This window comes from Dermochelys coriacea, chromosome 4 (assembly GCF_009764565.3).
Source record: "Dermochelys coriacea isolate rDerCor1 chromosome 4, rDerCor1.pri.v4, whole genome shotgun sequence".
NCBI classification, from domain to species: Eukaryota; Metazoa; Chordata; order Testudines; family Dermochelyidae; genus Dermochelys; species Dermochelys coriacea.
Window position 1 is genome coordinate 143,858,181 of NC_050071.1, and position 118,459 is coordinate 143,976,639.

At 51.7% G+C, this 118,459-nt stretch overlaps 1 protein-coding gene across 5 annotated transcripts; it reads left to right on the forward strand.

Annotated features, from left to right (window-relative positions):
• Positions 1 to 40,260: 40,260 nt before the first annotated feature.
• HSPA12B (heat shock protein family A (Hsp70) member 12B) lies at positions 40,261 to 117,684 on the forward strand. Of its 5 annotated transcripts, XM_043512867.1 has the most exons (14): positions 49,449 to 49,756; positions 50,444 to 50,558; positions 55,850 to 55,910; positions 69,196 to 69,296; positions 70,634 to 70,758; positions 75,643 to 75,829; positions 78,011 to 78,115; positions 78,757 to 78,873; positions 83,123 to 83,294; positions 98,062 to 98,148; positions 106,276 to 106,380; positions 111,645 to 111,903; positions 112,674 to 112,777; positions 114,601 to 117,684. In XM_043512867.1, exons 3-14 carry the CDS (start codon positions 55,868 to 55,870, stop codon positions 115,242 to 115,244), a joined length of 2,049 nt encoding a protein of 682 aa, XP_043368802.1. In that variant the 5' UTR covers positions 49,449 to 49,756; positions 50,444 to 50,558; positions 55,850 to 55,867; the 3' UTR covers positions 115,245 to 117,684. The 5 variants fall into 5 exon arrangements, with proteins under 5 accessions (XP_043368801.1, XP_043368802.1, XP_038256744.1 ...); XM_043512866.1 differs by lacking the exons at positions 49,449 to 49,756; positions 50,444 to 50,558 and adding an exon at positions 40,261 to 40,478; XM_038400816.2 differs by lacking the exon at positions 50,444 to 50,558 and having other exon boundaries at positions 49,450 to 49,756.
• Positions 117,685 to 118,459: the final 775 nt, after the last annotated feature.

Here is a 118,459-nt window from a genome sequence, read left to right on the forward strand (position 1 = left end):
GAGTCATTACACAAAGTAAAACTATTTCCCCATGGTATTTCTCCCTCCCACCCCACCCCCCACTGTTCCTCTGATATTCTTGTTACTGCTGGAATTAGCCTACCTTGCTTGTCACCATGAAAGGTTTTCCTCCTTCCCCCCCCCTGCTGTTGGTGATGGCTTATCTTAAGTGATCGCTCTCCTTACAGTGTGTATGATAAACCCATTGTTTCATGTCTCTGTGTGTGTGTATATAAATCTCTCCTCGTTTTTTCCACCAAATGCATCCGATGAAGTGAGCTGTAGCTCACGAAAGCTTTATGCTCTAATAAATTTTGTTAGTCTCTAAGGTGCCACAAGTACTCCTTTTCTTTTTGCGAATACAGACTAACACGGCTGCTACTCTGAAATCATACATACTTAGATGCAGTTTATACGCCCTTCCACATGACTCGGGAGTGCAGTCCCATCTCTCGGCACGGCTGCAGCACCATGAAAATACTAAGCACTAACTCGGGGCTAAGGGAAGAGTGCTCAATATCCACCCAGTCACTGCGATTCAAGGAGACCTTTTTGGCAGGGCAAACTAGACATGGGGGTTAGGCTAGATGACCCTTGCGGTCCCTTCTAACCTTATGGGATGATTCCGTGTGTTGGGCTCTGTCAGAGATGAGCATGACACACCCAGAATAGGGTCAGATGCTTTGGTGGTTGTGGGGGCTGATCCCCTGGATCTATGGTCTTTCCGGTGTGGGGGTGGTGGCAGGTCACTCCATAGTACAGTGCTGTCTCTCTCCCAGGGCCGGGGCAGTTGTTTCTCCTTGCTCTTTGATGCACCTGTATTCCTTCTCCATTGTTCACCAAAGGCACCCACTTCAGGCTTCCAGTTCCTAGCCGGCACCTCTCTTGGATAGAGTCCCTTGTCTCCCCTCCCTCCTGACCGCGGATTTTGAAATAGCACATCTCCCTGCCTTATGCTGTGATATCCCCAGCAAGCCAGACTGCTGGCTGTGCTTTTTCTCTTTGAGGGTTATGATCCGTGTATCGCCCACAACTGTAAGTTACAACTCACCGGCTTCTAAGCAAGCACATTCATTCTTAAGGTAAAAGCCATCGCAGAGAAAGCCTATGGAAACAATAAAAGAACCTACACGCATGCCAGGAAAGCTCCCCCAAGCTCACCTCCAACCCAGCCTATGGCTATAGTAGGCATCAGTCCTTTCCAAACGACACCTGGGTTTTCCCCATTCATCCGACTTAGATCCAGAACCAGGGTAGAGACTGGGTGGATCAGCTGTTTCTTCATACAGCTCAGGCCTTCGGTAACAGGTGATCTGCAGACAATGACCATCTCCTCAGAGTGTAGCTTCAATAGGCTGGGGTTTCGCATACCTGGAGTAGAGGAATTAGCATTAACTTCGCCCTCGGAAATTCCCTTGGAAATCCACGTACTCCTTATTGTCCTCAAAATCCATACTTTGCAGAATAGTCTTTTGAACTCTCAGGTCATATCTTTCCCCACCTCTTCCCCTTAGAGAGGTCACACACAACCCCAGCCCACAATAACACATAAACATCAATCAATACTATCGTTCCAGGCTATCGCAAGAAATTGCCATATCTGTCATAGATGCATTTTGTGATCCCTGATAATCTGAGGGAATCTCTGGCACACCCCTGGATCTGGGATACTGGATAGAAAGTATCGTCCTGTTCAATCTCTCCTCTGTCACGTTGCTCTTCAGTCACTCTTCTCTGGGTTAGATGGGGCCCCAGCGCCTTCCAGTGTCCACCTTCAGTTTGTGGCCATTGATTCAACCCTTGGCAAGAGTCTGCTTTAGTTTTACTTGGGTCACCTTGGGGAAGTCTCTGCTGGTGGGGGTGTTCTGGGCAGGGGGCTGCTGCCTCCGGCTGAGTGCTGCATTGGACTTGTTCTTCCTCAGGGGCTGTATATTTGGTGGTCTAGGCGCTACCGCTGACACAGGAGAGAGTGCCTTTTCAATCCAAAGTTTTAAACTAAGTTTAGTGGCCTTTAAAAGGTGCTGATGCCTTTTTAATGCCCTCCTCCCCCAGAAATCCTTGCACTGTGACACACAATCGTATGGCAATTAGAGATGGAAAAAGCCCAGTTCCCTAGTGCATCCCCTTCCCTGGGCAAATTTGTTCCCTGCAGTGCACAGACACTATGGTGAGGGGTACCTTAGCAATGAAGATAAGGGTAGAAATAATGGTAGAGTATCCAAGGGGTAGCCATGTTAGCCAATATAGTATACTCTCCAGCGCTTTACCCCAAGGACAAGCACTTGCTGGACTTGTATCTTTAACGACCAGCGTCGGTCACTCCAGCATTAAATTAGAGAAGGGACCAGACCAAAATCCTAGATCCAAACACCCAAATCTTTGGATCCAGATCCATACTTTGCACTGGGTCCTTATCACTATAATAAGCTGAACCTACACCCTGGATGCAAACATCTCCGAGCTTCAGGAAAACCCAGGATCTGGTTTCTGATCTGTACTCTATGGCTCAACTTCATTTCTAAATCCAGTGCAAATGGGATGGGTGTCTGGGAAATCCCCCTTTTCAAGCCCCAAACCATAGTGAGTAACTTACAACATGCAGGGCAACTCCACCACTTGGCATCGGATCTGAATCAAACCTGAGTCAGCTGAATTCACCGGTCAGGAGTGCTGAGCTAGCATTAAAAGGAGAAGCTGCTGGTGTTGGATCATATTAAAGAAGTTCTGTATTAAAATCACAAATGAGTTTGATTCCCTGTAGTTTAAATTCCAGGGTATTATACTAATTAAGAGGTCTCTTGGTTTTTGGTACTGTTTCTCTCCCACTATGTGTGAAACTTGCAAGCTGCTAATTGTGTTAGTGCATTCTAAGACAGAGTCTGTTCTCAAAGCAATTCTTTGTAACAACAACTACTCACACAGAGAAAGACTCAAAGCAATACTCTATAACAACAGAAACAGCACCCAGAGACTCCCCGCCCTTTTGTTGTATTCATCTCGCTTTGTTAACAATTGTGATTAAAATAGAGATAGAGGATGTATGTGGATGGATGCTTGGTGTGGATAATAACTGAATGATCAGGGAGGTGCCAGCCTAAGAATCCAGTGTCCATCAGCTGAAGAAGGCGTCAAGTGGAAATAACCAGAGGACCCCCGGCGGGCAGACTGGAATCCACACAACAGCCTCAAGGATGGGAGAACCAAAGAACAAGATAACATCTGGCAGCATGGAGCCATCAGGACTGTGCCATCTGCTGATTGATTCAGCAACAGCTTGATGAAGCAATTCCCATAGACTGGCATAGGAAGAAATTCCTATAAAAAAGGGCTCTAGAAAGTGAGAACTTTGGGGTCTGATTCTGCAAACCAACTTCTAGGAGCATCAGATGAGCATCTGACAAGGCCCTGCTCCCTCCTCATGTCCAGGCCACCTGGCCAATGGCATGAGCAACTCTAAGGCTGGTAACTATGATAACAACCTTGCAGAACCTGTGTGTGTGTGTGTGTGTGTGTATGAATGAATGTGTGAATAAATATGAGATTGAATGGAATGTTGTAGCTATAACTAACTGCTTGCTATGATTCTTTCTGTATTCACAATAAATGTGGCATTTTGCCTTTTCCCCTTTAATAAGATCCTGCTGGTTTTTATTTTATTGGTATAACACTGGCTCCAGAGTTTGATGTGAAAATCTAGGGTTAGGATATTCATTTATTAAACAACACTAAATAAAGCTGTGTCCCAGGATTGCAAAGGCCAGGAGTGATGTTGTCCTTGACTTTAGGATGGCAGTGTATTGAGTGGGCGGTGCCCTGGCTTGGCATTCAGAACACCCAAGTTCCATTCCTGGTTCTGTCAGGAATTAGCTCCTAGTGGAGTCGGTGTGTCTTGCATAAATCTCTTAATTTGTCTCTGCCTGTCGTTCCCCACCCACTTTGCATCTGTTTAGACTGTGATCTCTTTGGGCAGGGATGGTTCCTTATGCTGTGTTTGCACAACATCCAATGCAAGAGGGGGAGGGCGATCTCAGTTGGGATCTCCCATTTTGAGCCGCAGTCTTGCATGACTGGCTTGCAAGATTTCAGGTCGGCTGGATCTGAACTTGAGCCCTGTTCATAATCTTCATTCTCCAGGGGCTCTCAATCCCGAACCACAACCTACAGCCGGGCTGCAGCCAAATGCCAATCTCTACCCGAGGACTTGCAGAACGCTTGCCGGGGAGTCTAGCAGCCCTGAGGGTGTCTGTACAACACATTGTAAACCCCCCAGAGCATCCACACACAAATCTTTCCGAATCAGGTCTGCAAGCCTTCAGGACCTGGATCCTAGGATCCATCCGGAGGGCTGAGTCCGAGCCCAAGACCTGGTGGGACCAACTACCACCAAGACCTGGGTCCAAGCCCCGTCATTTTGCAGTGTGAATGCAGCTCAAGTTTGCTCGTGTCCAGAAATTCCTCCAATGTCCCACAGTCCTCTGGGCCTGTGTATCTGAGCCCTTCTACCCCAAAACTTGCCATTTGATTCCCAGGAACCAGTCCAGAAGCAAGCATACTTCAAATACAGTTGCTGTCCATTTATCTCTTCCTTTCCATGGCTGATCCCCTCACCTGAAAATCCACTGATCAGTTTCCTGGGTCTGCTATAGCTGCTGACAGCCAGATGCCCTACCCAAATGCACTGCTACCTGGCCATAGAAACAGCCAAATTCTGGTAAATCTGAGCATGAGACAAGCAAGACATTTGACTCCAGTAAGAGTGCAAGAAATGATTGTGTGTACAACGAAATCTTTCAGGAGCTTGAGGCGTTGGGAATCCACCCGACCGCCCATCAGTGCATAGAATGAGTCAAGCAGCTTGAAATCAACTACTGCACAGCCAGAGGGAGTAACTGCACCTCTGGGAACTCCCCTTCTACCTGCCTCTTCTATGAACAATTTGACCAGGTTCTGGGGGCTTCAGCAAGCACTGAGCCCACCGCGGAGCATGAGAATCGGCTCAGCAGGGACAGCACCTTTATAACAGGAACCGCCAAAGGGAAGCCAGCAGCCACCGGATGAAACGGGGGAAGTGACCCTGGGGAAGTGACATGTTGTTATCCTTATTGTATGAGTAAAGGGGAGCAGAACTGCCCTTAGCCTGTCCTGATTGAGGGGGCCACCCTCAACTGAAAAGAATTCGCTGAGTAGGGGGCTTGGATGCCAGACCCCTGTGAAGGGTAAGAGGGGATGGGGACAGGTGTCCCTACCAGGAGGTCTGGGCTCTACCTAAGATTCCTGGGCACCGTTTCACCTTCCCCGCCCCACTGCTCAAAGGTAGAGCTAATTAAAGCTCTATGTTTTGCTAAGTACTCACTAGAGCTGAAATCACCTGTTGTGGGACAGCCTTTCCTCCCAGCCTGCTTCAGCAAAGAAGTTCCCCACTAAGAGCTGACAATCGCTGAGAGCTGTTGGGGGAACCCCAAGAGACGGACCCACCGAGGTCACAGTAGTGACAGTGTGCAGTGCAGCAGCTGGCAGGACGCCCAGCGGAGTGGCGCAGCGGCTGGTCAGCAGGGCGGTGACGGCAGAGCAAGTGCTCGGATGGCGGAACAAGCAAGGGGCCTCCCTCTCTCCCTCCCCGGGTGGGAGGGAAACTCACCCAGCGGCACCTCTGAACCCGGGGTCCTCGCTGACCCAGGACACCCACTGCAAGTGGGGTGTGCAGAGGGAGCGGAGAGGGGGCAGAAAAGGAACTGTGGTTGTAGAACTCAAGAGCAGGAGGTGGAAGGCTCTGCCCCACGCATTCTGGGGTGGCCGGCCCGCTCACAGCTTTATAAATCCTGCGTGCGGCATTTTCCCTAATTAATGTCGGCTGACTTCCCTCTTTTCATTAAAAGTTTCTTTTCTACACTCAGACTCTGTGCTTGCAAGAGGGGAAGTATTGCCTCTCAGGGGTGGTGTGTAAATTTCCCAGGTTACTGGGTGGGGGCTCGAGCTGATTCTGTGTTGTACTGTTGAAAAGGAACCCCGGGATATTGAACCCTGCTACCGAATCCACGTGGCAGAAGGGTGTGAGCAAGTCACCCCTTAACCTTTTTTGTTGAGCAAAATGGACTGAGCTCTTTGAGTCTATCACTAGAAGGGATGGTTTCTAATACTCTCTCCAATTTATCAACATCCTTCTTGAATTGTGGGCACCAGAACTGGATGCAGGATTCCAGCAGTGGGGGATTCCAGCAGTGGTCACCCCAGTGCCAGCTAGAGAGGGAAAGTACCTCTCTGCTCCTACTGGGGATTCCTGTTTCTCTATCCAGGGTGGCCATAGTGTCAGCTCATGTTCGGCTCATTATCTGCCATGACCTCCAATGCTTTTTCAGTCCCTGCTCCCCAGGATAGAGCCCCCCCATCCTGTAAGTGAGGCTGTCAGTCTTTGTTCCCAGATGTAGACATTTACATTTAGTTATATTAAAATGCATGTTGTTTGCTTGTGCCAATTTACCAAGCGATCCAGATCACTCTAAATCAGTGACCAGTCCTCTTATTTATTTCCCACTCCCCAGTTTTTGTGTCATCTGCAAACTCTGTCAGTGATGATTTCATATATTTTTTCCAGGTCCTTGATAAAAATGTTAAATAGCAAAGGGCCAAGAACTGATCCCTGAGGGACTCCACTGGAAGCACACCCGCGAAATGACAATTCCGCATTTACAGTTACATTTTGAGACCAACTTTTAATCCATTTCATGCGGGCCATGTTAACTTTCTATTGGTCTAGTTTTTTTATCAAAATGTCATGTAGTACTAAGTCAAACCCCTTACAGAACTCTAAGTATGTGATGTAAACACCATTTTAGCAGGTGCTTAGTACCCACCAGCAGCCAGTTTCCCCTGCTCCCCACCAGTGCTTCCAGCCCACTGTGATCAGCTGTTCCGTGGTGTGCAGTAGGCGCTGGGAGGGAGGAGGAGGAGTGGAGAGGGGGTGCACTTGGGGGAGGGGTTGGGGTGGGGCCTGGCATGGAGCAGGGACTTGAAGGAAGGGATGGAGTGGGGCATGGCCTGAGGCTGAGCGGGGGTTGAGCACCCCCGGGGAAAGGAGGAAGCTGGTGCCTGTGGTGAACACTATTTCCTTTATCAACCAAACATAATCACATCTAAAAAAATATCAAGTTAGTCTGACAGGAGCTATTTTCTATAAACCCATGTTGATCTGCATTAATTCTCTTACCCTCATTTAATTCTTTATTGGTCAACTCCTGTAGCAGTCACTCCATTATCCTGCTGCCAAGGACTCGAACCCCAGATGGCAAAGTTCGTTGTCTGACCGGAGAGAGACAGGCAACACCAGCAAGGTCCAAACACAAAGCTCTTTATTGAAGAGTGCACACAACAATAGAGAGCAGCTCATCTCCAAAGAGAACCAGCAGCCTCTAAGTAAAATGAATAGGTTTTTATAGACAGTCCCGTCGCGTCACAGATTTATTCATAAAGCAGCCCACCCCCCCATGTTAGTTAAAAATCCTCTCTCTCTATTATGCATGCACTTCTACCCCCTTATTGTAGATAACTTTTAGCAAATCGTAATGCTTCACTAACTTTCTTATCGGTATGGGTGTCAACCAGGAGACGAGGAGTTAAGAACAGACATAACACAAAAACAGGGAGTGGAAATCAGCACCCCCATATCTCAAGGACTGTTCCCAGTACATCTGGTACAAAATGCAGGAATGCAGGCCTCCCCTTTTTCTCACTCTCTGTACCTTAAACAAGTATTTCTTCATTCTACTTTCAGAGATTTTCCCAGCAGCCTTTCTTGGCCTGACTTTGGTTCGGTTGGCATAACTGCTTCATGTTTAACTTTTCTCACCTAACACTGCCCAGGATCGACATCAGGCCAAAAGGTCTATAATTACCTGAGTCATCTCTATATCACTGGTCTTGACTTTATTCTGCTTGCACATTATAAATGGGATCAAGTCATGATCACTTGTACCTAAGCTACTGTTCATTTTTAGTACTGTGATCAGCTCCTCTTTACCTGTCAAGATCAGGTCTGATAAAGATTTCCCCTGTGTTGGCCGCAACACCTCTTCCTGCCCCTTAACATTTGGAATTTAATATTCAGGCAAAAGATGGGAAAGTACAGGGAGGCACCAAAGACAAAGCTGGCACAAGCTGGCTAATTACGTTGAAAGCAATGTAAACAGTGTTTTGTAAATGCCAGGTGGCTAGTTTAAGGGGGCCTTTGGGAAGCACACCTAGGTCAGGTGAAGGAAAGACACGGGGAGACTTCTCTGCCTGGGAAGGGTTGGTGACTTCGCTGATTGTGGTTATTTGATTCTCTTAAACATTCTTAATATTGAACTGCAAGTATGGTCAGTTAGTTGGCTGTGCCGTTTAATCACCATGAGGATGCTTGTGCTTATGGCAACGAGACTGGAGGCTCCAGCTGCCCCTGGCCTGGGCTGCCATGTCCTGCAGCCCACGCACCTGCCAGGGGCCTCAGACTCCTGGCACCTTGATGAGCGCAGCTGGCCCCGAGAGAAGCTGTCTGGTTGACTGCACCGCCTGATGGGCTGAAAGAGTCAGCGGGTTGATACGTAAGCTCAGTAGCAGCAGCGGTTCAGTGGCTGCTCAATGCTCTCTAGCCTGCAGCTGGGCCTTGGCCTGTCTTGCCTCCACAAACTCTAGCCTTGCTCTTGCTCCATCCAGCATCAGCCTGCACCTGCTCCAGCCCCCAGCTCCTTCCTGACCTCTGTCCCCAAGCTCTGACCCTCCGCTAAGCCTTCTGACTGCAAGTCCGGTTAACCCTTGGACTTAGGCCTGACTCTTGCTCCAACCACTGGGCCAGACCGCCCGCGACTCAGCTGCTGACAGCACCCGTTGGGGAATACGGGGTTGGGTGGTCTATGTCACAAGGAAAGAACAGTAGTTGGAATTGCTAGCAGGCTCGCCTGGGTGGCCTCCAGGTGCAGGAGCACCCAGTTCCTCTTCCTAGACCCCTCTGGGCATGTTCTAGAGGGGACTTTTCCATCAGCAAAGAGGAAGTTCTGGGGAAAGGGAAACTAGTGAATGTACATGACAGGGCAGAGCCTGCCAGACGTGGAGGACCACACCCGCTGCACCACAATGGAGCGACTGGAAGCTGTGATTCAAGGTGGTGTGAATTCCATCAAGGGGCTAAATCCCAGGAGCAAAGCTCCCATTCGTTTTTGGCTGCTGGGCTGCAACCCAGGGGTTGGGTTTCCTGGTGCAGGTCCTGCAAGCACAGCTCTGCATGGGGAGTAGGACTGGTGCCTCGAATGCCACGCTTGGATCTAGGAGGCCTGAGTGCTGGTCCTTCCTCTGCCACTGACTTGCTAAGTAGCCCTGGGTAACTCACTTTGCTTCCTCATGTGCCTGTTTCTCCATCTGTAAAATGAGGATAGCAGCATTGCTAACCCCAAGTGCTCAAAATCATTAGTCAGTTCCCCACCCCACAAATCAGGAGACTGGCTTAAAATCCCCACAAGGTTTAAAAAATTAGAGTTTGGGGGTCTGTTTATTTACCTTCAGGTTTTTGAGTCTTCAGGTGCACTTGGATCATGTTTTCAACCTTTGCTTCACAACTGGCAGGGCTAGGAAATTACTTTTCCTTTTACGGGGGAATCTCAGCTTTCATTGGACTCTCCTGATTCCAGGACCTGGGGCTTTAAGGAAAAAAAATCCCAGCAAAATACTGCGAGACTCATGATAAATTCATGCAAGTAGGCAATGCAGGCACTGCCAGACTGGATCACACCCACGGTCCATCTACTCCAGTAGCCCATCTCTGACAGTGCCCCACACACAATGCTGCAGAGGAAGATGTAACGGGGTAATTAGTTACACTGGGGTAAAGCACCTTCATGCTTGGTTAATACCAGACACTGAGTTGAAACCAACAAACAAACCATGATGCCATTTCTAGCCCAGTCATTAAACACGTGTTGCCTTGTGATGTTGCCCAGGAATATTTGTGCCGGATTTTTTTATGCGCTGCAGACTCTCTGTTATCCAATGGGCTTTGGATTCTGGGTCTGAGTAACATCTGGTGGCAGGTCTTTAGAGATGTGCCAAGGAAAGGTGGGCAGGCTGTGGTGGTGGTGCAGTGGCTGAGGCTGGTAGCCCCAAGTTATAACCCCAGTTCTACCACTGGCTTGACTAAGGTCCCACAGGGAGTCCTGGAGCCTCAGGGACCGGAGGAGAAAGAGACGGGCTCCAGTGATGCCACGCGGGGAGGGCTGGGTTGAATTAGCTCCTGGTGGAGTCGGTGTGTCTGTGTTTCATTGAAAATGGCCAGCAGCACACTACCTACACTGGAGCCTGGGAAGCTGGGGTTTGGGGAAGCCACAGAGAAAGTGGCTTAGAGGCCATGATAAGCAGGGGGCCAGTACAGTGAACAGACTGGAGGGGCCGTGACAGTTCATGCAGGAGGATTCATGCAGCCCTTTAGGAGAAGATGCCATGGCTAGTGGAGACTCACAGTCTATTGCTGCAATAAGAGTAGTGGGGAGATGTGGAAGGTGGCTGGGCAAGGGCTACTTTCTGCTCCTTCCTGGGTGGGCTTTGGAATGGTTTGCATTCCACGGCGATAAGGGGCCTGGGCTCTGCAGAGGGGAGCGTCTCAGGAATTCAGGGGCCGGGATCTGTGCTGGAGAAGAGCAAGAATCAGCCAGAGCTTCCATCCTGCATGGCAGAAATGCACCTGGTCCTCTCCTTCCGTGGGAATTTTCTTCTCAAGAGAGAATAACCATTAGCTTAGAAATCTAGTTCCTCTCAGGCAGGACACAAATCCTGAGGCCCTGATCACTTACAGCAAAGGAGAATAATAACAATGACACTGTTTGGAGGCCACTCAGATGCCTTCATCTGGGATGCTGTATCCCCTTCCAGCCACCCTGTCTCAAAGGGCCAGCAGAGAAATAAAGGCAGTTTCGGGACCAACGCTGAAAATGATTAGAGACCATTATTATTTACTAGGTACAAACCCAGGACAAAAAGACAGTCTCCGCCCCTAAGCGCTCACAGTCTAATTGGGAGAGACTGGGCCCAGTTTGCTCTGGCTGGTCGGGAATTTTTCGGCAGAAAGTCTTTTCATTGGAAAAAAGACGATTTGTCAAAACTGGGATTTTGTGTGGAAACCCAGCGGTTTGGATGAAACTTTTGTTTCTCAGATCCAGGATGGAGTCTCTGGTCAAAGCCAGCGAGGGAGAACAAGTTACCGAAGAATGGCCAATAGCCTGGTGGCTAAGGCATGCTTAGGGAATGTGGGGACCCAGGTTCAAATCCCTGCTTGGTCTGATTCTCTTTCCCTTGCCCAATTAATAGGTAATTATTCATACAAGGTACAACAGCTCCAGCAAGTGAAAATAATTAATAGATCAGTGTAGGGATGGGGGATCCCCAGAATTCTTGCTTCCTGGACAGCCCTGCTGTTTACCTCTGGCCTTGTTTACACTGAAAAGATTTGCTGCTTTTGCTATCCTGCTCTAGTTAAGGCAGCCACCCACCCTCCCCATACAGATACAGTTCTACTGGCAGTGGAGAGAGCTACATCCCATAAACCGAAGTGAAAGAGGCTATACTGGTATGAAGAGCTGTGCCAGGGTGTACAGACCCCGCAACAGACAGGAAGGGGCTAAGGAGTTGCTGTGGTCTGGAGTCATCCTGCCCTACTACAGCTGCAAGGCATGTTGGGACTGGAGGAAGGGTTCAAAACGGAGGAAGCCCAGATCAATAGGAGGTGGCTTGGGGACGACTGATCCTTGGTTCTCCAGCTCCAGGGGAGAAGCCCAACAGAGCCTACACCTGTGGCTATGGACTGTCCGAACCTGCTGAGAGAAAGGCAGGCCAGGCTATCAGTGATTACCAAGCCGCTTTCTGGTGGGGGCCAGAGGAGTGGGGCTGGCCTGTGGCGTGCAGAAGGAAGAGAGGCTGATGGCTTGTTTGGGGTTGGTTGATCTCTCCCTTGTACTTTTGTTTCCTTGGAATCCCAGAAGGGTGGAACTCCAGAGACGCTGGTGACGGTGCAAAGGGATGTTGGTGAAGTTTGATTTACTGCTGTGAACTGCTTTTACTGGTTGATTTGTTGACGTGCCCCCTACTGATTCAACGTGGCTGTGACACTTGCATTGCTCTCATGTTTTTCTAAATTAAGTAAAGGTGTGTGAATGCTAATCAAAGAGGACAAGGGCTGTATATTGGTTCTAACTGGTACTTTTGATTTAGACCCATTGCACAGATCAGCTCAGGTTTATTCCTCCCAATGCACAGGGCCCAGCCAGGTGGAGGCACCGCCACGGTTAATTTCCTTTATAAAAGTAAAAAGACTGCGGCAGAAGGGCGGCTAGAGGAGTCCCACCTATCCAACATCACCACTTGGATACTCTGGATCTCCTTCCCTGCTGACAACCTCAGGTGCCAGGGCACACAGGTGAGTGTTGTCTGCTCCTCAGTAACCCAGGAAGGAGGGGGAAGCGGGGCAGGAGGGTACATTTAGGGAATAAATCAGTATAAATTCTGTATTGTTGATTTGAATAATAAGAGATGGGGCTGCAGCTGCACACTAAGGTACTTTGGTGCCTTTCTCTTTTCTTTTCTTTTTTTTTTTTTTGCAAATAGGAAAAAATATATTAAATGTTCAAATTAGAAAGCATCGCTATTGCCGTAAACAACGTGGATGTTTATATCCTTTGGGCTCAGAAATAGCGTGTAAATAGACCTGACCTGACTTTCTCAGGGAGATACAGAAAAAATTCATGTTTCTAGAGAAAAAGCTCAGAAAATCAACGTCCAAATAATGTAGTTAACAGAGCACAATATTATGGACCAACAGTAAATTCAGGTATAATTCCAAACTTTGAGTTGCAACAATACCAGACTCTTTAACAGTGCTTTGTCATCATATATAGAGTAAGTGCCATAACTGCAGTCAAAACTAGCCATCCTACATAACATAAGAATGGCCAGACTGGGTCAGACCAAAGGTCCATCTGCCGACAGTGGCCAATGCCAGGTGCCCCAGAAGGAATGAACAGAACAGGGAATCATCGTGTGATCCATCCCCTGTCGTCCAGTCCCAGCTTCTGGCAAAGGGAAGCTATGAACCAGTATAATATAACTGAAACAGTTACAAGTGTATTCTTGGAAATGCGCACTTAGCTCAAGTTTTTCCTTCCTTTCTTCCTCTTTCATTGCTCATTCGGAGAGAAAATAGTTCATAGACTAGCTTCTTTTCAGTTTTCCCCCAAATTTCCAATTTTTCGGGGCAGACAGACAGATCTACATAAAAGGTTGTTACAAGGAGGAGGGTGAAAAATTGTTCTACTTAACCTCTGAGGATAAGACCAGTAGCAAGGGGCTTAAATTGCATTAAGGACAGTTTATGTTAGACATTAGGAAAAACTTCCTAACTGTCAGGGTGGTGAAGCACTGGAATAAATTGCCCAGGGAGGATGTAGAATCTCCATCATTGGAGATTTTTAAGAGCAGGTTGGACAAATACCTGTCAGGGATGGTCTAGATCAGGGGTCTTCAAACTTTTTGGCCTGAAGGCCATATCGGGGTTGCGCAACTGTATGGAGGGCTGGGTAGGGAAGGCTGTGCCTCCCCAGACAACCTGGACCCTGCCCCCTATCCACCCCCTCCCACTTCCCACCCTCCTCAGAACCCCTGACCCCTTCAACCCCCCTGCTCCTTGATCTCTGTCTGCCCCCACCCCTAACTGCCCCCCAGGATCCCACCCCCTATCCAACTCCCCCCACTCCCTGTCCCCTGACTGCCACGACCCCTATCCACACCCCCGCCCCTAGCTGCCCCCGGGACCCCACTCCCTATCCAACTCCCCCTGCTCCCCATCCCCTGACTGCCCCCCCGAACCTCTGCCCCATCAAACCACCCGCTGCTCCCTGTCCCCTGACTGCCCCTCATCCAATCTCCCAGCTCCCCACCCCCTTATCATGCCAGAGCCAGCCACGCTGCCACACTGCCTGATGGGAGCAGCGGGCCAGAGCACTGCCCGCACAGCAGAGTGGCTGCGGGGGAGAGGGAACAGTGGGGGAGAGGCCGGGGGCCAGGCAGGACAGTCCCATGGGCTGGATGTGGCCCGCAGGCCATAGTTTGCCCACCTCTGGTCTAGATAATCCTTAGTCCTGCCATGAGGAGACTGGAATGGACTAGATCAATGGCTCTCCACAAGAGGTACCCATACCCCTGGGGGAGGCGAGCTCTTCCCGTGGGTACATCTAGATATTTGCCTAGTTTACAACAGGCTACATAAAAGCATTACAGAAGTCAGGACAAACTAAAATGTTATACAATGACTTGTTTATACGGCTCTATATACTATACACTGACATGTAAGTACAAGATTTAAATTCCAATTGATTTATTTTATAATTATATGGTAAAAATGAGAAAGTCAGCAATATTTCAGTAATGGTGGGCTGTGACACTTTGGTATTTTTATGTCTTGTTTTGAAGTTTTGAAGTGAGGTGAAACTTGGGGCTACACAAGACAAATCGGATTCCTGCATGGGGTACAGTCATCTGCAAAGGTTGAGAGCCACTGGACTAGATGACCTCTCAAGGTCCTTTCCATTCCTACGAGTCTATGTTTTTTCCCCTAAAGTGCTCCGCTATTTAAAGCCGTGTCACTGCACATCTTATTTATTCAGGGATTCCCAAGCTCACCTGGGTGAGCCACAGGTTCAACACAAAACCAGCTGGAACTTGGTGGCTCTGAACGTTTCGTTTTGAGCTTTTCAAAGCTGAAACTCACAATGAAGCTGTAGGAATGTGACCTCCCCTCCACGCACACACCCCCGCCCCCGCAGGGGCTGGGAAGGGTAGCTCAGCCTGGAGAGCTCTGATGGTGGGTAAATATTTTTCTTGGCAGCCAAATGGATGGGAGCCCTCCCATGCACTCAGCAGAGGAACCCTGGGAGGTTTGCACACGGTACGGCTTTGGAGAGAGCAGAGGGTATGCTTAATTTGGGGGGGAAGGGATAACTCAGTGGTTTGAGCATTGGCCCGCTAAACCCAGGGTTGTGAGTTCAATCATTGAGGGGGCCAGTTAGGGATCTGGGGCAAAACTTGGGGATGGGTTGCTTTGAGCAGCAGGTTGGACTAGATGCCCTCCTGAGACCCTTCCAACCCTGATATTCTATGATTAATCGCAACTCTATGGGAGAAGGTTGTGCTGTGAAATCAGGGCCCCTGGTGCACTGAGCCCAAGCCCTGTGTTAGGATATAGATATTCAGGCCTGTCTGTAAAGGCCTCTATTCTAAGAATGGTTTCAGAGTAGCAGCCGTGTTAGTCTGTATTCGCAAAAAGAAAAGGAGGACTTGTGGCACCTTAGAGACTAACACATTTATTAGAGCATAAGCTTTCGTGAGCTACAGCTCACTTCATCGGATGCATTTGGTGGAAAAAACAGAGTGCCACAAGTACTCCTTTTCTTTTTACTCTAAGAATGCGGGTGTGTGTTTATCATTTAGCTAGTCACAGAGCTATACAAGAAAGAATCTGTGTCAGGGCCTTCTCACCGTGACAGTCTGAGGCCCTGTGCTGAGGCTAAGGCCTTTGGCTAAGCAGCAGGGGCAGCCATAAGCTGGGAAGGGACCGGTCACCTCCTCACATCCCAAACTAGTCAGTCTGGGGCTGTTAGGAAGGGGATCCGATCTATCACCTCCAGAGAAAGGAAAGAGCCTAGAAGGGGTAAAAGAAATTTAGGTTGATAGTTTTCTGGTTGGTAAGAACTCACTTATCAATAGACACAGTTGGGAAACGCTTATGTCTTTATAGATGTAGTTGTGAAATCCTCACTTCCGTATTGTTTTGTCATTATAGTTCCCACTTTGCTATTGTTTATTGGCATGGTCTCTGCCTGGTTCTGTGATTGTTTCTGTCTGCTGTATAATTCATTTTGCTGGGTGTAAACTAATTAAGGTGGTGGGATATAATTGGTTAGCTAATCATGTTACATTATGTTAGGATTGGTTAGTTAAATTTCAGTAGAAGGATTGGTTAAGGTATAGCTAAGAATATTACTATATAAATTAGGGGCAAACAGGAAGTAAGTTGGGATTCGAAAATAAGGAAAAAGGAACTTGGATTTAAGCTTGCTGGAAGTTCACCCCAATAAACATCGAATTGTTTGCACCTTCGGACTTCGGGTATTGTTGCTCTCTGTTCATGCGAGCAGGACCAGGGAAGTGGGAGAGTGAAGGAATAAGAAAAGGAGGACTTGTGGCACCTTAGAGACTAACAAATTTATTAGAGCATAAGCTTTTGTGAGCTACGGCTCACTTCATCGGATGCATTTGGTGGAAAAAAACACCAAATGCATCCGATGAAGTGAGCCGTAGCTCACGAAAGCTTATGCTCTAATAAATATGTTAGTCTCTAAGGTGCCACAAGTACTCCTTTTCTTTTTGCGAATACAGACTAACATGGCTGCTACTCTGAAACCTATCATTATGCAAGGCAGTGAAGGAATAAGCTCTCTAACACCCAGTACAGGCAGGAGGGATAATTCCCTCCTTATTGCAAAAGGCTTTTCATCACCTATGAGTCTCTGGAATGGACCTGTATCTCTGAACCTGCAGCTGATAGGAGAGGCTCTAGCCTTCCATCAGTGCATAGACCCCATGAGCTTTACGGGCCCCGCAGCACACCACAGCCTGGCCCTGCTGCCCACTGTGGGTGCTGAGGAGACAGGAAGTGGGTAGATCTCTAGACAAAACCTACCTGTCTCGACAGCCCAGAAAAAGTGGTTCTTGAGGCCTGGGCAGAAGTGATGGCAGCTCTCCTGGCTCCAGGACAGGAGCAGTCTTTGTAGCAGGAGGGATGGATTGAGGTGGGGTGGGGGGAGCCCAGGACTGGGATAGTGTGGGGTGGGAAGGGAAAACCAAGCTTGCAATGCTTTGCCATAGCTGCACATAGGCAGAGCTTGCACATTGCCTGGGCCTGACATACTCAACTGTGAGTAACCACTCTGCAGGTGGCAGGCAACTCTCGCTGGCAGCTGGGTAGATCCCTGTCTCTGGGAGGCTGCCGAGATGACCAAGCGTCACTCAAGCTCGTTGATTAATTAGCTGAAGGGACAGGTGGGGCCTGGCCCCGAGTGATGTGTCCAACACCCCTCTCCCCACCAAAACAGGGCCACCATCTGTGCAATCTCCTTCATAGAACCGGTGAGACTGTAGCATGCAAATTAGCTGTGGTGTAAGGGTGGGGAGTGGTTGAGTTACCACAGATATCACAATCATAGAATCGGAGAGCTGGAAGGGCCCTTGAGAGGTCATCTCGTCCCGTCCCCTGCACTCATGGCAGGACTAAGTATTATCTAGACCGTCCCCAACAGGTGTTTGTCTAACTTGTTCTTAAAAACCTTCAATGACGGAGATTCCACAACTTTGCCTGGGCAATTTACTCCAGTGCTTAACCACCCTGAGAGTTAGGAAGTTTTTCCCAATGTCCAGCCTAAACGGCCATTGCTGCAGTTTAAGCCCATTGCTTCTTGTCCTATCCTCAGAGGTTAACGAGAATAATTCATCACCCTCCTCTTTGTAACAACCTTTTACATATTTGAAGACTGTTATGTCCACACTCAAGTCTTCTCTTGTCCAGACTAAATAAACCCAATTTTTTCCATCTTTCCTCATAAACCATGTTTTCTAGACCTTTAAACATTTTTGTTACTCTCCTCTGGTCCACATCTTTCCTGAAGTGTGGTGCCCAGAACTGGACACAGTACTCCAGTGGAGGCCTAATCAGCGCGGAGCAGAGCGGAAGAATTACTTCTCGTGTCTTGCTTGCAACCTTCCTGCTAATACAGCCGAGAAGGATGCTCACTTTTTTTTTTTTTTGCAACAGCGTTACATTGTTGACTCACGTTTTGTTTATGATTCATTATGACCCGCAGATACCTTTCCACAGTACTGCTTCCTAGGCCGTCATTTCCCATTGTGTATGTGTGCAACTGATTGTTCCTTCCCAAGTGGAGAACTTTGCATTTGTCCTTATGGAATTTTATCCTATTCATTTCAGACCCTTTCTCCAGTTTGTCCAGATCATTTTGAATTCTAATCCTGTCCTCCAAAGCACTTGCAACCCCTCCCAGCTTGGTATCGCCCACAGACTTTATAAGTGTGCTCGCTATACCGTTGTCCAAATCAGTTGTCGAGACAGTGAATAGAACCGGACCCAGGACAGATCCCTGCGGGACCCCGCTCGATATGCCTTGCCAGCTCGATTGTGAACCATTGTGAGGCCATGTCTATGCGTCTAGCGCTGCAGATATGTGGTGAAGACACTCTATGCTGACGGGCGAGCGCTTTCCCATTGGTAGAAATAAACCACCTCCCTGAGCGGCATAAAGCAATGTCAGCAAGCGATGCTGTGCACACAAACACTTATGTCGGTGTCACTTAAATGACTCAGGAGGGTTGAATGTTCACACCCCGAGCGACACAAGTTTTGCTGAAATAGGCTGCAGTGTAGACATTGCCTTAACTACTTTCTGAGAACGCTTTTCCAACCAGTTCTGCACCCACCTTATAGTAGCTCCAGCTAGGTTGCGTTTCCCTGGTTTGTTTATGCAAAGGTTGTAGGAGACAGTATCCAAAGCCATACTCGGGTTCTCAACCTTTCTCTTTTTGAGGCCCCCCCACCTCACAATGCTATAAAAATTCCATCGCCCGCCTGTGCCACAACAATTCTTTCTGCATATCCAGTAGATTAACAGCCAGGGCTGGCATTAGGGGGTATTAGGCAGGGCCATTGTCCAAGGCCTGATGCCACAGGGGTCTGCAAAGTTAAGTTGTTCAAGCTTCAGCTTCAGCCCAGGGCGGTTGGGCTCAGGCTTCAGCTTCAGCCCCAGGCCCTAGTGAGTCTAACACCAGCCCTACTCTATATTTCCCCATGCTAATTTTCCCCCTACTGTTACTCACACCTTCTTGTCAACTGTTTGAAATGGACCATCCTGATTATCACTACAGAAGTTTTTTTTCTCCTGCTGATAATAGCTCACTTAATCGATTGGTTTCATTAGAGCTGGTATGGCAACCCCCATTGTTTCATGTTCTCTGTATGTGTCATATATAGATAGATAGATTGATAGATAGATACACACACCTTCCTACTGTATTTTCCACTACATGCATCTGATGAAGTGGGTTCTAACCCACGAGAGCTTATGCTCAAATAAATTTGTTAGACTCTAAGGTACCACAAGTACTCCTCATTCTTCCTGCAGAAAATAAGACACTTCCCTCCCCTCCCCCAAGCAGCTTTATTAATTTCATTGGGAAAGTTGAGTGTAATGCAAAGTACTCTTTCCTCAAAGTTGCATTAGTTTAGCCACAAGATGTTGGGCTGGATGCAGGGATCACAGGGTGAATTCTCTGGCCCGGGTCGTGCAGGCGGTCAGGCTGGATGATCAGAATGGAACCTTCTTGCCTTAAATCTATGAATGTCTAAAAATGAACAGCAGAAACTGCAACATGTACATGTAAACGTTCATTAATTCTTTCTTTTGTGCTTAAGGCACTGAGCTGGGACCCAGCAGACCCAGGTTCAATACCTCACTTTGCCACAGACTTCCTGTGGGCCTTGGACAAGTCACTTAACTCCCTGCCTCCATTCCCCATCTGTAAAAGGGGGATGAGACTGTTTCCTTTCCTCTCTTGTCTATTTCAATTGTAAGCTCTTTGGGGCAATGACTCGCCCCCCTCTGTCTGCGCAGCACCAAGAACACCGAGAATCCAGTCTGGGTTGGGGCCGCTAGAGAATGCTGTAATAATTACTAATAATCTAAAGAGCTATTAATAACATAGGCAAGAAAACTGATTAAACTATTATCGTTTCTCGGGCCTCTGTCATTAAGGGTCTATACAGATTTCTTGTCTCCGCTCTCTTATGGCCCCTCAAACATTCTCCTTTTGTGCTGGAATTTGCCTGTTTCATCTCAGTCCAAAGGGCAATTACTGGGAGTGAAATCCGTCCAGCTGTTCTTGAGTTATATAGTTTTTATCTTGACAGGGTCCCTTTAAAAGAAATAACACCAGAAACGAGCACACTGCAGTCAGAGAGGAAATCTGCGGTTGGTTGGGTCTAGAGCGGAGGAGCGGGGCCGAGGATGAGAGAGGCCCGAAGACTGAGGAATCTCAGGGAGTATAACACTTACAGTAAGAATTTGATGGCTAAACATTCTGCTTCGAAGGAGGCATCTGACCCAGGCTGAAATCCATCTCTCCTCCTCCGCTGGAAAAATAAACGCTTTTCCAGACACGTTTGCCTTCGTTGGTGCTTGCTGCGTGGGGAACAGAAGCAAGCAGAGGGGAAAGGGAATAACTTCTAGGGGTCACAGGGCTGGGAAAGAGATGCACATCGGGGGAGTGTGGAGTGAATTCAGGGCTTGTGAGCAAGCCTGGCGCTGGGATACATGCTCCCTCATTGATCACGGGTAGTATCAGAGCCAGATTTCGTCTTACCACCCTGCAATCCTAACCCAGAGGGGCCACCTCTAATGGGGAAGGAGAGGGTTCATTTTTTGGCATCCCTGGTACAGCATCTCACAAGAAAGGCAAGTAAAGGGGGTGGGGCTTTGCCACATGGTCACCTTTTCCCTAGAACACCCCCAATGTCCTCTTATCCAGAGCACCCAAGACCCATCTGTGACACACCAGGGCATAATCCAGATACATGAGCAGCTGTCCTGCAACCTAGGCTGCCTTACCATGCCTTGCTGAGGTGGCTCCCACCTGGGCCGCTCACAAACGACCAAGCAGCCTGCAAACCGCAACCTGAGTGTCTGCGTAACTGCCAGCCACACTGGGGTTACACTCTGGCTCTCACCGGCCTTGGTTATACTGCAGAGTGACCCCAACACCTCCCCAGTCCCAGATTTCCCCCCAGAAATGTGTGCCCTGTACTGCCCAGCCCTCTCCTGGACAGTACAGAATATTTTAAGTCCATCATAACTTAAAGGGAATAATATGCCAGCTCATTAGCTCAAATAGTAATTCAGACACTTCAGTTTAAATACACTGGATTAGATAAAACAGTAAAACAAGTTTCTTAACTACAACAAGATGGATTTTAAGTCAGTATACGTAATGAGGCATAAACATCAGACATGGTTACAAGACAAATAAAGATAAGACAGTTACTAATACCAAACTTAACAAATGACATCAGATTCAAGCAATGTTTCCCCCCACATGCCCTCAAGCAGCTGACCAAACCCTGTAGGTCAGGGCTGATCTCCCAGAGTCCAATGAGTTTCTGCTTTGTCACTTCAGGTGCAGTGAATGCATTGGGGGCACCTTGGGGTGTTTGTCTCTCCTTTTTATAGTTTCAGTCCCTCTCTCGAAAGACATTTCCAGCTGGGCACTAGGAGACAAAAAGTCTATGGGGAAGGATGTTCCCTGCTGGCTTTTCTCACCTGTTTGAGCTTTCATTGTTTCCCTTCCTGCTTGACAACTATGTTTGCTGCTTACATGCAAATGAAGCCGAGCACACATTCCTTTGTGTAGGACAGACCTGTTTGCTGACCACAGTTTGGGCAGGGCAGAGGGGTTTGGAACATGAGTTACTAAAACCATACAGGGACATCTTACTGATTTACATACAGTATTGCCACACACATTTTATCAGCAAATTATGAGTTTGCCAGTGATAACTTACAAGACTTGCCTGCTACAACAGTTATTACAGTAACTGTTGTAGCAGAAACAATCACAGAATTGATAATACTGGGCAAGCGCTCGGCTCCTGAAACACAAACGACCCAGCTGAAACCTAATCTGCCTCCAGGAGGCCGTCAGCCCAGCTAATGTGTCTGCAACTGAGATTTCCAGGGCTAAAAGCTTTCTTGTCCATGGCAGATTGATTACACCTGCACCTTGTTATTGCTCAAGTTGCTGCACTCCTGAAGGCCTGTAACAGTGCCAGAGACAGACATGGCCTGCTCCTCGGCGGGAACAAAGGAATGGAGAGGCGAGAGAGAAAGAGGGTGGGGGGAGACAGAGCAAGACAGAAAGAGAAAGGAGGCACCTTAGCTTCATTCCTCTCAGGCCAGCTCTTTCCAGGGAGCACAGAGCTGTTCCTAATCCCTAAACCCCAAACTGGCCCCACTGGCTTTGTCAACCCTTTAAAAGCAAGGCACCTTGGCAAACTCTTTGGAGGGCAGGGGGAAGGTTCTCTGGGGCCTGACCAGGAATTGTAGCCACTTAAAGGTGGGAGGTTTTAAAACCAGTTTCATTGTTGTGTAAGCCCTATGTGGCTGCTCTGATTTGGGGTTAAAAGCAGCTCTTTTAAGATTAGCTTAAACCTGATTCCACTCACTTTAAATGAAACCCAAATCAGCCTGATGTAAATGGAAATCAGAGCAACCACACAGGGGTTTGCCACTCTGAATGTAGACAAGGATTTGGAATGGGCTTTTGGCAGCTGGAAGCAAGGGTTATATTTGGCAGATGCTAAGCAGGTGGGGCCCATCTGTCTAGGTATTTATATTGTTGCCCTTTCTACTGATACCAGTGACCTGTTCTCATACTAGAGTTGCTCTGCTGGTGAGCAGTAGCAGATGTCCAGGGCCTTCCAGCTCAGCTGCCCAGCAGAGAAGAAATCGGTGAGGTGGAGTCTAGGTATGTTCTAAGCATCCCTTGCTTTATTTACACACACACACACACACACACGTAAGTCCTGGCACAGAGCTGATCAAACAGCATGTAGGGTAATCCCTTCTCCTGGGAATCTCAAGCTCAACATCTATTTCTCCAGGAGAAGCTCTGCCTCAAGAACTTACTATAATCAGAGCCCACAGCAGGTAGCAAATGCTCCTTCTGCTCACACAGCTCCCTTTCTCCCCAAACTGGCAGAATATAGATATTTATATACCCCAAACTAACAACTGCACAACCTGTCTTCCCAGGAGTCAAAACTTGCTTGCATGCTAAGAAAAATAATTTTGAAGTTTGTGTGCAACAGTGCCACCTGATGACACGTGTCATAACAATACCCTACTCATTGTTGGGGTTATCTGAGTGCCTGACAAACACATACATATAATAATTCCGACCAGAAGGGATTCCCCAGGATCTCTAACTCCAACGTACCTCTTTCTATCACTTGAGGTAAGGGAGTAACTCTTGCTGGCAATAGTAGGGTGTTATCCTGGGGTGAATGGCCCACTAGAGGGGAAGTGGACACACCTAGCCAGGGTGCTGCTGGATATATAAATTACACATGGTCAAAAGATTTTTTTTTTTCCAATGAAAAATGTCTTTTTAGCCAACATGAGTGTTTTTTTGTTAAAAAAAAAAAAAAAAAATGTTCCTTTTGGTCAAAATGTTCTGGGGTTTTTAGTTTATTTTCTTTCATTTTAGTAAAAGAAAAAATCAATTTCTGACAGTGGCCAATGCCAGGTGCTTCGCAATTGTCCTGTTCTGTTCATTCCCCGTGGAGTGATCCATCCCCTGTTGTCCAGTCAGAGGCTGGGAGGGGCTTTGAGCCGCAGTGTGTTTTGGGCCAGCTGCTAGGGCATTTCCTTACGCAGGCTCTAGAGTGAATTCCAGGACAGAAGATCATGGGGACCTGGTGGAGAGAGGGGATCAGAGAGAGACTGCTGGGGACAGTGGGCACCTAAGGCCTGTCCTGGATGGATGTGAGGGGCAGGGTGGGACTCCTGGCCAGAGCAAGAGCAGCCCCATTTGTCCATTGCTTGAAACCGTTCTTCCTCTTTAGACAGGCAAGTTATTGAGACTCGCTCTGCCGGGAAGCTGGGTCATGGGGGCTGGCCCCCGGGGAGCTGGGTGCCGGGGGCTCGCTCTGCCGGGCCGGCCACCCACCAGGGAGCTGGGTGTCAGGGGCTCGATCTGCTGGGCCAGCCGCTGGGGAGCTGTGCCAATGGGTTCCCCATTTTGTTTCACTCTCAGGGAACTGAATTTCTTGGGGGAGTTCCTCTGCATTTCGCTCTGATCTTTTCATACAGCCCCAGCATTCAAGGCAAACTGAGGACAAATAAAAAGTGCCCAGGCTTTGCACAGGCCCGCTCGGTTAGAAAATCCTCCCCACTCTCCCTCCCTCCCTCCCTCTGTCTGACCGCCCCTCCTGCTCCAGCTGATAGCTCAGAGTAACATGAAGGCTGAAGCAGAGTAAGTGAGAGGCTGCATGAGCGTGAACGAAGACACGAGAAGCACTCAGTGTGCATGATATTGTCAAAGAGCCTTGGTACGACATGAGCTGCCTTAATAGCTACACCACATCCATTCATGCAGCTCACAGAGCCAAGACACAGCAAAGCAGGGACTTGTATCTCCCCGGCTCTCAAAGCCCCGGAACCTAAACCTCTGTGACAGCGACACAAGGAGCAATAATTCATCCCTGCTCAGCTCAGTCTCATGGCATTTAGCCACCTCCATTTCTCCTCACCCAGGAGTGACACGATTTCCGCAGGAGCACAGGGGATAATGTTCTGCCTAAAAGGAGCATAGTGTTTAAAAGCGCCATTGGAGGGCAGCTGTCAAGGCGATGAGCCAATGTCTCAGACATGCCTTCTTTGCCTTGCTAATAGCTCCCAAGATTGCTAAGAAACGAAACGAATTGTAATAAATGTCCAATTTGCTTGGCTCCTGCAAAAGCCAGTTCTTCGGGTCACTTTGCCTTACATTTGCCTTGAGTTTTCAAAAAGAAAGTACGTCTCTAGCTCTCAAGGGTGCAGGGTACAGAGGCTCTGTGGATGAGGGGAAAGCAGTGGACATGTTATTCCTTGACTTTAGCAAAGCTTTTGGTATGGTCTCCCACAGTATTCTTGCCAGCAAGTTAAAGAAGTATGGGTTGGATGAATGGAATATAACTTGGATAGAAAGCTGGCTAGATTGTCGGGCTCAATGGGTAGTGATCAATGGCTCCATGTCTAGTTGGCAGCCGGTATCAAGCGGAGAGCCCTGAGGGTTGGTCCTGGGGCCGGTTTTGTTCATTAATGATCTGGAGGATGGCGTGGATTGCAACCTCAGCAAGTTTGCAGATGACACTAAACTGGGAGAAGTGGTAGATACCCTGGAAGCTAGGGATAAGATACAGAGGGACCTAGACAAATTAGAGGATTGGGCCAAAAGAAATCTGTTGAGGTTCAACAATGGGGGGAGGGATAGCTCAGGGGTTTGAGCATTGGCCTGCTAAACTCAGGGTTGCAAGTTCAATCCTTAAGAGGGACAGTTAGCAATCTGGGGCAAAAAAAATTCGGGATTGGTCCTGCTTTGAGCAGGGGGTTGGACTAGATGACCTCCTGAGGTCCCTTCCAACCATGCTATTCTAGGATGGAAGAATCCCATGCACCGCTACAGACTGGGGACCGAATGGCTAGGCAGCAGTTCTGCAGAAAAGGATCTGGGGGTTACAGTGGCTGAGAAGCTGGGTATGAGTCAACAGTGTGCCCTTGTTGCCAAGAAGGCCAATGGCATTTTGGGCTGTATTAGTAGGGGCATTGCCAGCAGATCGAGGGATGTGATCATTCCCCTCTATTCAACATTGGTGAGGCCTCATCTGGAGTACTGTGTCCAGTTTTGGGCCCCACACTACAAGAAGGATGTGGAAAAATTAGAAAGCATCCAGTGGAGGGCAACAAAAATGATAAGGGGACTGGAACACGTGACTTATGAGGAGAGGCTGAGAGAACTGGGATTGTTTAGTCTGCAGAGGAGAAGAATGAGGGGAGGGGGGAGGTTGATAGCTGCTTTCAACGACCTGAAAGGGGGTTCAGAAGAGGATGGATCTAGACTGTTCTCAGTGGTAGCAGATGACAGAACAAGGAGCAATGGTCTTAAGTTGCAGGGGGGGAGGTTTAGGTTGGATATTAGGAAAAACGTTTTCACTAGGAGGGTGGTGAAGCACTGGAATGCGTTACCTAGGGAGGTGGCGGAATCTCCTTCCTTTGAGATGTTTAAGGTCAGGCTTGAGAAAGCCCTGGCTGGGATGATTTAGTTGTGGTTTGGTCCTGCTTTGAGCGGGGGTTGGACTAGATGACCCCCTGAGGTCCCTTCCAACCCTGATATTCTATGATTCTATGAAAAGCTTGGAAACATGAACCTCAAAGGCTCCAGCACCAGGGGGCAGATAAAGACTCTCTCCCCACATTGATTATCTTCCAAATCTTATGATTTTTAAGCCAGTCTAATGATTTCCAAGGGCCTGACACATAAAGGGCAGGCAAAAAGTATGTTTCAATGTCTCTGTCTTGTTAGTTTCACTTCTTGGTTCGTGCCCTAGGGCTAAATGTCATCTCGGCGGAATTTGATTTTTATTTTTGTATAATTTTGACGGATCATATTGAGGTTTGTTTTTCAGCCTTTTTTAGCTATTTAAACTTTCACAGTTGCAGGAACTTATGGGGGGAGGGGAGACAATAATTTAATGAGAGTCGAGGTTGAGATTCCAAAAGTTAAAGCTTTGTGAACTGTTAAAGCACCAATTGTAAATGTTGTAGGAGCAGCAGTGATCTGTATGCTCTGTATAACCTGTATGTTCAAAAGGTCTGTTACACCTTTTCCCCCCCTTTTGTCTCCTCTCCCCCTTTAAATACCTGTGAAGTGGCTTTCCCTCTCCCCCTCCCTCCTGGAATGCTTCGGGGATGGATGGGCTGCTTGAGCAGCTGGAAGATCAGAAGAGCTCCCAGGTAGACAAGGTGTCTGGGATTTGATTAGGCAGCGATCACACGCCCAATGCATGGACACTGGCCGAGGTGGAGTGTGACCAACCAGACGAGGCCAAGTCATCTCTAGTTGCAGGCCATGAGGAGCAGGTCCTTAAAACGGGAAGGGACCATGTGCTCAGGAGTGCACTCACAGGCTTGTACCTCCCATGAAGGCCCTTCGCCTGGACCGCCTGGCCAGTGGTTCGCTGCGTTGCATTCCATCGTGCCTCGGGATGACTGACCTTCATCACACCACCCATCGCTGCACTGTGGGACACTTACCTTGAAGGATCCTGACATCTCCAGTGCCGGGCCTGTCCTGAGAGCGTGAGTATGCGGGTGTGAGTGTGACCTCTCCCACCCTGCTTCTTTTGAGCTTAGCCATCAGTATAATAAATGTGCTGCTTTCTGCCAAACTCTGGTGGGTCATTAGTCCTCCCTAAGCTTACTAGCTGGCCCAATTTCAGGTCACAGTAAACAGCACATGTAAAAGTACGGAAAGTAAATATCTTTAAATCAATAATGACTCTTCCTTTGCTAGTCCATTTATCACAAGCCTAGCTGACAGGTTTCAGAGTAGCAGCCGTGTTAGTCTGTATTCGCAAAAGAAAAGGAGTACTTGTGGCACCTTAGAGACTCGCAAATTTATTTGAGCATAAGCTTTCGTGAGCTACAGCTCACTTCATTGGATGCATTCAGTCGTGAAGCGAGCTGTAGCTCACAAAAGCTTATGCTCAAATAAATTTGTTAGTCTCTAGGAAGCCTAGCTGAATTGTCGTAAGTCACTGCATTTTGAGTCTAGCAAGTTTTCAAGCAGCATTTTTCATACTTTGCCTATCTGTACATCTTGATTTATTATCAATGGAATTTTTTTTGTCAGTTTTTGCATGTACCATGAAATAGACAGTTACCAATACAATTCTCATGCTTCTTAACCTGACTAAACTCTTGGATGCAATTCTTGAGGTAGCTGAGTAGAGCTGGTCGGGGAGGTGACTTTAAGCCACCTCTGTACTCCATCAGTTCTGGATTGGCTGGGGCCTGCCTGGTGTAATTTAGAGCAGCCTACAGGATTTTAGGACATAACCAGCACAGTGGTCTACATGGGACTGCAGCAGTCTCATACAGATCACTGTGCTGGCCAAGGATTGTGCATTGTCCTGCCTCTTCCTGCATCCTCCACACCCTCGACCCAAAGTTGGAGAAGGAGGTGGCTACCCAAGGAGTCCTCTGTCGGGGGGAGTCCTGGTTGCCTCTTTAGGGAAGTTCAGTGCTGCTGAGGCTGGGGCCAAGCAGTTGGATCCACAGATTGAGACCATGTGTCTGTGTTTCCGCTGCTGCAGGGGAAGGGTTAAACTGGGGCCTTAAAACAAAACCAACAGCTTATTTCCTGGCTATTAAAACCTTTCTGAAAAGCTACTCCTGAGCTTACTATCTGAATTATTAGTAGTGTTCCTTATGACGTAGGCCCGGATTGTGCAATTGGATCCACATGGGCATATCCTTGCTCCACACTGGGACCAGCACCCCCAGACCTGTCAGTTAAGGGTTGGGTAGGGCTGAAATTATCTTTTTGCATGGGGGGGGCAGCTGAAAAAGGGGAGTGTGCAACAGCTCGGATGACCTGCATGAGACCATGATCAGTGATAAGGCCACGTGGCAGGGCATGGGGCTGGAGTACAGGGAACAGGCTATGGGTCAAGCAATATACAGAGGCTTTGAGTGCTCTCAGAGATTTTTTTAGGCACCTTACTCCCTTTGAAATCAATTCCTTTGGGGATCTGAGCCTGAAAGGCTTGCCCAATGATCTTTGGCAGAGCAGAGAATAGAACTTCAATCTCCAAGCCAGGGCTGGAACCACGGGTCCCTTCTTCCTTAACAGATCGCCAGGTAAGGGTAGTTGGTACAAGCTCTCCACAAGCATTTGTTCCTGAGAAAGCAGGCTTGCGGCGAGCCCTGTTAATTTAAACTGGCAATCAATGAGTTAAAAACCCTAGGGTGGCCCTTCCCAAACCTCTGTGAGTGCAGCTGCTCCTGGGCAGGTACAAGGGGGGTCACCTGCTTGCAGTCACAGAAAGATAAATAATGACCCTGCTTTTTCCATCCTGGGATCTGGCTGTCTAACCTGGCTGGCAAGTGCAGGATAATTGCTTATCTTTCTGTGCCTATCTCATGGCTACATGCTACAGGACTAGAGAATCATAGAATATCAAGGTTGGAAGGGATCTCAGGAGGTCATCTAGTCCAACCCCCTGCTCAAAGCAGGACCAATCCCCAACTAAATCATCCCAGCCAGGGCTTTCTCAAGCCTGACCTTAAAAACCTCAAAGGAAGGAGATTGCGCCACCTCCTTAGGTAACCCATTCCAGTGCTTCACCACCCTCCTAGTGAAAACGTTTTTCCTAATATCCAACCTAAACCTCCCCCCCTGCAACTTGAGACCATTACTCCTTGTTCTGTCATCTGCTACCACTGAGAACAGTCTAGATCCATCCTCTTTTGAACCCCCTTTCAGATAGTGGATTGTTTAGTTTGCAGAAGAGAAGAATGAGGGGGGATTTGATAGCTGCTTTCCAAGTTCCCTCAGCCTCTCCTCATAAGTCACGTGTTCCAGACCCCTAATAATTTTTGTTGCCCTCCACTGAATGCTTTCCAATTTTTCCACATTCTTCTTGTAGTGTGAGGCCCAAAACTGGACACAGTACTCCAGATGAGGCCTCACCAATGTTGTATAGAGGGGAACGATCATGTCCCTCGATCTGCTGGCAACGTCCCTACTTATGCAGCCCAAAATGCCATTGGCCTGCTTGGCAACAAGGGCACACTGCTGACTCATATCCAGCTTCTTGTCCACTGTAACCCCTAGGTCCTTTTCTGCAGAACTGCTGCCGAGCCATTCGGACCCTAGTCTGTAACGGTGCATGGGATTTTTTCGTCCTAAATGCAGGATTCTGCATTTGTCCTTGTTGAACCTCATCTGATTTCTTTGGGCCCGATCCTCTAATTTGTCTAGGGCCCTCTGTATCCTATCCCTACCCTCCAGGGTATCTACCACTCCTCCCAGTTTAGTATCATCTGTAAACTTGCTGAGGGTGCAGTCCACGCCATCCTCCAGATCATTAATGAAGATATTGAACAAAACCGGCCCCAGGACAGACCCTCGGGACACTCCGCTTGATACCAGCTGCCAACTAAACATGTAGCCATTGATCACTACCCGTTGAGCCCAACGATCTAGCCAACTTTCTATCCAAGTTATATTCCATTCATCCAGCCCATACTTCTTTAACTTGCTGGCAAGAATACTGTGGGAGACCGTACCAAAAGCTTTGCTAAAGTCAAGGAATAACACGTCCACTGCTTTCCCCTCATCGACAGAGCCAGTTATCTCATCATAGGAGGCAATTACATTAGTCAGGCATGATTTGCCCTTGGTGAATCCATGCTTGGTGAACCATAATGGTCCCTTCTGACATTGTCTGTTGTAATGATCAGTGAAGACAGCACCTCTACCAATAGATGGTGCCGTAGCTTTGTCTTGTCTTGTATGTTGCGTTAATATATTAAGGGTGGTTATATTAAGGTTATTAAGGACGGTGATCAATTATTCTCCAAGTCCTCTGAAGGTAGGACAAGAAGTAATAGGCTTAATCTGCAGCAAGGGACATTTAGGACAAACTTTCTAGCTCTAAAAAAAGAAAAGGAGTATTTGTGGCACCTTAGAGACTAACAAATTTATTAGAGCATAAGCTTTCGTGGGCTACAGCTCACTTCATCGGATGCATAGAATGGAACATATAGTAAGGAGAGAGAGAGAACACGAGGAAGAAGCATCCGAAGAAGTGAGCTGTAGCTCACGAAAGCTTATGCTCAAATAAATTTGTTAGTCTCTAAGGTGCCACAAGTACTCCTTTTCTTCCATCATTGGAGGTGTTTAAAAACAAGTTGGACAAGCACCTATCAGGGATGGTCTAGGTTTACATGGTCCTACCACAGTGCAGGGGGCTGGACTTGATGACTTCTCAGGGTGCCTTCCAGCCTGGTATTTCTAAGATTATGTGATGTTGTTGGTTGACCCAGCTCCTGGAGGAACCATGCACCGTGCAAGATCTTGCCAGGGCTACAGACTGGGCCATATCATGTGTTCAACACTGGAAAACCATGATAGTGGGAAAGGACGAGAGAAGAAAACCCACTAAGAAAAAACTGAGTAACAGCGCCATCTACTGACACCTGCCACATCAGTATAATAAACCCATGGAACTCACTCCTGCAGGACATTAGGCAGATATTTAATTAAGATTGAGACAAGGATTTGACATGTAAATAAAGAACAGCAACTGCAGTAACTGGCTAAGGGAAAATATTACAAGAGCCATTGGCCCATGTTTCAGGACATAAACTAAGAACCAGCTGGGGTCAGGAAGGAAATGCTCTCCTCCCCTGTGGGAGAAGTGTTGCACTATTGTCCAGCTGCCTTTTTGAGCAGGGACATAGAGCTTTGTACTTCATTCTAGAAGGGGAAAAAAAGCCCTAGCTGAAGTCAGAGGTAGCACACCAAGTTAAATAACAATCCCCCTGCATTTCTATAGCAGCTTCCAACTGAGAGCTCCCTGCACACCTGTGAGGTAGGACGTGCTATTAGCTCCATGATACAGACAGGGAAAGCCAGATACAGTGAGGCTGAGTGACTTGGCTGAGGTCACATGGCAAGAGAGCGAATTCAGGAGTCCTGATTCCCAGTCCCATAATCGAAAGCACCAGGCTGTACGTGTCTCGGACGTGAGAGCCATTCTGATGTTCCTAACCCATCTCCCCAACACTGTTCCTCTCCCTGGGTTTATTTTTGTTTCCAGAGAGAACTCCGGATGAACCAGTTCAGCAAATATTTACCGACCTGTCACTCAAGCCGCGGAGAACGAGGAGGGAACCGAGGTAGGTTTTAATGCAAACCCGGCTCCGTTTTTGAAGTCTCCGTGCTGGAGGGCAGCGCTCACGTGATCTCTTCATTAATGTCTAATGTATAATGCCATCCGGATAATGCTTTCCAGACACGCAGCCTGATCTGGCTTGGAAATATGACAAGCAGAGTGTGCATGTAATATACCGCCACACACAAAAATGAGAGCACTGATGTTAACCTTTGGCGGCAAACAGACCTCAGCTGCTCCCCCCAGCCTGTGCCACTGCAAAACTACCTTCAGTCCCTTCATGCAAGGCCTCACCGCCGTGCCTGGGGGAGGAGGTACGGGGAAGAGCTGCTGTTTGTTTCAGGGTGACCTGCTTTGAGTTTAGCAGCTGATTTCCCCGCCCCCCCGAGATTTGGTGGGAATGGAGTTGTTCTTCAAATTCTTTCCATCAGCATCTTCTAGGACCTTTGGCCAGTTCCAGATGTCTGGTTGCTAATCTGAGAGACAAGGTGGGGGAGGTCATCTCTTTTCACAGGTGTCGACTTCCCAATGTGCCGGGGGGGGGGGCGGAGGCTTGACCCCTTGCTCTGCCCCAGACCCTGCCCCCACTCCACCCCTTCCCCCAAGGCCCCACTCCCGCCTCGGCCCTGCCTCTTCCCACCCCTGCTCTACCCCTGCCCCACCTCTTCCCCAAGCGTGCCGCGTCCTCTCTCCTCCACCCCCCTCCCAGCCTCCTGCATGCCGCAAAACAGCTGATTGTGGCAGGCGGGAGGCGCGGGGAGTGAGGAGGAGGCGCTGATCCACAGAGCCCAGCCAGCGGGCAGGAGGTGCTGGGGGGAGGGGGAGGTTCTGATGGGGGCTGCTGGTAGATGCCAACTCTGTGCTGAGCACCCATGTATCTTTTATTGGACCAACTTCTGTTGGTGAGCGAATCAAGCTTTCAAGCCACACAGAGCTCTTTTTCAGGCCTGGGAAAGATACTCGGAGTGTCACAGCTAAATGCAAGATCAAACAGATAGTTTAGCATAAATAGTTAGCCTATATCCTAGGTTTCAAAATAGCAGCCATGTCAGTCTGTATCCACAAAAAGAAAAGGAGTACTTGTGGCACCTTAGAGACTAACAAATTTATTTAAGCATAAGCTTTCGTGAGCTACAGCTCACTTCATCGGACGCATTCTTTTTGTGAAAAGTGTTCGCCCACAGGTGATAGGGTGTTTTTGTCTTTTATCATTTCCCTGTGTGAGTTCATTCAAGAGCACAGTGATTGTCTGGTTTCACCCACATAGATTTTATTGGGGCATTTAGTGCACTGGATGAGGTACGCCACATGTTGTGATGGGCATAGAATCATAGAATCATAGAATATCAGGGTTGGAAGGGACCCCAGAAGGTCATCTAGTCCAACCCCCTGCTCAAAGCAGGACCAAGTCCCAGTTAAATCATCCCAGCCAGGGCTTTGTCAAGCCTGACCTTAAAAACCTCTAAGGAAGGAGATTCTACCACCTCCCTAGGTAACGCATTCCAGTGTTTCACCACCCTCTTAGTGAAAAAGTTTTTCCTAATATCCAATCTAAACCTCCCCCATTGCAACTTGAGACCATTACTCCTCGTTCTGTCATCTGCTACCATTGAGAACAGTCTAGAGCCATCCTCTTTGAAACCCCCTTTCAGGTAGTTGAAAGCAGCTATCAAATCCCCCCTCATTCTTCTCTTCTGCAGACTAAACAATCCCAGCTCCCTCAGCCTCCCTCATAAGGCATCTGTAGGACAGCCCCATGGATCTTGAAAGGTGTGTTGTGGAGGATGCTGATCACTATAGCAGTGGAGATATGGCTGCAGGTTTTGCATCTGTTCTGGCAGGGTCTGGTGCTGCTTTGAGTTGGTGTGTCCTGGTCTGTGGGGAGCTTGCTTCGGATGATGAGACTTGGAGAGATTGGGGAGTTGTTTGAGGGCCAGAAGAGGGGGTTCAAGAAATATTTATTTCGGGATGGGGTCCCCATCGAGTATGGGTTGTAGTTTGATACCCCTGTATAGGTTCCAGTGTTGGGGGGCAGGAGACGGCTAGGGGTGCGCAGTCCGAGGGGGTTTTATTTCTGTATTGAAGCAGGTTCTCTCAGGGTATTTAGGTTGCCTGTTCCAAGATGTGATCTGCTTCTCTGGTGGAGCGTCCTTGTTTGGTGAAGGCAGTTTTGATTGCTAATCAGTTTCTTACACCAAAGGTTTAAGACCAGCTGGTGGCGATAGTGGCATGAAATGAGTTGGTGGGTTCTCAGAGCATGGCTCAGGAGCCATGCATCCATGTCATGAGACCCACCGCTGCCAGCCACACTCTTGGCAGTCTCAGGAGAGAGGCCAAGGATTGAATGGGTCTTAGAGGCCCATCTGCCCTCTAGAAAGGGGTCCCTTCAGGACAGGATTAAGATACCATGGCAAGGGGGTTGGGTTGGGAGGAGCTTGCAATGCCCCTGGCCATGGTGTTCCTGTTGTTTTGTTCAAGAGAGGTCTCCAGGATAATCAGCGCAGAGCTGTTTGGGAAATGCCTTTTTTTTTCTTTTCCCCGCTAAAAGTTAGGGGTTTCCTTGAAACCCTGGAAGCCACCAAGACTTTCAACTTTTGGCAACTGCAACATTTCACTTTTGGGGCCACGAACTGCATTGGTTTCATTTGTTTGGCACAAGCCCCAAACTCTTTGAGAAAAATGAGATTGTTTTCAAAAAAATTTGTTTAATCCAAAAAGGCCATTTTAAAAACTGTGTTTTAAGGGGAGGGTTTCAGCCGGCTCTGCGGCCGTTTTTGAGCTCAGACATTAAAAATAAACCCAATAAGACTAAGGTTGTTGTATAGCCTCAATCATCTTCCTATAATGTACTGTTCAGTGTGCATTCCATGTCTCCCACTCTGTCTGATCCCCAGAGGAGAGGGGTCTACTAAAACAGGTAGCTAAGGGACTTCATCCTTTCGGTTGAGCTATACTGACTTATGCTTTAGCTTTGGAGGTCTCCGGTTTGATCCCTGGTGTTGACTGAGATAACTGTCAGTTGTTACCTTTTGTCTGCAGCGTTCTTGTAGCTGTGTTGGTCCCAGAATATGAGAGACAAGGGAGGGGAGGTTGTGCTGAGTTAGAGGTAATATATTGTACCAACTTCTGTTGGTGAAAGAGACAAGCTTTCAAGCTACACAGATCTCTATGATGCCAGCCAATAACAAGGATGCTACTCTACAATGAGAGCAATTAATCACTGGTACCACTTACCATGGTGGATTTGCCATCAGCAGAAGTCTGTCACTGATTCTATTGTCCTTCTGGGCTATGCATTCCCCCTCTCTACCGTTAAGTAACAAGCAGCAACCAACAAAAAGCACACTTGATTAAGTAAAAATTAACGTGGAAAGCATATTCCAGCTAACCCCTACCCCCAAATTGTTACTTTCTTTGCACCTTAATAACAATCCAGATGTTAGTGTCTGGAATTGAGCTCTGATGAGGTCCAGCTACCACCACTACAGACTCATTAATCACTGGCTGTCAGTGGAACTCCCTAACGCCAACCGCCTACGCTGTGCTCTGTCCCCACAGTGTGACATTGGATCCAGTACCTCTGCGATGTTCAGCACTGGTTCAAAAACAGAGACATGGGTTTGGACGTTTGTAAAAAGCATTGTTGCCAGTTATGTTTTTTTTTATTGAAATTGTTATGGACTTTTTCACTTGGTGCAAAGCAAGGTTTCCTGCTCAAAACTAGCCTTTCTTCAAACAAAATTTTTTTAAAAACTATTTTGATAAAAAAATGTCAATTAAAATGTCACGGAAAATTTTGTGCAAAACAGAAACTTTGAAAAAGCCAACAAAGCCTCCGTACCCTAGGAAGTAGCAGCATCTGTTCTCTCTGCCCTTTGGATACTGGTAACTGCTGTTTTCTGAGGATACCCTGTTTTCTGAGGATACCGCTTTATAAACATTAAGCCTGTCATTGTCCTTGTCATGTAGTTCAATGCAGGATAAGTCCATTAATTGACAGGTGGGTAAACTGAGGTGCAGAGATGTTAAGTGCCTTGACCAAGGTGACACAGCAAGTGAGAGGCGAAGCTGGGAATAGAACCCAGCAGTCCTGATGTCCATGCCCCTGAGCTAACCACTAGACAACACTGTCTCCTATTTTAGAACTGTGACCAGTTCGGCTGCTCTATTTACATGTCCGTTCAGCTCTTCACAGCCAATTAGCCTTGGGGAACGCAGCTGAAGACAGACAAGTATCTGTTCAGAGCCCTCCCTCGCTTGGATAAATGCCAGCAATCCGCACTCATTGTTGCAGTGTTGGCTCAAGAGGGGAAGAGGTAAGGCCAAGGGAAGGAAGTTGGCATCATGCTGCTGGTGCTGGGGACAATAGCATGCTCAGGGTGGCCAGGAGAGATTAAAGGTCCTGTGACTGAAGAAGAAGGCAGGTTAGCAGCAATTTCCTGGGGAAGTCAGGAGTGAGTGAGTGAGTGTGTGTGTGTCTGTGTGTGAGAGGGACATGGCCTGAGACAAAACGTTCTATGGGCTCTGGGCATGTGCAGTACATGAGCTGAGTGTGTGGTGTGTGAATGTAAAAGGGTGAAGTTTATGGGGATGTCCAGGGCTTGAATTATGGGGGGGAAAGCCAGGGCCCCCGAATGTCAAGTGTCCTGCTTTAATTTAAACCGTGGGGAGAAGTACAGAGGCCGGCCGACAGACATGAGGGAACCCCTAAAAGAGACCCAGCCACTTCTGGCCCCTCCCTCGTCAGAGCCCTGGGGATGTCCCAGGCCGCAGTTGGGCGCGTGTCTCCCAGCCCAGGGAAACAGACAGACTTGAGCCAGCGGCATTCAACTCTCATGCTAAAACTAGCGGTGTGGACATGGCTCCGAAAAGCAGCCTGAGTCTAAACCCACCTGAGCGCGCGTGGCCAGTCCCTGCCGCAGTGTACAGACCGGTATCTGTAGCGGGCTAGATCGAGTGATGCTAACGCATGTGTGTCTGCCTGGGCTGGGACCCGTGCTTCTAGCTAGTGTGGACGTACACCCCCCCGCCCCCCACAGTGGACACAGTGGGGAGGGGGGTAACACAGAGAGAGAGAGAGAGAGAGAGAGAAGGGTTAGGAGAACACAGGCCAAAGAGCAGACTGTCTCTCTGCCGGCGTACCGTGGAGCGTATGGAGGACAGGGATTGCACATGGATGGGACCAAGTGGACTCTATGGATGGGTGCATGCAGGAGCTTCTGCCGTGGGCACGTGGCTGAGTGTGCCGTGGGGGCGTCTGGTGGCTGCTTGGGGGGTGTGACCCTGTTTGCAATGAACGGGAGGGTCTCAAACTCCATCCTGCGTCCACAGCATAAGAGCTGCCCCCATAGCTGAGCCTCCTCCTTCAACAGCCACCCGGGGGAGCTAAGTCCTGGACGGGCCACCGATAAAGACTATTTGCCATGAGAAAGAGTGAGGGGGGCAGGCGGGAAGGTTGTCTGGGAGGGACGTGCTCTGTGGAGAGAAGGCTTCAGTCCAGCACCAAACTTCAGAGATGAAAGTGAGCCCAAGACCGTCCAAGGAGAACATGCTGGAGACGTGACCTGCCTGCTTCTTCTGTATCTGCCGAGGCTTTCTTCACCAGCTCGAAGGGGCTGCGTGGTACCGAACGGCCTTGCTCCCGAGATCGGCCGTTCCGTTCACTGGAACCTGGCGTGGGGACCTGGGGCGCCTGTAGACTGATTTCCCTGCGGTTCATGCCAGTGGCTAAGCAAAGGATGCGTCTCTTAAATTCGCCCACCTCTCCCGTCCAGGAGATCACCCCTCTCCATGCCGTGTGCGATCCCATCAGGCAGACAGCGGACGAGTTCCCTGCCACTCAGCGGGACAAAGGAGCCTTGAACTAAACCATGAAGTCAAAAATAAAGTGGTAACAAGGCAGGGCACCCCGCCACCTAAAAGCATTTCTGAGCCTTTCGGAACTGCAGCGAACTCCTCGTCTATTGCTATGCTGAGGAGAGGGGATGGAGCGGATCTGCAAGGAGGGAGGGGAGAGGAATGAGAGAACTAGAGCTAGCAGAAGAAGGATGAGTGGTGGAGAGACAAAAAAGAAATGATAGAGAGAGGAAACAGAGAGGGATAAATGGGAGATATTGTGAGAGAAAGTAAGTCCTGTTATTTAGGCCTTTACGCAGGGAGGTTGGGGAAATTCTATCTGCCTGGAGGATAATAAGTATTAATAAACAGCCCTTCCAGGGTGTTGTTCACCCACTTTACAAAGGAGGGCAGTATCATCATCCGCGTTTTCCAGATCAGGAAACTGAGGCATGGATGACTTTGCTGAAAGTAGGGCACAGACAGCATTTTAGAAGTCTTGGGCTGATCTTACTCCTGCATAGTGCCTGTCAGCCCTAATGTCTTTCCAGCCAGGTCGTGCTGATATGCAAACCAAGCACCAGGAGTGCTTTGTCTGCCACAGAAATGCAGCCACCTCTGGAGCGGAGCTTGGCAGCTGTTTAGCAGCATGCAGCAACACGACACAGAGGGACTGATCTAAATGAGAGCCAGGGGACTATTAGGGAAGTCCCATTACGATCTCACGGCACAGCATAGACGGGCTTTCGCAGGACAGATAATCAGCCCCCCAGACTATTTGTAAAAGCACAATATTTCTCCAGTAGGGAACAAAGTTCTAATGTGGCTGTGCACAAAACCAACGTGGCCGAGGAGTCCTTACAAACAAAGGGAAGCTTTAAAAATGTGGCTCTAAAACTGTCCCCACCCACGGTGGTGACGGCGACCTTCTTATGCAAATGTCTGGCCTTGGTTGTTTGTCGTAGTTCAGCAGAAGTCCATTCGGTGTGGATTATAAACACTCGGCTCTATTGTGAGACAGGAAGAGAAACAGCCCTGCCCAGGCTGGGTGTGTTCCAGGCTGCACTCTGTGTGCTGGCTTTGAAAAAGGCGGGAGACTGGCAAACAAAAATATCCGCTGTTGGGTAGGGCACTGGGCTGTCGATAAGCAGGGGGTTCCGGCCCGCTCGGATCTGGGCTCAGGATTCACGTACGCTGGCAGCGTGAGGTCCAGCACCAGTGCTCAGGGGGTCAGCGGTTGGAATTTATGGCCCATGTGGGCACTAAGCCCACAGTCACTGCAGCGCTTCCCAGAAGCAGAGCTCACGTGATCTCCCAGCAGGGACCTGCCAGCCAGGTCAAGCACACTCTGCAGCTGGTACTCCCACCAGTCCCCTGATACTTCCAGCCCATGTAACCCTTCCTGCTCCTCTTGGCCTTTTTTTAAGATTTACAACACGCGGTTTTAGCAGGGCAAAGAACGGCAACAGGAGAGCTGTGACCGAGCATGGAGCCAACGAGCAATTGAGAGGGGGCATTCGAGGCTGGGGAAATAATGGGAACAGGAAACTGGGTGGTTAGCAAACGAAACAGTGAGCGAGTCCCGACCGTACCTAGAGCAGAGCCGTCACTCCACTATCACGCAATGCTACCCCCTAAAGCTGCTATGCACGACAATCCCACTGACCCCCCCAGACCACTCAGTGCCGGGCTGCTACCAACGGCCTCCTCAAAATGCAGCACTGCTGACCAGAGACCCTGAGAACTGCCGCCCTGCTGATCCAAGATGCCCTGGCTGTGGGTGGATTACAGACGGCTGCCCAGCATGGCAGAACATGGTGGGTGGGGGCTTTCTTTATTGATTATTTGGTAAGAATGTTCCCAGAAAGTGAAAGCTCATGAATCCCCGCACAGCGCTCACATAAGGTTTGTGAGTAAGGTGACAAAGCCCCCAGCACCAGCTACAAATAGTCAGCGATGGCATTGAATTGTTTGCCATCAATCCGTAGGCTGGACAATGTTTGCACGTGGAGGGAGGATGGTCCACTGGTTGGTTAAGGCACTGGCACTGGTGAATTTCCTGCTCTGCCATGGATTTCCTGTGTGCCCATGGGCAAGTCCCTTAGTCTCGCTCTCTGCCTCAGTTTCCCCATTTGTACAATGGGGATGATAGCACTGCCCTGCCTCCCAGGCGTGTGCGGAGATCAAGACATTTAAAACAGGTTGTAAAGTGCTTTAAGCTTGTCAGATGAAAAGCACTATATGAGAAACAGGCATGAGTTTTATTTTATTATTTATTTACTATTCCATTCCCCCTCCCCCCATGCAATTGCTCCATTATCTATCTATCCATCATGTTGTCAGGGAGGAGCAGTACCCTTCTCCTAGCCCATGTTCAATAATGCACAAGTGGGTAGGTGCATCGTGGGGGATTTTGCCTTCCTTGGAAGTATCAGCTATTGGCTGCTGCTAGAAGCAGGAGGCTAAGAGTCAATAGTCTGACCCAGAGTAGCAGCCCCATGCTCCCAATGATACCTGCATTCTATCCCGCCCCTGGCTGCACTGGGGGTATGCAGCGATCTGGTGACAAGCGCTTAACACGTGGGACTGGGGCGGGGGGGGGGGTCAGTGCAAGGCTGTAGCGTCCCTGTGGGTGTCTGTGTGACAATGTTTGATTGGTTTTTAACTTTGCATCCTTTGATATGAGCCTTCCAGGCTGGCGATCCGTGTTCACTTTTCAATTCTTCCTTCTCCTTGTGCATTTCCTCTCTCACCAACACATTTCTACGGGGCTTTCATCACCTCCCGGATGATGCTACATCACGTCTTGACAAAACGCCAGGGCAGAAAACATAGGCGTAATCTCCAGATGGAGGCCTGCCTCTGGCTCGGGGTCAGTGATACAATCACAGAGGAGAAAACTGGGAGTGGATGTGAAATCTCCCTGTCCTTAATGACCCGCAGCTGTCTTAGAGCCACAGGTCATCTAAGCACTGCCCAGGTAACGGGACCCCGGACGATGACCACAATCCTGCAGGTAAATTGAATCTCTGAGATTACCCCTGAACTTGATCCATCAAATTCACACACCCTTCTTGGCTATGGTGTTTTTTTGTTTGTTTGTTTTGGTTTTTTTTAAGTTCTATGTTGCAGTCCTAAGTAATGGAGCATAATCGGTGTGTGCACAAAACAGGTCATTTCCTAATCACAGGCACGTTCTGAAATCCATCCAAAAGTTTGGTCAATGAACTTGCCAGAGCCTGAATTCTTAGTAAACTCCCCCAGCAGTCACTGGAATGCAAACCCCATTCCTCTCTAGTCCTGTCTTCCATCTCACTTGCAGCAGTGTCCTTTGCTCTGGGCCTCCACTAATGTAATCTTGCCTCCCTTGTAGCCACTTAGAAGGCTGCTGCAAAGATCATTTTCCTAGCCCATCACTTTGATCACATCACCCCTCTGAGTCCCACCACGGGCTCCCCCTTCTCTGTCATATCCAAGGTAAGCTGCCCGTCTTCACATTCAAGGGCCTTCATATTCTATCCCCAGCCGACCTCCCGTCTCTCATTCACTATCAAGATGTCCACTCCTGTCTCCGATCAGCCCTTGGTTACAGCCTCCATCGCCCACTTGTTACATTTGCAAACAAGCCCCTTCGTGGTTTCTCCCCTGCTCCCCACAAACATCCACAAAACCATCTCGTTATCCTACTCCAAATCCCTCCTTAAAACCCTGCTTTGACGTGAGGTCTCCAAACCCCTTCGTCACAGCTGATGTGCTGGTGTGAAGAGACCACTGCCTGTCATGTTGACCGATATTGTTCCATATTTTCCCTGTGCTCCCCCATTGGTCTGTATCTATTTGTCTCTTGTCTTATGCTGAAATTTCAAGCTCTCTGGGACGGGGACCGTCTCTTGTTCTGCCCAGCACTATGGGGTCCCGGTCCAGCACTCAGACTGCTTGGCGCTATGGGAATACAAATAATAATAGTCAATCAGCAGTAATCTCCACTGGAAACAATGGGATTCTGTCCTTATTGGTTCCCCCTGGGAGTCAGTCCGAGACAATCTTCAGCAAAGACGTGGTTCTTGTCAATTTCAACCACTGACCTTAGGCAGGGGCGAAGGTGCCAGCAAAGAGACGTGCCCGCGCTGGCGCTAAACCAAGTACAGAAGTGTAGTCATGGCACTGCATGGAGCAGGAGGGGCTAGCCCCCGAGGCCATCCAAGACCATAGTGCATGCTCGGGGTGGCCAGCCCCTCCCGCCGCTTGCACTGCCACGGCTGCATGCTACTCTTAGCACACTAGCTCTCTCGGAGCAAGCCTGGGTAGGTCTCCTCGAGCTGGAATTCACACCTCCAGTGGGATGGGTCATTAGGAACTGTTGCTGGCTGTTCCTCGGAAGGCCTGGCAGGAAACCTGGGTTTCCGGCACAAGTTCACACGGTTAGACAGCTGAAAGGCATCAGAGTGGAGCAGGTGGTGGTGTGCTAATGAAGCCCACAGACCACAGCCTTCTTCTCTAATCAGGCCAGGACTAAATGTCCCTTGTCAAGAGATTCCAGCCAGGTCATTCAGGAGCCAACCCCACCAGGAGCGCAGCATCCTCAGCTCCGTTCCCATTGACTTCTAGCATCAAGAAGTGCTCAGCACCTTCCTGGATTGGGCCCTTGGTGAACCAATCAGACCACCATGTAAAATACCACCAAAGTTCCTGACTTTGCTCTGCTACTATCTCATAAGCTGGGCATTATCTTGGACCCAGCCCTTTCTCTAGATCCTCACATCCAGGCTATGTCTAAATCTTCCCGATTAGTCCTGCCTACCACCTCTAAGATCCAGCCTTTCCTCTCCATCCACGTGGCTAAAACGGTCATCCACACCCTCATGGTCTTGTGTCTGGAATATCTGCTCCAGAGACCCGATCTCACCATCACCACGAGAATCAGGGAACTTATGAGCACCAATGTCTATAAGCCTCCATGTTGCGACCGGCTCATGCTGGCTCTACCAAATCACAGCAACCCTTCCATATGGGCTGGAGACTTCTATAGCCGTCAGACATCCTGGGGTTATGACAACAACGATACGACGGGCGAACAGCTCCTTGAATGGGCCTCGAATTAAGACAGCCCCCTGCTCTTGGATACTATGCAGCCAGGCACTTTCCATTCCACAAGAGTGTTCCCGGACTTGTGTTCTGGGAACAGGACATGAAGCATATGGCCCCTAGTGGTGAAATAAACTCAAGTGATGCTTTTCCACATAGCGACCCTGGCCTGTCATCACAGGGAATGGTCTCCAAGCCTACCTAATTACATTACTACCAAAGCCACGCTAGAGTTTTCGGAGGGCCGATTGGAACGGCTGCATGGAAACAGTGGTTTGCTGAATATCTGCAGACATAATCAGCTACAACGGGGCATCAGCCTCCTCAAAGTGGCCATGAAAAGGAACATCCCCTGCGACTGCAGGAAAGCCAGCACTCCCTGCTGGTTGGCATACAGAGCGATACTGCTAAAGGAGTAATATCAGGTAACCCTGCTGCTACAGCTGCTGGCATCACTGAACTCCGATGAATAAAAGCTATGCAGGACCTAGATTTCTCCCGCTCGAGCCAGAAGGCCTGGAGGCTTCTCCATAATCTGGGCAATGCTAACCTTTCCCAAAGCTTTATTGTTCCCTGTCCGACCTCCCAGCAACATCAAAACTATTGAAGCCGTTCTCTAGAGAAGACTCGGACAAGGCCAAAGGGTGCACCAACCTTGGCTGGGTTCAGGTGCAGCTGGCATCTTCCCAAAATTTCTGGAAAACCTAGGTCAGTTTATTGGCTGACCTGCTTCCTTACCCAGTGTGCATGCCTTTGTCCAAATGGCCAAGATATGGGGCAACAGGCAAAAATCATCACTGTCTTGAAATCGGGGAAAGCAGCCAAGAATCAGAAAGACTACCGGCTGATATCATTACTATGTGTAACGTATGCACTCTTGGAAAGGATGCTGCTCCAGAGACTTACCTCTGAGGACTACATCCAGAAAGAACAAGTTGGGTTTGAACTGGGGCAATGCACCTGTGATTAGGTAATCAGACCGATTGATCTACATCAAATCCGGCTACTAAACCAGGCTCAAAACAGCCACTGCCTTTGTGGACCTGTCCTCGGAATAAGACATGGTTTGGCAAGATGGCCTGCATCTGAAAATGTCAAAAATAGCATGTTGCAGAACAACATTGCACAGACTGACCGTTTTGCTCAACAGCTGTAAGTTTTGCAGACGTATAATGGAACAGACCAACAGACCTCATCTACTGAACAATAGACTTCCACAGGGATCTGTCTTGGTACCATCACTCTTAAATACTTGTATCAGCAACATGTGATCAACGCAGTCATGGAAAATTGTCTACACAGGTGATCTTGCACTTGCCATCCAGTGAGCACTTCCCCCCAAGAGGAATGCATCCTTCTAGATAATCTCAAACCCCTGGAGAAGTACTACTGGCTTTGACGATGCCAACCAAAGCGTCAAAAAACACCTCTCTCCGCATTCCACCATGATGCAAAGAAGTGCCATACTTAGGCACAAGATTTTCCAAAATATCTTGAAATGGTTCTGGGTTGCAGCCCCACATACCACCAATGTTTGGTGGAGACTGTTGCCCAGATAAAGGCTAGGAACAATATAATCCACAAACTAGCCAGGACCGATTGGAGAGTAGATGCTCACACTTTGCAGACAGCTATCTTGGCCATCATCATCTTAGTAGCTGAATATTGCAGGCTAGTATGGGTAGGTAGCATGCATACAACACTTGTCAATGTGCAATTGAACACTGCTGTCAGAAATGTTACGGGAGAGCTGGAGTCAGCACCTACAGCCCAGCTTCCCATTCTCGTACATATCTTACCACCATGCTGCCAAAGAGAAGCAGCGATAATACAAGAATATGACTTCACGATAATGAACCCAAACTCACCCCCTATGAAGATCTCCAAGGCCCCCCGAAATCCCACCTTAAGTCCAGGAAGCCCTTCTGGTTAGCGGCCAAAGCTCTCAAAACCTGTGGACTATCACCAAAAGAGAAGTGGTGGAGGCTGTGGGGAAATAGTGGGGCCGAGAATCGATACCTGATTACAGTTCCCACAAAGCAATCACCTGGCTTCACCATGCCATATAAGATGTGGATCACAACAAACTGCTTCAGAACCTCACACAGGCATTGCAATTCCCTACTACACAAATGGACAGTGAAGGACAGCCCAATATGTGAATGTGGAGAAGACATCCAAACCATGGAACATCTAGCGAACTGCTGCCCTCTAAGATCCTTCTTTGGAGGGACAGTTTTGATTAATTCCATGTCACTGGAAGCCGTAGAGTGGATGGCAAACATGGATATCACCCTTTAATGTTGCTTTTCAAGATGCCATATGAAAGAAGAAGATAGATTCATAGACACATAGACCAAAAGGGACCATTCTGATCTAGTCTGAACTCCTGAATTACACAAGCCCTGGAACTTCCCTAAATTATTTGTGTTGGAAAGAGAGCATAGATTTTAGAAAATCGTGCAATCTTGATTTAAAATGGTCAGTGATGGAGAATATACCTCAACCCTCGGTAACTTGTTCCAATGGTTACTTACCCTCACTTGTCCAAAATTTGGGCCTTATTTTTAATCTGAATTTCTCTAGTGTCAACTTCCATCCTTTGGATCTTGTTCTACCATTGTCTGCTAGATTGATGCACCCTGTAGTATCAAATATCTGTTCCCCATGTCGGGACGTCTAGACTGTATTCAAGTTACCCTGAACCTTCTCTGTTACCCTAAACAGATTGTCCTTGAGCCTCTCACTATCAGGCAAGTTTTTTAATGCTGTAATCGTTCTAGTGGCTCTTCTCTGACTCCTCTCCAATTTATCAGCATCCTTGAATTGTGGACACTAGAACTGGACACATTATTCAAGTAGTAGTCACACCAGTGCCACACACACACTAGGAGTAGAAAGGTTATTTTACCTCTAGGAGTCCCCTGTTTATACATCCCCGGGTTGCATGAAACCTTTTTGGCCACAGCATCGTTCTGGGAGGTCAGGTTCAGCTGAGTCTCCACCATATCCCCAAATCATTTTCAGCGTCACTGCTTCCCAGGATGGAATCCCCCATCCTGTAGGTCTGGCCTGCATGCTTTGTCCCTAATACATTTAGCCATATTAAAATATGTATTGCTTGCTTATGACCAGTTTACCAAATGATCCAGATTGCTCTGAATCAGTAACATGTTGTCGTCATTATTTACCATTCCCCTGATTTTTGTATCATCTGCAAACTTTACCAGGGATGATGAGTCTATGTTTTGTATTCGGGAGTATCTTTTTTATAGCTTCCTAGATTCCAAGTCCAGAAGGAACCACTATGATCATCTAGTCTGACCTCCTATATCACACAGGCCAGAGAACTGCCCCACAAAAATTCCTAGAACAGATCTTTTAGAAAAACATCCAATCTTGATTTTAAAATTGTCAGTGACGGAGAAACTACCACGATCCTTGGCAAGTTGTTCCAATGGTTATTCACTCTCACTGTTAAAAATGAATGCCTTATTTCTGGTCTGAATTTGTCTAGCTTCAACTTCCAGCCATTGGCTCATATTGGACCTTTCTCTGCTAGATTGAAGAGCCTATTGTTAAATATTTGTTCCCCATGTAGATACTTGTAGACTGTGATCAAGCCACCTCATAATCAAACAGATTGAGCTCCTTGAGTCTCTCGCTATAAGGCAGGTTTGCTAATCCTTTAATTGTTATCGTGGCTCTTCTTTGACCCCTCTCTAATTTATCAACATCCTTCTTGAACTGTGGACACAAGAACAGGACCCACTATTCCAACAACGGTCGCACCAGTGCCAAATGCAGAGGTAAAATCACCTCTCCCCTCCTACTCAAGAGTCCCTTGTTTATGCAGTCCAGGATCACATTAACTCTTTTGGCCACCGCATCACCCTGAGACCTCATGTTCAGCTGAATATGCTCCCATGGGCAGTGTGTGAACCCCCGCTTTGGGGAGGCTAGACCCCAGCCCTGTCCCTTTTGCCCGAGGTCCTGCCCCCCTCCCTGCTGGAGTCCTAAGCCCCCCACCGTGGCCAAAGGAGTCCCGCTCCAGCCAGCCCAAATCCCAGCCTGCCCCAACTGGGCAGCCCAAGCGCCAGGTGGCCCCAGCCCCAGCCAGTCGGTCCGAGCACCGGCCCCATCTACCCCAAGTCCCAGGCCACGGGCCAGCCTGCCCCAGCCCCAGCCCCTACCCGCTTCGGCGAAGAGGCTGAGCAAGGGCGGGAAAAGGAACAGCCTGAGCTGGGGCCATGGGAGAAGAGCGGGAAGCAGGAGGGGGCCTCAGGGCAGAGCATGGGCAGGGCCTTGCCTAGCTGTTTGGGGTGGCTTAGCCTCCCCAGGCCTGCGATACCTGCCACCTCTGTATACTCCACAACCTCCAAGTCCTCTTCAGAATCCCTAATTCCCAGGAGAGAGTCCACCATCCTGTAAGTGTGGCCTACACCCTTTGTTCCATCTGGCTGGGTTGACCTGCAGATTGTTTTCTTGTGCCCAGTTTACCAAGCGATCCAGATCGCTCTGGGTCAGTGACCTGTCCTCTTCATTATTTCCCACTCCTCCAATTTTTGTGTCATCTGCAAACTTTATCAGTGATGATTTTGTGTTTTCTTCCAGGTCACGGATAAGTGTTAACTAGCACGGGGCCAAGAATCTCTGGGGACCACACCAAAAACACAGTCACTGAGTGCTGATTCCCCATTTACGATGACATTTTGAGACCTATGTTAGCTAGTTTTTAATCCATTTCATGTGTGCCATGTTGACTTTCGTATCACTCTAGTTTCCTACTCAAAATGTCATGTGCTATCAAGTTAAATACCTTACAGAAATCTAGGTCTGTTGCATCCACACCGTCACCTATACCAACCAAACTTGCCATCTAATTTCTTTTAAAAGGTATCAATTTGACTACTCAGCACCCTCTCCCCTGGCCCTGACCAATGCAGTCTTGCCACACACATTTCCATTGAAAATGATGCAGCAAAGATCATTTTCCAGGCACGTCGCTTGGTCCATGTCACCCCTCTCTTTGCATCCCTCCACTGGCTCCCCCTTTTCCATCCCATCTAACTACTTTCCTTCGCTTTCAAGGCCCTTCATGGCCTATCACCTCTCAGATGCTGGGTTGACTCCCGTCTTTGCTTTGCTGGCGATGCCACTCTGCATCACCCCCTCGTGTTACATTTTCAGGCAAGCCCCTTTGTACTTGTTGTTCCGTGTTTGTGCAGCGTCCAGCACAGTGCGGCCCTGGGGCCTGAGAGCGACCTCTAGACGCTACTGCCATGCAAGAACTAATCCTATCTCCGCCCGGGTGTGACAGTTCTATGTAAATGGAGCCTGGTTTATTGCTCCTGTTGTGTTAAGGACACACTGGGATTCTTTCTAGGCTCTTAGCCTTGTCTTGAATCCAGTATGTGATGATTAGCAGTAAATATGCCCAATGGCCTGTGATGGGACACTAGATAGGGTGGGATCTGAGTTACTACAGAGAATTCTTTCCTGGGTGTCTGGCTGGTGAGTCTTGCCCACATGCTCGGGGTTCAGCTGATCGCCATATTTGGGGTCGGGAAGGAATTTTCCTCCAGGGCAGATTGGCAGAGGCCCTGGAGGTTTTTTCGTCTTTCTCTGCAGCGTGGGGCATGAGTCAGTTGCTGGAGGATTCTCTGCTCCTTGAAGTCTTTAAACCACTATCTGAGGACTTCAGTAGCTCAGACATAGGTTAAGGGTTTGTTACAGGAGTTGGTGGGTGAGATTCTGTGGCCTGCGCTGTGCAGGAGGTCAGACTAGACAATCATAATGGTCCCTTCTGACCTTAAAGTCTATGATTACCCTCTCCCCACACACACCCCAGCCCCCAGCCAAGGATCTCCACACGCTTTGCTAGCATTAATGAATTTCATCTCATGATTTCCCTGGGAGGGTTGTATCATAATCCCCATTGTACAGAGGGGCGGGCAGGACACGGAGCTTTACTGACATGCTGAAGGCCACTGGGTGAGTTAGCAGGAGAGCTGGAAACAGAACCCTGAAATCCTGATTCCCAATCCAATGCCTTAACCACCAGGTCACCCTCCCTCTGGGAAAATGCTGAGCAGGTATGGGCAGGCCTGGAGTCTGGCTGTCTGTGAGGGCAGAGAGCAAGTCTTTACCCTGACCCCACCACACAGAACGCAGGGGGCAGAGCAGGTGGTTGTGTTAGACAGGGCAAGCCACTGCCACAGTGAGGGGCACAGGATGGATGGATGGAAAGATGGATAGAGGTGCATTGGGATGAAGGGATAGAGATGGATGGAGGAATGGATAGAGGTGCATGGGGACGGAGGGATAGAGGGATGGATGGAGGTGCATTGGGATGAAGGGATAGAGAGATGGATGGATGGAGGTACATGGGGATGGATGGATAGAGAGGTGGACAGATGGGTAGAAGTGCTCTATGGATAGAGATGCAGGGGATGGATGGACAGAGGGATGGATGATAGAGGTGCATTGGGATGAAGGGATGGATAGAGGTGCAGGGGGATGGTCGGATACTTTGGACCGTCAGCCTCTTTATCCCTCCCTCAATCTCTAGCATACCCATCTCCATGCTGCCCAGGCCCCCCTGGATGTGTTGGGAGCCTCTTATCACTGGCCGATCTCTCTCCTCCTCCCCCCCCCCCCCGCAGTCTTAGCAGGGAGCAGTGCCCACCGGATCCTTCAAAAGGAAAAGGGCTGTAAAGGGATCTGTGAGCCCTCACCGCCCGCCGCTGGCCTCCTGCAAACAGGGGCTGAGGGGAGGCCCTGGCGCGAGCCAAGCTGGGAGTTTAGGTTTCAGTCCCTGTGGACGGCTAGCCCTGCCTCCTCCCATCTCACATCTGCAGCTGGGATTGCAATTTGAAACACTGCCTGGGCTGGGCCAGGGCTAGGGGGTGGGAGGAAAGTACTTTGGGAAGCTAGAGGAAACCATAAAGAAAGGCAGAAGTGCAGCCGGGGTGGGCTGTCGGAGAAGCACCAAGGCCAGGATTAGCCCTTCTTGGCATGACCGTCTGCTGGGAGAAAGTGGGGATCGGGAGATCGAAAGGAAAATCCTTGGGTGGGGGCTGAGGGAAGCTTGGAGGGTCTGTGGGCTGACAGGGAACAAGCTGAGCATGGAGGAGCTGCACAGCTGGATCTAACGGCATCGTTGCTCAGACAGGGAGGATCAAAGCTTCTCTGTGCCGCACCTCAGAGGTGAGCATATGCTGGGCCCTTTGGGAGACCCTGGGCTGGGGCTGACACTGCTGGGGTGACCTGGGACAGGGCAGCTGGCAGTCACCTGAGCTGGAGCTGGGAAGGGACTCATTGCCCGCCAGTGTGAAATGTGCATTGAGACGCAGAGGGCATTAGACGCAGGGGAGCGCTGGAGAGGGGGCAGAGGGTGGTCTGTAATATGGGGAGGGGAGCGTGCTCGGATGGGCTGTAACTTAGGAGTCCTGGTTTCTACTGCTAGCTTTGGGAGGGAATGTGGAGTGAGCACAGAACGGGAGTCAGGACCTGTGGGTTCGACTCCCACCTCTGGGAGGGAGAGTGGCCTGCAAACAAGGAGTCTGCATTTCTGGGGTTTAGCCCTGGCTCTGCTGACCTGGGCCTTGGTGATACGGGAACGCTGCCGATTACCTGCCCCCACAAGAGTGTTGAGTTCTGCCGATGCCAAGCACCGTATGCAGCCAGCCCTAAGTATTGTGAATTATTCGTGTCGGGAGACCCGCAGTCTATTCCCACTCCGCCTTGGCGTGGACTGCCGTCCTGCTCGCTTGCCTCTGCTGGATAAAGTCATTGCCAGCAGGAAAGCAACATGTTTTCAAACAAATGGCCGATGAAAACCTGATTCCCTGGTTAATTTCACACTGGGGATTTGAGGCTTTTCTGTCCCAGCAGGGCAAAGACATTCTTGCTGATTGGGACAGGAGATCAAACACTTTAGACGGGCAAACTTTACAGCTGGATCTGAACCTCTGTAGGCCCCAAGGAGCTTCTCCACAAAGAATACTTTGTAATTCCATAGTATTGGATCTGAGAGCAACGATCATGCACTGATTAATTATGCCTTACGATGCCTCCCCTGCCAGTGAGATGGCTTTTGTTAGTGCATGAGGTGGCTCCTAATTCCCTGCTTTATTCGGGAGCTCAGTCCAGCTGCCTCACCCTTCTGCCCCACCCAGCTCGGACTTCCCTTTCCCTCGCTGGTTTCCATGGAAGCAGAAATACTATAAAGCTCTAAGAAATGTTGCTTCGTAACTATTTGCAACCTGATCCAAAGCAGCAAGTGCTGGGTGGGGTGGGGATACTCTTCTGAGGATCCCCTCTTTCTGAGATTTCCAGAGTGCTCATACAGGGAAGAGGATGTCTTCCCGGCAGAGTTATCACATTCCAGGTTAACGGCACGGCAAAGCCCAACCCGAGTGACCATGCCCTCCCAGATTCTGTGCACCCTCATGTGTCGATAGGACTTCTGAGGGCCTATCCCCCGGTGCTTCGTGCTGGGTGGAGCCGAGCCGCTGTGTGACACCTGTGGGCACATGTGTCTGTGTGTGCGCTGGGCCGGGCAGGTGTGTAGAAGAGATGGCGTGACTTGGGGGGGGCAGGTAGGTACAGCTGCAGGCTGTGTGGAGGTGATCGTGGGTGGGGTAGGTGCGGGCGTGTCGGTGGCTGTGCGTGTGGGTGCAGATAGATGGTGGGTGCGTGGTGAGGACTGTGTGAGGTGGTGTCTGTGAGTAGCTGATTGTGCAGGAGGGGACAGTGTGCTTGTGCACAGGTGTGATGGGAGGTTTTGTGTGTGTATTCACAGATGCATGCTGTAGGGCATACAAGGGAACCCTCCCCAGTAAGGAGCTCGGTAGAGGACAGAGAGAAAACCCTCATTTACCCTCCAGACAGACCTTGAGATAACACCTCAGTCTTCCCCCTTGTGAGGCTCATGCCACGGGACGCCCTTGTTGCTGGGCGCATGAGGAACAACTGTACTGAGGGGCAGTGCTAGTGCTAGTTATGTGGGCCCCAGAACAAGCCATGCTTGCATCCAAAGCTGCTGGAAAGTGGGAGTGACTCTTCCTTAATTGCAGTCTCTCCCTCCCCCTCTGGGCCCCGACCCCACGGCCTCCGCAGGTCTCTGCTCCAATAAGCAAGGCAGCCTCTGCCAGAGACATAAAACCAAGCCCGGGTGGAGAGAGGATGGCAGATCAAGGAGGGACCATGCAGAGTCCAAAGACACCATGTAGTTCCCAGCCTAGGGACAGGACTTGGTGCTCCACCCTCCTGCGGGTATTGATGGCGTGGTAACAACCACAATGGGTTACAGGCAGCAACCTCTACCTCGCAAGACTGGCGTTCCCAGTTTGCTTTTGCTCCCAGGGAACCTGAGTTTTCGGGTCTCATCCGAGTCTGTCAAGAGCGAGAAGCTTAGCCACCAGGTGCTCTCTGCCCGAGAGGAATTCGACGGTGGGCGAGAGGGGAGGGCCACGGGACCCAGGGAGATGTGTGGGAGCCCAGGACTGGAGTTGGCGCTGCATGGTCAATGCCGAGGTGCATTCGCTGAGCTGTAGCAAAGGGGAGCAGGGTTGGGGTAGCAGGGGGGGGGCGGGAGGTCTGGATTGAGGTACCCCAGCAGAGCAGGGAGGGGCAGTCCATGAGATTGTTATTGGACACGAGAGACCAGGACCTTGGTTTTAGATCTCTTCTCCCAGGGCCTTGCGTCTGCTACTGCCTCAAAGAAAAGCACCTGCCCTGATGAGAACTCAGCATTGCATCTTGCAGCACCCTCGTGGCCCAGTGCGAACTAGCCCTGACCCTGCAGGTGTATTTCATTAGATCCAAGAGGATCACAGCCCATGTGGTGTGTCTGTGGTTTATGGCCCTTCCTTCGGATGGCCAGCCTGGCACGACTGCTGTCTAGCAGCACCAGCTCTCAGTTACAGAGCTCCTGGCACGAGAACAAAAGGGGAAAGGGGACTTTAAACCCCCTTAGAGAGAGACACAATCTTAAGCAGGTGAATCCTTATGACCTAGGAAGCAGAAAATATGCAGCATGCAGAGAACTATGGCACACCGTCGCTCGGGGGCTGGAAGCAGGGCCATTATGCCAGTTCTGCACTGGCCAGGGAGCTCTTCCCAGGGGGCCGCTTTCTCTCCCTTTGATGCTCCTGCCGGAGCCGTGTGAAGAGGACTAGGGATACCTGACAGTCAGGCCTGCTAGAGTTAACATATCACTTCCTTGCCAATGCTGGCCTCTGCCCCAGCGGCGTGGGAGAGCTCCCCGCCTTGAGAGCTCCCCGCCTTGCTAGCCCGTCCTGTCATGCTACAATGCACAGGAGTAAATACAAAGTGTTTCCCTATCATCCAAATGAAAAGCTTCACTTTCTGGGGGGAGGGAAGCACCAGGAGAAAGAAATCAGCAGGAGTCGGGAACCTTGTGGAAATAGCATCCTTAGCTCCTGGACTTGCACCTCGAGCGATCCCTGCTGGCCAACCCAGAAGCAGCAGCAGTGAGCTCCAGAAAGAGCTGCTTCACGCGCGGCCAATGGGAGAATGTTAGTGGCCAGCAGTGGTGTGGGGAGGGTGGGCTCAGAGGACTTCTCCATGACCCCGCTAAACTGTATCGCTGTACTGATCTTCTCTTTGCTTGTCCCTTCTGCATAGGGGGAGAGTGAGTGTGGCTAAAGCCACGAGGAGCTATTGTTTTGACACCTCCCAGCACGGTACATGTTAGACTAACTCGCTCTAGTCCGTCGCCTTGCATGCTCTCCATGGATGTGTGATGCAGGGGTTGCCAGAACAAACATCCAGCAATAATTCGTGATAAGCTGCAGCGAGAGTATTGCTACTTGCCAAGTCTGGACGAGCTGTTTCTTCCCAGAGGAACCTTGCACTGAGCTTTCAGGATGCGATTCTCAGGCCGGCCTGTTGGAAAGGAGCTACTCAACTCCTGAGAAACAATCTTTTCACCAGAGTGTCCTTCAGTTTGCAGACCAGCTTTCTCTAAGCATCAGCCCCCAGCCTACTGTAAGCTTTCAACAGACAGCCCCTCTTTTACTGCTCATGTTTTATTCCTGGTGGCAGATTTAGATCCCTGGGCCACGTGGGGCTCATTCCTTCCCCTCCTGCTTCATCAACCGTTTTATTTACAAGGCAACAGGGGCTGCCAGAGCGGAAATGCAGCTGCTTAGGGAACGGCTTGGTACCTACCATTTTTAGCACAAGGCTTTTCCTCATGGGGCTGCTGGGAGTTGGAAACTGGCTGCCTGAGTATCAGTGGGTGGGTGGGTTTGGCTTCGGACAAGGCCTCCTCCCAGAATAGCTAATCCCGGTTCTCATGCCCAGGGTCAGGGTTTCAGGAGCGGGCACACATGACAATCTGCCGGCCCAGTAGCCCCTGAACCATCCAGCGTGATTTGTTCTAATCTTCTGCAGAGCCTCAAGCCTGGATATTAGCCAGGAAAATGAAAGAGTTCAGCTGATCGATATTTTTCGTGCAAAATACTCTTTGCATGAAAAACAGCTCTTTCCAAAACCTGAAAACTAACAGTTTTTGGCTGACAAATGTTTGATTTTTTTTCCCAACAAAAATGTGAAAACTTTTAAAGAGAAAACGTGCAAGTTTGTGCCAAAAACCTGACAATCAAAAACTTTTCAGCCCAAACACTTTTCTGTTTCCCTCTCCAGCTCCACTCAGGAGTCCAGTGTGCCTTGTACCAGGGAGATTGGTCCCTTTAAGAGGTAATGGGTCCAGCCCCACCTGTGATTCCTTTAGTTTCCTTCCCCAGGTATCACAATCACATGATAGGCAGGTCATGGGGCCAGATCAGGCCTGGAGCATACATAAGAGGGATGCCTCTAAAGAGGCCAGGAGGGGAGAGAGCAGACTGCTGTGGGCCCCCTGACCCAAGAGGCTCTGTGAATCAGGACTGGAACTGGCTATTGGGGGAAGCCGGCCTAAACCCAGCTCTGGTGCTCCAGGACGGCCCCCTGCTACACTCCTCATCCTCATTCGTTCCTCCCGTGAATATCTCTTCTTTGTCCATGGCCGGCACTTTGAAACCACTGAAGAGAGGTGGCCTGCGGGAAATCCAGCCCAGGCATCACGGGAGACCTAGCGCAGTTTGCTGGGACGGGGCTGGAATGTTAGACAGATCGCCAGCCAGTTGGGACGGTCTCAAAGCAAAATAGCTCGGGGCTGTCAGAAATCCTGACCCGGCTCCCCCAGTGCGAACGTTCACAGACATCCCTTGAGTGAGGGGGGGACAAATAGCAGCTGGAGGGAGGTGATAGGAATAGCACAGCTGCAGAGAGGGGTCCTGAGCAGCCGTGGGGCACAGCTCTGAGCGGGAAGCGGAGGGCGAGAGGTTAGCAAGGCAGGAGAAGTGCCAGGCCAGGAGCCTAGGGAAGATCCACAGGGCTGCAGCAGGGCTGCCTGACCAGGAGAGGCAATGCAACAGAGCCAACTCATACCACCCACCCCCACCGCAGTGGCCAAGCCAAAATTCCCCACAGCCAGCCAATCAGTCAAGCAAAAATGTTAATAATAGTTTTTAAAGTTCCGGCCAATCAGAGCGGGGGGGTGGGGGGAGTGGGAAGCACATTGATACGGCACCCCCTGGTGGTTGGCACCCAAGGTGATTTCTCTCCTCATCAGCCCCTAGGCCATGGGTGGGGTGGGGAGCAGGGTCAGGGTCTGCAGAACAGGTTGTAGCAAGGCAAGAGCACTGCATGCCTTTCTGTCTGACAGATGCTATTGCCTTCTCTCGACTAGGGCGGTTGCACTGGTGTTACCAAAGCGACCTAGTCAAACCTGTGCGAAGCCCCACTGCGGGCGCCCGTAAAGCAGCATCACCCTTAGATCACTCTCACTAGTGCTCATCACGTTCTAGTCAAACCAGTGCAACTTTTCTAGTATAGACGAGTTCTAAGTGTCTTTGCTTCAGAAACACATGCCCCAACACGCCCCTAGCCTGGTCCAGATGCCAGGCCAAACCCAGAAGGTCCTGAGATTTCCCATCTGATCACTAGAGGTTCTCTGCCCCGTGGTGACTGGTCCATCTCTAGTCAGTGCAATTGTAACAATCCGCATCCTCAGGTAGGACTTGAACGCAGGACTTTCAGCACCAAAGCACAAACCACATCCAGCTGAGCTAAAGGAGTAACTGCATTAGGTAGCAGTGGTAGTCGTCTGTTGTCCTCTTTGTGGAACAGCCACTAGTGGGGGATGCAGTGAACACTTCTCAAGGGCATCTCAGGAGCATGATTCACACAGGACACAATGCTTACCCCTGCGTTCTTCTGAATTTGCAGCCAGGAAGGTATGTGAAGATGTCGACCTTCCTAGATCCTGGGATGCACACTCTCCAGATAGGTAAGACTTATTTGTGGGTCGGATACTATGGTACTCAGATGGGCTGGCGGTCAGGGCCATGTAAGTACCTAGGCTGGGTACCATCTGTCTTGGAAGGTTTAGACACAACAAATCCTGCATCTTGGCAGGGGATTAGAATAGATGACCCTGACGATCCCGTCTAACACTTTGATTGTAGGTTTCTAGGTAGTTAGATATGGTAGAGACAAGCATTAGTGGATGATAGCTGGCATGCTGTTAGTTAAAGGAATTATTGGATGTGGTCCATGGAAAGAAACCTGGGAGCAAAGGGACAAAATTAAGAAAAGGAAAATTTAGGCTTAACCTCAGGGAAACACTCCTGACAGCAAGATGTTCTCCTGGGCTGTGGAATCATCACCCACAGGAAGGGGTGGAGGCTTCAGAGCTCAGGGCTCTTCCCACAAGCCCGGTCAGAGCACCAAAATGTGCTGTAATCTAGTAGTTCTTTTCCAGCGCCTCGTAGATTATTCTACCAGCTGGGACCAATGTGATCATCTAGCATGACCTCTGTGACACACGTCATAGAACTGCCCTCGGTTAATTCATGTCTGAATTAGGGAAACATCCACTCTTGATTTGAAAATGACCCATGATGGAGAATCCACCACAACTTGTTCCAGTGGTTAATTACCTTCACTGTTAAACCTTTGCATCTTATTTCCAATCTGAGTTTGTCTAGCTTCAACTTCCAGCCATTGGATCCTGTGGTACCAATGTCTGCTAGCCTGAAAAGCCCTCTGTTATCAAATTTCTGTTCCCCATGTAGTATTTACAGCGTGTGATCAAGTCCACCCCAGAACCTTCTATTGGTTAAACTAAACAGATTGAGTTTACCTCTAAGATTCTTTGACATCACCGATGCAAGGATGTAGAGCAGAGCTTTACACATTCACTTTATTACAGTGCCTCCCACAAACAGCCTTCTTCTGTTACAAAACCATTGCCCTCTGAGCGGGGTGTGGTTCGAAAGAGAGAGCCAGAGATTGAGGACTCTAAAGATGGGGCTGAGCCAAACCAACCCAATATCTAGCAAAGGAGTTTTATGCACACTCACATTTTGCAGTTAGCCTCAATTTCTAGACCTGGCCAAACCCAAGCCTTGGCAATCGACAACTCTACGTTTCGGTGAGGTTCAAACTTTTGTGCCAAGTTTTGCAGTCCTGGCTTAGTCTCTAGTTAATAAACAGCCTGAAGACAAGCCAGAAGAGCCTGTAGCCACCAAAAGAAATGTTATCATAGGAAATACTCTACGGCTGCACTTGGCTTGTGGATCAGCCATGAGCCGCAGAGTCCTGCCTGCATGGAATATTTTGAGAACCCGGCAGGGTGTGTGTGAGTGGGGCGGGGGAGGAAGATATGCAGAGAAAATGGCCCAGGAGTGGGATCTGTAGAGTGAAAGAGCTTGACAGCTACTTGCCTTCTGTAATGTAGCACATGCTTGGGATGGCGTCACTACCATCTTGTGGGCCAGTGAATCATAGAAGATCAGGGTCAGAAGAGACCTCAGGAGGTATCTAGTCCAACCCCCTGCTCAAAGCAGGACCAACCCTAACTAAATCATCCCAGACAGGGCTTTGTCAAGCTGGGCCTTAAAACCCTCTAAGGATGGAGATTCCACCACCTCCCTAGGGAACCCATTCCAGGGCTTCACCACCCTCCTAGTGAAATAGTTTTTCCTAATATCCAACCTAGACCTCCCCCACTGCAACTTGAGACCATTGCTCCTTGTTCTGTCATCTGCTACCACTGAGAACAGCCGAGCTCCATCCTCTTTGGAACCCCACTTCAGGTAATTGAAGGCTGCTATCAAATCCCCCCTCACTTCTGCAGACTGAACAATCCCAGTTCCCTCAGCCTCTTCTCGTAAGACATGTTCCCCAGCCCCCTAATCATTTTTGTTGCCCTCCGCTGGACTCTCTCTAATTTGTCCACATGCTTTCTGTAGTGGGGGGCCCAAAACTGGACGCAATACTCCACATGTGGCCTCACCAGTCCTCAATAGGGGGGAATAATCACTTCCCTCGGTCTGCTGGCAATGCTCCTACTAATGCAGTCCAATATGTCATTAGCCTTCTTGGCAACAAGGGCACACTGCTGACTCATATCCAACTTCTCGTCCACTGTAATCCCCAGGTCCTTCTCTGCAGAACTGCTGCTTAGCTAGTCAATCCCCAGCCTATAGCAGTGCATGGGATTCTTCTGTCCTAAATCCAGGACTCTGCACTTGTCCTTGTTGAACCTCATCAGATTTCTTTTGGCCCAATCCTCTAATTTATCTAGGTCACTCTGGACCTTATCCCTACCCTCTAGTTTATCTACCTCTCCCCCCAGTTTAGTGTCATCTGCAAACTTGCTGAGGGTACAATCCACACCATCCTCCAGATCCTTAATGAAGAAGTTGAACAAAATCAGCCCCAGGTCCGACCCTTGGGGCACTCCGATTGATACCTGCTGCCAACTAGACATCGAGCTGTTGATCACTACCCATTAAGCCCGACAATCTAGCCAGCTTCCTATCCACCTTATAGTCCATTCATCCAATCCATACTTCTTTAACTTGCTGGCAAGAATACTGTGGGAGCCCATATCAAGCTTTGCTAAAGTCAAGTTATAGCATGTCCACCATTTTCCCCATATCCACAGAGCCAGTTATATCATCATAGAAGGCGATCAGGTTGGTCAGGCATGACTTGCCCTTGGTGAATCCATGCTGACTGTTCCTGATCACTTTCCTCTCCTCCAAGTGCTTCAGAATGGTTTCCTTGAGGATCTGCTCCATTACTCCTTTTCTTTTTATGATTTTTCCAGGGACTGAGGTGAGACTGACTGATCTGTAGTTCCCCGGATTCTCCTTCTTCCCTTTTTTTAAAGATGGGCACTACATTAGCCTTTTTCCAGTCGTCCGGGACCTCCCCCGATCTCAATGAGTTTTCAAAGATAATGGCCAATGGCTCTGCAATCACATCAACCAACTCCCTCAGCACCCTCGGATGCATTGCATCCGGTCCCATGGACTTGTGCATGTCCAGCTTTTCTAAATAGTCCTTAACCTGTTCTTTCACCACTGAGGGCTCCTCACCTCCTCCCCATACTTTGCTGCCCAGTGCAACAGTCTGGGAGCTGACCTTGTCTGTGAAGACAGAGGCAAAAAAAGCATTAAGTATTTCAGCTTTTTCCACATCCTCTGTCACTAGGTTGCCTCCCCCATTCAGTAAGGGGCCCGCACTTTCCCTGACCACCTTCTTGTTGCTAACATACCTGTAGAAACCCTTCTTGTTACCCTTCACATCCCTTGCTAGCTGCAACTCCAGTTGTGCTTTGGCCTTCCTGATTACAGCCCTGCATGCTCAAGCAATATTTTTATACTCCTTCCTAGTCATCTGTCCAAGTTTCCACTTCTTGTAAGCTTCCTTTTTGTGTTTAAACTCACCAAAGATTTCTCTGTTAAGCCAAGCTGGTCGCCTGCCATATTTGCTGTTCTTTCTGCACATCGGGATGGTTTGTTCCTGCGCCCTCAATAAGGTTTCTTTAAAATACAGCCAGCTCTCCTGGACTCCTTTCCAACTCATAATAGCCTCCCAGGGGATCCTGCCCATCAGTTCCCTGAGAGAGTCAAAGTCTGCTTTTCTGAAGTTCAGGGTCCGTATGCTGCTGCTCTCCTTTCTTCCCTGTGTCAGGATCCTGAACTCGACCATCTCATGGTCACTGCTGCCCAGGTTGCCACCCACTTCTACTTCCCTGTTTGTGAGCAGCAGATCAAGAGGAGAACGGCCCCTAGTTGGTTCCTCCAGGACTTGCACTAGGATGTTGTCCCCAACACTCTCCAAAAACTTCCTGGATTGTCTGTGCACTGCTGTATTGCTCTCCTAGCAGATATCGGGTGATTGACGTCCCCCATGAGAACCAGGGCCTGTGATCTGGAAACTTCTGTTGGTTGTCCGAAGAATGCCTCATCTACCTCCTCCTCCTGATCTGGTGTTCTATAGCACACGCCCACCATGACAACACCCTTGTTGCTCTCACCTCTAAACTTAGCCCAAAGACTCTCGACAGGCTTTTCTCCAGTTTCATACTAGAGCTCTGAGCAATCATACTGCTCCCTTACATACAATGCAACTTCCCCACCTTTTCTGCCCTGCCTATCCCTCCTGAACAGTTTATACCCATCCATGACAGTGCTCCAGTCATGTGAGTTACCCCATCAGGTCTCTGTTATTCCAATCACATCATAATTCCTTGACTGTGCCATGACTTCCAATTCTTCCTGCTTGTTTCCCAGGCTTCTTGCATTCGTGTAAAGGCTCCTAAGATGACTAGCCAATTGCCCTACTTTCTCAGTATGAATCAGGAGACCTCTCCTGTTGCACCCTCCTCCTTGTTGTTCCTCCCGGTATTCCACTTCGCCACTTACCTCTAAGAGTAGGTCTCCATCCCCCGGTGAACCTAGTTTAAAGCCCTCCTCACTAGGTTAGCAAGCCTACCTGCAAAGATTCTCTTCTCTCTCTTCGTTAGGTAGATCCCAACTCTTCCTAGCAATCCTTCTTCCTGGAACAACATCCCATGATCAAAGAATCCAAAGCCCTCTCTCCAATACACACCTGCGAAACCACGCTTTTACCTCCACAATTCGATGGTCCCTACCTGGGCCTTTTCCAATGCAGGGTTTTTTCATTTGGTACCACATGCTTCCCCCACACCACCGTGTTATTTGGAGCTGGTCATTGTTATTCTGGGCTGTCTTTCCAAATGCGCAGGGTCCCTCGTCCAGGAGGACATCTGTGTTCCAGCCAGAAGGTTGAGAAATGAACCATCTCTGCCATTCAGAGATCCTTGCACTGCTAGTTGAGAATCTGCCCATCCTCTGGGGGACCTAGACGGAGGATCATCCCTGGGGGGAAGTGTCAGGGTCGGGTCAGTTCTGAAAATGACTCGACATTCGGATCAGGTTCAGGTTGACTGTGTTTGGCTCAGATCTAGGTCAGTCTGTAACATTAGGCTAGTTCCTCTCCCACTAGCCTGAGCCAAGAGCAGGGTTTGAAGCTGTGGCTGCTAGTTCTAAAAGCCACTGGAGCTACCAGAGCAGCTCCTTGAGCTGGCTTCTTTACTAGACTCCTATCTTCTCATGTCTTATGGCAGACACAAACACCAGCTAATGCGCCACTAGGAATTTAAAAAACATTTGCTACCATGGCCAAAACCCCAGCAAACAGGAATGATGGGTGCAGAGAGCAGATCTCATGCAATATTAACCTTGTCCCCGCCAGCCCCCCAGGAGCCATGTTTCTTGCCCATTGCCCACTGTTGTCTTCCTCCAGCCTACCGTGGTGTTTGATTGTTGGTGTGTTGGGCTCTGAGCCCCACAGCCTGCCACATCCACTGAAGCTTGTGGGAGCTGCAGGTACTTGGCTCTGTCCAGCCAGCAGAAAAAGGAAGGGGAGTTTTGTGGCTGAAGTGCTAGCGTAGGACTCTGGAGAGTTGGGTTCCAATACTGGCTCAGGCATAGATGCCCTGTGTAACCTTGGCCTTCCTCTTCTTGTGCCTTCCCCTCCGCTTGTAAAATGGGGGAGATCTTTCCTTTGCCTCTTTAGATTGCAAGCTGTTTGGGGAAGAGACTGTCTCCCACACTGGGCGCGTGCAGAGCCCAGCATGGTGGGGCCCTGATCTCAGTTGTGCCCTCTCTGTGCTACTGTGCTCCAAACAGTCAGACATTCTCCAGTGTCCAGCCCACCTTCTCCCATGCACAGAGAAGCAGAGTTCCAGACCCCTGTCCTTACCACCTTAGCGGGCTGCCTCCTCCTTTCAGAATACAACCAGAAGCTGCCCACCTTTCCGAAAACCCACCAGCTCCATCCGGCTCCACCATCCTTTTTGTCCTCCCTTCCCTGCTGTCTCGGCCAGAACCAACCTCTTCTCCGTCCCCATCACACAATCTCACCCCCTCTTAGAGCAAGAATCTTCTTCTCTGCAGCTCCCCCAACCTCTGGACCCTTTACTGAGTCCCATCTCACTGCAGACACTCCACTCTCTCCCTTGACATGTCTCTGCACCCACCAGGATGACTTCTTATTTAGCTCTGCTATTGGATTATTTACAATAACCCCGCACAGCGCTTTGTCACACGGTTTGTTTGGAGAGACACCGCCCCAGACAAAATTGTTTCATGGTGTCTCTAGCTCTCAAAGCAATGATTTATTAAAGCGTTTCCTAGTTCATCCCTGACCCCCCGCACAGTTCCCACCTGGCTGGTCTCTTCCCATTAAGGTAAAAAGTCCTGACTGACTTTTTCCTTTTTGTTTAAAATCAAATATTAATGCCACGGACACGGGCAACAGTGAAACCCACTTAGAAAACAGGCACAAATGGAATGAAGCCATGTCTTGTCAGGCAGTGATTCTAGGCCCAGACAGTAGCGAGTATCTGTAACTAGTCCCAGAAGGAATCGAGAGCAATGTTCAGAAAAGTACAAAATCTGCTTGTGCAGTCACTCTGCTGATTAACCTGGGCGAGGCATGACACCTGTCAGCTCACGATACGGATACATGCAATGAGCTCACCTCTCAGCCAGCAGCCTTTACGGAGACTGAACCTTTACGGTCCAGCCAGCAAGGCGCTAACCTAAAACTTGGCAAAGCTTGATTCCGTTCCCTGCTCTTCGGCGAGGCATTTACTCTCCCTGGGCCACAATTCCCCATCGATAAAAGAAGAATACCAGCACCACCCTACCTTATAGAGGTGTTCTACGTCACAGATTGTTCAAGCACTCATACTATGGCAATGTGTGGCCACAGAAGTACAGTAGATTCAGCATTCCCCCAAAATGCAACCTCTATTTGTGTCTGACTGTGTCAGGCAGTTCCCAAAGGCTTTCAGTTTTCCTTGGCACTTTTATTTGTTGTTTGCTTATTTCTGCCCAGGGACACTTGAGTCAGATCTGGTTTCAGGTGCAGGGAAAGGGGTGTCAGCGTCTTCCCCAGGGACACGTGGCTCATGGGCAGTCTCTGACAACGCTCAAATAACTTTCCCGAAGTTGAATGTGTTGAGCCTCACCACAGTGGTTGTATTACAGGTGGGGAAACTGAGACACAGAGCAGGGGCGTGACTTGCACAAACTGAATCAGTGTCACAGAGCTAGGATGACCGTGCAGGAGACCACTGCCTGCAGTTCAACCCACTATGCCACACTGCCCCTCACTGGACTAGAACTGCCTCTCTATGGCCAGTGGAAGGAGGTGGAGCTAAGCTCATGTGGTTCAGTGAGCAAAACATAAGTCTTTTCCTTCCTCAGAACCAAAATCTCTGCTGATCCCAAGCCGGCGTCGCTGGTTGGATGGGTTCTAAGCTCCTGGAACTTGACGTTTTTGCCATCCTGACTCCCAGATAAGCTTCCTACATTCTGATCCGCAGCCAGGCCTAGCGGTGCTGAGATGGGCATAGCCCGTGCTGTTCCCTTTCCCCAGCAGGGTGGGAGCAGTCACAGACACATCCTAGGCTTGCCAGTTTTGGTTGGATGTATTCCTAGAGGTTTCCTGGAGGTTTCATCACATGACATAATCTTTAATTAAAGATTAATCTTTAATTCCTGGAGAGTCCAGTACAATCCTGGAAGGTTGGCAACCCTAACACATCCAGATGTTGGTCTTGTTTTGTATACGTCATGGTCTGCAGATCTCTGAGGATCCCCCCATCACTAGGTGGAGCTAGGATTGCCAGGTGTCAGGTTTGCAACCAGAATGTCCCAGTGAAAAGGGACCCTGGCAGCTCTGGTTGGCACCGCTGACCGGGCCATTAAAAGTCCGGTCGGCGGCGCAGTGGGGGTCTGGGGCTAAGGCAGGCTCCCTGCCCGCCCTAGCTTCGCACAGCTCCTGGAAGCAGTTGCCAGGTCCCTGCGGCCCTTAGGCGCTGGGGCGGCCAGGGACTGGGAGGCTCTGCATGCTGTCCCAGCCCCAGTACCAGCTCTGCAGCTCCCATTGGCTGGGAACTGTGACCAATGGGAGCTGTGGGGGGGGCGGGCAGTGCCTGCAGGTGTGAAGTCACCACGCACCGCACAGAGCCGCTTGGGAACCCTGCATCTAGAGGCAGCAGGGGTCTGGCAGCCACTTTCTTGGAGGCATGGTAAGTGCCGCCGGGACTCCTCACCCCATCCCCCTCGCCCAGCCTGGAGTCCCCTCCCTTGCCCCAAACCCCTCATCCCCAGTCCCACCCCCAGCTGGAACCCTCACCCCCCCACACACCCCATCCCCCTGGCCCAGCCTGGAGTCCCCTCTTGCACCCCAAACCCCTCATCCCAAGCCCCACCCCAGAGCCCATCCCCCAGCCAGAGCTCTCACCCCCTTGCACTCCAACCCCCTGCCCCAACCCGCAGCCCCCTGCTCACCTCAAACCCCTCATCCCCACCCCCACCCCAGAGCTTGCAATCTCAGCCCAGAGCCCTCATCCCCTCCCGCACCTCAACCCTCTGCCCCAGCCCAGTGAAAGTGAGTGAGGGTGGGGAAGAGTGAGCGATGGAAGCAGGGGGGATGGAGCGAGCAGGAGGCGGAGCCTTAGAGAAGGGGTGGGGCATGGGCGGGGCCTCAGAGAAGGAACGGGGCAGCGATGTTCGGTTTTGCATGATTGGAAAGTTGGCAACCCTAGATGGAGCCAGCCAGCAATGGAACAGAACCAGAGATACAAACACTCTCAGCCTAGTTGAATCAGGAGAGCCATTGGACGGGATCCTCTTCACCTTGCAGGGTGGGAATCAGACCAGGGCACATCTCCTGGCTCCGATTTGCCATCATGCTTCAGGGTTGTAGACACTGAGGCTGGGCCCAACCTGATGCCCAGGGTGCCAACTGCCCTGTTTTATAGCTGTTCGGCTCCAAACACTGTGGCTGCCTTTCCCCAGCCCAGCCGCTGCTGAGTCCGGATCCAGCTGTGTACTCTGCCACCCAGACCCGTGGCCAGACAAAGCCTGGGGCTGTTACGGCTCTTTGCTGAGTGCAGCCCCAGACTCCGTTGGCAGGGGCGGCTGCCAAGTGGCAAAGTGAAAGCCAGCCCTACCCCCTCCCCTGGTCTCCCCGGGCTGACAGCTGGAGAATGTCAGTCAGCAAGTACTCTCCCAGGCAGGATGATAAACTCCCGCTCCTAATTGGAACCATGCGCCCGGAGCAGTGCGGTGGGGTGGGGGGGCAGAGCGTGGCTGGTCACTCTGCAGGGGCGAGGGCCAGCTTCCAGAATACAGAGCTTACGGGGGCTCCCACCATCCCTGGATCTCACTGTGCTGGGGGTTAGCCGTATCCTATGGGCAAAAGCAGCCCATCACCTACCTCCGCACGAGGGATGGGCTGGGGGGCAGGGGGCAGAAACAGCAGCAAACCCCCTAGGGTTGGCATAGCCCATCTGCACAGACTCCATGCTGAGGCGGGTGGCTTGGAGTTGATGGCGGACAAACAAACCGGCCAGTTCTGCAGGGACCAGTTATTAGTCTTTCTTTAACCATCAACTCCTGCGTTGCGGGAGACAAATGTTAGCTACTAACGAGTAGCTGGTGACCTAGATATTGGAGATGGAAGAATGGATAGAGAAGCCTGTGCTTGCAAAGATGGGCATGTTTCCAGGCTTTTCCTTCCACCTTAGAGCATGAAAACAGGGGGTCATAATAACCAGAGATGGCCTCAAGCTGCCAAATCTCCATCGGGCTCCAAATACTTCTAAGTTTTGGGTATGTGTGTGTGTGTGTGGGGGGGGGGGGTTGCATCGATTTTAATTATAACAGAGCTCCTTTTTTACAAACCCGTTGGGGCTTGAGGAATTCACAACATCGGCAGCTCATAAAGCTGAACATCTCAGATCACAGTGGGCCGAGTGCATACACTGCACACCGCATCGCTCTCTTCTTAGCCCTCAACCCACTGCCAAGCCATTTCAATGCACCGACGGCATCGCAATGCGAAGGGACGTCAGCTTGTCCTGCATCGACGTCACTTTTGTTGTGTGGTTTTTTCTTTTCCGTCTGGAAACATGACTTGTCAAACTGGTCATTCGTAGGACGGGTGCTCCTAAAATTAAAGTTTTACTGTCACAGATTTTGAGACCAGAAGTCACCATTTGATCATCTAATCTGACCGTCTGTATTGCACAGGCCAGAGAGGTTCACCCAGGTACCCTACATTGAGACTAAAAACTAAAGCTTCTTTCAGAAAGACATTCAGATCTGAAGACTCCAAAAGATGGAGAACCCCCCACTTCCCTTAGTAGTTTGTTCCCAGGGGTGGCGGGGATCGTAGGCTGGGGCAGCTAAGCCTCTCCAAACAGCCAGGCATGGCCTCGCCCACACTCTGCCTCGAGGCCCTGCTTCTGTGTCCCACTCTTCCCCTGGGACCCTGCCCACGCTGCTCCTCTTCCCGCCCTTATTCATTCTCTCCCACAAAGTCAGTGGGGACTGGGGCTGGGGCTAGGGCCAGTGGATTGGCAGCCTGGGGCTTGGGCTGGCCAGAGCAGCTGGGGCGGGCCCGCTGGGCAGGCAGGGGCAGCTGGCAGGCCGGGACTTGGGGCGGCTGGGACGGGGGTCCTCCATCAACCATGGGGAGCTCAGGGCTCCAGTGGGGGAAGGGGCAGGGTAGGGGTGTGGCCTCAGTCAGAAGGGGCGGGGGCTAGCCTCCCCGAACGGGGGTTTCATGTGCCACCCATGTTTGTTCCAATGGTTAATCACCCGCACTGTTAAAAAACGGTGCCTTATTTCTGATTTGAATTCATCTGGCTTTACCATCCAGCCATTGGTTCTTGTTCTGCCTTCCTCCGTGAGAGTCAAGAGCCCTTTAATACCTGGTAATTTCTCCCCAAAGAAGGTCCTTATAGACTATAATCAAGTCACCCCTCAATCTTCTTTTTTAAAGCTAAGTAGGTTGATCAATTGAAATCACTCACTCTAAGGCATTTTCTCCAGCCTTTGCATCATTTTTCTGGCTCTTTTCTGCACCCTCTGCAACTTTCAACCCCCCTTTTCCAATGTGGATATCAGAACTGGAGGCAGTATTCCAGTATCAGTCTCCACAATGCCATGTGCAGAGGTAAAATCACCTCCCTGCTCTACTGCCCACTCCCCCGTGTATCCATCCAAGGATTGCATTAGCCCTTTGGGATTCAATATTCCACTGGAAGCTCACATTGAGTTGTTTGTCCACTCTGACCCGGACTCCCTCTCACAGTCACTGTGGTCCAGCATACAGTCCCCATGCTGGAGGGGTAGCCTGCATCCTTTATTTCTAGATGTATGACCTTGCATTTGGCTATATTAAAACACATTTTGTTTGCACGAGCTTAGGTTACCAAATGATCCAGATCGCTTTGTACGTCTGCCCTGTCCTCATCGTTAATTACCACTCCTCTGATCTTTGCGTCACCTGCAAATTTTGTCAGCAGTGACTTTCTATTTACTTCCAGGTCATTGATAAAAATGTTGAATAACATTGGGCCTAGCACCAATCTCTGTGGAACCCTACAAGAAACACCCCCATTCGATGATGCTTCCTCATTGGACAATTACTTTTTGACACCTGTCAGTTAGCCAGATGTTAAACTATTTAAACTTGTGCTTGCTGATGTTGTATAGTGCTCATTTTTTAATTAGAATGTTGTGTGGTACTAAGTGAAATACCTTATAAAAGTCTAGGTATATTACATCTGAACAAAAAGAACAGGAGGACTTGTGGCACCTTGGAGACTAACAAATTTATTAGAGCATAAGCTTTCGTGAGCTACAGCCCACTTCATTGGATACAGACTAACATGGCTGCTACTCTGAAACCTGTCAAAATACATCTGAACAGTTACCTTTATCAACAAAACTTCTCACCAGAAATAAGATCATGTTTGTTTGACAAGACCTATATTCTCTAAAGCCATTTTGACTGGCATTAATTGTATTGCCATCCTTTAATTTTTATTGATTGAATCCTGTATCAACTGTTCATTATTTTGTCTGGGATTGATGTCAGGCTAACTGGCCTATAATTACCTGAGTCATCCCACTTCTCCTTTTTGAATATTGGCACAACATTAGCACTCTTCTGGGCGTATGGAATTGCCCCAATATTCCAAGATTTATTTAAAATTAACAGAAATGAGTCAGAGATCGACTCCGCCCACTCTTATAGGACTCTTGGGTGCAAGTTAGCTGGGCCTGCTGATTTTTAAACATTCATCCATAGTAGATGCTGTTTAACATCCTCCTTAGTTACTAAAGGACTGGAAAGTACTTCATCCTAATATAAAAGGAATACACCATCCTGCTTCTTGCTAAATAGAGAATGGAAATATTTATTGAACACATCTGCCTCTTCTGTGTCAGTATTAACAATTTTACCATTCCCATCTAGTAATGGGGTTGTACCATTGCTAGAATTCCTTTTTTGCCTGATATGCTTTAAAAAAAACTTTCTTATTGTCCTTAGCCCTGCCTGCCATGGATATTTTCCTGTTGTCTTTAGCTTCCCTGATCAATTTTATACACTTTGTATCCTTTAATTTATATATTAATTACTATCTACTTCCCCTTTTTTCCATTTGTTATTATTTCTAATTGCTGTCTTCATTTCTCCTCTTAACCAAGTTTAGCTTTTACCCAAACTTATGGAATCATGGCTTTTTGGCCATCTAGTAAACTCTTCTTAAAGGACTCCTGGTTTTCATCTGTCTGAATTTTTCCTCCCAATCAATTTCACTGGTCCCATTGGCATTAGAGCCCAGGCCCTGCTTTAACTCAGTCTGGAACCTGCCCACTTTGCAGCATAAATGCAGGCAAAAATCACTGGAGTGCCGATAGTCCTCCATTGCCTTCCCACAATTCCCCCCAAAGGAGAGACAAGTTCTTCTGGGAAAGAATCTTTGAGCATCTGAGCACAAAGAATTGTGAGATATGCCCCCAAACACACACAGGCAAGCGCAGAAATAGTGAGGGCACAATAACATGGGTAAGATTTTGTAGCACGCATGCCCAGGTGAGGCTAACCTGGTGCCCAGACCCGGGTGCCAATCACCTGGGCTAACTGTGCCATGAAGACTGATCCGGAATGCGGTTGGGGCACTAACGGGGATGGAGAGCCACGGTGTGCAAGCACATTACAAGGGCCATTGTTCTCCCCAGGGCAGGTGGGGAGACGGGGAGACAGCAGTAAACGATGTCACGTCAGAGTCACTGGCAGCGCCCAGTGCCTTCGCCATGGTGCCAGCGGTTCGCAGGACTGGATCCAGTGCTATTCTAATCTTTATTCTATTTGTTTGCCAGGTACAAACGACGAGAGCTCTCAGACGCCATCCCCACCCAGTTCCCCAGGGATGCACAACGAGAGCTGCAGCATCGCGCCACTCACACCCTCCCAGTCTCCGGTAAGCCACAGAACCCGCCCCCGCCGGATCAACTGGGGTGCAGCTTCTTGAGAGTGACCATCGAATTGTTCTTTTCTCCACCCCTTCTCTGGCCCTGTTCTTCCACCATCCACAACCTTCTTGAATTGGTCCAGCTACCAAACTACTGGCTGTAGGGCATGGTCTGGTCAGCCCCACTGCACACTGTGGGCCAGTTCTCTGATGAAGTGGCCAGCCAAGAAGTAGCGTATGCGGGCCCAGTGTCAGAGGATGGGCGGGAGGTCATGGCAGCAGCCGTGACATATCCTGAGCTTGGCAAAGATCCTGGAGGTGTGGGGCAGGGAGAGGGGTGCACAGAAATGCCCTTTCAGTATCTCCCCATAGGTGCCTATCATCAAACATTGCCTGCTTTGACAGAGGAGATCAGACACCTGATACGAGGCTACCAATCCTCATCCTCAGGGCATAATGTGGCCATTAGCTGGCATCAGGAAGGAACTGTGCCTGCACGGGGCAGTCTGGCACAGTCGCCTGCATTGGGGGTCTGTCATACCTTCTCCTGAAGACCTGGCATTGGCTCTTGTTGGAGACAGAATACTGTACAAGATGGTCTGTCGGGGTGCACCAGTCAGGCAAATGCTAAATTGTTTATGAAGCTTCAATGGCAACATAAAGACATCAACAATATCTTCCGTTATTCAATGGGAGAAAGGCTCAGTTGCGGTAGGGTGTTCTGCAGGGGAGAGACGTCTTTATGTATCTGAGGTCACTGAAGATGAGTTTGACCAACAAAGTTCACATCTGGGTCCAAACTCTTCCAAAGTTTGGGAGGGTTCAGTTTTAGGGGGTTTGGTTTAGGCTCTCCTCTGATAATAAACATGACAGTCCCTCTAGTCAGCTCCAACTGGAGGTGCAGAGAATAGGGAGTGTAGAAGGTTCCTCTTTCTCCAGCCCTATCCACAATCCTCTATTTACCTTTCAAAGTTAGCATGTGGAACTCATTGCCACAAGATCCTAGTGAAACCCAGATCTTAGTTAATTTTTTTTTAAAGGAGAGGGAGATTGGACGTTTGTATGGCTAATGAGAACATCCAGAGTTACATTTGTGAGGAGTGACAACCCCAAGGGTTTTGACAGGATATAAACCCCATAGTTCAGGGCATAAACCAACCTGCAACTAGTCGGACTCAGTAGGAAAATTTCCCCATGAGCAGGTTACCCAGTAACTACGTACTGTGGGATTTCTTACACTTTCCTCTGAAGCAGCTGGTACTGGCCAGTGCTCACAAGGTCCGGGATTAGATGGACCCTGTGCTGATCCAGTCTGGCTGCTCCTAATGATCCTTGTGGTGTTTCAGAGGAACGAAGCCCGGGCGCAGCCACCCACTTCCTTCTCCGTGGTGGTGGCCATTGACTTTGGCACGACCTCCAGCGGCTATGCCTTCAGCTTCTCCAACGACCCCGAGGCCATTCACATGATGAGGTAACTTGTCCCTCTGCGGGAGGATGGCTTGGGGGCTACAGTGGGCGGACGTCCGGCCTTTCTCTGCGTCCACTGTCTTTTAACAGATTTCAGAGTAGCAGCCGTGTTAGTCTGTATTCGCAAAAAGAAAAGGAGTACTTGTGGCACCTTAGAGACTAACAAATTTATTTGAGCAGAAGCTTTCGTGAGCTACAGCTCACTTCATCGGATGCATTCAGTAGAAAATACAGTGGGGAGATTTATATACATACAGAACATGAAACAATGGGTGTTACCATACACGCTGTAACAAGAGAGTGATCACTTAAGGTGAGCTATTACCAGCAGGAGAGCGGAGGGGAAAAATAAGGTAATAGCTCATCTTAAGTGATCACTCTGGTTACAATGTGTATGGTAACACCCATTGTTTCATGTTCTCTATGTATATAAATCTCCCCACTGTATTTTCCACCGAATGCATCCGATGAAGTGAGCTGTAGCTCACAAAAGCTTATGCTCAAATACCTTTGTTAGTCTCTAAGGTGCCACTAGTACTCCTTTTCTTTTTGTCTTTTAACAGGGGTGCCCGGGGAACAGGATTGCTAAGAGGACATGCTCTTGGTCTGTCCACTCTGTTAACCCTGTCCTGTTGGATGGTTTCCCCTTCTCCCTATCACTGAATCATCCCTCCCTCAGACCCAGTGCTGAGCATCCTCCCCCAGCATCCCGAGGACCGGAGAGAATCTGCGACTAGGATGGGGATAACTGGGAATAATGGGACAATATTAAGCAAAGGAAAATGCCTGCTAGATGAGGTGTGTGTAAGGCTGGGATCAGTACCAGGGTGTGAGTCAGCACCCTGCAGAATAAGCTTTGGGGATCAATCCTGCACTAGCCACAGAGGATGGTCCCTCATGTGCCTTTTTCGTCTCGATGGGTGGAATCGTCTCTTGCTTTCTGCATATTTTATTGAGGAGCCAAGCACCATGGTTAGCTTGTCCTGGGCTGCAAGCATCCTGCCAGGACAGATTTACAATCAGGGCTCTAGCGTGGTGGTGCTTTCAGTCCCATCTTCATTCTATGTTAGCCCTTATCTGGCCCTCACCCCAGTATCTGGGCACCTCCAACCCCACTGTGAGGCAGGGCAGTGCTGTCATCCCTGGCATACGGATGGAGTCTCAGAGATTTGTCCCAGGTCTCATATGAAACCCATCGCAAAGCAGAGAGTTCTCCTGATCCCAGGTTAGGGCCCCAACCACCGGGCAAACCTTCCTTTGTCTGCTTCCTACCCCCTGCCAATATTAGAGACCGAAAGCCACTAGCTCTGAACTTCCCTGGAGTCCCTAATTTAATAATGAGCCCTAATGGGCTAAACCCAACAACCCCTGACTCTGGGGTGTCCAACACCCAGATCCAAGGCCCCACATTATGGCTTGGGCCTGTCTCTAGCCGATACAGCATTTCTTCCTCTCTCTGCTGGGTTTTGCCATCTTCTGAGCTCCAGGAGGGTGGAGGCTGAGGTCAGGAGGGGCACATTGGGCCTGAGGAGTTGGGGACGCTGTGAAATGAGAGTTTGAGGCTGCAGTATCGAGGGTGGGGGGGATGCAGTCACTGCACGAGAACTCAGTACTTCTGTTTGTGAACTGAACCAGAGCAAGTTAGCCCCAGTGTGGCTAGTCACTAGGCCCTGCTATGACGGGCTCCCCCCCACAGAGAAATTTATTTACTCAGGACAACTTAATTAAGACCCAGTGTCTGGTTCACAATCAGGCTTCTTGTACTCCCCTACCCGGCCATCCCTGGATGTCCTCTGCCCATGTATTTATCAATACCTCCTTCAGCTAGTTGCCAAAAGCAATCAACAGGCCTTTGGCCAAGACAATGCTGCTACACAGAGACACCACCTTATCTATCCACTTGCATGGTCCTCACCGCCGTAGGGTTGACTAGATGGGGAAACCGAGGCACAGAGACATTAAGTGACTTGTCCAAGTTCACACAGAGGGTCTGTGACAGGACTGGGACCCAGATCTCTCAAGTCACCGTACAATGCTTCAACCACAAGGCCATCCTTCCTTTGGGAGCTAGATCCTAGCTCAGGTTTCTAAGCAATTAGGGCCTCTTGCTTTGAACGATCCAAGAAGTCCTGACAGGAGCAGCAGAAGCCCTTGACCCCCAGAGAGGCAGATGGTGTGTGAGGTCCCTTCAGTTGTGGAGTAGCGACTGGGGTGGACAAATAGGGGACTTTTCCGCATCTCACCAGAGGTGCCTATCCCCAAACAGTGACTGCTTTGACAGAGCCGGTCAGGCCCCTGGTCTGAGGGCAGCCAACCCGCCGATATGCACCAAGGTAATTCTTTGACAATGGGCCAGGCTTGGAGGTTGGTCAGATAGATTCACCTGGGACCATGGGGCCACCCGTGGCAGAGGACAGGACCACTGGGAGCCAGAAGCGTCGGCTCCTTGTTTAGGAGGAGTTTTACAAGGCCTATTAATTGAAGCCAGAGAGCAGATGAACTTGGCTGGGGAGGGTGGCCCTGAGGGACACCCCTGGAGAGCAGGAGTTGCTGAGGGAGCTGTCTTGGAGGCAGGACGGGAGCCGCTCCACCACAAAACCCTGAGGGGAGGGAGTCCCGGAGATCGGCGTGGTAGAGGAAACTGAAGGCAATGGCCAGACAGAGACGAGGCCCTTGGGCTGGGCCATTAGTGAGGACAAGCAGGGTGGCGTGAGTGGAAGCCAGAGGATTTGGAGGCAAGGAAGCAGAGGGAGCAGGCTCTGGGGGCACGGAGGAGGGGAAGCGGGGTACGGTGGATGCAGACCCAGGGCAGGGAGAGAGTTGGGTGCTGGAAGGCTGAGGGAAAGGAGCTGGAGGGGACATCTACATTGCGACCCAGGCTCCAAGACTCAATGCTGCGGGTTTTTTATTGTGGCGTAGACGTCCCCAGAGAGGTCGTAAGGGGAGCGGCAGGAGATGGCGCGCGGACACGTGGGCAGGGCGGAAGAGGCTAAAGGAGGGGCCGTCAGCCTGGCAGAGGCTGGAGGAGGGGGCTGGGGCGGGAAAAGGCTCCCTCCAGCACTCTGCGCGGGAGACAAAGGAGGGGCCGGAGCACCGGGCTGGTGCCCCAGGGACTAGCAAGTAATAAATAAACTGACTGGTGTGTTTTAAGACTCGTATCCCTGCCCCTAACCCTTCCTGTCCACGGCTCGCGGCCCCGTTAGCTCCAGACAGGGAGGGGGCCGGGCTGCTATGGCTGCAGAGATTCCGTTCATTGCGGGCTGACCTCACAGCGTGGGGTTACTGCTCATTCCCTCCCTCCAGCCGGCTGGTAATTCACCCAGCAGCTCCCCTCGGCAGGGACCATGAGCAACCCAGCCATCTCCCACCCTGCCACCTTCTTCCCTCTGGCCACCAGCTGGACCCCGCTGGCTCTCTCGCTGGGTAATTACTAAGGAGCTTTTTCAAATCAGTAGGGTTCTGGCTGGGCTCGGTGGCATCCCAAATATGACAGAGAACTTTGCTCACAATTATTGAGCTGAGCAGTCGAAAAGAGCTAACGGGGGTCATTTAAGTAGGGTCTAGTAATTTGAGCAAAGGTGCCTGGGTTCTAATCCTGGTCCTGGCTGGATGAAGACTCCGTCTTGGCCAGACGGCGGCTTTTGTGTATCCATAGATAAGACAAAATACTGTAGGTGAAGGAGGCCAGGTTGATAGTCTCAATGTCCTCTTTTGATCCCCAGGACAGGCAGTGATAAGGCAAGATTATCCCATGCTGCCCTGTCCTAACACTTCCAGCTCATTCCATCTTTAGCCTGTTCTGCTGAGACTTCCAGCCAGGTGCCCAATTAGTGCCTGATTTGTGATGGGGGCACCTGTCCTGACAAAAACCCAAGGAGGAGTCTCTGACTGATTTGAGACACAGGCCGCTGAACAGCTATCAGGCAGCCCTGGTTTTTGGCCCTCTTCCAACCTGGGCCACAATTGAATCATTCCCTGTTCCCAGTTATAACAAACATATGCTCCTTGTCATCACTGTCGGGGCCCTTTATGACCTATCCCCACCCACCTGTCATCTTTCCTTCCCTCTCGAGCTGTTGAGGCTTGCCTCCAACTGGCCCATGGTGCCAGCCTTCATCACCTACTTGTTAAATTCTTAAACACGCCCCTTTCTGTGTTCTCCCTGGCTGCCCCCATGCTTGGGAGGAGCTCCCCATAAATTTCCACAAAGCTACCGCAAATCCCCCCTCCAAACTCTCCTTTGCCGTGAGGCCTACAAAACAGTTAAGGTGACCAATATTGTCCCATAGTTTCCTCATACTCCCCTGTTGTCTCTTGTCATATATATAGATTGTAAGCTCTTTGGGGCAGGGACTAGAGGCCACGTGTGGAGGTGGCATGCAGGGTCATGTGCCCCCCCCCGCCATTTCTGCCAGGGTTTGCCAGCTGGGCTGTGCAGCAGCTCCTGGAGCTGGCGAGGTGCAAGCCACAGCCACGGGATGAGGCAGCAGCAAACAGCTGGGAGCTGCAGGAAAGGGCCACTGAGGGCAGGGGGGGGGCTTGCTGGGGGGGCATGACTCAAGCTGTTCAGGGGAATCTTTAAATTGTGCTTCCCCTGTCCCCCCCGCCCCCCCCACTATCAGCAGGTAGCAGTTGTCTTTGGCAGGGATTGTCTTTTGTTCTGTATTTGTACAGTGCCTAGCGCAGTGGGATCCTGGTCCAAGCCTAGTAATGCAGTGGTAATATGAATAACTAATCGTAATAGAGAAGCTCTGTACCCTGTTACCAACCAATCCCACCTTTTCTAGCCACTCCCACCAGGCGTTCAGAGGAAGTCTTAGCTATTATAAATGGTGCCTGTCACCTTTAAGAGGCGGGACATTAAATCTGATCTGGTTCCTCATTGCAGGAAATGGGAGGGAGGTGATCCTGGAGTGGCCAATCAGAAAACCCCCACCAGCCTCTTGCTGACCCCAGAGGGCGCCTTTCACAGTTTCGGATACACAGCCAGGGATTATTACCATGATCTCGATCCAGAGGAAGCCCGGGATTGGCTCTACTTTGAGAAGTTTAAGATGAAGATTCACAGCACTAGTGTAAGTTAACCCTTTCTGTCCCAGTCACCCTGAACACAGGGGAGGGGCTGGGGGCCGATGAGATGGGATGGGGAGGGCTAACTCACTTTCACTTTAAAAAATATTCCCGTATTAAAGTAAAAATATATGTATTGAAGTAATATTGTCAATATTTTTACTTTTTTCCCAGTGTGAAATTTCACTGATTTGTTTAAAATTAAATTTCACAAATTTGCTGTCATTCTGGGGGGCTGTGAATTTGCAGAGTTGTTTAGCAAATTCTGTAACCAATTTATTATGCGAAGGGAAGGGTGATTTAAATAACCCCCTAGGGCTAAGGTTGGTTGAAAAACAAGGGGGCGGGGAGAGGGAGTGTTTTCAAACTTCTCTTTTGGCTGTATTTTTTTTTCATTAAAATTCAAAATGTCAAAATTCAGTAACAAATTCACCCAGCTCTCTAATTTGTATATAATAATAATTAATTATGGGGAAGTGGAGAATTCAACAAAATGTCATGATTTTTTGGTCCAACTTTTATAATTGAACAAATGTTGACTGATTCCAGTGGGGGCTATTGACAGGAGTATGTGCCCCACTTCCCTCTACTGGGTGGGAGCAGAACTGATCAAGTCTATGTCATAGACCCTCTGTAGCTCTTGGATCCCCCTTTAGCTAAAGTACTAGGGACCTGTTGGATTTGGAGCAGGAGGAGCTAGTTCTAGCCCCCACAGATTTATCACTGTGCAGGGGACAGCAGATCTCAACCTGCTATTTCCCATGATGCCGAATTCGAACACTCCTGAGTGCAGTGATGTGGCATCATGGAATTCTTTTGCACCAACTCCTGTAACACCTCCTATGGGTGGAGCTCCATCCCTCCTCATTCCTGCCTGCACTCCCCAGCCTTTTCCCCCCACCTCACCTCCACATAGGGAGGTAATTCCATGTAGCTCTTCCCCCGCATCCTTGCAGGGGAAGCACCAGTGGGTTGGGCACCTCGGCACCTTCCAGGTAATGGGTGTTTGGTTTCCTCTCTGCTGATTGGGTGGGCTCACCGTTCCACTTGCTCCAGCTTCGAGCGGACGGAGAAGTTAGCCGCGTGGCCAAACACTGGGCTCGATCCTGCTCTTGCTGAGGTCAATTGGGAGGCCTAAGTGACTGCCCCCCAGAGGACGAGAACGCCTAGCAACAGCTCATGGGCTCACAGCACCCAGCTCCTTGTCAGCGCGCCAGGTGCTGGACTTGGCACAGTCCCTCTGTCACCGTTCAGGGCAACTGCACCTGCACTTACCCTCCGTTGCCTCGATAAGGCATCGGGGCCCCCCCCCAGCCATCACCTCTCTTGGGCGGAGACCCGCATCTCTCTCCCTCCTGCCTGGAGTATTTCCAGGCTGCACAGTTCTCTGCCTCCACTGTGCTGTTCTCACAAGCCTAACCAGGCCAGTGTCTGTGCTTCGCTATCTCTCCACAGGCTACAGACAGTGTCATTGCCCACAGCTAGACATTACCACCCAGCTCTTTCTGAGCAAGCGCATTGATTCTGACGGCAAAAGTATCACAGAGAAACCATACGAAACACAATAAAAGCCCTGATGCATATGCGAATAAGCTTCTTAGTGATCACCCCACCTCCAGCATGCACTGCCGCAGGAGTCAGCCCTTCAGGTCCCACCAAGGGGTTTTTCTTTGGGTACAAGTTCATAATAGCCTCCACCCACAACAAGCAACCCCATGCATAGGTTAGTCTTTCCTTTATCCAGCCTGATCCTCTGATCTTCAGAGTCGGGGAACAGGTAACCCATAAACATTAGTCCCTTCCTCAGCTTCAAAAGGCTGGGGTTTGCATAACAGGGGCAGGAAGGAATTTGCATTCACACCCTGCCCCCCAATGTTTTCCAGGAAATGTGCTTCACATACATTGTCCCAGAAGACCATTCATGTCTGCCACATGGTTCAGTACAGTCCTTTGATCACCCAGACCCACAGTAACACAGATCCTTTGCATTTAATGCAATGGCCTCCAAGGATACTTCACTTCATTCAATAATGTTTTTCAAGGACATTGCTGGAAATTTCCACATCTGTCACACCCTCCACCAGAGAAACCAGCACACTCCTAACTGCTCTGTGCCAGGCATGCTCCGAGGGGCAGGCCAGGGCTCAGGCCGTGACCATCTCAGGCGGTTTGTCTTGCTTTGCTAGGACCTCACCATGAAAACTGAATTAGAAGCCGTGAACGGGAAGAAGGTCCAGGCGCTGGAGGTGTTTGCACATGCCCTTCGCTTCTTCAAGCAGCACGCCGTGCAGGTAGTCCAGCTCCCCGGAGCCGGGGGGTGGGGGAAGGTCTGGGAGTCAGCTGCAAATACTGGGGAATTTCCCAGTGGAATCCCTGCTGGTTGGGGATAAACCCCAGCAGAGCTGGCATGGGCCAGGGAAACCACCCTCCTGTGGATTTGGCTGCAAGCACCCACGGGTCCCAAGAGACGTGCCAGACAGATCTAATCAAGAGATGAGAAGTAGCTGTCCCAGACTAGGATGCTAACTCTGATGTCAGGGTGGCAGGACTTTGTCCTGGGACTAGCTAGCTCAAAAGGGGGTCTGCTTTTCCCTCTTTTGTGTGAACTTAGTGTGGGTGAAAGGCGCCAGCCCACAGAGGAGATGCAACAGAGGCTATGTCAGGGCAAGCATCCGCCACCCAACACAGCCTTCACACTGAGCTCGAGAACTCAGCAGGGAGTTCTTTCCATGACCCATTCATTCCATTAGCCTCCCTGTCTGACTAGGAATGCTGCTGTCCTGGGCCAATAACTCAACTGTCTCCCAATAATGCATCCATCCAGTGGCACAATGGCATCCGGGGGGAATTCCTTCCTGACCCACCCATAGGCGATCATTGTATGCCCTGAAGCATGGGGTTTGGCTATCAGTTTCTGCTTCTTTTACAACAGGAGCTCAAGGACCAGTGTCCATCTTTGCAAGAGAAAGAGGCCATCCGCTGGGTGATTACGGTGCCTGCCATCTGGAAACAGCCAGCCAAGCAGTTCATGAGGGAAGCTGCATACAAGGTGAGGTATCTCATGTTGGTTCCCTTCTTGGCCTTGTAGGGTTTTCCAAGGATTTATAGGATCATTGTAGCCAAAGGTTTATTAGGTCCCATCTTTCCCGTCCCCCACTCCTGGGCCAGGGCAGGTGTTTCTTTGCAATGTCCAATCTCCTCTAACCTGTCTGGGTATTTTTAAAGTTTATATTCTCCAGAGTGCTGTTCACGTTGGTTTTAAATGACCCAAGTGGCAGGGGACTAAAGCCATAAGTAATGTACAGTCCATTCTCCAAGCCTTTGTCCAACCTAGCTCAAATTAATGGAGTTACTCCTTTACTTGAAGAAGGAGCGGCTGGCACTTGTAGTGCTGAAGATTCCAGGGTCAAACCCTCCTGATGGCCCACGTTGGGGCAGGTTGCAAAAGTAGCACCTGGAGTGGAACTTGAATATCTGCTCTCAGATGCTTGGGACGAGCTGCATCTCATGCTAGCAGGGTGGAGTCTTTGATGCCTCTAGCATCTAGGGGATAACAGTCTACTACAGCTGCCAGCTAGGGGAGTTACTCCTTTACCTCAAGCAGTGGTGTTCATGCTTTTAGTGGTGTAGCCCCCGAGTTCAACAGTCTCTGTTGAGCCAGGCAGGATTGTTACCCTTGCCCTGTCCACATGCTTGTAGGCTATTATCATATTCCTCCCCATTAGTCATCACTCAGCTCAAGGAGACCGTTACAATCTGTCCTTCTCCGCCAATCCTTGATGGCGTTTGTCACTTCTTTCTGAACTCCCATGTCTCTAGAGCTGCCCAGGACTGATGGCAGTAACCCAGCTGTGACTACATGCCCTCATAGCGGCTGGAGGATGGACTGCATGCCCTAATTCAGTCTGTGTCCTCCATACCCCTGGAGTGCTGATGCTGAGCCAGCTGTAGGGACAGACAGACAGGGTGGTTGCCTTGGGCACCAATTGTCAGAGGTGCTACATTGCTCACCTGGGTTGTTGGTTTTATTCTCATCTGCTTGAGGGCACCAAAAACATTTTCTGCCCTGGGCAGGAAAACACCTAGGGCTGGCCCTGGACTGATCCAGGGGTGCTTTTCAGGGACCCCGCCTGCTGGTGAACACATGTGCATTTCTGCTGGAACTGGGCCAAAACACCAGGCCCTGGGCATCCCTAACCTCTGTTTGCCAGAAGCTGGGAGTGGACGATAGGGGATGGATCACTCGATAATTGTGCTGTTCTGTTCATTCCCTCTTACACTCTTGCCACTGGCCATTGTCAGAAGACAGGATCCTGGGCTAGATGGACCATTGGTCTGACCCAGTGTGGCCATTCTTATGTTATGTAAAACTAGAACAAGCATCCCATTAACCCAGTGGTTCTCAAACTTTGGTGCTGGTGACTCCTTTCACATAGCAAGCCTCTGAGTGTGACTCCCCTTATAAATTAAAAACACATTTTAATATATTTAACACTATTACAAATGCTAGAGTCAAAGGCGGGTTTGGGGTGGAGGCTGACAGCTTGCAACCCCCCATATAATAACCTTGCAACCACTGAGGGGCCCTGACCCTCAGTTTGAGAACCCTTGCATTAACCGCTCCCCTCCCAGCAACTGATCCCTCATTGAGAACCCGTCATTGAGTAAATCAGATCTGATATTTTGGTTCTGCTGGCTCTTTGGTCACCTCCCAGGCTGATCTATAGGCTCTCCGCAGGGCTCACGCAGCCACTTCTGGGGTGGAACGTAGCAACGCACTGCAGTGCTGCACGACAGTTTAGTCCACTGGATGAAGGATGCTGGTCGAAACTGTTGGAGTAATCTAGGGAGGCAGAATGGGCTAGGGCCAGGGACTAACAACCCTGTTTTGTTGGTCTCTTTAAGGACCTCCAGTGACCAAGACTTTGATTCCCCGGCTCTTCCGAAAGAGAGCCCAGCGCCCTCTAGCATGGTGCTGGAACATTCGTTTGGTACTGACCCGCAGAGCCAGGGGCTAGCACTTCCCAGGGCCATTCCAGCACATCCTTGTACGTTTCCTTCCCCTGTAGGAGATAATGTCCCTTCAGGGGCTTGGGGAGGATTTGATCCCAGGGCCCACTGAGCTGCTTGTGGCGTGCTCCAAATTGCTGCTTCAGCTGACCACGTCTTGGCTCCCAGCGAGCGGATGAAAGCATGGGTCTGTGCGGGGGGCCAGAACAGTCCCCTCCCTGCAGATCGGTTCTGCCCCCCCCCACTGCATTGTTTCACAGCCACATCAACAGAGGAAGTGAAGGGTGGAGGGGAGATCTGCTCGCAGAGAGAGCAAGGGGGGAAGGGGAGGGGAAAGGAGGGGGAGCTGCGGGAAGGAGAGAGCGACAGACCGCAGGTGATTAGAGGTTGGGTGTCCTCGGGTTTATTAGCTGGCTCCAGCAGGGTATAATTGAGGCTGAATAAAGCAGCGTCGGACTCCGCCAGGCTGGCATCCAGAACGCAGCGGGGTCAGGAGGAACGACGCCGGCTCTCAGAGAGGAGCCGGTGCCACGGCAGTGGTTTGCCTGGCTTGGCAGCTCTGGGCTCCTCTTTGTCCCACGCAGGGAAGGGCAGGAACACAAACCTGACTGCTGGGTGCAGGGTCTGACAGGAGTCAGACCCCAGGATCTGCCCCACGGCACTGCCCCACCGCTCATCATGGGACCTGCCCCATGGCAGTTACTAGCAGTCCATCCCTGGGGCCTGCCCCACGGCTCTTCCCCCACCGCTCATCATGGGACCTGACCCACAGCACATCCCTAGCAGCCCATCCCTGGGGCCTGCCCCATGGCACCCCTCTAGCAGTGTATTTCCAGGGCTTGCCCCATGGCACTCCTCCAGCAGCTGGTCATGGGGCCCGCCCCACGGCAATCCCTAGCAGCCCATCAAAGGGGCCTGCCCCATGGCACTCCCCCAGTGGCTGGTCATGGGGCCATCCCCACAGCAGCCGCCCTAGCAGCACATCCTTGGGGCCTGCCCCATAGCACTCCCCCAGCAGCTGGTCATGGGACCTGCCCCCCGGCAATCCCCCAGCAGTCCATCCATGGGGCCTACCCCACAGCAATCCCCCAGCAGTCCATCCATGGGGCCTACCCCACAGCAATCCCCCAGCAGTCCATCCAAGGGGCGTGCCTAGCAGCACTTCCCAGCAGCTGGTCACAGGTCCACCCCACCCCAGCAGCCTGTCCTCAGGGCCGGTCGTGTGGCAACCCCCACAGCCATTCCTGTAGCCCAAAATCCTGTCTTCTCAAGCAGCCAATGGCTGGGGCTGCAAAAGAAGGTGCAAATCCTCACAGTGCAATGAGTGCTGTACCCCGGGACAGTCTGGGATGAGCCTGGGACCTTCAGCACTGAAGGGCTAGATAGGGCTAGAAGGGGTATAAAGGCTCCGGCTTCAGGGCTTAAGCCTGTGTCTAGGCATTAGGAGTTAGAATGAGACCCTCCTGGGGGCAGATTTCCCCACATCTGCCTGATGTGGGGTTCTTGCTCCTTCCTCCGAAGCAGCTAGTGCTGCCCATAGGAGACAGAGAACTGGGCTAGATGGATCCTGGACTGGTCTAATCAGGTGATTTCCATGTTCTTTACAGCATGGGCCTCTACTGTTTGAGGTAAAGGGGTAACTCCATTAGCTGGTAGCAGCAGTGGGCTCTTATCCTCTTTGGCAGACCAGCTACTAGGGGTGAACATTTAACACACACACTGAAATGGTGGGCTACTGTCCCATGGGGAAGGTAACTCCTGGCTGCAGCTGCATGCATGAGGACTGGTAGGCCTTGGTTTGTTGTAATCTGAATAGCACCATTCTAGATGCAGATCTTATTCCTGTCAACGGCTAATCCTTGTTTTTAGAAAATGTTCCAACTTATTTGCTTTGTCCTTGAGCCTGTCCTGCAGCAGTTAGTTCCGCAGGTCAGTGATAGGATCTGAAACCCACAGTGAGATGGGAGACATTAGCTGCCCTGGGGCCCACAGGGACAGGGAGGGAAAGGGGCACAACCCTGGGAAAGCAGGAGGGTTCTTTGATTCATAGCCTGAGTCCAGAAGCCTTCAGATCGGCTCAGTGATTCACCACCTGAGAGCACACGCTGATGCCGCAAGGCAGGGCCCTGTGGGGAGCATGCACCCCCATGGAGCCCCTGTGGGTCAGATAACCAAGCCAATCATCTCTGCCATCACATTGAGCCAGCAGCGTGACCTCCTTATGCAGCCTCTTTCCCTTTGCCTATCCTTGTAACCGCCTTTGTCCCTTGCCTTCCCATGCTCCACAGGCCGGCTTGGTTCCCCCCGCAAACCCAGAGCATCTGTTGATCGCGCTGGAGCCGGAAGCAGCCTCCATCTATTGCAGGAAGCTCCGTCTCAATCAGCTGATTGACTTGAGCTGCAAACCTCTAGCCAATGGCCTCGCACCAGAGCTCTCCATCGACTCCAGCTTCAGGCAGGGTAAGCGACGGCTGTACGATGGATACCTCATCTGGGGACAGCTGTGCTGTGGGGTGGGCCACAAGCGGAATTGGCTCTCTGGCCCTAGTCTGACCCCCACAGACTGTGTGTATGCGTTGTACAATTCAGCACAACTGGCCATCTCTGCTCAAGAAAGTCCCCCAGGGGAGACTAGCAGGGTGCTGCCGGTCCCAGCAGAGGGTGATGGCCAAATTGTGGGGAACAGCAGGTGGGCCTGCAGCTCCGGGCTGTGATGTGGTAACAGAGTGGTGGAGGGGTCCTAGGACTGGAACAGCAGGGATCTCAGCGGTCCAGGGGGGAGGTGCATTGGCAGAGCTGGGGGGGCCACCACAGGCATCACACAGGGTGCTACAGGTCAGGATTTGGGGTGCTGATTGAGCTGTCTGAGGCACTTGCTGCGTGTCTTCCCATGTCACGCCAGGGGTGACAGCTACACGGCCTGGCCGGATCACCGAACCGATGGCGCCCAGCCAGTTCTCAGGCCGGGCTGTGTCGGGGAGCAGTGGTTGAAATTCCCACATGTGCCTTTCATTTGGGTGTATTAATGGAACAAACTGCAGCTAGTAAAAGAGCAGCTATTCCAGGGGGCTTTGGTGAGATGTCAGAAGCCGCTGCCACATCCTGGGTTGTTTCCTCTGCACTGGTGCAGCAGGGCTAGGCCGGAGAGCTTTGTCCCAGGCCAGCCTGCTGGGGGCTGCTCGGCATTGGCAGGGGCTGGTTTGGGACTTGGCCAGAACCGGGCTCTCTTTCTCAGAAAACATCCCTAGGCTTTCTCAGCCTGTATCTCTCCACTTAATATAGCCCCATCAGCATCGCCAGCTGTGCCACTCTATTCATCTCTTCTCTCAGTCCCCACTGCTTCTACGCTAGGACCAGTTGCAGATTGCCAAAACAAAACCCTTTCCCCATTCAAATCCTTGCTGAAGATTTACTTCTACTGCCAGGGAAGCCCTGAGTTCCCGCCACCCTGGGCTTTCCCAAGGCACTCCTCTCTCTGTGCTCATCTGTTAGACTGCCAGCTCTTTCCACTGTCTCATTCTGTGGCTTGTGCAATGCCAGATACATCATAAATGATCTGGGGAAAGTGGTAAACAGCGAGGTGGAAAAATTTGCAGATGATACAAAACTACTCAAGATAGTCTACCCAGGCAGACTGCGAAGAGTTACAGAAGGATCTCTCAAAACTGGGTGATTGGGCAACAAAATGGCAGATGAAATTCAATGTTGATAAAAGGTTTCAGAGTAAAGTAATGCACATTGGAAAGCATAATCCCTACTATACCTATAAAAAGATGGGGTCTAAATTAGCTGTTACCACTCAAGAAAGAGACCTTGGAGTCATTGACTTCAGTTCTCTGAAAACATCCATTCAATGTGCAGCAGCAATCAAAAAATAGAACACAATGTTGGGAATCATTAAGAAAGGGATAGATAATAGGACAGAAAATATCATATTGCCCCTAAATAAATCCATGGTACACCCACACCTTGAACACTGAGTGCAGATGTGGTTGCCCCATCTCAAAAAAGATCTATTGGAATTTGAAAAGGTTCAGAAAAGGGCAACAAAAATGATTCGGGGTATGGAACAGCTTCCGTATGAGAAGAGATTAATCAGACTGGGACTTTTCAGCTTGGAAAAGAGACAGCTATGGGGAGAGATGATAGAGGTCTATAAAGTCATGACTAGGGTGGAGAAAGTAAATAAGGAAGTATTATTTACTTCTCATAACACAAGAACTAGGGGCCAGCAAATGAAATTAATAGGCATCAGGTTTAAAACAAACAAAAGGAAGTGTTTCTTCACACAACACACAGTCAACCTGTGGAACTCTTTGCCAGAGGATGTTGTGAAGGCCAAGTCTATAACAGGGTTAAAAAGAACTAGATAAATTCATGGCGGACAGGTCCATCAATGGCTATTAGCCAGGCTGGGCAGGGATGGTGTCCCTAGCCTCTGTTTGTCAGAAGCTGGGAATGGGCGACAGGGGATGGATCACTTGATGATTCCCTGTTCTATTCATTCCCTCTGGGGCACCTGGCATTAGCCACTGTCGGAAGACAGGAGACTAGGCTAGATGGATGTTTGGTCTGACCCAGTCTGGCCGTTCTCATCATACCACATGATGATGATGAAATTCTTTCCATTCTAACAGTAACTCAGCTACTAACAGCAGCTACTAAAGTTAGAAATTTTTAAATCAGCTGGTCCAAATAACTTGCATCCAAGAATTTTAAAAGAGTTGGCCAAGGAGTTTACTGGTCAGTTAATGCTGATTTTCAACAAGTCTTGAAACATTGGGGAATTTCCAGGGAACTGTAAGAAAGCTAATCTTGTGCCAGTATTTAAAAAGGCTGAACAGAACAACCCAGATATTTATAGGCCTGTCAGCCCGACATCAATTCCAGCTAAAACGACAGAAGGGGTCATATGGGACTTTATTAATCAAGAGTTAAAGGAGGGTAATGTAATTAATGTCAGTCAATATGGGTTTATGGAAAATAGATCCTGTCAAACTAACTTGATGTCTTTTTTGATGAGATTACCAGTTTGGTTGATAAAGGTAACAGTGTTGGTGTAATAGACTTAGACTGTGTAAGATGTTTGACTTGGTACCACAGGACATTTTGATTAAGAAACTAGAATGATACAAAATCAACCAGCCATACACTGATTGGCTTAAAAACTGCCTAACTGATAGTCTCAATGTGTAACTGTAAATAGGGAATTATCATCGATTGGGTGTGTTTCTAGTGGGGTTGGTTCTTGTCCTTGCACTATTTAACAGTTTTATCAATGACCTGGAAGAAAACATAAAATCATTGCTGATAAAGTTTGCAGATGATATAATATTGGGGATGTGGTAACTAATGAATAGGTCAGGTCAGTGATATAGAGAGATCTGGTTTAGGTTTGCAAACTGGGAGCAAGGAACCAGTATGCGTTTTAATATGGCCATGTGTAAAGTCATAGATGTAGGGAAACGAGAAGGAAGGCCATACTTACAGGATGGGGGATCTATCCTAGGAAGCTGTGACTCTGAAAAAAATGTGGGAGTCATGCTGAATAATCAGCTGGACATGAGCTCCCAGCATGATGCTCTGGCTGAAAGGGCTCCTGCAATCATTTGATGCATAAACAGAGAATAGTGAGTAGGAGCAGAGAGATTATTTGACCTCTGTATCTGGCACTGGTGTGACCACTGCTCGAATCCTGTGTCCAGGTCTGGTGCCCACAATTCAGGAAGGCTGTTGATAACTTGGAAAGGGTTCAAAGAAGAGCCACGAGAGTGATTAACAGATTGAAAAACCTGCCTTATAGTGAAAAACAAACCTGTTACGTTTAGCAAAAAGAAGGTTAAGGGGTGATTTGATCACAGTCTATAGGTACCTATAGGGAAACAGAAATTTGATGTAGAGGGCTCTTCAAAATAGCAGAGAAAGGTCTAACAAGACCCAATGGCTAGAAGTTGAAGCTAGACAAATTCAGACTGGAAATAAGGTACATATTTTTAACAGTGCGGGTAATTAACCATTGGAACAGTTTATCAAGGGTTGGGGTGGCGGCTCCATCACTGGCAATTTTAAAATCAACATTGGATGATTTTCTGAAAGATCTGTTGAAGTTCTAACAGGCATTAATTCAGGGCCTGTGTTAGACAGGAGATCAAACTAGATGATCACAATGGATCCTTCTGGTTTTGTTCTCTATAATCTATGAACTGCCAGCTCCAGACAAATCATAAGTGATGCTAATTCTGGATGTTACACCCGACAGTGCACGGGATCTGCTGGAGATGGAATCCCCACCCCCTCGACTGACTCTGAGCTCTGGTAATGGGAGATGTGTCATTATTTTCACTGGTTTTAGCACCCAGAGACTCCAACCGAGATCAAGACCCAGGTGTGCTAGGTGCTGTACAGACACAGAGATAGGTTCACTCCCTACCCTGAAAAGTCAAAGGCCAGACACAGCAACAGAGTGTAACCAACACATGGGGGAAGGGAGATGATGGAGGTCCTGATAAGAAGGTTATGTGGAGCTCAACAGACCAGGTCTGGCCCCCGTTCAGTTAGATATTGTAGCACATATGTAACTATAAGCATGTGTAGTCCCTGTGAAATCAAAGGGGCCGCTCGTGCTGAAGTACCGTGCAGAATCAGGACTTGGGGAGGCAATGTGGTGGCTAGGAATCGTGTGTGTGTATGTGTGTGTGTGTGTGTGTGTGTGTGTGAGAGATATAAGAACATAAGAGTGGCCGTATTGGCTCAGACCAAAGGTCCATCCAGCCCAGTCTCCTGTCTTCCAACAGTGGCCAATGCCAGGTGCCCCAGAGGGAACGAACAGAACAGAGCAATGAGCGAGTGATCCATTCCCTGTCGCCTATTCCCAGCGTCTGTCTACGTCTATACGGGTGGGGTATTCATGTGTGTGCGTGTATGTAATATATCCATGTTGTACATGGACATGTGTAGATATGGGGGCGGTGTGTGTATGCTTTATATGGGGTCCCCGCAACATTCATGTCTGAACCCTCTCTCCCCGGTGGCCCCCAGCCTCAACCCCCTGCCTGGCTGAATCCTTACTGCGTCCCAGCAGATGGGGGCCAGAAGCGTTGGGTCACGGGGTCAGGGGAGGAGCAGGTGCTGGAGGTGGCCTATTGACAGGGCAGGGGCGATAAGAGCGGTGAGCCTGGCAGGGCAGAGCCATGAAGGTCCCTGAGGGGGCAGATGCAAAGCTCCAAAGGCGAGGGTGGGGCAAGAAGAGGTTAGGAGCTCTGCAGAACCCCTATTCCCATGGCACCATGGGCCTGATGCTGAATGGCGCTGAGCGCCCACACTGGCTGCGGCTGCTGAGGATCAGACCCATGGTTCACAAACCACATCCCCGTGTCTGTTTCCCGTCAAACTCTGTGTTACTCTTAAGGCTTCTACCCTTTCTTGTCTCCCTCCCGCTAGCCCCAGAGACCCTCCCTCCATCATCAGGCGTCATCGCCCTGGCGCCAGAGGGACAGTCACTGACAAAACAATGAGGCCCGTGTATGTGTGTGCATCTGTGTGGGCGTATGCATATGTGTGTGTTGCTCACATAGAATCATAGAATCATAGAATATCAGGGTTGGAAGGGACCCCAGAAGGTCATCTAGTCCAACCCCCTGCTCAAAGCAGGACCAAGTCCCAGTTAAATCATCCTAGCCAGGGCTTTGTCAAGCCTGACCTTAAAAACCTCTAAGGAAGGAGATTCTACCACCTCCCTAGGTAACGCATTCCAGTGTTTCACCACCCTCTTAGTGAAAAAGTTTTTCCTAATATCCAATCTAAACCTCCCCCATTGCAACTTGAGACCATTACTCCTCGTTCTGTCATCTGCTACCATTGAGAACAGTCTAGAGCCATCCTCTTTGAAACCCCCTTTCAGGTAGTTGAAAGCAGCTATCAAATCCCCCCTCATTCTTCTCTTCTGCAGACTAAACAATCCCAGCTCCCTCAGCCTCTCCTCATAAGTCATGTGCTCTAGACCCCTAATCATTTTCGTTGCCCTTCGTTGTACTCTTTCCAATTTATCCACATCCTTCCTGTAGTGTGGGGCCCAAAACTGGACACAGTACTCCAGATGAGGCCTCACCAGTGTCGAATAGAGGGGAACGATCACGTCCCTCGATCTGCTCGCTATGCCCCTACTTATACATCCCAAAATGCCATTGGCCTTCTTGGCAACAAGGGCACACTGCTGACTCATATCCAGCTTCTCGTCCACTGTCACCCCTAGGTCCTTTTCCGCAGAACTGCTGCCGAGCCATTCGGTCCCTAGTCTGTAGCGGTGCATTGGATTCTTCCATCCTAAGTGCAGGACCCTGCACTTATCCTTATTGAACCTCATTAGATTTCTTTTGGCCCAATCCTCCAATTTGTCTAGGTCCTTCTGTATCCTATCCCTCCCCTCCAGCGTATCTACCACTCCTCCCAGTTTAGTATCATCCGCAAATTTGCTGAGAGTGCAATCCACACCATCCTCCAGATCATTTATGAAGATATTGAACAAAACGGGCCCCAGGACCGACCCCTGGGGCACTCCACTTGACACCGGCTGCCAACTAGACATGGAGCCATTGATCACTACCCGTTGAGCCCGACAATCTAGCCAGCTTTCTACCCACCTTATAGTGCATTCATCCAGCCCATACTTCCTTAACTTGCTGACAAGAATGCTGTGGGAGACCGTGTCAAAAGCTTTGCTAAAGTCAAGAAACAATACATCCACTGCTTTCCCTTCATCCACAGAACCAGTAATCTCATCATAAAAGGCGATTAGATTAGTCAGGCATGACCTTCCCTTGGTGAATCCATGCTGACTGTTCCTGATCACTTTCCTCTCCTCTAAGTGCTTCAGGATTGATTCTTTGAGGACCTGCTCCATGATTTTTCCAGGGACTGAGGTGAGGCTGACCGGCCTGTAGTTCCCAGGATCCTCCTTCTTCCCTTTTTTAAAGATGGGCACTACATTAGCCTTTTTCCAGTCATCCGGGACTTCCCCCGTTCGCCACGAGTTTTCAAAGATAATGGCCAAGGGCTCTGCAATCACAGCCGCCAATTCCCTCAGCACTCTCGGATGCAATTCGTCCGGCCCCATGGACTTGTGCACGTCCAGCTTTTCTAAATAGTCCCTAACCACCTCTATCTCTACAGAGGGCTGGCCATCTCTTCCCCATTTTGTGTTGCCCAGCACAGCAGTCTGGGAGCTGACCTTGTTAGTGAAAACAGAGGCAAAAAAAGCATTGAGTACATTAGCTTTTTCCACATCCTCTGTCACTAGCTTGCCTCCCTCATTCAGTAAGGGGCCCACACTTTCCTTGGCTTTCTTCTTGTTGCCAACATACCTGAAGAAACCCTTCTTGTTACTCTTGACATCTCTTGCTAGCTGCAGCTCCAGGTGCGATTTGGCCCTCCTGATATCTTTCCTACATGCCCGAGCAATATTTTTATACTCTTCCCTGGTCATATGTCCAACCTTCCACTTCTTGTAAGCTTCTTTTTTATGTTTAAGATCCGCTAGGATTTCACCATTAAGCCAAGCTGGTCGCCTGCCATATTTACTATTCTTTCGACTCATCGGGATGGTTTGTCCCTGTAACCTCAACAGGGATTCCTTGAAATACAGCCAGCTCTCCTGGACTCCCTTCCCTTTCATGTTAGTCCCCCAGGGGATCCTGGCCATCTGTTCCCTGAGGGAGTCAAAGTCTGCTTTCCTGAAGTCCAGGGTCCGTATCCTGCTGCTTACCTTTCTTCCCTGCGTCAGGATCCTGAACTCAACCAACTCATGGTCACTGCCTCCCAGATTCCCATCCACTTTTGCTTCCCCCACTAATTCTACCCGGTTTGTGAGCAGCAGGTCAAGAAAAGCGCTCCCCCTAGTTGGCTCCCCTAGCACTTGCACCAGGAAATTGTCCCCTACGCTTTCCAAAAACTTCCTGGATTGTCTGTGCACCGCTGTATTGCTCTCCCAGCAGATATCAGGAAAATTAAAGTCACCCATGAGAATCAGGGCATGCGATCTAGTAGCTTCCGTGAGTTGCCGGAAGAAAGCCTCATCCACCTCATCCCCCTGGTCCGGTGGTCTATAGCAGACTCCCACCATGACATCACTCTTGTTGCACACACTTCTAAACTTAATCCAGAGACACTCAGGTTTTTCCACAGTTTCGTACCGGAGCTCTGAGCAGTCATACTGCTCCCTTACATACAGTGCTACTCCCCCACCTTTTCTGCCCTGCCTGTCCTTCCTGAACAGTTTATAACCATCCATGACTGTACTCCAGTCATGTGAGTTATCCCACCAAGTCTCTGTTATTCCAATCACGTCATAATTCCTTGACATCACCAGGACCTCCAGTTCTCCCTGCTTGTTTCCAAGGCTTTGTGCATTTGTATATAAGCACTTGAGATAACCTGTTGATCGCCCCTCATTCCCAGTATGAGGCAGGAGCCCTCCCCTCACAGACATTCCTGCCTGTGCTTCCTCCCGGTATCCCGCTTTCCCACTTACCTCAGGGCTTTGGTCTCCTTCCCCCGGTGAACCTAGTTTAAAGCCCTCCTCACTAGGTTAGCCAGCCTGCTGGCAAAGATGTTCTTCCCTCTCTTCGTAAGATGGAGCCCGTCTCTGCCCAGCACTCCTCCTTCATGGAACACCATCCCATGGTCAAAGAATCCAAAGCCTTCTCTCCGACACCACCTGCGTAGCCATTCGTTGACCTCCACGATTCGACGGTCCCTACCCAGGCCTTTTCCTTCCACGGGGAGGATGGACGAGAACACCACTTGCGCCTCCAACTCCTTTATCCTTCTTCCCAGAGCCACGTAGTCCGCAGTGATCCGCTCAAGGTCATTCTTGGCAGTATCATTGGTGCCCACGTGGAGAAGCAGGAAGGGGTAGCGATCCGAGGGCTTGATGAGTCTCGGCAGTCTCTCCGTCACATCATGAATCTTAGCCCCTGGCAAGCAGCAGACTTCTCGGTTTTCCCGGTCAGGGCGGCAGATAGATGACTCAGTCCCCCGGAGGAGAGAGTCCCTGACCACCACCACCCGCCTTCTCCTCTTGGGAGTGGTGGTCGTGGAACCCCCAACCTCAGGACATCGCATCTCATGCCTCCCAACCAGCGGAGTCTCCTTCTGCTTTCTCCCCCCAGACATATCATCTGGTCCACTCTCCGCATTGGTACCTGTGGAGAGAACATGAAAGCGGTTAGTTACCTGTGTCTGTGTTACTGGAACCCGGACATTCCGCTTACCTCTTCTGGAGGTCACATGTTGCCAAGCTTCTTCACTGGCCTCTTGGCTCCTCTGTGCAACCTGCTCTACATCTTTAGAGCTTTGTGCCCCTAGAAGGCTATCCTGAGTTTGGTCCAGAAAATCCTCAATCTCTCGTATACAACGCAGGGTCGTTACCTGTTGCTCCAGACCTTCAATCTTCTCTTCCAATATGGAGACCAGCTTGCACTTTGTACAGACAAAGTCGCTTCTGTCCTGTGGAAGAAAGACAAACATGGCACATCCAGTGCAGGTCACAACAGCTGAACCCCCCCCTTCCATATCACCTACCTACTATGAGCTTCCTCAGAGACGTTGGCAAGATGTAAGCCTCACTGGGCTCACTCCAGGCGAACTCCCAGGCAAACTCCTGCTGTGAGCTGCTCTGCTGTCCCCGCTGCTCAGCTGGTTCGCGGGGCACATGTGTGCACGTGTGTAAATGTGCGCATGTGTGTGCACGTGCGGGTGTGAGTGTGTGCATGTGCAGGTGTGAGTGAGTGCACATGCATGTGTGTGCATGTATGAGTGCATGCTGGTGTGTGCATGTGCATGTGTGAGTGCATTTGTGTGTGTGCACGTGCATTTGTGTGTGTGCGCATGCATGTAGATGCATGTGTGTGTTCATGCACGTGTGTGTGTGTGTGTGTGTGTGTGTGTGTGTGTGTGTGTGTGTGTTTTTTTGAAAGGCAAAAGCTTTCAGAGCCCTCTGTGGCTGTAGGGAAAGTGTCTTTCCAAAGCAGCAAGTGGCCCCTCTGGGAAATTAGCCACGGAACCAGCCCTGTTTCCTGAGCTCACTGAGGCCGAGTCAGAGAGTTCCCGTATCAAAACAAAAAATAACCCTAATAATTTCAGTGTGAGAGGCAGAAGGCAGCCCCATCTGGTCTGCATTACGGGTGCTTGGCTGGCGCTCGGCTGCTCTGCTTACAGAAATCCCGCAGCTCAGTTCCTTTCTGACTGCATGGGCTGATTTCAGGGCTCTTATTTGGGAATGACCCCCTCCCACCCCTTCACTTGGGATTTTATTTAGGTTACACTGTCTGGTTCGGATTCCTGGACATCCTTTGCAGTTTCCTGGATGTTCAAAGTCAGATCCACGATCCTGAACTCCTAGCAAGCTGGAGTGTGCCTGGTCTTTCAGGTCCAGCTGGCCAGATCCAATCAGTGTAAATCCCTGGTCACTCCATCATGTCACTATCCCGGAGATGAGCCTGGGTCAGGTTTAGCATTAGAGAGACGCACACTGGAGTTAGCAGGGTGAGTCTGGATTTACACTAGAGTTACGGAGATCAGAATCTGGCTCCAACCCCGTGGCAGTCAGTGGGTGATTCTGGATTTACCCCAAGATAACTGGAAACCGAATCCAGCCCTGGCTCCACTGCAGTTCTGTGCAGCTGAGAACAGAATCTAGTCTGTCCTCAGGAACTGCGGTCGCCAGACACTGAGCTCACCAATCACTTGGAGCTCTGCAATTTGGGCCACCCCTTCCTTTCCCTAGTGCAGCTTACAGAAAAGCAGAGAACACCTGGGAAGGTGGCCCCCGCCTGCCCTGCATCCCGCATGGCCCCTCCCTCATCACCTGCCAAGGGATGCAAGCTGGATGTGTGCATCACGGCTACGGTAGAGCTCTGCTGTGGAACTAGCTGGCCAGTCTCAGCCCAGGGCCCATAGTCCAAGTGTCTACGGTCCTAACTGGTGCCCTTGCTGGCCGTCCCAACAGAAAGGCATGGGCTTACTAGGCTCTTCCCACTCCCAGAGGCTGCCTGTCCATGTCAGGCAGAAGATGGCATGTGAGGAAGGGACCCTGCCCTGCCCTGCCACTGGCCTGCTGTGTCTTCTCTGTGGGTAAACAGAGTCACCCAGGGCTGTCCTCTTTGCTCTGAGAAAGCAACGCTGTGGCCAGCTGCGACGGAGGCTGAGCTCCACTCCAGGCCTGTCTGGGGACACTGGGCCGCATAGGCTGTGTCAGTCCAGCGCTGATGCCGTGAAAGCCACAGGGTCTGTCTGTGTCCTGCAGCCCACCCTATGATGCCACATCTGCCGGGGCAGCAGCACTGATTCCAATGGGAGTTAGGCACCTGAATACCCTCTGAGGAGCTGGGCCACAGGTCAGATAAACTCCATGAGTGCCACCGGCATGACTAAAGGCTCAACAGCATGGTGGTGCCCGTGTGGCTAGCTTAGCCCCCAGGACCTTAGCCCACGTAGGCACGAGGGACCACGCATGCTGAGTGTCAGCCCTGTCTCTGTGATGGAACCAGGGAGGGTTTCTGCTGCAAGGCAGGTGCCATTTGTGGGCTTCAGTATAAACCAGCCAGACGCAGGCCTCTGGCCTGACCAGAAGGTGTCATTTGACACAGGGCACCAGGGTCCATCGCGTGACGGAGGAGTTTGTCCAGAGCTGTCCAATCCGTCACACCTTCTGTGACGCAACATGTATCTACCCAGCAGCTCTGCCAGGCTCCTTCTCATCTGTACCAGGAGTTCATAATAATGTCCCTCTCTCGCAGGTGAGCTCAGAGCATGTTAGAATATTGCTCTGCTTGTCTGCCCAGCCTCACTGGGGCGGGATGGTCATGTGGTGGAGGTACTGGCCTGGGATTTGGGAGACCTAGATTTGATTCTTGGCTCTGCCCCAAACTCCCTGTGTGACCTTGGGCAAGTCACTTAATCTCTCTGGGCCTCAAGTTCCTCATCTGTAAAATGGGGATCATGATACCGCCCTCCTTTGAGACCTACCGATGAATAGCGCTAGATAAGAGCTGGGCTGTGGTATTAGCTGTAACATGGGAACAATAATTCTTACCTACTGTTAATGCCTGTGAGATGCTACAGTCATGGTAGCCAGCTAAACAGCTAGAATTGTCCTCCTTCTACCAATGGGGAAACCGAGGCACAGAACAGTGGTGCTACTTGCCCAAGGTCACACAGCTGGCCGGTTTTGTGTCTTAACCACAAGATTTCCCCTCTTGTTGTACAATCTCCAGCTCATCTATTCGCCCAGCTTCTGCCTTCCTTCTGTTTAGTTCATTTCCTCCGAAGAGCCTCTGACTGGCTGTTTGACAAACTGCATTAGAGAAGCAAATATCCTGCCTTGCTTTAATATCTCCAGACACCTGGTCGGCTTTGGGCAGACAATAGATGTTTTCCTAGTCAAGATCTGAGTAATTAAAGTCTCCCATGGTCATAACTCTCTTTTCTTACAGGTCTCTCATCTGTAAAAACATCTCTTGCTCTCCCAATCTGCCCTGGGCGTCCCCAAATCCCCCCCTTACTTTCCTGGCCTTAAATTTCCAGTTTAAATTGTCTCTGTCTCAGCTAAGCCTTTAGTTTCCCTCTGCTTGCTTGTGTTTGTCCCTCTCCCTCTTGTCCCTTGGCTTTCATTTGGCCCGTCCCCTTGCTAAACTCAGAGCCGCTGAACTTTCAACCTGTTTTTCAGGCGCAGTCACACCACAAGACATTAGAGCAAATCCCAAACTCTCCAGGAGCTTCAGAGTTGACACCATGGCCACTGAGAACTTCCTCGCAATACCAGGGGCAGAACCCAGGTTCCTTGCTTTAAAAGCCCTGGTTAAAGTTACTTGAGCTAAAGGAGAATCTCCGCTAAGTATAGAAGATCTGACACACAGCTAAGCGGCTCTGATTCCCTCCAGCAGAGGGTGGTGCTGCTTAAACACAGCTCATTGCCCTAGATTCCACTGCAGGCTCTGTAATATTTACCTCCTGAGAAAGTATCCTAGCTTAGGGTGACCAGGTAGCGAGTGTGAAAAACCAGAACACTTCCCCCCCCTCCCCGGGCGGGAGGGGGGCATATAGTTGCATATATAAGACAAAGCCCCTAATATCAGGATGTCTGGTATCCCTACCCTAGCTGTACCCCAGCTGTAGAATCATTGCTCAGGACATTGTGGACAAAGCAGACGCAAATGGTGAATACAAGGCGAGAGCTTTAACAGGTGTAGATCCGTATTGCACCACTGAAGCTGATTTACACTAGCTGAGCATCTGGCCTTTAGACTGTATGATCTTGGAGGCAGGGACCTGTCTGTACTCAGTGTACGGTGCTCAGCATGCTGCTGGGAGGCAATGGAGTTCATACCGTAATAATAATAATTAATGAATAGCAGTAAATGTACCGCAGAGAGCTGTGGGCTCAGTCTGACCCCATAGGTCTGTTTCTTCCCTATGATCCGTGTCTGCATTTTACAGCGCGAGAGTTTTTGTGAGGCGGGAGCATTTAGTGACATGCCGGTTGTTTGTTGTTACATCCTTGGGCAAAAGCTGATGAGCTAACAGGGAAAAGCACATCCCGGTGAGCCGAAAATAGACCCCTGGACGGGCAGCCCCACCCTCTCCACACATCTCCCCACCCTTCCTGGCTTCGCAGACCAAACACATCTTGGCCAGCCTTGCTTTTTATCAGGCATCTTTGTTTTTCCTCCCTGCCCCAGCGTAATGAAAGCTTCGGGGGCAGGGGGCGAAACTCCACCCCAAAGTTACAGTCAACCCAGGAACAACATGGGAGCCACAGCGCCATCTTGTCCGTTCCTCTCCCGGGGGGTGGGGAAGGAGGTGAGGTCAGCGCAGCCGAGGCGGGAGTTACAAGCCAGCTATGGCTCAGGTGCTGGTCTTGTCAGCTTTACAGCTGAGCAGCATGAAGCTAGTTATTGCTTGGCTGGGAGGAAATGCGGGGGGCTGGTAACTAGTTGGGCCATATCCCTCTGTCAGTATTGAGCCAGTCAGTACCTCACCAAGAGGCTAGCGGGTGCTGTGGGGGGGACTCAGTAGGGGGTGCTCCGCTCTCTGCGTGGCGCATGGGGCTCTGTGTTGCTCAGTCATTCAGAAGAGATGCTCTGGTTGCCCTGTGTTCATCGATGGGGCGGTAACTCCCGTGCCCTGGCCAAACTCCAGCTCAGGGAGTTGCACTGTGAATCCCATCCCACCCTGCTAGTATTCTCCTTCCTCGTATTGTTGCTGTGCACTGCGGAACAGCGGCCAAGCCCCACCCCAGAGGTGACTGCATTGTGGGGGTGAAGTGATCCCTGGGCACCCTTTGGGTGCAATGGCTGCTAAGTGCTTTGGAACAATGGGGGCGGACGTATCACACGCACACTGTTACAAACAAAGATGCTGCCCTGCGTCTCCCAGCAGCTCGGCCCATGATTCGCTACGCAGCCCGTTGCCCATCCAGACATCCGCACCAAGGCCAGCGGCTGACAACCCACTGCGGAGTGGAGCCCTGCCCCGCCCAGCTGCGCTGGCCCTGGAGGGTTCTGCGGTGGGCTGGCTGAGCTAGCCGAGAGCTGTCTCCCACTCCACCTCGACAGGCCAGGGACTCGGGCCCCTGATGCGTGGGCAGCAGCCTTGTCACCATGGCCTGACAGATCATGCTGTAGCGTCTCCGAGTTCTGGGTGACGCGTGCACAGGGCAGCTTGGATTTCACTCTCCCAAGAAAACACAATGGGTAATTTGGTGCAGGTTTTTATCTGGCAATTTCAGGGTGATTTTAAGGCCATAAAAATGAAAGATGATTGGCACCGATTGGGGCAGATGTGATGCAGGCAAGATATAAGGGAGACCTCCCCCACACAGCTCTGCTGATGCCCCTCAATCCCTGCCCTTCAGCCCCCCGTTATTCCAGTCTTAGGGTCCCCACACACAGCACCATCAGTGCTCCTCAATCCCAACCCACCACCCCCCATCAGTCCAGTCCTGAGGTTCCCCCCCTCAATCTCGACTCAGCCATTCCGCTAGCCCAGCCCTGGGTTCGCCCCCAGTTTGGCCGTGCCCTGCGGCACTGCTTGCTCTTCTGGTCTGAATCCCCGAGCTCCACTGAGAGGTGATTTGAATGACATTCAAGGTCAGACCTCCACACAGCCTGTCTGGCTCACAGGCGCCACCCGTGGCCCTCTCACACCCAATCCCTTTGCTTTCTCCTTGCAGCCAGAGAGCAGCTCCGGCGTTCCCGGCATAGCAGGACCTTCCTGGTGGAGTCAGGGGTAGGCGAGCTGTGGTCCGAAATGCAGGCAGGTAGGAGGGGCCGTTTGCTCATGAACGGGAAGTGGGTGGGGCCCATCATAATGAGGCGAAAGCAGAGCCCACCATCTCGGGGGACAGGATCCGCTTCCAGGCCCCCCGTGAGGGCAGCCTCCATGCCCTGGCCACAGAACCAAACACAGTCACAAATAACCCCCCTTAGGATTGAATGCCACTGTTAACTGACTGCAACTCTCTGGCTAAGGCGTCCATGGCCCGCGTCACCGTAGTATCTGGGCGTGTCCTAATCTTTACTGGACTTACCCTCACACCCCTCTGTGTGATTATCTCCACTGCACAGGTAGGGAAACTGAGGCACAGAGCCACTAAGTGACTGGCCCCAGGTCACACAGGGAGTCTGTGGTAGAGGAGGGAATTGAACTCAAATCTCCCAAGTGCCAGGCCAGCCCCTGGCAAACAGATCCACACACACCCCCCTCCACACACACACAGAGGAAGGTGTCACCGTTGCGCCAAGAAAAGACCTTGTGAGGTGAGACAGACATACGGAGTGGCCGGGCTCTTCCCAAGTGTCTCTGAAGCCAGTGGTCTGACATCGGCGGGGCTCATCTACACTGGACATCAGAGTGCAGCAAGCCGGGGTGTGACTCCCCAGCGTCTCCGCTGGCCGCGCGGGAATGTCCCGCGGTGCCGGGAGAGTTCTGCAGGGTGCTTTGCCATACCCTGGTCAGGACGCTGCAGCTGTGGGGGTCCGGGTGCTGTACAGACATCGCCCGAGGGAAGCTTGCCCGGCTGCTGCCCCAGCTGTGCCTGCCCTGTTGATAAGCAGAGACCCCCATTCGCCAGGACTGCCGGTCAGCCCCCTGCCCAACACTTCTAGGAACGGGGGAATGTCCGGGCTCTATACAACCCTCTAGCCCAGCACCCCGTCTCCAGCAGTGGCTAGCAGCAGATGCTGCAGATTAAGATGCCAGAAACCCTGCAGGAGGCGGTGATGGGACGACCTGCCCTGAGGGGAAGCTTCCCTGTTTCTCTAGAGACGCAGCTGCTCTCCTGCTCCCCCATTGCCAGGGTGCAGAGGGACAAAGAAAGGCGGGTGGGAGCCACTTTCCCGTCCCAGGAGGGAGAGCCCTGCCAATGCCTGCCATGAGACCTCCAGAGAGGGAAAATCCCTGGGCACTAACCTGCAGCCTCCCCCGCTGGCCCTGGCTCTCTCCAGTCGCCCACACAAAGCTGATCTTAAGCTGCAGCTAAATAAATCCAGCTGGTGCCTGCCCCAGGCTGGGAGCCAGCTTTGTGCTATACTTAGCAAGGGGAATATCCCTCTGCAGTCGGTCTAGAGGCCCTGGCCCCACCTCTGCTGCCACGTGGGCCCAGCCTACTGCAGAATCTGTGGCATGGATGGCAATCAGCTGGGGGGCATGGGAATGGGCTGGTGTGATTTCATCTCGCTGGCGCAGTCCGGCAGCCCCCAGACCCGAGCAGACGTGAAAGAGCCGGTACCCCGCCGAACGTACCAGCTTCCTCAGGCCGGCAATGTAAAGGGCTCGGGGTTCTGCTGAGGTAGCAGCAGCTGGAGCCCAGGGCCCTTTAAATCACCGCCTGAGCCCCAGGGCTCCCGGCCGCCTCTGTTACCCTGGGCTCCGGCAGCGGGGCTCTGGCAGCGATTTAAAGGGCCCGGGGCTCCTCTGCGGTAGTGGTGGCTTGGAGCCCCGGGCCCTTTAAATCATGGTTGGAGCCCCTAGGCTCCCTGCCACCCCTGCAGCTGGTAGCTCCAGCGGTGATTTAAAGGGTCTGGGGCTACCACAGCTGGAGCCCCGAGCCCTTTAAATCTGATTTAAAGGGCCCAGGACTTTAAAGGCCCCGCCTCGTCCGGTTGAGGCCTCACCCCCCTGTAACTTCTTTATGTTACTTTCACCCCCAGCCCCAGGACACTGCACTGTCGCCTGGCACGGCCTGTAATGCGGTCAGCAATGCCTTCCTGGACTACAGAGCCCAGGTCAGGACTTAGGGGATACCCTGTGTGATGACACTAGGCTGGAGGAGGGAGAGCCACCAGGTCTCTCTGAAGCCGGCAGCCTGAAGACAGAATCCCCTTGATATTAGCCCACTTCTGTCTCTTCTCCGCTGCAAACCGATGCTGCAGTTCCCCCTGCACTAGCATCTTTCACCAGATCTCTAGTTAGTGTCTGTGAGGTTAGCGGTGTTATTCCCATTTTACAGCTGGGGAAACTGAGGCACGGAGCAGGGACGTGACTGGCCCTGGGTCACCCCATGGGCTCAGGGTGAGAGCCCTTTCCTAGGTCTGTGTTCTACCCACTGGGAACAGCTAGCCCAGAAGACGAGATGGACCGGAGCTGCTGGCAGCTGCACGCAGCAATCCGAGCCGCAGCGCCTTCATCCCTAGCGACTCAACCGTGCTAAGTAATTAACGATTCCTAACACTCCTCAGCCAGGGACCGCAGCGCGCTCGGCAGCGGAAGGCGCATGAGCCTCCCACCTGACAACTGGGGAAGCGGGAACAGGGCAGCGAGAAGCACTGATACAACAAGGCCAAACACTGCAGATGTGAACGTCCCCTGGATCTTAAATAAGTGGCTTGGTTTTCTGCTGCGAGCCCATCAGCTGCCATGAGAGTCAATAGGACTGATGCGCTCAGCACCTGCCAGCCAGGTCCCTGCCTCCCAAAGGAACGGGCAGATGCTGGGACCCCCGTGCCGAGCAGAGCCGATGGGATGCCCTCGTCGCCGGGCTAGCTGGACTTTCCCCAGCTGCTGGGGTACAGCTAGATCCAGGGCAGTGAGCCTGGGCAGCACAGCGGGGGTGCTGGCAGGGGCAAGCGGCACCTCGCTCTCTGAGCAGGGGATGATACACACCTGCTGCTGGAACCTGGGGCCGCCTTGCTGAAACTCCCAGCCACCCCATATGCACAGCCAGCCGGAGGCTGGCCAGAGCACAGCCTCAGGGAACCCCCTGGCTGGGGGTGTCCTTGGGGCAGAGGGGCAGTGGCACGGGGAAGTAAGGAGCCAAGCCACTTGGGAGAGGTGCCATCTCCCTCTGCTAGGGGGTACCGGCAGGCCAGCAATGCCTTGTGCTAAGCAGCAGCTGGCAGAGAACCATCTTCACATACCACCCGGCGGCAACGGTCAGGGCCCAGGGCGCTCTGCATACCTGGAGAGGCTGGCTGGGGGGTGAGGGGGCAGGAAGACCCCCGCTGTTGCCTGAGCTGCTCCACCAGAATCTGACCCTCTTACAGGGACAGCTGGAGAGAGGGTGACAAGGGGCGAGATCTTTAGTCTGGAGCAGGAGAGAGGCACTTGCCCAGGAACCTAACGGAAGCCATCATGCTTCTGTCCCGCTGGGCAGCGACAGCATGGACCGAACTTCCAGGGGTAGCCCCGTTTCTCAACTAGCACCCGGTGCTGGCTGAAAACCAAGCAGAGGATTCTGGCCCCAAACCATTCTGGGGTGGAGTCGGGACCGTCCTTCGCTCCACGCATACAGGAAACCACAGGAAGATCTGAGAACATACCAGGTGTCACGCTAGCAATAGCACCACACTGCTCTTCTGCAGCGCACTTTTCAAACCCCATATTGCAACTGGGGAAACCAAGGCACAATGTGGGGTGGCAGCTTGCCCAGGGTCACGGAGGGAGGCAGAGCTAGGAACCCACACCTGCTAATATCCTATGCTCTGGTCTAGCCACCAGGCTCCTCGTCTCTCAGGGCAGGGGAGTCCCTGGACATGTGGCCTTATGACCCACGGGCTTCTGAAAGGCTCTTACCGGCAGCGTTGCCTGTTGGCTGCATTGTGAAGCTCCTTGCCTGAGCGGTGCCCACCAAGCCCATATTAGGCCTGTTCTGTCTGAAGCCTGGTGCCTTCAGGGGACTTTCCAGAGTTGGGATGGGAGTGCGGTCTAGTGGTCAGAACACACGGCCAGTAATCAGGCTAGCACTGCAGATGACTCAGTGTATGTCCTCTGTGAATCATTTCACTGCTCTTGGCCTCAGTTTCCCCATCTGTACGGTGGGGATAACAACCCTGCCTTGCCTCCCATGGGGTCGGGAGCTAAATCCATCAAAGGCTGAGGTATTCAGCTATTACCGTACTGGGTGCCATATAAAGACCTTGGATAGATTTGCCCTTGGTCTCACAGTGGGTCCGCAGCAGAGCTGGGGTCAGAACCCAGTGTCCGGACTCGTACTCCAGTGCCCTGTCCGCATGCTTCTTTCCCTTCCATGCCCCTAGGAAAGCAGGCGGGGGCATATTCAGCACTCAGCTCGTGCTGGGCTGTGTCCGGCTTCCCGGGGCGATCGGTGGCAGCTGTGTGGTTGGCTTCAGTGAGAGCAAGACTGGGGCCGTCGTATTCTGTGTTGGAAGGTTTTAAGCTGCGGCAGCTGCCACTGGTAGCATGGGGGGCTCCCAGGCATTGCGCTCGGCACCTGCTCCCCGCTACCTCGCTGCAAGACCTACCACTAAGTCAGCGCCCCACCCCGCCCTGAATGCCCAGGCAGGCCCAAGGAATGAGGACATGGCCCCAGGTGACCCCTTGGTGCCAGTTAACAACAGAAATGGACCAGATCCTCCCTGAAGCCTGCTCTCTTCAACAGCCTTCCTGCCTGGCAGATTGCAGGGGCTGCACCCTGGAGTGGACAAGCCGCTGTTCAGGGGCGAGCAATTTCCCTTGCTCTGGAGGAATTCGGAAGGAAGGGCTGAGGTCAGCTCCCTGCTGGCAGGAAATCGCTCCTTACCGCATCTGGCTGACATCGCTCAGGAGGGAGTGCTGGATTCAGTGAGGATTAACCGTGGAGGGCCAGGGGGGAGCGGTCATTGGTTGGGGGGAACAGTGCTCTGTGCTTCCACGGCCCCTTCCACACTCCCTGCAAACACCAGTCCAGCCCCGCCTGGCCTGTGCTCAGGGAAGGGGCGCAGGGTCAGGCTGAGAAGCGGCCCACGGAGGGAGCATGAGGGGAAGCCCCTGGCTTGGAGGGAGCTGTCTCCAAAGGTGTCCATCCCGTCTGGGGCTCTGCAGCATAAGCTACAAGCAGCATCCAGGTGGACGTAACTGACGAGCTCGGAGCCTCGCGCAGCGGGGGGGAAAGTCCTGTAGGCATGAGTCATGTCCCCGTGTGACCTGCCCCATCGGCTGCATTGGAGTCCCACTGCTGTTAGGGAGAATCGGGCCCGTTGGCTGGGCAAGGTCCCCAGGATCAGGCTCTAATGCAGCAAACAGCTCAACCTGGAGGGAGCAAAGCAACTCCGGCAGTTGCTTAGACCACTCGGGGCAGGCGCTTTGCTCCAGGTCACATGGTGGTTCTTAGCAGTAATTAGCAGGCCAGACAGTGGCCCCTACAGGCTCTGATCAAGGCCCCCTTGTTAGGGCCTCCCAAATTCATGGCCCATTTTGGTAAATTTCACAGTCAGAGGATTTTTAAAATCTTAAATTTCATGGTTTCAGATATTTAAATCCAAAATGACACGGTGTTGTAACCCTGGGGGTCCCAGCCTCATGGGAGCAGGAGTTGCAAGGCTGTTGTCGGGGGGTCACGGTATTGCCACCCTTACCGCTGCACTGCTACTGGCAGCGACGCTGCCTTCAGAGCTGGGTGGCAGGAGAGTGGCGGCTGCTGGCCGGGAGCCCAGCTCTGAAGGCAGCGCAGAAGTAAGGGTGGCAATACCATAACCCAGATTTCATGGGGAAAGCCAGATTTCATGGCCCATGAGGCATTTTTCATGCTCATGAAGTTGGTAGGGCCCTACCCATTATGCTAGGTGCTGCATAAACCGCAGAGACATGCCCTGCTCCCAAAAGCTTAGAGTTTAAGGGCCTGATCCAAAGCCCATGGAAATCAGTGGGAATCTAATCTTCCCACTCACCTCAGCTGGCTTATCGGCTGGGGTCAATCAGTGGCTTGGACTCTGCAGGGCTGGAAAGGGATGTCAAAGCCAGGCACCAAGATGCCAGGGTTCTCGTCCGGCTCTGACACTTACTAGGGGGGCAGATTGTGCTCCCCTGCTTGTGAGGGGAGGATCTGAGAAGCCCCCTTATGCACTTGGCACCTCTCGGGTGTAGATGGGTATGGTGGCAATCTGGGGTGCAAGGTGCCCCAAAGGTGATGGGACCATGGTGCACCAGTGCCAGGAAGAATAAGCTGGAGGGGTGTAGTAGTGGGTAGGCTCCTCTGGCATGCCTGGCAGCTCTCTGATGTGAGGCTGTGCTTGAACAGCATGAATGATAGAGCCCTGTTGGTCCTATGCAAGTGCCTGCCCTGCTCTATGCCTCAGTTTCCCCTCCTGTGAAATGGGGTTTATGGTAATGAGCCACCTTGGTAAAAATGCTTTGAGATCCTTGAACAAGTGGTGCTGTGGTGCCTCAAACTGGGTTTCAAGGGCCTGATTTGACATCCGTGGCAAAGCTCCCGTTTGCTTCACTGGCCCAGAATTGGGTCCACCGGGGTGCATTGAGCCACGACGAGGGGCAGAGCTGTGGGTCAGCCACCCCCTTCCTTCTGGGACCAACAGGGGAGCCTGAGCCAGCTGCAACATTCCCAGACCCTCTCAAACGCCTGTTGTACCACCCGGCAAAGCCACCACCCAACCCAGGGTGTCCTGTTTCTCAGGTCTCTTGACTTTTCCTCCCTCCTGCACGCCTGAGAACGGCAATCTCACCGCTCCAGGCAGCGGTTCCCCGGGCTCCCCTCTCAGCCCAGCGGAGGTGGCCCACCCTGCTTAATGAAACGCCAAAGGATTATTGACTCAGCCAGCCAGCCGGGCCTCAGCCCGAATCCCCTCGTGCAACGCTAAACGCCACTGGTGCAAAGGATGTGAAACACCCCCAGGCTCAAGGGTTAGAGCCTGTCAGCCAGTCAAGGAGCCAGCGCTGCTTCACTGCAATTAGAAAAGCACCGAGTGTCAGCTCAGGCTGTTTGCTCCTCAGAAGCCCACTAGATGCTGGTGAAAAGATCTGTGCCTCCCCCAGACGTCCCACTTTTCAGTGTCACGACCTCCAGGCCCCAGCTCACCAAGAGGGATTGAACCGGGGTCGCAGCGCAGACTTGAGCTGAGAGTGCAGCACTAGTAGGTTGTTGTTCTGTTTGCGAACTAGTTTTTAGCTGGAGACCCACCAAACCCTTTACACGCACGTTATATGTACTGGTTAGAGCTGATGGAAAACCAGCGGGTTTTTTCCCCATGAAAAATGTTGACAAAAGTGATTCCCCCCCCCTCCGCCCCCCTGTTTTGGCCAAAATTGGTTAGGTTTCTGTAGCAAACGGTTTGGATTGGGTTGGTTTTCAATGAACCACCCAAAATGTGAAGCTGAAATTGACATTTTTGGAAATGTTGCCATGCTGGTGGAAAAGGCTGTTCCAATGGGAAAAATGGCTTTGTGTGAAATTTCGGGCCAGCTCCATCCTTTGGCGGAAAGGCCGGTCTTTGCTTTCAGTCATCCAATAAGGAGGGGAGAGAACGACATGTGACTTAGCCGAACAAGGCTCTTCCCGCTTCTGGCCAGGAGCTCCACCCTCCATTCCTTCCCCTTCCCACATCACTGGGGGACGCAGGTATCTTAGGGCATCTCTGATGCAGAGTCTCCATGGTTAAGCAGTAACTGACCCCCACCCCCGAGGTAGTTTAAGGAGACAGGGAGTAATTGTCCCAGTTGGCCTCAGGGATAAGAGCATCTGTTTTGAGATCCCACTAAAGCGAAGAGCATCTGCCTCTAGTGACCCCCTGCGTTATGCTAGGTTCTCCTCCCAGCCGCATCCTGCCCTGCTCTGGCCCTCAGGCCCGAGCTTTGCAACGGGTGTTTCCAGTTATGGAGAGGCAGAGAGCGAGGGGTGCGGGCAAGGGATGGGGGATGAGCACTTGGCTGCATCAGGGCTGCCCCCCCCCCATGTCACATGGCAGAAAGGACGGGGCAGGGGTCTCAGGATCCGGTGTCTGCACGAGCACAGTTCTCCTGCCTCACTGGTCTGCAACTCAGGGCACCTGAGTTCTGTGCCTGGCTCGCCCGCTGGTCTACTTGCTGACCTTGGGTGGGTCTCTTCCCCGCTCTGTGCCTCAGTTTCCCAACCTGCAAAATGGGGGCCATGAGACCAGCCTGTGTTGAGAGCCATGGATGATGAGAGCTAGGGGAGGTTGTTGTTATTTTCTTCCAGGTGACCGTTACATCGTGGCTGACTGCGGCGGCGGGACGGTGGATCTGACCGTTCACCAGATCGAGCAGCCGCAAGGGACGCTCAAAGAGCTCTACAAAGCCTCAGGTGGGATGGCGACCCCCGGGAGCCATGTGCCAAGGGCCCGATCCAGTGCCTGTTGGAGCCGGTGGAAAGACTCCCATGGCCTTTGGATCAGACCCCCAAATGCTTCCCCCTCTCCCTCCCCAGCTAACGGCTGACCCTCTGTATTGGGTGGAAGGACTGGAGCGGCCATCGGTCACTGCTCCTGAGGGAAAAGCCTGTGGAGCAAAGTGCCCCGGGGCTGCCTCTCATCGGCCACCATGTTGCCATGGGCCTTGGGGCACGGGTGTGTCTGGAGAGGGGCTTGGAGGAGGGATGGTGGTGGCTGTACGGATCGGGCCAGGGAGGGTGGCCCATGCGGGGTGGAAGCTGGTGATGGCTGGGGACTGGAGGGCCTAACTTAGGAGGGGAGCCTGGAAGAGCTTGGCTAGCAAGGAGGCCGAGTGGGCATCTGACTGCACTCGGTAAATACATTGGGGGGCAGGGGGGTAAACACCGGGGAGGGTGAAGAGCTTTTAACCTAAAGGACAATATGGTCACAAGAGCTAATGGGGATAAACTGGCCACGAACAAATTCAGGCTGGGGCTGAGAAGGTGTCTCACCATCGGAGGGGTGAGGTGCTGGGACAGTGTTCCCCCCCCCACACACACACACACACTGGGGGGTGTGAGGCAAAGGACGGGATTAGTTCTAAGAGCGAGCTGGACAAAGGCGAGTGTGATTGTATGCGGGTTGCTCATGATGGCGGCATGCAGGGCTCAGCAGCCCTGGGGCTCACGTTCGGGTGATGTTCTATGTTCCCAAAACTCATGCTTCAGTGCTTCAGCTGGCCACAGGCTGGGGTCAGGAAGGGATTTCTCTCCCCGCCACCAAGTATATTCTGGGAAGGTTTTTTTTTTAATCTCCTTCCTCTGGAACATCAGGGATGGCCACGGTAGAGGATGGGACATGGGCTAGCCCAGGTGGCACCGAACATCCTCTTGCTCGCTCAGCTGCTTGGCTGGCTGGTTCGTACTCAAGTGCTCGGGGTCTTACTGATCACCACGTGTGGGGCTGGGAAGGAATTTCTCCCCAGGTCAGAGGGGGCAATGGTGCCGGGGGGAGGGGATCACCTTCCTCTCCTGCATCTGGGTGCGAGTCACTTGCCAGGCTCAGCTGGGCATGTCTCACCTAATCAGTTCGCTGCCATAGCAGGGCCCTTGGGCGCTGGTGCTGCTCGGTGCCGCCTGTTCTCTGCCTGTGGCACAAGCTAGCACGGGCTCCTGCAGGCTGTCACACCTGGGGTAACTCCGGTTGCTGGGTCAGTGCGCAGGGGCTGGGTGGGGTCGGTGGCCCGGGCTACACAGCAGGGCAGCCGGGATGCTCCGGTGGCCCCTTCTGGCCTTGCCCTCTCTGACGCAGTGGGTGATGGAGGCTGGTGTTGTGGGCAAAGGCGGTGGGGGGGGATACCCGTTGGGGTGTGATTAGCAGGGACGAGCTGGAACAGCAGTTGCCGTAGCTGGGTCTAAATTTCAGGCCTGGGGGAGGGGCTCGGGCGCAGCCTTGGTCTGAGGTAGCGTGACACGTCCAAGGAGCCATCCCACTCCCGCCCCCTAGTAGCCACTGCGGGATTGTTCCCGTGGCTGTGTCCTGCCCGCTGGGCGTCCCCACTGACGGGAGAGCTCCCGAGCAGTAGAAGGAAAGGCGATTGTCCAGAATGAGTCTCTGTCTACACAACAAAGATAAGTCGACCTATGTTAGGTCGACTTACAGCTACCGCATTAACTACGGTGGTGGCTGATGTCCACACTACCCTCCTTCTGATGGTGCACATCCTCACCAGGAGCACGTCCACCATCTGACGCAGGGCCCTGTGGGGGGCTGAGAGCCAGGGCTCTCCGCTCCATGCAGATCCCCTCCGGGAGCCCATCTGCCCCTGCTCCCCTGGTCTTCTCTCCTCCCCACTCCCAGCCAGGAGCAGCGGGTCAGCGGCCTGGGGCTTCTCACCTCTGCACTCCCAGCCAGGAGCAGGGGGAGCCACCGGGGGCTTCTGGCCTCCTGCGGGGAGATCCGCACCAGGAGTCCGGTCGGCTGCCATGCTCTCAGTGGGGAGCAGGGAGCTGGGGACCTGGACCTCAGGGGGCAGCCCGGCTTGGCGTGGAGACCTAGCTCCAGCGTGGGAGCTGGCTTTCTTGTCAAGTTCAGGGCTCCAGAGGAGCCGTCAAATAGACAAGAATGAGAGCCAACAGCTGATGTAAGGAAAACAGTGTCTACACAGACATAGCGTGGCCCGAACTCCAGTGACATAAGCCCTACGCTGCTCGGGAGGGGGGGGGGTATGTCAGAGTAAAACTGTGTAGTGTAGACAAGGCCTAAAACCCTGCATCCCGCGGTCAGATGCGAGCGGTTCAGCTGGGGAGACAGCTTCTCCCGGGGACAGTTCCCCAGTGTCCCCCAGCATGCAGCCCCAGCCCCGCTCCCAGGCCCAGCGGCTCAGTGAAGTGAGGGGTTGTGGCACCATCTGGTGTCCAGAGGGAAACTAGCTATAGACTTCCAGCTGGAGGATTGCTGGGGGCTGCAGAGGTCCCCATTATGGGCAGCGATGCTGATGAAGTGCAATGGACTGGAGTCATGTTAAGCCACTTAAGAGACAGGTGAGAGACAACGCTGGGTTTCTATGGTAAAGTTTCCCCGTGACATGGCAGAAGGGTTCTGTGCAGTGAGGTTATTGAGAGGGGAGGGCCCGGGAGCATAGAAAAGACACCCCACTTGCCCCCCCAGAATAAGGCCGAGCCATGGGGTGTCACACACCTGATCATGCTGAGGGGAAGGAGGTCGTCAGTAGCAGCTTTGCGTTCTGAGGGCATCGGGGTTGTGTGGGTTTTTGAAGCCCCTGCAAAAAGCAGCGACCGACCGAGTGATGCCAGAAAGCGCCAGACAAGCCCCAGGTGACCAGGGTTTATTGGGCCTAACACATCCCGACATGATGCCTCCTAGTTTTGAGCACCATCTGCTGGCGCTTTGGCTCGGGGCTATTTCCAGCCTTTGCAGGCGTGTCAGAGGCCGGCTGCTCCCTGCTGTCTAGTCCCAGGTCTAGCTAATTGCCATCGCGTGGGGGGAGAAGGCTGCGGCAAGGGCAGGCCCCCAGCACCGCTTTCATTGCAAATGAAGCCCTGGCTGCCGCGCCTCCCGAGAGGCAGAGTCCAGCAGGCTGCATGTGTGGACTGCGAGCTGGGGAGTGCCTGGATCTAGCCCCAGCCCTGTTTTCTGACTGCAGTGGATAGGTGCCATTGTGTGCCTCAGTTTCCCCCGTGTGTGATGGGGAGCGATAATACTGACCCATCTCCATGAGCGTGGGGGGCAGATGATCATGAATTGGCATTTGCAGAGGGCTGGGGAGAAGGGGCTCAGCTCCCACCGTGCTGGGGGCAGCATATAACTGCCAGATGGATGGACACACAGAGCATTCGTCGGTCTGGTTCCGGGGGAGACGGGTGGGGAATGCGGTGGGGCTACCAGCCATTGCTTGAGCTGTTGTTATTCGATTCCAGCTGGGCTCTAGGTCCTAGGGGCTCTTGGAGGGGAGCCTTGGGGCACAGTGAGGTGGGCTCGCTCCCCTGGGGAGGGGCTATCTGTAGCCATGACGTGTCCAGCCTGGGGAGAGGTGGTTCCCGGCGCTGGTTACAGGGCTCCTTGCAGGAATGGCTGGCTGTGATGCCCTGCACAGCCGGTGCACATCGGCCGAGGCCATCAGCATGGGTGGCTTCCTGGCCCTATTAACACCAGTGGGCATGTGGCCATTGCCGTGGGTGGGGCCTGGACGTGTGTGGGAAAGCCCCAGCCAAGAAGGGGCTGTGGGGGGCTGTCTCCAAGGCTGGGGGGCAGCTACACTGCAGATTGAGCGGGCTGCCACTCAGCTGCGAGCCCGTGCCCCTGTTCCGGCCACACCCAAATCAGTCTGACTCGGGTGGGCAAGTGCTCAGGCCCTGGGGCCGAGAACCCTGCAGGGCGGGGGGGGGGCTCAGGGCCCGAGTCCTGCCGTGACATAGGCCCAAGCTCCATTGGTTTGCAGTCTGGCCGCGTTATCACGGCTGGGAGACCTGGGAGCCCCCCCACTTGTAAACCCAGGGGTACAACGCAGAGTGGCTGCTCGAGTGCGGGCTTGGAAACCCCACGACCCCAAGGAGCCAGGCTTCATGTGCAGTGGAGCCAGCCCCGTACTGTGGGGCAGGGTGTATAGGGCGCCCCCCCCCCCGGGGCCAGAGCTGGGGCAGTTAGACGAAAAGGGAACATTCGCTGAGCTGTGATGTGCAGCGTAGCTGACTCCCATGCCTGTTGGGCGGGGAGCTGGGGCCGGCCCCCTCCCCAAGGGCTGTGCACAGTGGACTGGGGTGGGGGAGGCACCCCGAGGCAAACAGTGGCTGCCTACCGTGCAGCATGGGGCTTTCCTCCTGAGGGTCCCCACTGGCTGCTTTGCCCCGCTGGGTTTCCTTCCTGCCCACCCACATGCCCCCGACTCAGCAGGGAGCCGGGCACGGGGAGCCATTTCCCTCCACTGAGCCCCGACCACTGCCCCTTCCCACAGAAACCAGCCCTGGATGCTGCACCATGGGGGGACGGCTCCTTGCGGAGAGTTCCCCCTTCAGCCATCCCCAGGACGGGGGCTGAGCCCTACCCACAAGCCCATGGAGCCCCAAGAGCTGGGTGAATGTGGGGGTGTCGGGAGGTCCTGTGCATCTGGAGTGGACCCAGCTACTACTTCTGGCTCCTTAGCTGCGTGGCTCCAATGGGTGCCCCGGGCTAGCAGGGCAGCTCTGTGGGTTGGTAATGAGGGGTTCCAGCAGAGCTGGGGCATGGGGTACCCTAGGACTGCAATAGCGGGGGGCTGTGGGTTGGGATTGAAGGGCACTGGCAGAGCTTGGGGGGGATGGTGCCCAGGGCTGAGATAGCAGGGTGGGGGATGTGGGTCAGGACTGAAGGACAGCAGCAGAGCTGTGGGGGGCTGGAGCTGGAGGGGGGGAGCAGGCTGGAGGACCAGGGCAGGCTGTATGTCAGAATTGGCAGAGCTTGGGGGGGGTGAGCTTGGCCTGCCCCTGCTATAAGCTGGCTCCCCCCAGTGCTATTAACACCTCAGTCCCATAAGCAGAAAATGCCTTCACCCAGACAAGCTCAGACTCCAGCTCCCTCTTTGGGGAGCCCCGCCCTGCCCCACCCTCCATCCCAGCAGGGTGTCCATCACTCCCGGGAGCCTGTCCCTGCCCTAGCTCTGCCTGCACCCCATAACCTCCGCAGTTGCTGTGCATTGCAGGCGGCCCCTATGGGGCAGTGGGGGTGGACCTGGCCTTCGAGATGCTGCTGGGCCAGATCTTCGGGGAGGATTTCATCGCCACCTTCAAGGCCAAGCGCCCGGCAGCCTGGGTGGACCTGACCATCGCCTTCGAGGCCCGCAAGAGGGCGGCAGCGCCCTTCCGCGCCAACCCTCTCAACGTCTCTCTGCCCTTCTCCTTCATCGACTTCTACCGCAGGCACCAGGGCCAGAACGTGGAGATGGCGCTCAAGCGGAGCAGGTGACGCAGGGGCTGGGGGGGGCTCTGGGTGCTTGGAACGCCTCCCCCATTGTGAGGGGAGGTGGGCCAAGGGCTTCGGATGAGATCATGTGGCACATCCCCCTCTAGTGGCTAGTTCACATGGAAGACAACAGCCTACTACTGGTACCAGCTGATGGGGTCATGCCCTTCCCAGTAACGACAGAAGGCCATGCCTCTGGGCCCGGCCTGAGGGCTCAGTGACTAGGAAGTTACTCAGGCTGGTGGGGCATTTGGAAGGGGTGTGGACACCTTTCTTGGCCTCCCCCACCTGGCTGCTTGTGGGCACAAGGGCAGGAGATGGTGAGGGGTCGGGCGGGATGCGGAGACTGTGGATGGGCATGGCCCAGGGGCTGGAGGCAGAGGGTGTAGGGGCTGGCCGATCAGAGCCAGTGCCGGGGGAGGCCAGGTTGGAGCTCGAGGGGCACCAAGGCAGGGCCAAGTAGCACTGAGGTGATGGGCCACGGGGGGGACTGATTCTGGGCTTTTAGGGGCAGAACGCATGTTCTGAGCTTGCTGCCCATGCAGTCCTGACTGCCCATGGGGGGGAAGGTGATGGGGGCAGGACGCCCACAGCCCCCATGGGTGCAATGGGGAGAGGGGGCAGGAGGACACAGCCCCCTCCCCATTGCTCTCTGCAGCAAGCATGAGAGTGGGCAGCCCTGGCCAGCAGCCCTTGGGAGGCTGGGCACCGCTTGGCCCTGCCTATGGGAGCCCAGGAGAGTCACTCCCCTCCGCTCTTGTGCCCCCAGCGTGAACTTTGTGAAGTGGTCCTCGCAGGGGATGCTGCGAATGTCGTCAGAGGCCATGAACGACCTCTTCCAGCCGACCATCAGCCAGATCATCCGGCACATCGGTAGGGCCGAGCGAAGGGACGCTGGCTGGTTCCCCGGCCCCAGGTCAAGCCCCCAGCCCTGCTACTTCCCTTACTGCGGGGCCTGATCCAGCCTGGGGAGAGAGGCGCTCCCCCCTCCCGCACCCCTGCTGAGCGAGGGGCAGAGCCGTGAACCTCGGCTCCCTTGTTCCAGCCTTTCCCAGCTGGCTGTGCTCCAGCCCGAGTCCACACGCCAGCATCGTCTCCTGGGCTCCAACCACGGCTTGTCCCCCTCGCTGGAGGTGGTGAGCCCCGAGGAGGGTCAGGACTAGGGGAGGGGGGCGGTACCAAGGCAGGTCCTTGACTCCAGTTCCCCGGGGCCATCCCATGCCCCGTACAGAGTCACTCTCTGCGGCACGTGTGCCAGTGGGTTCAGAGGCTCGCCGTCGGCTCGGGTGATTGCTTGGAGACTGTTCCATGGCCTGACCAGGGCTCAGTTCCCAACTCTGCCACAGACTCCCTGGGTGACCTTGGGCTACTCAGCTCTCTGTGCCTCAGTTTCCCCATCTATAAAACAGGGGGTGGTGATATACCTACCTCACCGGGGTGAGGTGAAATTTGCTAATGTCTGTGAGATGCTCAGACACTGCAGCATGGGGGGGGGGGGGGGGATGAGGCCATACAGGTACCTAAAGAGACTGTGTCCCACTATATACCCAGTACCACTACCGGTTGCCTGGTCTGTTCTCCACCTGCACCAGTTCCACAGATATAACTCCTAGATGGATCCCTCCCAGGCCCTGAGCGTTTCAGCTGCTCATCTCTGACCAGCCCCCCCTGCGTCAATATCTGACAACGCAGCGACGTCGCTGCAGGGCTGTGGGAAAGGGACTTTCCTCTCCCTGTCACCATTTTCAGTGTTGACAAGTGTGAAGTGCCCTAGAACCCATAATCCCAACTAGTCATTCCCTGAAGCACCTGGCATTGGCCACTGGCGGCAGACGGGACACTGGGCTAGATGGACCTTTGATCTGAGCCAGGCTGGCCGTTTCTTATGCTTCTCCAGCCCAGAATTGCACTAGCCTTTGTGCCTTCCCAGGGACCTGATCTAACGTGCACACGAGTCTCCACTTTACAGACTTCAGCTCATTGCAAACTCCCGCCTAAATTTGCTGCCCACTCGCCCCGCTGGGTCTTTGCCTCGCTGCTTTTCCGGCCCCCATTGGGTCTGAGAGTTTCACTGTCTTTAATGGATTTGGCTGTAGGGCAGAGCTCTTATCCCCACTGAACAGAGGAGAAACTGAGGCACAGAGACACTGACCAACCCAAAGTCTTGCCCGCAGGACAATTTTCCCAGGGTTGTGGTTGAGATTCTTCATTGGGGCAATTTTTAACTCCAGACAGGGTGATTTTCTGCCCGACGTGCTCCGGTTCCAACAGGTGTTAATTCAGGGCAGGTCTCTGGCCGGGGTTACGTGGGAGGTCAAACGATGTGCACCGTTGTCCCTTCTGGCCTATGAGTGAGACCAGGGAAATGAATCCTGGAGTCCTTGTCCCAGGCTAGGGCCCTAGTCCATCCTTCCCTTCAACCCCTCCAGCGCCCCCTCCCTGAATAGCTTTGTTTTGGGTCATGACCCCCACCCCCACTCCATGGATTCACTGGGACTTTCCCTAGCTAAATCCTATTGGATCAGCTCCTTTTGAGTCACTCTCCCCGCTCCCCAACTCCTCCATCGCGGTCCCTCACGGGCCACTCCCCTGCTCTTCCCAGGGGTTAATGAAGATGTTACGGCAGCCGGCCGCCCACCCAAACCCAGTCAGTAGCAGGGCCAGGTTCACTGTTTAACCCTCTTTTCCTTTTCCAGACGACCTCCTGAAGAAGCCAGACGTCAAAGGCATCAAGTTCCTCTTCCTGGTAGGGGGCTTTGCCGAGTCAGCGATGCTCCAGCACGCCGTCCAATCGGCCTTCAGCGGCCTGTGTCGTGTCATCATCCCCCAGGACGTCGGGCTGACCATCCTCAAAGGGGCGGTGCTCTTTGGCCTCGACCCCACCATCGTCAGGGTCAGGCGCTCGCCCCTGACCTACGGCGTGGGGGTACTCAACAAATTTGTCGAGGGGAAGCACCCCAAGGAGAAACTGCTGGTGAAGGAGGGGAAGAACTGGTGCACAGACATCTTTGAGAAGTTTGTCTCCGTGGACCAGTCGGTGGCTCTGGGCGAGGTGGTGCAGAGAAGCTACTGCCCGGCCAGGGTGGGGCAGCGGAAGATCATCATCAACATCTACTGCTGCACCTCGGATGACGTGGTCTACATCACCGACCCAGGGGTGAGGAAGTGCGGCACCATCAGTCTGGAGCTGGACGAGCTGGACGAGCCGAGCTGCCCCAAGAGCCGCCGGCGGGAGATCCGGGCCAGCATGCAGTTCGGGGACACGGAGCTCAAGGTGGCAGCTATGGACGTCAGGACCTCCAAGACAGTCAGGGCTGCCATCGATTTCCTGTCCAATTGAGCCCCAAAGGAAAGGACAGCTCAGAGGCTGCGGGGGCGTGGGGCATCTTCCACAACCGTCTGCCCCTCTCCCCTGACAGCACATACCTCGGTGCTCACGTCCATGCGTGTTTCACACCACGAGATGCAGTCACTTTGCATTCTCAGCAGCAGCGATACCAGACTTGGAAGAGCTTTACATTGCCAGGGAACAATGGTTCATTGACTCACAAACCTAATCAAGCCATGGGGAACCTATGGTCCTCACTGGGACCCTGGCAGAGGTCGCGGTCAAGGTTCCAGGCGTGCTTTTCATGTCCCTGCGCCAGACACACTCCATCAGAGGAGTCCTGAATTCACCTCATGGCCGACATGGCGTTGCTGTGTCACAAGGCTACCCTCCGCCACAGCAGGATGATGAAGAAAATCTATCCTACAGGGACACGCCAAGGCAGCAGTGACCCTGAGAACATAAGTAAGGCCATGCTAGGTCAGACCACTGGTCCATCTAGCCCAGTATCCTGCCTTCCAATGCCAAGTGCTTCAGAAGGAATGAACAGAATAGGATAATCATCAAGTGATCCACCCCCTCAGTTTCCATGAGCTCTAAGCCAGTAGCTACTTCACCCGAGCTGGACAATGTTGCCGGCAGCCTCTTTGAAGAGGGAGAAGGACCCTCTACGTTCACAAAGTCACAAGCCCTCTGCTCCTGTAGGAAGAACGCTACAAGAGAAGGCGTCCTCCGGCTGCCAACCCTTCTTCCTCTTACTCAGAATCCGGATTTGTTTTTGGTTTGTTTTATCTTGGGAAAGTTCCCCCTGGAGCGTGAGGCTCAAGCCAGTCAGACTCACAGTTTGGGTCCCAAAGGCCTCTCAAGAGTGCTCCTTAGCAGGATCTTCAGCAGGATTTCAGCCCAGCACCCAGGCACACGTGCATGTCTCAGCCAAGTAAACAAAAAGCCAAGCTGGCAGCAAACGCAGCCAGGCAGCCAGCAGGAGGTGAAGTGATAAAGTGGCTCGTCTCCATGACGTAGGCATCGGTGCCTGGCCGGTTTACTGGCCGGAAGTTCAGAGAGCTCCCCGGCTGTTGTTCTCCTCGTGACCTCTGCATGCAAGGCAGTAAGTGGCACTCGCTCCTCCAGGGACTGAAACCAGTGGGAGCGCTCTGCCCTGGCAGCTGTGGGGTCATGCTCAGTCCAGGAGTGCATCCAGCTCACCTGCGCTCGCCTCGCTGCTCCTGCACTGCGGTTCTGTACCCCGCTGGGGCTTGCCACCAGGCACAGAGCCGCAGGATTGGAGCTCTGGCCCCAGCTTTGGAACAGTCTCCAGGAGGAACCTTTCTGTGCCAGACCCTCTAGGGATCTTGTTCTTCCTCCAGGGTGAGCCATGCTTCACCGCCTCCGTAGGCTGGACCTCTGGGACCCCTCCTTCATCCCGTGAGCTCCACTCTGCAAGTCCCACTGAGACAGGCCCCCAGGGAGACTTGTAAGATCTTAGGGAGCGACGCAGGGGCACTCACAGAGCGTGGGGATGCAGTGGGGTTTATTAGGTGACTGAAACACAGCAGAAGACATCCTGGGTTAGCATAAGGAAAAGAAAGTTTTAGCCCACTCCATCCTAATCAGCTCAGAGCCCAGAGCCCTGTCCCTCTGACCTCGCGTTGTCCCAGCTCAGGGGGGCCCCGTCTCCTGCAACAGCCAGCATTCAACTACCCCCCTGCACTCCCATCCTTTGTTCCCCAGCTGGGCAAACACTGCATGGCTTCCGGCCGAGGGGTGGGCCCTCCATGGTCCTTGGTTGCTATTGTCTTCTCAGATGCTCCACTGATATGGGCCCTAAGGCCCCAGACAGCTAGGAGCCATCCACATCCGTAACCTCTGCAAAGAGCAAGCAGACCTGTTCCCCCCACTAGGTAACAATGCAGCATACAGGGGAAACTGAGGCACGCTGCGGCTTCCTAAAAATATTACAAAAAATCCTACTTTGCCACACCGCTGGCCCCACCTGACTAGCTTTGCTGGCTCGTTTGGCACCTGGGAGCTGCCTTAGTTGGCTAATGAATATTCTACTGGCCAGCTAGTCCCTACCCAGGAGTTAAAGGTCAGGAACCTCTTTCCTGGCCCCGCTCAGCCGAAGCGACCACAGACAGACGCCGTTGGGGCAAAAGAAGGAAGAGGTGCCGTGGTTGATACCAGTTGATCTATAGATTACTGGCAGGCTGTGTGGCTGGGGACAAAGCAATGGTGACCGGTGACAAAGGCTCCTTTTGATAAATACATGTATTTTTTTGTAAACCCAAATTTTTATTTTTATATATCACATGTAAACCCCCCCCAGGTATAAGAGCCAAGCACTATGGCTGGATCTGTGGCACTAGTGAGGCGAGGGTGTGGCCTTTATCCCGTGTTTAAGAGAAGTATGCTATGTGATGGAAATCAAAATAAACTATTATACTCTTCTGCAGCCAGGGGAGGGGGAAAATGCTTTTGAGGCGGGAAACGGCGTAAAAGCAGCGGCGAGAGCAGGTCTGCTTTCGCCCTTGTGCCATGTTAGAAGAACTAAGTTGCCATCTTCAACCTGGAGCAGGTGTTCTTAACATGGGGGCTCACCAGCGGGTGTGAAGGAATCACACCCACACCACTCTTCCCATGCTGCAGAAGGGAAGGTGGGGCCCAGCTGAAGGAGAGAGGGATCATGTGGGGGAGGGAGTGGAGGCTCATTGTTTTAAGTTGGAATAAATGGGCCCAAAGGATCTCGGCACTAAAGTTTTAAACAAGGTTCGGGGTAGGGTGTATAGAGACCTCAGCCCCTTGTCTGACAGGCTCCTAGGTGGGACCAAAGATGATGCTACCCCTCCGCTTGGGGAACAGAGAGGACATTAGCTGAGATGGGCTGGAGCAGTCACTGTTGTGGTTGTTGTTATAGACTGAGCCGCTTTGCTAAAAGACAAATACGTCCCCGGAGAGAAAACACAACTTCTGACTCTGGTGCTGACTTTCACTGGCCAGCTCACTGCCTGAGCAACCCAGACCCAGCCCATGGTCTGATCAGCCACTGCGAGCCCTGGCAAACTCTTACCAGCATCAGGCTAGTTAGGGAACTGCCATTACTGCCTTTCTGGTCACAGGCTCACAGCTATGTTGCAAAATATAATCTTGGCCAGCTAAACCAAGCTCTGATTAGACAGAAGGAAACAGGAGAGGAATAGGAAATAAGGTGGGGAAGGAAAAAACACACC

Bases quoted from the DNA above. Each gene is read 5' to 3' on its own strand.
- HSPA12B (XM_043512866.1), top strand. From the start codon at position 40,311: ATGGAGGCCTGCCTCTGGCTCGGGGTCAGTGATACAATCACAGAGGAG. The intron at 40,479-55,849 runs GTAAATTGAATC...CTGAATTTGCAG, and splicing joins CGATGACCACAATCCTGCAG to CCAGGAAGGTATGTGAAGAT. The intron at 69,297-70,633 runs GTAAGCCACAGA...GTGGTGTTTCAG, and splicing joins TCACACCCTCCCAGTCTCCG to AGGAACGAAGCCCGGGCGCA.